At 32.8% G+C, this 138,116-nt stretch overlaps 3 protein-coding genes and 1 long non-coding RNA gene across 12 annotated transcripts; 2 read left to right on the forward strand and 2 right to left on the reverse strand.

The window, feature by feature from the left end:
• Positions 1-478: 478 nt before the first annotated feature.
• On the reverse strand, positions 479-29,983 carry LOC148617079 (retinoic acid receptor RXR-alpha-B-like). Of its 4 annotated transcripts, none has more exons than XM_088584380.1 (9): positions 29,843-29,978; positions 28,048-28,075; positions 21,761-21,985; positions 15,152-15,428; positions 10,761-10,949; positions 10,180-10,275; positions 8,127-8,211; positions 5,623-5,810; positions 479-4,856 (listed from the first exon to the last, which is right to left on the reverse strand). In XM_088584380.1, exons 3-9 carry the CDS (start codon positions 21,983-21,985, stop codon positions 4,621-4,623), a joined length of 1,296 nt encoding a protein of 431 aa, XP_088440506.1. In that variant the 5' UTR covers positions 28,048-28,075; positions 29,843-29,978; the 3' UTR covers positions 479-4,620. The 4 variants fall into 4 exon arrangements, with proteins under 4 accessions (XP_088440506.1, XP_088440505.1, XP_088440503.1 ...); XM_088584379.1 differs by lacking the exon at positions 28,048-28,075 and adding an exon at positions 25,839-25,926 and having other exon boundaries at positions 29,843-29,967; XM_088584377.1 differs by lacking the exon at positions 28,048-28,075 and having other exon boundaries at positions 29,843-29,983.
• Positions 29,984-43,975: 13,992 nt separating this feature from the next.
• LOC148617080 (uncharacterized) lies at positions 43,976-85,062 on the forward strand. 4 transcript variants are annotated; one of them, XM_088584387.1, is made up of 17 exons: positions 43,976-44,112; positions 49,545-49,814; positions 62,710-62,997; positions 65,379-65,669; positions 66,237-66,515; positions 67,374-67,655; positions 68,031-68,306; positions 69,407-69,679; positions 71,183-71,485; positions 73,488-73,763; positions 74,773-75,072; positions 76,332-76,463; positions 76,750-76,815; positions 77,332-77,391; positions 78,595-78,663; positions 82,332-82,420; positions 83,152-85,062. In XM_088584387.1, the coding sequence occupies exons 1-17, from the start codon at positions 44,046-44,048 to the stop codon at positions 83,317-83,319; spliced, it is 3,489 nt and encodes a 1,162-aa protein (XP_088440513.1). In that variant the 5' UTR covers positions 43,976-44,045; the 3' UTR covers positions 83,320-85,062. The 4 variants fall into 4 exon arrangements, with proteins under 4 accessions (XP_088440513.1, XP_088440514.1, XP_088440515.1 ...); XM_088584388.1 differs by lacking the exon at positions 77,332-77,391 and having other exon boundaries at positions 83,152-84,434; XM_088584389.1 differs by lacking the exons at positions 82,332-82,420; positions 83,152-85,062 and adding an exon at positions 80,744-80,936.
• LOC148617081 (uncharacterized) lies at positions 58,141-62,938 on the reverse strand. The gene is made up of 3 exons (XR_015922390.1): positions 62,810-62,938; positions 62,314-62,473; positions 58,141-58,297 (listed from the first exon to the last, which is right to left on the reverse strand). It is a non-coding gene; the product is annotated as an uncharacterized LOC148617081 (long non-coding RNA).
• A 12,284-nt stretch (positions 85,063-97,346) lies between the features above and the next one.
• Positions 97,347-137,871, forward strand: LOC148617082 (immunoglobulin superfamily member 10-like). Of its 3 annotated transcripts, none has more exons than XM_088584384.1 (20): positions 97,347-97,575; positions 105,219-105,494; positions 118,358-118,636; positions 121,898-122,188; positions 122,435-122,713; positions 123,458-123,745; positions 124,580-124,849; positions 125,135-125,407; positions 126,516-126,782; positions 127,647-127,928; positions 128,183-128,482; positions 129,032-129,313; positions 130,153-130,452; positions 131,232-131,366; positions 132,030-132,089; positions 132,507-132,566; positions 133,523-133,582; positions 134,133-134,195; positions 135,592-135,683; positions 136,059-137,871. In XM_088584384.1, exons 1-20 carry the CDS (start codon positions 97,416-97,418, stop codon positions 136,221-136,223), a joined length of 4,182 nt encoding a protein of 1,393 aa, XP_088440510.1. In that variant the 5' UTR covers positions 97,347-97,415; the 3' UTR covers positions 136,224-137,871. The 3 variants fall into 3 exon arrangements, with proteins under 3 accessions (XP_088440510.1, XP_088440511.1, XP_088440512.1); XM_088584385.1 differs by lacking the exon at positions 97,347-97,575 and adding an exon at positions 100,528-100,555; XM_088584386.1 differs by lacking the exon at positions 97,347-97,575 and adding an exon at positions 102,732-102,878.
• The last annotated feature ends 245 nt before the right edge of the window (positions 137,872-138,116 follow it).

The raw sequence follows: 138,116 nt of genomic DNA on the forward strand, positions 1-138,116 counted from the left end.
CTTCCATGGATATTTTCAAATGTTGGCAGCAATGTATCCTAAACATGAAAATAAGTTTGGGTAAGTGTCAGTCTGTAAAGAATCAAGCATGGGAAAAAGACAAGATTTTTCATATGATATCAAGTTGAGTTATGATTTCATTAAAATGCACTGGATTTCAACATGCAATTTCTGATTTTTTCCATTTTGCCTGATTCTTACACATACTTCCACTTAAGGAGGTAGACCTAGGGTAAGGGACACAACTTGTACAAATCATTGGAATGTTTGTATTCAGCATTTTACATCAATCTCGTGAAAGCATCAAAGTAACTTGGATTGATTTTATTCTGTTTGAAAGCTTTGAAAGCTTGAAAGGCTTTAGTGAAATTGAATATGATACAAACATATTACTGATTTCAAGAGTAATGTCCCTTACCCTAGGTCTACCCACTTAATCACTACACCAGGGATAAAAGGGTGAAGTAAACAATAATACTAAGAAAAATATTTATGTTTATTAGGGCACATTATGATAAATTTACATTTTACATACCAATATAAGAATGAAATAGACCCCCCAAAAAGCCTATAAAAACTGGGTGCTTTATTCAACAGAAAATTAATTGACAGTAATCATAATCATCATTACATGTTCCTAATAATACAATATTTTTATCATTAATTTAACAATAGATTTATGATGGAGTTCAACAAAATGTAGACAGAGAAGTATATAAAACTCTGCTGAATTTAAAGAAAAATGACAGTAATCACAAGCATCACAGTAATAGACACTACATATTCCTAATAATATAATAATTTTATCATTAATAATTAAAACAATAGATGCAAGATGGGGTTCAACAAACGCTGCTCAATTCTATAATAGTCTAATTAAAACTAGACATATCAATTGTTCCATTTTATCACTGCATGTGCGATTTAATAATCGTCCATTCTACTTCCTGTTCTTGTGACCTTTTTGATCAGCCTGAAAGATTTCATCATTCATGATTGTAAAAGCATTATAGAAAGAGAACACCCCAAGTGTACTGAAAAGGTCATCTGAACAGAAAGTAGAATGGAATGTTGTTAAATACTATATGCAATGACATTATGCGACAATTGTTAGGTTTAATATTAATTAGATTCAGTTCTATAACAGGATCTGTATGTATGAAAAAGATTGTAACTTAAGGAGGTAGACCTGGGGTAAGGGACATGGCTCTAAAAATCAGTGATATACTTGTATCATATTCAATTTCACCAAAGCCTATCAAGCTTTCATTCAAACAGAATGAAATCAATCCAAGTTACTTTGATGCTTAAATAAGATTGATGTCAAATGCTGAATACAAACATACCAATGACTTGTAAGAGTTGTTACTCTAAGTCTACCTCCTTAATATTTTCACAACAGTAAAACTTGTCTAAACTGAACCCTGAAAAATGACAAAAACCTGTCTTAACCAGACATTTTTAAAACCCCTTTGTAACTAGTTTAAATGTATTTTAAATATAGGTAAACCCAAGACCTGTTTTGACATCTAAACAGAACGAATTTTACAGTACGAAAGGGATTCAGCTTAGACAGGTTTTCCTTATGTTGGTAAGTGTGGACCCTACATGTCCTTCCCTTCTGGGATGGGACACCTCTCCAAATACAACAATATACTTAACAAAGAATTACATATTTAACAAACAATAACATAGAACAATAATTTACAAATATTACAGCATTGTTACACAATAAGTCAAAATGGGTCAGAGACAAAAATGGCTGGGTTGCCTTTAAGTCTGCAAACAGGAAGAAGAAGTGCAACTGACTAGAAATAGCATTCCACAATAAGTTGCTTACCAAATATCCAGTAGCTATGTTATGAAAATATTTTCCTAGCCAGCCTGACCAACTTTCACCATTCTGTAAGCAGACTTGTACCTATGCAAACCAGCCAAAATTGTTGACAATGCCTGGGGAAAAATGACACTAAATTAAATTGAAGACACACCAATGAAATCCTCAGTGTAATGTTCAATTTTCATTCAGAAGTCAAATGTGATACACCCCAAAAAAGGCTACATATTTTTATTTTTGTAATTAAGTTGTTTTATGGGTCTATACTATGAAATGTGTAATTATTCATTCAAATCTGCCTGCTCTTAGGAGATAATCCACATTGAAAATCCAGTAGATTCTATTGTAGTTGAGCGCCATTTAGAGTTATCTCCCTTAATTTTGAAATCTACAGTGCATTCTATATAATTTTTATCTCTTAAGAGCATGGGTTATATGAAAAACCACATATTAATTTCTGTTAACTATGACATTTCAAACAAAATATCAAAAATAACAATATGTAGGCTTTTTACCCATGAATCACATTTTGCATGATTCTTAGCTGGAGTACTACTTAATTCATTATTTATAAAATCTACATAACATAATAACTTTCTTTTAAAATTAAAGACGTTCATTAATTATTCACATCAAAAGTAGACAGAATGACACAATAAAAAATCACTACTTAAAATATTACCATTACCAAGGCATTGATTACAGACTACCAGCAATAGTTCTTCTGAAATTTGTATATACATGTACTTATACATTCAATATCTGTCTAACATCTATAATCCATGACAGCTGTGGATCCAACCCCAAAACCCCACACCTTTTGATGGATAATTTTCTTAATTTCTTACAAAATTTTAGCAAAATTGAGGAAATAACCAGAAACCCCAACCCTCCCTTTTTTTCAAATTCTGGAACAACCCCTACATGATGCCATGTAAGAAATAACAAGATACACGTAGGCCACAGTGAGCATGTCTCCAGTCCCCACTTGCCCCAAAATGCTTGAAAAGCACCAAATCTTTAAACAGGAAATTTCCATGCTACAGATCTGAAATTGATAAGTGCCTTGTGGGACATAAATCATATCAAGTGACTGTGATTTGCAGTTTAACTGATGGTTGGATGAACAGACAGAAGTAAAGCAGCATATCCCTCCTCTTTCTTGGCATTGTGGGGTGAGGAGGGGGGGTAATAATATCATGAAAATGTTAACCGCCTCAATGAATATGTTGATCACATAAAGCATCTCCTAGTATCAACTTTTGTTTTATTCGAAAGAGTAATCAAGGGAACCAAGGTTATAGCGGTAATCAAAAGAATGTAATCCAGGGACAAATACCAGACATGGAAAACAGACACACACAACAAAGAACATAAAGTAACTAAAATCATACATACAAAGTAACAAAAGTAAATGAGCAACTCGGACTCCACTAAAAACTGGGAGCATGGACCAGGTGCACCGGTAGGGTAAGCATCCATTTTGAATCAACAGAAAAACCTGGCCCAAAATAAATCTGCACAGCACAGTACCCAAAAAAATCAAGATAATAAATTCACAAAAAAAAAACATTGAAAATGAAATACATGTAAGAAACTTATACACTTACATATACATGTAGATTATACATGGCTTCGAAGGTCTGATACTGATAAGGGATGTGATATAATAAACGCCATGTAATGATTAAGTTATACCAAGTTATTATGGTAATTTCAAATATAAATATAAGTGTTCATTATTGAAATATTCTCATTAAATACCAAGTGTGATTTGGTAATTTTCTTTTAAAGTCCACTACAGTATTTATATAAAAAAGTTAACCAATAGTGCATGTATTTATGAACTTAAGCATTACAATAACTTGTTAATTTACAACAGTGAAAATTGTTAAAAGAAATGAGATCAAAGCAAAGAAGCATAACCTCACAATAGCAGATACAAATTTATAACTAAAGCCAAAAATTCCATGAACAAGTGTTCCCCAAAGGTTAAAATTGTGCTGTATTGACAAAAAATGACAAATAGGCTTACAAACTGATTCCAATATACAAATGTACCTGCTGATTGGGTGTATAATGGTACACCAAATTGAATGTGCTGTGTTGCCTTGTAAACCCCCACTCGTACCTTAAGTTGATAAAGAACAGCACCCAAAATCACTTACAATGTATGCCCGTCTATATAAAGCCACACATCAAATTTTAAATCAATCCACCTATTAGTTACTAAGATTTTGGTGATGAAAATTTCTCTATCACTAATAATAGTAAAAAATGCCTCACAAAACAACATGTTGATATCAAACAACACCCAAAATCAGCAAAACTTCATCTATGTAAAGCAATATACAAAATTTGATATCAATCATTCTTTTGGGAGCCAAGATAAAATTGCTATAAAATTCGGACAGATGGACAAGGTGATTCCAATATACTACCCACTCCTTGAGGGAGGGGGTAGGGGAGAATAATATACCAGCCCTACAATGTGTTAGGAAAGCTAGGTGAACAAAATTGTTTTAGAATTGCCAAATTAAAAAGTGGCATATTTGTGCCTAGAGGTAAGGTTGCTTTTTAGTAGCCAACATAAATCATTGACAAAAAATCAATCATTGATACACAATAGATAATTAAAATACAATGACATCACAACTAAATCAAATGAATTACAAATATATTTCATACAAGTCACATGACAACACTTTGCTTTTCAGCTGTAAACAATCACAACCATGTGACTGTCAGCTGACTAGACTCGACATGACAAATTGGGGACAACTTCAACTGATCATGTCTAATACCAAACTGTTGAGCTGTAAAGATCCATCTAAAGAAAGAGACAAAAATCTCTCTGCTGCTTTTGCACTAACACTTCTCAATGAAGGCAATCGTAGCAAAATTTTGCTGTAACGACGAGGATCATTTGGATACCTTGAAGCTGTGTAGCGTCTCAATGATTCTAGTACTTTCCCCTGCATTGCAAGAATCTTCACCTTGTCTTTCAGCCCTGGTGCATCTTCAATTTCAGAAAAGAAAACAATAGCAAAAAAAGTAACAATTGTACATTGAATTCTCTCCCTTTGACCAGAATTATTCAGGTTTTACCACATATATCAAACAGTTAAAACTTAGCTAACCTAAGATTACCAAAGAGTTGCAATTTAAAGGCAATACAGATAATGAGAAAAGAAAAACATATTGAACAGTGTATGCTTAAATCATATGGAAATTGATTTAATTTCTGAAACTTTCTTTTGTTTTGTGTTTTTTGTAGTCATCTGCTCTATGTAGTTAGATAAAACAATACTTGTGATTTTTTAATGTCTACTACATAAATTGGATAAAAAAAAAGAAATCTGTAGTGATTTTACATTTTGTGATGTTTAAGTTCACTGAATGACTTTTGTACATTTTTTCCAAAGTTGTATAGATAAGGACGTAAACTTTTGCCCAAGGAAAAACAGGAGAAATATGACAATGACCTAAAAGGTGTATACTGATAGTTTGTAATTGCAGTAAATGTTGTGATATAATGAGCTCAGAAGTGGTGGACTTTGATATAAATTTGCATATGAATTTGAGTTATATTCACACATTATTGGATACCTGTTTTTTAGGAAATCATCTTTTATAGTTATCTGTGTTGGAATTATTTTGATAACCACAAACAAAAACTTAAATACATAATTGATAAACAATTTAAGTTGTGCCAACAAAGTTAAATGCAACTATATTGCTAAAATCAGTGTGATTCTTTGAGTACAACTAAACAACCAACTCACCAGGGTATGTCAACACTATAGCATTGACGCAACAAAACTCAGTCAAGTCAATATCTATCTCTTTTAAACGAGCAGCAAAATCTATAGTTGCTGTGATCAATTCTTTGCCAAAACCGACACCTTGAGCTAGCTCTGTGGGTACTATCAAGCCCTCGGCAAACTTAATACAGTTAGCTGTATCTACTGACCTAATGAGAAGATTCAATCCATTTAAGTACAAGTCCACATAAAATTCAGATACTGCCTATGGTAAAGTAATTCATGATGTGGAAAAACCAACAAAAGATGTTTTTTTTGGTCTATATATGCTATATTTTTACATAACAATAATTATTTCTGTATTAAGATATGCACTTTTGAGAAAATTTTGCATTCATCTCCCACTATAATCAACCAAATGGAACCAAATCAAGAACGATAACTCTTGCAAAGTGCGAATTTCATGTACAATCTAAATAATTTTTATTTCAAAAGCGAAACATCAAAATGAAACACTGGTTATGTGATCAGTAACTGTTTCTAAACAAAAAATAAAACTGGATTTGGTGGGTTTTTGACATGCATGAATCACTTTCTGTCTAGTTTTTGTTAAGACTGATACTTAATTGTTTGCAAAAAATTATAGTTAATACAAAGATAACAAAGTCTCCTTGAGGAGTCTATTGCACTGGCCCCATAATGACCTTTATCTAAGCCTTCTGATTGGTTGAACTTTTTTTAAGCGCTTCATTGAACTGGAATTCAAAAAACTCGTGTGTAAAATTGTAGATGTGACTCTTGTCTGCCAATTCGTAAACATGGAGCGGTCAATTTCCTATTCCTGGTCGAATGGCTGTCTCTTTGACATATTCACCATTTCAATTCTTTATTATAGCTCATAGACAAATTTGGTAATAAAACAGTTATTAAATGGGTTGGATGCAATAGACCAGAACATTTGTCCTTTGGTACTGAGAATGATCAAGTGTTCTCAGTACCAATATTCTGGTCTATTGCATCCAACCCATTTAATAACTGTATAAGGTCAGACAGATTTTGCTATGGTAAAATAGATGTGGAATCTATTTGCTGACTGTTGATATACATATTTGTAGTCAAGAGAGTATTACTTGAACGACTCAAAAGAAGGCAGAAATATGTTCTAATGTTACAACAGTTTGCAAACCACAGGGATATCAATTTCATAGGGTGTTCCTGACTTGCTTCAAAATTTTAACAGCAAATCTTCATTGATTAATACTTTTGGTATTGTACTATTCTTCATTCAGCCTCAAACAAGGAATTATTTAATATGAGGTAAACAAGGTAAAGGAGTGGGGGCATTTGGCACGAATATGGCCTAAATGCATCAACTTTGTTGTGATAACAAAAAAAATTGTCAAAACATACAAAACAAATAAATGCCTGTATTAGGAAAAATGGACTTTTTTTGGCTTTGATTCATTGTAATGATATCAAAATTGTACAACAGTTATACACCAGTCAACAAAAAGCTGCTGAAAATCATAAATTTTGTTAGTTTTTTTTCTCCATTTTTTTATCAAAAATATTACCTGAAACTAACAAAAATACAAAATGAATGGAATATCTGAATTATGGGTTAACTTCAGACAGTTGTTTTGTCCTTTTTGCACTAGAATTTTCAGGAGAGGAGTTTTAATGTTTTCTCAGTTTTTATGGATATAAGTCTCCAAGTTCATAATTCAATTATTTTTTTCCAGAAAATTAATTTTCAGTTATATTTCAGACCAACTAGAACCTTTAACAAGCCCCTTTTCCTTTCAATATTTTCATTTATATTGAGGTACTAACACAAAATTAAATTTTCTGCAGAATTCAGGGATGAAATGTTAGAAATAACAAAGAAGAAAACAAAATCTGATATGAATGAAAAAAAATAATAATTTGCAGTTTTATAAAAATAAAAAATTGTAACAGTAAAATCTGTGAGCGTTAGTCTATTGTACGTTTAAACGCACACAATAAAAATAAAAAATTGTAACAGTAAAATCAGTTTTTGTAAACCCAGACAATCAATGGTTTAAAAGGAAACTCAATTTCACTACCAGTGAATTTTCTGAAGTCAGATTTCTACAGAGAGTTTGAAATCTTTTTCTTCCGATAAACACACAAAGAGGAATATAATTCTGATTTTAATAAACTGAGTTTAGGAAAGTTAAGTGGCCTTTTTCACCCATAAATGTACCTCAAACTCTCTCACAATCCAACAAGGGCCTATAAACAACATTTGGCTGTTATTTTTTCACTGCTCGATAGGTTTACTTTCTCTTTGACACAATCCTAATGCCTTTCTCTATGTACATGTATTTTTAAATTTAAAATTACTTACCGGTAGTATCAGATTAGTACAGAGTTTGATTGGTTTTAGGTTCTCATCCCATAATGCATTAAAGATCTGCAATAGGAAGTAACACCAAGACCAATCAATCAATCTAACAACATTGATGTGTTGCATATACCGTAAGACTACATGCAATATATACCTGTACGACAAACGAAGAACATTTAGCTCCATAAATGCAGCTTTCAATAGACTCATCTGGTCATCAATACACAGTCCTTTAAAGCCTGAAAATAATTAACATTCAATAAAAGAAAAAATATTAATTCTCCTCCTAATACTAGAGAGAAAATTAATTTATGCCTCTACAGTACATGGTTACTTACAAAACATGCTGCAGGATTATAGAATATTGTCACATTTGTTCCAATGTACAATTCATATCATAGTCATTTATAAATTGACATAATAATAACTACACTCCTTGAGACGTTCACATTTCCCATTTTAGCATTCGTGAATTGTTTATCGTGTGTGTACACATCGTTTCGCATTCGTTTAAATGCATGATAAATGCACGATAGAAGCGTTTGTTTCAACACACGCTAGGAGCGTTAATTTAAACACACGATAGAAGCATTTGTTTAAACGCATGATACGAGCATTGTTTAACCGCACGATAGAAGCGTTTGTTTATTTTTGTACTTTGATTACTTTCTTGATTTAAATTTTATTTATATATTTTTTGCTATTATTGATCTTTATATTTTCATTAATTTCATTTTCTATTTTTTCTTTCGTCTATCATGCATTTAAACACACGCTGTGAGCGTTTGTCTATTGTGCATTCAAATGCACGCTGGGAGCATTCATTTATCGTGCGTTTAAACACATGCTTGGAGCGTTTGTTTATTGTGCATTTAAACGCATGATCTGAGCGTTTGTTTAAAAGCACGATAGAAGCATTTGTTTATCGTGCGTTTAGTGTTCGTTTAGGTATCGTGCATGCGTGACCTAAACATCTCAAGGTGAGTAAGAATGACAAAGAATAAAAATGAACTACATTGTAATACAGTGAAACCTGTCTAAACCAAACCCTGAATAATTTCAAAACCTGTCTAAACCAAACCCTAAATGATTACAAAACCTGTTACAACTTTTTTTAAGACACTTTCATATTAATTTAAATGTATTTTGAACATTGGTTAACCAAACAAATGTAAAATCCAAAATGGGTTCAATTGCGATAGGTTTTACAATATCCTTTTTAAAAAAATTACTTTTTTAAGTACTACAACATTTCTAAGAGAATTAAAAAAAAAAACGCAACAAAAAGTAAGCATTCTGAGAGTATTATGTAGATATTCAAGGTCTCAGACCAGAAAAAATTTATGTTGAAGAGACACAACAAAATACAATCTTCAAGCATAATTTGTTGACGAGTATGCAATAATTTTCTAAGTCCAAAGGCCATAAATACCAATAAAAGACCAGTACAAATTTTAAGCTTGATCTGCAATTTGTCAATGTAAACAATGTACCAATATCAAATATAATGCGAAAAGGTATATATGTATATTTGCAATCATGGGGGAAAAGTGGAGAAAAACTGAGATTTTGCACTAATTTTCCAAGTCTAAGAGCCATATCTCTGCAAAAAATCAACAGACCAAACAAAATTTAAACTTGATCTGTAACTTGTCATGGGAAGGCAAAACTGATTTGTCGAACTGACGGAGGGACTGACCGATTCGCTGATAGGAGACTAAAAATAACTTATAAAAAGATTGAAAGCCTATAATCTTGCACATCTTTCCAAATTCCATTGATATAAAAGTACCGTTAAAAATACATTTTTATCACATCTTAACACAGATCTTGGGTTTAGCAACAAAATTCATCAAGAGTTTAGCTAACTAACATCAACACGGGTAAATAAAACCCACACAAAATTAAAAATGTTTGCATCAAAATAAAAAAACTTATTATTTATCAATAATTTTCCCATTCCAAGCCGTTGATTAAACATGCATGTGAATTTTTTACCACTGGGCAGTGATCAATTTCAGCGAGTGAATTTTAGCCATTCTGCATTATCCTTGTTTTGTAAAGACTTCATGGGAGAAACTTCTGATTTTAACTATTCCTCCACTTCATATGGTAAAAGTAAGATTTTAACATGCTTGCTTTACCATCTTAAGTGGAGAATTAAATTAAACTACTTATTACTGAAGGGGGAATCTAAATATACTAACCTGGAACCTTCTTGGCCCAATCAATAATAAACTTTAGCTCTGCATAACCATGCTGCATGATCTGATTAATATCAATGTACTCTGAATCTAGATGACCTATAAAGAAACCACAGAATAATAATTAAAGATTGTGAGAATGAACATTTTCACTAGTATAGCACAGCTGAATGAGTTAAAAAGAGGGCAAATGTCTCTTATAAGTGAAAAAAAATCTCACAGATTTAACAGGGATGACTGTTGATACCTACATGTATATTCTAATTACCGGTAATATGCATTTTATTAGCAATCAAAAAATAGTCTGGAAGAACACAGCCACAAATTTCCTGTGATTTTGTCAAAGCCTTTGTAAACAAACAGTAGTCTAAGATAGTCTATGATGTACAGATCTAAAGGTAATGTGAAAGAAGATGCCTCAAAGAGAAACCTATTTGAGATGAGTTTGAGTGCCATATAAGATCTGTTCATATGCATAAAAAAGCTGAATAGGGTCTTTGAAGTTAAAGGTGGCAAACTATTGCAATTCTACTCCTTTTTAAATGGTACAACTTTAAGACAATTTCACAAAAAAAATATCCTACCACTATCAAATTTTGGAACCAAATCAGGTTTGGCTTCAACAAGTCCAGTAATAAGTGAATCTTCTTCTGGTTCCAGACTTTCTGGAGGAATATTAAGGGTACCATCAGGGTTGATAAGGCCACGGATATCTTCTATTCGTTGTCTCTTGTTTCTATTTTTACCCCCTGGTGATCTGTCATCACGCACAGCTAAGAAAAAAACACGCATACAAAATTTTTATTTTAAAATTTCCAGTGAGTACATTATAAACCGACTAGTGCAGTTATCAGTGAGAACATTATGAACAAATCAGTAGAGTTATCAGTAAGTACATTATCAACCAATCAGTAGAGTTTTCAGTGAGTACATTATGAACCAATTAGTAGAGTTATCAACAATCTATCTATTATACAGTCCCTAAGGCAATCCGCACACATATCTGACAGGTAGATGACAGCTGACGGATCAATAACCGTTGACCACTGACCAATCTGATCACAGTTTTGTTATGTGAAATGACGAATGATCAATTCATGCAACAAATCCCATATACTACATTAGATTTACCTTAAATTTAAGGTATTAAGGAGGTAGACCTAGGGTAAGGAACACAACTCTTAAAAATCATTGGAACATTTGTATTCAGCATTTTACATCAATCTTATGTAAGTGCCTAATTAACTTGGATTCATTTTATTTTGCTTCAAACAAAAGCTTGACAGGCTTTGGTGAAATTGAGTATGATGCAAACATATAACAGATTTCATGAATTATGTCCCTTACCCTAGGTCTACCTCCTTAAATCCTTTGATGGATTGATGACCGATCAGAAACTGATGGGTGATCGATGACTGATCACAATTTTAGTTGCTTAGATTGGTTCAGGTACTGCATGCAATTGTAAAGAATACATCTATGCAGTAATGTCATATCAGCAAACAAAGGATATAAAAAGTTGTGTTCTAATACTTTAACAAATTTCTTTTTCTAATATAATATACTTTGTGTACTGCAGCTTGATATGACTGCACAAATTGACCCTGAGTGGTTGGGCAAGTTATGGACAAACCATTGAATTTTGATTTCTACAAGGCAATGACACAGGATAAGAAGTTGACCAGAATTGAAATGGCCTTAATTTTAAAATGGTTACAGTCACAACCTCCAAAATCAATCCCAGCTTTCCTTTGGGGCTATGACACTTTGTAGTATAATTTCATAGAGATCCATTTTTTTACACAATGTATAATTCAGAAACACCTTGCAACACAATTTGAAGATTCATTTACTTATAGTTAAGTTCTTGTCCAGACATGAGAATGGAAAAAAAAAGAATTGATATGGTGAAACGAAAAAAGTACACTTGTGTATAACTTAAATCCAAAACTAAAAGAGTAAATACTGTCAGAGATCACCTAAAGGTCTTCAACAAGTGTAAAAACAGCTTTGAAAAACACAAAGAGGCTCCAACAAAAGTAATAAAATCCACAGTAACAGAAAGGGGAAAATTTCAGGAATAAGCTTGTTTCTGGCCTTTTCTTGACCCTTCATTCCTTACTTGTTCAAATCTTAAGCGCAAAATCAAACCCCAGTATGACCTTTATGATAAATATTGTAGAACAATATTAGAGTTAAATAGTTAAAATTTTATGAAGTAATTGTTTTTTGCCCCTTATTCCAAAACGGTTGGAGCCAAAACCCCCAAATTCAATACTAATCTTTCTATGATGGTTTGTTGTAAAATTTCATAACAATCAGGTGGCTATTAAATATTCTAGTTTTTGCACAAAAACCAAGTGTCAAATTCTTCAGTGGTCTTTAAGCGCATGATACGCCTGTTGCCCTTTTAAGTAGTCCTTACGCTGTTAATGAATTTATATGATCAATTAAAATTGACGTTTCCATGAAACTAAGTACCTTTTATATTTATTATTCGATCATCATTACAAATGGTCTGTTTTAAAGATTTTTCAACGAATAAAATTTCCTTGGCCATTGCCAGCTTTTTTTAAAGAGTAAAACTTCATAACATGGAAACCTAAAATTTGACATGTATACAAACCGGAAGGGAGCATATTTCAATTGATATGAACCAATCCACAAAGTTTAAAAAAAGTTGGTGAAAGTGTTTTTGAGTTATTGTTTGAAAACTTGAAAATCTCCCTTTTTTAAGTATAAAAATTCATAACAAGGAAATAAAAAATCTGAAATTGATAAAAATGAAAAGGAAGCTTACGTCAATAGATATGAACAATTCACCAAATTTTCATTAAAATCGGTGAAAGCGTTTAATTTTGAGTTATTGTCTGAAAACTTGAAAATTTCCCATTTTTTAAGTAAAAAAAATCATAACACAGAAACAAATAATCTGAAATTTATAAAAATCGAAAAGGAACTTGTGTCAATATGTATATGAACAATTCACCAAGGTTTCATAAAAGTTGGTGAAAGTCTTTTTTGAGTTATTATTTGAAAACTTGAAAATCTCCCTTTTTTAAAGGAAAAACGTTCATAACATGGAAAACGAAAAATCTGAAATTTATATATGTCCCGTCTTCGACAGGCGTATAAAAATGATACTGGCATAGAATATATATACATGTTTGTAAGGTTGTTAACCGATATTGATAGTTTCACAGATAAAACCTTCTAGGTTCCCTAATCTTGATAGGAATTATACATGTATCTGCCTGTAATAATCTTGAATTTTGTGATATAAACATAAACATGCTAGGGGGTCAGTACTTCAACTAGTCCTGGGCTATGCACTAAAATTTCATTTACCCAGGTCCTGGATCATCATACTTTACATTTAAACTCCTATTTAGAACCTTTCACTCTGGTAAACTCAAACCCTTGAACACCTCTATTTATATCACATTAGTTGATATAATATACCAGGAAGCTCCTTTTATGTGCAAGTTATATTTGAGGAAAACATGCAATTCTGAATACAAGATGACCGGCAGAAATCCACTACCAGTCTGTCCATCCAGGAAGATCCTATGATGTAGGCATCACAGAGTAAATTTTATCCCACTATTTAATTGCTCCAATGTAATGTTCAACTCATTAAACTCTTTAACTTACGATGTCAGAGAGGACAGGGAATTTCTGTGAATCAAAAGTTCTCTTAAGAAATGACTGTTATATTTTTTTGGTCTAAAAGTATGAAGAAATAACCTCAATCACATGGTGCACCTTAAATAACCAGGGGTAGAAGGTTATTTTTAAGTGTGCACCATGAGCACTGAAGTTCTTCCAAATAGACTGAAATAATATAATTCATTCCTTATAATTTAATTTTAGAATCAAAATTCAATGCTTAAATCATTGAAAAAGGTTGATGATGCCATAGTAATGTACAAAATTTGGTCCATGAGATGATGGACAAAATTTCTTATCCGATAAGAGAACTTGTTACTTCTGAAATTTAATTATTAACAAAATCAACTAAATCAAAGGGTTATTTCCCTTTATTTCAAGTGTAGTCTGCTTTTGTATGTACTATTTCAATTTTACATGTATCATGTCAGTAAATTACAAACGAACATTTACTTCTTTTTAGAAAACACAAGTCTGTGATCTCAAGTGGATGAAATTATTTTGTAAACAAAATGTGGCAGGTGCCAACAACTACCTGCATCTTCCAATGATACCCGGTAAAAAAGCATCAGGAATACAGTTGATCAGTAGAATTTAATAATACATGAATACATGTATTTACATTGTAATTTCTCCCTAGCACATCTTCGAGAACCCCTGATAGTGTCACTGTACTTGCAAATGTGAGTTCTATAATACTGCTAAGTACTTATCCATATAAATTCCTGATACTGCCAATGGTATGGGTGATAAAAAGTAAAGAAAAAACCATCAAACAAACTTCCTTTTTACTTCATATGCAATATTTTTAAATAATTTTAGCCCTTTCTGTATATACATATCTGTATACACAGTCATATATTATGTATTTATGAAAAACATACAGTACCAATCCACATGAAATTCAGACAATGCCAATGGTCAAGCAATCCATGATTGTAGAGAAACCCACCAAACAAATCATGCCTTTTCAGTCTACATATGCTATATTTTCACATAACAATAATCATTTTTGCATTCAGATCTGCACTTTTTAGAAAATCATACCATACACTCATATCTCACAAAAATCAACCAAATGAAACCAAATCAAGAACAATAACTCTTGCAATGTGTCAATTTCATGCACAATCTTTCTAATTTCAATCTCAAGAGTGCAACAACCAAATGACAAAGACTCACTGTTATGTTGCTAGTAAGTGTTTCTGACTAAGAAATAAATGTAAATTTGGAGGGCTTTTGACATGCACGAATCACTTTCTGTCTGATTTTCATAGACTGCTACTTAAATTATATGAATAAATACCTTCTTTCTTCATCCCAGCATCTAAACATTTCTGAAATCTGCAATGCTGACAATTATTTCTTGTAAACTTGCTAACAGTGCAGTTTCCTGAGCCTTTACATGTGTATGTTAGGAATTTCTGGACCGTTCTTTTGAAGAAACCTTTACATCCTTCACAGGAAAAGACAGAATAGTGATATCCAGAACCCTTGTCCCCACAGACCAGACAAGGGGTACTAGGTTCCTGGAATTGTGGAGTCTGACTTGTGTCGGTACTATGCTCCATTGTTGTTGTTACCTATAAGAACAAAAAAAAATGTAAACATTCTAAAAAATATGCCATTTCAATTTTTACGGACTTTTAATTGACTGGTTGACCCTTTGCCAGATGTTTCATGTATTTTAGGACAAGAACTTTGACAAATTAAAATGATTCAGATTTGTACAAGTCCAAAATGGATAATGCTGATTTTTATTGTATTAGCTTAATAAAGAAGCTTACAGGTAGGTATGTCATTGGGACACATTATTCTGACTGGCTAAATCCTAAAAACTGCCTGTTTGGTGGAGATGCAGTGACTTTTCAAAGTTTTTGATTTGACCCAGCAGAGGATCAAAACAAGAACCTCCCACTCTGAAGGAGAGAATTCTACTCTAAGACCATTATGGTAGCAACAGACTTCTGAAAATAGGAGAATCCAACATATTTATGTGTTTTCTGATATCAGTAAATTATCTTAATTTCATAATAATTTCCTTCCTTACCAAGACCCATAAAATGTATATGGCTGGACTTTTGCTTATAATCTAAAATAGGTGATGCACAATGGGAATATGTAATAAAGATTCTGTTAAAAAAAATCATCAAATTCCATTCAGTGGGGTTGAAGGAGTAACTGATTAACCCTCAGTGTATTGGAAGGAAATACAGATGGATGGACACCCTTATCACTATACAAATACAGTGTGGTTACAAATGTACATTTGTACCAATACTGGTAATTGCATACATTGTATACTGCTGAAAAAAATTTAAATGTCGCAAATCTGTCCACAATATAATGAGGTGCACTTCTTAAATATGCTTACAAATACTATGCTACATGTAAGTAATAATGGTTCAATACAAAAGTTACAAATTACACAACATGTAAGTACATGTAGGTACCCCCAAACATAAAATGACAAATAAAGGTAAATTTCGACATGCTAAAATTATAAGAAGAACTCAATCAAACATTTCCATACTAACATGAAGTGCACATTCTCAATATGTACCAGGGGTTTCATTATTTTTTTGCAATGCAGATACCTTTGGTTTTGTAAGAGTTACTTTTCATCATTTTGTTTAATAAAAATGTATGAAATTTTTAAATTCTTGAGGTACCTTATAGTAGTTTAGAAGGATAAAAGTACATGGTACCACCTCTTAATGAAAGAGTAATCAAGGGAACCAAGGTTATAGCTGTAATCAAAAGAATGAATTCCAGGGACAAAGACCAGACATGGAAAACAGACATACACAACAAAGAACATAAAGTAACTAAAATCATACATACAAAGTAACAAAAGCAAATGAGCAACTCGGAATCCACTAGCATGGACCAGGTGCACTGGTAGAGTAAGCAACCTCTGCTTTTCTAGAAACACCCGCCGAGTTGCTCATAAAAAGTCCGGGTAGACAAACGAGGAAAGGAAAAGTATGACCCATTGAATAAATCAGTTTTCATGGTGCAGAGGGATACACCAAAAACTTCATCAAAACCACATTACACATGTACATTTATACCAATTGTCAGACACAGCAGGTATACATGTACAAGTTATAAAGAACTTTTAAAAAGGTCACATCATACTTGACATTTAATATTGTAATAACATCTGTACATATTATAATGACATAGTAAATATCAAAATACAATGAACTATTACAGTGAAATCTTTCTAAACTGAACCCCCTTTTGGATTTTAACATTAGTTTGGTTTAGAAAGGTGCTTAGTTTACTAAGGTTCAAATTGATAAAAAGGGACTTTAAAAAGTGTCAGTTTTAGACTAGTGTTCAGATTATTCAGGGTTTGATTTAGACGGGTTTTCATTTTATTTAGGGTTTGGTTCTGACTGGTGTTCAGATTATTCAGGGTTTTGTTTAGACAGGTGTTAAGATTATTCAGGGTTTGGTTCAGACAGGTTTTCAGATTACTCAGGGTTTGCTAAGACATGTTTTCAGATTATTAAGAATTTGCTTTAGACAGGTTTTCAGATTATTCAGGGTTTGCTAAGACAGGTTTTCAGATTATTCAGGATTTGCTTTAGACAGGTTTTCAGATTATTCAGGGTTTGGTTAAGACAGATTTCAGTGTATAAATCAATATGATACATGTAATGTCTTTTTTAACAAGTTATGGTGTGTGAAGAGTGATTGTTTGTTGGGGTTTAACATCCGAGCAGCAATATTTCAGCTATATTCAGACGATGAACATGAAATGGATGATAAAATGAACATGAAATGAAAAAAGAAAAGGATGGGACACAAGGATAATAAGGTCAACAAATTTTGATTGCCACTAGAAAAAGGGGGATGGGTAAGGTCGGGCAATTTAGCCTCCTGTGGCGGAGCGCAAAGGTTCCTACTTCTATTGAATACCACAGCAGGATTTTTTAATGTGTGAGGAATGTGACATCTTTCCCAACATGGTGCACCACTATGGTTTGCAGTAAGGTTTGTGAAGAGTGATACATATTGTCTTAATTTTAATTGATTTTCACACTTCTTGACCGGTGTAAGAAAAATATTTTGCGTCTCTAGAGAGTTTCAGGTTCTCAGGTGTTGATTGCCCAAACAAGAAAGGAGTGATTGGATGTTGTGTGGTTGTATCTGTCTATAAAATCGCATTGGTTGAGAGTGGCATTATGATGTTCATAACATTATTTTCCCCATAACAACTGTTAACGTCATAGACAGACAATAGAAAGAATTTCCAATATGACAAAGATGGCAATGAGGCATAAGTTTTCGTTTAAAAAAAATCAAAGACACAGAATCGACAAAAAATGTACAACTAACAGCTTGATGATAATGAATAACTCTAGATGTTAGAAATTTCAATAATCAACTCACTATCATTGTAGATTCTGAACATTAACATTACACAACTCAAAGTAAACTCCATTCTACAACATTTCCTTTTATTTACATTTTATATTTTTTTATTTATTTATTAAACTTAAAAAGTATATTATATTTACAATACAAAATCATATCAATTTTTCTATATTGTCTGTACAACAATACCTTATCTGCAATGCTGGAAATGTTATTGTGAAAAAAAACATTTAAGGATAGAATCAGGTAATTTCAATGTATGGTATTAATATTAAACATCTTGTAACTATAATTTGAGTCCAAAGGTCAAAGTCATTTAGAGGTCATGAATATATGGGACACATATTCTCAGTGTGATACACTTTTAAATTCCATATGACAAATATAGTATGCCTACATGAATGTGGAATATCTAAGAAGTTATTGCCCAGACACGAATCCATGTTAAAAAACCTAAAATTTGACCTTGTTGTCAAGGGTCAAGATCATAAAGGGGTTGTGAATGTATGAAATTAAGAAATAATTCAGGGGTAGATTTGTACTCATTTTAACATGGGTATGGCACTTATATTCAATTATTTAACACTGAGCAACAGTGAGGTGTTAAATGAGAATATAAATGCCAAACCCATGTTAAAATGAGTACAAATCTATCCCTGAAACCAATTATTTCTTTTCTTATTTCTTATTTTCTTTATTTCCATAAGCGTATCCAAATAAAGCTGTTCTGTTTAACCTTCCCTGTATAGAAGTTAAGAAATAAACCACATATCCAAGTAAACCATCTATTAAATAAGTATCAGTATCAGTATCAGTAAAGCATAAGATAACCTCTCAGCAGTTAAATCATTGCATAAACCTTTATAAATGAGTGTTTTGTCTCGAAGCGACAGCAAAAGAAAAGAGACAGTGCGCAGGTGCTAAAGGTGAAGTTGTACCGACATATACAATATACTATTTGGCAATATGAAGACGCCATAGTTGAAGAACTGTTTAATGCCCAAACAGCACTATTTCAGCTACATACTTGTATATCTGGGCAATGAACATGAAAGGGAAAATACATATAAAACCAACATGAAATAATGATAAAATGAAATATGGGATGGGACACAAGGGAATTTCAACTGCCACTGAAAATTGGAACAAATGGGAAGTGTTGGGCAATTTAGTCTCCTCTAATGAAGCCAAGGCTCCTTCTGCTGTAGATTACAACAGCACAGTTATTTAACTATGAGGAATGTGGTGTTTTTTCCATCACAGTGCACCACTATGGTTTGCAGTCAGGTTTTACACATAATGGCCTGACGACCCTGCATGAACATGTACTGTAGCATGCTAGGGGTACCCCAACCCAAGTGCTTTATGGGCAGAATAGGCTAGGGTTCTGAAAACTATTTAGTCACCTTTTACCTTTTTCCTACATGTACATTGTATATTAACCGTTAAACTTGCTATTGAACTTTGTTTGCAGGAGGTATTATATTATAATGTCTGTAAAGATGTCATTACATGTGTCTATGAAATTTACAAATCCAAGATCTGTTAATTCATTATTGATCCAGGGGAGCTAAGGAGAGAGTGAAACTAAGAACAAATCCTAAATTTAGGTTCTAATTAATTACAATGCAGTTTGAATAACAAAGAGAAAAAAAACATAGAATAACAAGTTGTGTTGCTAAGTGTCATGATGATATTTATTGGGGTGGTTGTAACTAGATCCAATTAAAAAATAAGGGGGCAAGAAACAAGTATTTTTCCAATTTCTGGATTATACATAGTGTAAAATCAAATAGAGATCCATTTGTTTTTACATGTACCACTACCGTAAAGGAAAACTTGTGTTGATCAGGTTATGAAACTCACTCAAATTCTAGCCTGAGTCCAGAATACAATTTTTCAATATATTTACTTAACATAGTTGTAAAGATTTTTGCTAAAATTAGCCAGCCCTGCCAAAAAAAAAGCGAGTATCGGACTGGCGGGCAGGCTTCTATTTCTAACTCTGGGTTGATTTTGGGGGTTGTGACTTGAACCATTTTAAAATTATTCATTAAAATCTAGTGGAATTCTTTACTATTCTTTATTTTTTAGGTTTGAACAACTATATAACATAAGGTTACACACATTGTTGTGCTGGGTATACCAAAGACTGGGCCAAGAGTAATCAAGGGAACCAAAATTCAAGCAGAAATCAAAAGAATATAATTAAAAAAAATGACCTGACAGGGAAAACAGACACACACCGAGGAACATAACCAAAATAACACTTACAAAGAAACAAAAGTAAATGAGCAACTCAGACACCACAACAAACTGGAAGCATGGCAAAGGTGCACCTGTAGGGTAAGCATCCTCTCTGCTTTTCTAGAAGTAACCACCATGTGGCTCATAAAACATCAAATCTGGGGTTGATGTAAGAAGTAAGGAAAACTATGACACAGGGAACACTTTTGTTCTCATGGTACATACATTGTATATAGATGAAAATATCTTTATTTCTCATGCACCCAATGATCATTGGTACAGTCCTTTCCTTCAAAATTCTCAACAACAAGCCTGAATAATAGAGGACTGTATAGGATTCAACTAGCCCGGAACAAGAAATGTACATATCATCTCACTAGCCCGAATTATTTTTTACAAGCCCCGGGCTTCAGGCTAGTGGCTAGAGGAGAGCACTTTTGGTATGGAGAAAAGAAAAACAAAAAGGAAAAAAAAAACAAATCACAAGACACAGTAATGTATATGTACAATACATGTACATGTATATACACAATGGAATGAGCTCAGGTAAATTTACAGTCCATGTCCTGAAGCTCATGGCTACACCTGAATCCTTCAGCCTGGAGTAATAATATTCTCAGTTAAACATACTATAGAATATAAATTTACAGACTTTCCACAACAGAGATTGCTTAGTACACAACATTAACAGTGAGAATTTTTAGTGTATTGCATATTTGATAATAATACTTTGGTGTAAATTATTTTTGTTGCTCCAGAAATGCTGCACATTCAATAATAAAATGGTATTCATCACCTATGCTACATGTACACATATTATAGAAATTACAAGTTTTGTTTTCTCTATCAATATTCTGCCAACGTCCAATTTTGATGGATAAATAATGGTTTGTAGTTTTGAATTTACAAAATTTGATTGCATATGTAAAGGAAGTTAAGATTGGACAGCAACCAAAATTGCTTACAATGTATACATTTGTGTACATGTCTTATATAAAGACACATACCAAATTTGAAACCAATCCATTCAGTGGGAGCTGAAATTTTGTGATAAAATTTCTCTACCATAGTGAAAAATGGCCCATAAAAAGAAGTTGACATCAGACATAAACTAAAATATCCTTACAACATATACAAAAGTTACATTGTATACTGTTATTAGACAACTGCTTATAAAATATACAAAATGAAGTGCCCCCATAAAACACCAAGTTTAAATTGTCATTTAAAAATTACCAAAGCTTCATGCATGTCTTGCTTTCAAGCAACACTAGTTTACCTGAGCTGGTGGAGATATCTGCTGTCCAATGATCTGATCAGCCATAAATAGTCCACTGCCACTGTCTGAATGGTCTCCTGTCACAGGGGAAGACAACTGAGGCTGTTCCATTTTCGTCATCTGCATTGTTCCAACAACAATGGATGTAGACACAGGCTGATTGCCCACTGTTGAAAGGTCTGTTTGATGATAGACATCCTGAGGGTTCTGCTCATCAGAGAACATCTAAATAAAATAGAAATCCATTCAACAATTTGTTAAACAAAGCTACGTGTACATGTAACTCTAACCTACATCTTTGTGAACTACATATAAAATGTATCTGAGAACAATTCATTACTTAAAAATAGAAAAAAAAATATACTGTTACATGTACATTATCAACTGTTGATTGATATATATGCACATGATTACATGTACATATGTTCATTGTTTTTTACCACCGAAGACTTTTTCATGATGGATCTACCTATTATTATTAATTATTATCAGGGGTGTATATGGGAATAGAAGAATGGGAGGACGTGCAGGCTGACTAAAGAGGAGATGGACACCATCATGCTTCATTTCATTTCAACTGACATTTTTCATTGTGGTTGGGTTGTCTGTTTGACTTATTCACCATATTAAATTCTTGCTACAATGTATCTTCAGTGATTTCCTTTCTAATCAAGCAATTTTATTAAAAAAAAAAACAGTAGGACCCAGTCACCATGCACACCGGCCCTTGATCTGTCTCATTTTTCCACAGTACATGTAGTAAATTTATCCTACATTGTATAAGAGTAGACCAGAAGACTACATGTATAGTGTATTTCACCAGTTGACACTATTAATGACTAGGATTAAGGAAAACAATACTGTCATGACAGTTAGTTAGAACATTTATTTTTATTATAGAGGTCAAAGTCATAACAGTATTTTTTTTTTAAATCCTAAAAATCAATCAAGACTTCAAATGGTGGTATGACACCTGATAAAATGTCAAGAAGATTCATTCACTTATTGTCAAGTTACTGTCTGGACATCATGAAATTGCTTGTTTCTTGCCCCTTTTTTGTCCCTTATTCCTAAACTATTCAAGTCACAACCAAAAAATCAATACCAAGCTTCCTTTTGTAATATACATATACAGCACCTTGTGGTATAATTATTTCATAAAGATCTACATGAACAAACTTTTACTCAAGTCATTGGCCGGTTATGATGTGTCCACGGACAATGATGCCTGCAACGATGAGAGCATGATACCATAACATGTATAAAGGTATGACCACATTTTTGGTTTTATAAAAACAAATTAGTCTTATTGTATCATGGAAAATATACAGTGATTTAGCTAGCGCTGGCCATTTTCCCCACTGACGAATGATTTTCGAAAGTGGCGAATTTTTCTCGAGCACGATTCGTCACTTGATATTTCGCTTCCCCCCAAAAAAATATCGGTAAAAAAGCCTCTGATGTTCCCATGACCCCATAATTGACAACTTTATTACCTTTCCCAAGCCAATTAGGGTTTTACAATAAACAATCATGACCAATGTTTTGATTGCATCACCTTTGATAACACCTTGCTTGATCACCTGGTTGAGGCTAATTATCCCGACAAACAAATTAATTAACGGTAATGATTTGTTTGTTGAGCGCTGTGACACGTTCTCAAAGTACTCAAAGTGTCATCGTATGTATTTAAAATGGAATGATGTTTGGATTTTTCAATTACAGTTACTGCCGTGACTGCCAAGATGCTGGACTTACCAATACATTTTCTATCGGAAGCAACACATTCCTTAAAGATTATATACAGAAGCACATCAACACTGCTGATCATAAACAGGCAATCCAGACCAAATCCATGAAGCCAGAATTTGAGCAAGTGGGTTCCTTTGATTTTAAGAGGGCTTTCACTTTGTGGTGCATGGCTAAGGACAGGAGGTTTATGCATTACTGATCAAGTAAACAATGCTTTACATTCTTAGACACATGCCAACAATAGTAGCTGATGTATATAATTTTTAGATTTTTTTTGCATTTTTTATTCATGAATAGTTGCTAATGTAGAAATTGTTATTAATATGAATTTTCGGTTATTTATATACCAGTGTTGAAATAGAAATAAACATGTTATTATTTATAATATAGTTGTTATAAGTACATGTATATACATGCATGCTGATAAATTTGCGATGCAAAAAGAAAAAACAGTATTGAGATTTAGTCTTACGCAAAAGTGACTAATGGGTAGAAAATCCTGGCTAAATCCCTGAATATACATTTGTCTTCAATGCATTCCTTTAACTATTTTTGTTTGCTTCCTCATACAATTCATGGAAAAGCCTGATTTTATTAAAAGTTTGGAAAAGTTGGTTGTTTTTATGCACATCTTCTTCCCCTCTCCACTGCCTACCAAAAAACATAACTGCCTTGGAAAATATAGCTCAGTTTATTAGCAAGCAAAGCATAAAAATTCATCTAAAAATTCATCAAACTGAGACATGAAAAACAAAACACTACATTTGATTTACATGTACATGTATTCATGATCAATTGAAACTTCAGAAATAGTAAAAATGCTGGCAAGACAAAACCTTTAAAAGACATCTATGTTATTTAGTCAGAATTACTCTGACATTTTCCAATTGGAAGGATCATGATAAAACCATGCTACATGTACCTACGCCAAACCTGAAACTGTTCTTCTGATAATTTTACAAATTGGCTTTATCCTTCCTACAAAAATGTATAACTGATGAAAAAATCCTAAACAAACTTGGCCAAATTTTAAATGGTGTGAAGTCTGAGGAAACCTACATGTACAGTAATAAGCAAGTGAAGTTCGCTTTTAAATGTATAGAAATTCGTCTAAAAATTCATCATACTGACACTTGAGAAACTTTCATCCAGGCAAAACACAACATCACGGCAAATTAAAGATTCAGAAATATTAAAAATGGAGGCTACACATAACGTTTGAAAGACGTCTATTATTTTTCAAAAAAGCTACTTCCGGTTAGAAGGATCCTGCAATTTACACTGGACCTGGAACAATTCTTCCGATAATTTTACAAATATTTGGAATTCCCTTTGCCATCTCCCACTATTATGGTACTGATGAAAAATTCCAAAACAAATTTGGCAATTTGATAAATAGCATGAAGTCTAATTTGTTGAAAAGTTTGCTTTGGACCTCTCTCACCCTAAGGCCATTGCCTCCTTCATATTACTTAATCAAGTTATATCAAAGCTTCGGACTTCACTCCCACTTAAGGCCATTGCCTCTCTCATATTACTCAAGTTAATGCTTCAAAACTTCACATGCACTTAAGACTATTGACTTCCTCATATTTTTTTTGATAAGAATAACCACTTTCTTATCAATAAAGGATGCATGTCATCTGGGACTATGCATACATGTACTACTATACAAATTACATGTACGTAACTGCCCTAATTGTACACACTGTCATTGTACATGCACATGTAACATTGCACACTACACTCAGAGTGGAATGGTCCTCTAACATTTAAGTCTGACCTATACACCTAGTTAACACTCAGATTTTACCTAGCCAACATCAACCATTTGTATATTGTAAAAGTCGTAAAATTCAATAAGGCATAACAGGGAATTCATTGTAAGTTTGATGTATATTCTGTTCCTGTTTCTCAGGTAATACGGAGCACTCCAGTTAGGATGAAAATAAGTCATTTCAATAAAAATTCGGTACATTCTCTTTTTTTTATATTTCATATATGTTTACCATTTGTTGATGGGACATTGGGTTATTTTTTATTTACAGCTATGTCCAATGAGTGGGAGATACATGTATCATGTAGAAATATTACTAGTGCTTTGTATTGATATCAAGTAATAATTCAATCTTTTGATATTTCAATTTTGCACTTTTGAATTGATAATTACTATATTAATTATAAATAATATACTTTGAATGTATTGATTGTTGTACCAACAATTTGATTTGAATGACAGACTTGTAAAAACAGTCTGGTCATGCTTTTCGTTTCTGATAGTTTTAATAATTGAACGGCTTTTCCAGAAATAAAAGAAATTACTTACAGGTTACAGACCACCAATTCAACCAATGAGCATTTGGAACGTACGCAAAAATAGTCCTACGCAGAAATTACCCCTGTTCCTCATAGTGCTGTGAAAAAAGTTCTCATCTCATTTAAAAAATTTAAACAGTTTCTGAAAGGAAAAACATTTCTGTACATTTTATAGGTGCATTTTGCTTCTTGTGATGTGAAGCCTAATCTCCATAATGATTTCTAAATATACCCCTATCTTGTGAAAACACTGGGATTTCCCATGCTATTTATAGACACTTCACTTCCGGTGACCAGTACTGCACTGCAAGTCTGCTAACCCCACATGCCATTCTGAGGATTGTGAGCTGACATATGTAGAATCATGCTGATATATAGTCCTCTGAAGGTTAAAGTTAATGTAAAGTCCAGAGAAGCCATTGAATATTGTGAAATTAGCATAGAAGCCTATGGGAAGTGGAATTAGTGGTTTTTAGCCTTAAGTTGAGGCCATGGCAAAATGATAAGTTTCTTGGAATAGCTTTAAACTATTTGAAGATCTTGTAAACTTTGCTATGAGAGGAATACACTACAAAAATCCTTCAAAATATGCATTTTTTTAAGTTATAGGTCCAAATTATGGAAAATTGGTCTTTTTGGCTGAATTTTATGTCCTATCTTGTGAAAAGTGTAGAAAATTTAGAAAAAATATCAAATATTTAACTTTCAGGCCTATATTTACTTAAATTTGGTGGTAATCAGCACTTGAAATCAAGTTTTGTGTAAATTTGAGCAAAAATTTGATTAGAAATGAGGAAAAACTCACTTTCATTACTGCGGTTAAGGACATATAAACATTTCCCTATGGCAACATGGAAAATGCATTTTTGAGTACTTTTTTTGCTTTAGGTGCCCTTTACTTGTCATGTTTTATTGTGAAAACACTGTATTTACAAATTTAAAGCCAAAGATATCACCTGTTGCGAAAATTTAAAGATTTACGGTTTTTGACATGTGATCAAGAAAAAGGGGGAGGCATGTCAGAAATAAATTGTTATAAATAGACCAATTTTTCAGAAAATGACTACTTTTAAAGGCTTTCTCTTTATTAATATTGTTAAAAAACAAGTTGTGATTGATTTTTGTTATTTGAAAAGTCAGAAAAAGTTCTTTGCAAATATTTAATGCATTTAAGTATGGTAGAATACTGTCACATTTTTGCTCGCGCAACTTGGTTACCCTATATTTAAAAATCAAATATTTAAAAAAGTGCTTGTCACATTTCACTGAAACTTTGCAAATGCATTCAGTATGTTTATAGGAAGATACTTGTATAGTTATTAATTTTTTCTGAGACAGAAAGTGACTCTTCAGGTTACAGACCACCAATTCAACCAATGAGCATTTGGAACGTACGCAAAAATAGTCCTACACAGAAATTATCCCTGTTCCTCATAGTGATGTGAAAAAAGTTCTCATCTCATTTAAAAAATTTAAACAGTTTCTGAAAGGAAAAACATTTCTGTACATTTTTAGGTGCATTTTGCTTCTTGTGATGTGATGCCTAATCTCCATAATGATTTCTAAATATACCCCTATCTTGTGAAAACACTGGAATTTCCCATGCTATTTATAGACCCTTCACTTCCGGTGACCAGTACTGCACTGCAAGTCTGCTAACCCCACATGCCATTCTGAGGATTGTGAGCAGACATATGTAGAATCATGCTGATATATAGTCCTCTGAAGGTTAAAGTTAAGGTAAAGTCCAGAGAAGCCATTGAATATTGTGAAATTAGCATAGAAGCCTATGGGAAGTGGAATTAGTGGTTTTTAGCCTACAGGTCTCAAGCCATCTAGATAATGTGAACATAAGAACTGCAAAGTGGAAGCCCTAATCAGGACTGCAAACATTGTCAGTAATAACTTTAAATTACAATATGTTGTCAAAACGAGGATGAGACGGCGACCTCAGCCAGTTGTTTTCGACCTATAAAAATGCTCCAAGTTAACTCAGAGACATTTCTTATTTAAAGAATATTTCAAATACAACCTACATGTACATATATCTTTATTTTAAAGATAAGCTTTGTTAAATGATTTCAAACTTTAATTAATGCTGATCAATGTTTACTCCTGTATAAAAATGATCTCTTGACAACCTCGCACATACATCACGGAATTAAATATAGAAGAATTTGCATCTCATTTATAATTAATTGCAATATCAGTATACTCACCACAGCTACTTGCTGCCTATACTGAGCACTATTGAAGTCAAAATAAGGAGTTTGAATTTTAAATTAAGAGGAAAAACTGTCCTTGAGGGTGTTACTCTGGCTGCCACTTTTTAAAAAGTAAAAAGTAGGTCAAATAAAAATATTGATATCAGAAAGGAAGGGGAAGCTATGGCTACAAAACTCCTTATATACACCCTCGGACCATTTCTGATCAATTTGAAACAAATTTTATGATGATAGTTTGAGTTTAGAAGAAGAAGTTCAAATTTTAAATGAGAAGGGAAACCATCCCCGAAGGCAGGGCTGTGTAGTCAGGAGTCAAAACCATGGCATGTAAAAACGTTGATATCACAATTTCGACACAAATACAGAGAAAGCTATAAAACTCTTCATGTACACCCTAATACCATTTCTGACCAATTTTCAACAAATTTTATGACGATTGATCAGGATTGAAAAAAAGGAATTTGAATTTTAAATGAAGAGAGAAGACCGCCTACGAAGGTGGGACCAGGTTGGAAATTGGATATGAGATTAAGGTTTTGAATTGAGGTTTTGATAAAAACAAAACATTGAAAAAGTCTGGAGGCAACTTGAGGTGGGATATTTTAATTTTTTTCAAACCATACGGGTCAGAATACCTACATTTATCGTGATGAAATGTTGAAGCGATGGAAACTGTCCACCATTAACAGGGCACGCTCACCATCAATGAAATGCATCAAGGGTGAGGTCGCTCTATATTGCCCACACAACATATTTATTATCATACTATGGAAAATTGCACGAAATTCCAATCCTTGCTATATTTAACTACTTGCATACATTTAGTTGTCTATTTTTAGAAATATAAATGGACACTTTGTATACAAATGCATCATCAAATGAACTGTTATTAATTATAACTCAATACAGGACAGTTATGAAGTACAATTTTTGTATCAACGATAAATGTCTTTTTTACAATTTCATAATATATTTGACAATGTAATACCACATGCTAATCGTCTCATCCGCTGTTTTATTGTGCCGACGGCTTGGATTAAAGCTGGACAAATTAACTATTGACTCGTGTTACTAGTATAGATTTTGGCAATTGGATTGAGAATTTTCACAAATTCCCTGGACTCTCCTGTTGTGATTTTCAGGGGTCCCTAATGAATTTTGGAGGTCAGTGACCTTCGTCAGTGTGGTACAAATAATATACCAACAACCATATTGTCAGCAGAGAACAATGAGATTAACTTCACCGTGCTTGGTGAATTTCCCACCGAGGGCAGTGATTCTCTAAACAATTAACAACCAGAATATACAATGTCCCAGGTGGGTGGGTGTAACACTCATACATTGTATTTTCACCGAGAAAATATCTGAATGTCATGGTGTTTCACCAACTAACATGGATTTAAAACTGCACATTGAGTGTTGAAGAAACAAATGTCCCTGAGTGTACTGTACATTTGTACATGTATGTAACAGCCATAATTGCATACACTGTCATTGCACATGTGTACATGTATAACATTTTAAGTCCATGAATGACTGATACAGTGTCACTTGTCAGTGAATATGTACTTTGGGTCTAAATGCATTTAAAACAAGCAATCAGAAACTGGATGAATGCTAATAATAAGTATTGCATTTTCTCATTTAAATGTGTTGCTTACATTATTCAGTACCAGTAATCGACAGTCAAAACAAGTTCTTGAACAAGAGCAATTTCTATGTCGCCATCGGAAGTTAGACTTTAACATAAAGTGTTCATTCAAATGAGACACTTAAATATGAAACCCACCTTAAATATTGGTAAATCTTAATCGGGTCTCAAATCATAATGCCCTACAATAGATTTCCAATCGCGATTCCACTTCTCACAATCTAGAGCTTCATCTACTTAAATCTGGTCCAGCGCAATTATATAAGTTTAATTCGTCCTAATTTTTTTCGTCCCACGTGGTCAAATGACTCTCGTCGCATATAGTTCGCCAAAATAAATTGAAAATATGATAATAGTGGAAACTACAGAGATTTCAACCTAGGATTGGAATAAAGAATTAAATATTCCACATGATGCTGATAGAAATTGGACAATGTTTTTAACCATTTTAAAAGATTTATAGAATACAGATTTATCCCAATAAAAACTATTCAACAAAACGAGAGGAAACTTGCAAGAAGACAGGATAACTCATACGCAGGAAAATGCCTCATCGAAAAAAGTAAAACGCAGCGATAACCCTGATGTCGGATTAGAATAAAAAAAAAGTAAGAAACAAAGTAAAAAATCAGTTACTAAACTGAAAAAAATGCTCGAAAAAGAAATGTCTGCAAATGCAAAGACAACCAAAAGTCTGTTTGGAGCTGCATTGAATCAAAATCCAAAACCAGAGGCATAGGAGATATGTACGTAGAATATATCAAATTGTAACAAAACTGACGATGACAAGAAAAAGGTCGATATTTTATCTGAGTACTAGCAGTTTTATTGCTAGTGCCAGCAGGTGATTTACCATGCAGAAATGGAACCCGGTGAAATATCAATTGAGACCCCTGAGCTAAATATAAACGAAGAGATGATACTGAAGCACCTGAAACATTAAGATTGATAAATTACCAGGCCCGGATAATTTGCCTCTTAGGCTACTGTTTGAGCTAAAAGAGACTATATCAAAGCCGCTGCATGTGTATTATCCTCAAACAGTCACTACCATCATCATCGGTTCCAAAGGATTGGGAACACGCCCCAGTAAAAGCTATTTTTTAAAAAAGGTAACTAAGCACAAGCCACAAATAACAGACCCGTCCGTATGCACAACAATGGAGAAAATCATCAGGCAACATATCATTTTCTAATACAGCATAATTGATTCCATCTCAAATATTTATTATCCTTTGCCAATTCATATGTATTTTTACGTTCCAAATGACAAACGCTTATGCAGTAGGAGATTATGATTAAAAGTGTCAAACGTTTTGCGCAGTTCAATTAATAAAACACCAGTAAGCTTACAGTCATTAATTTGTTTTAACCATCTATCTATGAGATAATTCATAGACACGAGTATTTTGGTATAAACTCTGACTGACATGTAGTTATAAGATTGTATTCAGACCAATAATTGTAGAAAGTACTGAAAGCATGTCTTTCTATAATTTTGCTAACAATTGGTAGAACAGAGACTGGACGATGATGATTGACAATACGATCACCCCTCATTTAAAAATTAATTGGGGTAACTCTGGCTTTCTTCCATGCAGTCGTTTCAAAAGTATTGGTTTTAATGGAAAACTAATATACAAATTAAAAAATTGACACGGTATCTAAAAACTTTTTTTCTTAATTTTACTGAAATTCCATCAAGTCCGGTTGCTTGAGCATTTGACATGTTTTTGATCTCTTTGCAAACAAAAACATTTGAATGTTTGGGAATAGAAAATTAGTCCTTTCAATTCATTGTGTTACACCTGGCAGCGTATCATCGAATCGTTTGCCGAACTCATGACTGCAAATATTGCAAAAGAATGAATTAAGGAGGTAGACCTAGGGTAAGGGACAGAACTCATGTAATCAGTGATATGTTTGTATCACATTAAATTTCACTAAAGTCTTTCAAGCTTTCATTTGAAACAGAATGAAATCAGTCCAAGTTACTTTGATGCTTACATGAGATTGATGTAAAATGCTAAATACAAACGTTCCAATGATTTGTAGGAGTTGTGTCCCTTACCTAACTCCTTAAAAGAGTCAGCTATTTTGTCAGCCTCAATCATAATTACATTATTTGATTTAATACATGCAGTACTTGATCCACTTGATTTTGATGGAAGAAATTGTTTTAGCTCCTTTGGTTTGTTGCTACTTTGATGGCTTCATCAACAAAGCATCGCTTAGCTTCCCTTATTTAGGACACTACCATGTTTCTGACAGCTTTGTATAGTTTCAAGTCCATATCCAGATCTTAATGCGCGTGAGTACCGATACAGTCTCTACAGTGCACTTCAGTTAATATTTCGTAAGTTATCCAGTTTCCAGACTGTACATTGATTCTTATTTCTTTATACGGTAAATTAAAATCAGGAAGTTGATCAGTGGAAAAGGGGATGCACGGTGGACCCTCCAAGCCCATGGACTACATCTACGACTGTTTTGTTTCAGATCACAAAGAAAAGATGCATTCAGATAGCAATTGACCGAAAAAATGTAGATGCTTTGTTTGCGGAACTTTGCTGGTCCATGCTCCTAGCTTTTAGTGAAGTCCGCGTTGCTCATTCACTTTTGTGACTTTGTATGTATTATCTTAGTTACTTTATGTTCTTTGTTGTGCTTGTCTAATTTTCCATGTCGGGTCTTTGTCCCTGGAGTACATTCTGTTGATTTCCGCTAGAACCTTGGTTCCCTTGATTACTCTTGTATATAAAACCTCATATAGTGTTCTAGCTAGCCTACTGACTGTGTACAAGACTTTTAATTTTTTTTATAGTACTTTGTGCGAGATCTTGCGATTCTTATTTTCCTATAAAGTAGAGACTGCTTCTAAGAACAGTATATCAATATCTTGTATATTTTTGTTTTGTATTTTAATTTCATTTTGTATTTGTGTTTTTGTTATGTATGCTTTTTGATTGTTGTTATTTTTGTTTGTATGTGTATTTTATTTGGTTTGGAAATGGTTCGTGATTTGTTATATTCTTATGTCGTTGGATTTCCTGTTTAAAAAAAAAAATCATATAAAAGTTTTCATCTGATAAAACGACACCAAAGGATGCTTATATTTTAGTATTTTGTTTTAATTTGAATTCATTTTGAAGTTCTTGTAAAATTTAAGCTAATCTACTGATTGTGTAAGGAATTGCTTCAAATGTGATGTATTTGTGCGAAATTAAGCTTTAGATATCAGACTTTTTTCTTTTTAATTGAAAAAAAATATCCCGGATGAACATTGTATTTATATCAAATAGATTGTTTTTGTTTTATATTTTAATTTGATTTTATATTAGTGCTCTTGTAATTTGAACTTGCACAAAAACCTGGGATGATGCTCCGGAAGGTAATGTCCTAATGCACCAACGGTACATATCACATTGTAAGTGAGTAAATTCAGGTAAGAGTCTATACAGCAAAAATAATGTAGCTCCCCGATCAACTCTTTAAGGCTTAACAAAAAGAGTTAGAATGATCTCTATCAGTATATAACATAAACTCTAGAAATGATGGAAAGAAGTATGAAATATACGCAATGTATAGAGGCAAGAAGATACATATTTGTCAAATACACGTAGCATAAATCATATTTTGAAACATTTAAGATAATTTGATTAAGATTGAATACAAATAACGAGGCATTTTTTTGCTCCCCGGCCCTAAGATCAATGCGAGCTATTGCAATCACTTGACGTCCGTCGTCGTCGTTAACATTCCCCCCCCCCAAAAACTCTTCTTTTCTTATACTACAGAACCAATTATAACCAAACTTGGTGTGAATGTTCCTTAGGATGTTCTGCATAGAATTGATGTGGGGATTTGTTTTATTCAACGACGAATCGGTAGTTGTAGCCAAATTCTGCTACAGTGAAAAATGTTCAGCATGAAAAGGTCTATCTGTGGTCAAAATTTTGTGAAAATCTGTTTAGCCATGTAGGAGGTTTTGCCCTTTTTGACATTTTTGGGGTATTTTTAATGATATTACTTCCAAAAGCAGAGGATAATTATCCTATCGTTACACCTGGTCCATGCTCCAAGTTTTTAGTGGAGTCCGAGTTGCTCATTACTTTTGTTATTTTGTATGTATTATTTTGGTTACTTTATGTTCTTTGTTGTGTTTGTCTGTTTTCGTTGTCTGGTCTTTGTCCCTGGATTAGATTCTTTTGGTTTCGGCTAGAACCTTGGTTACCTTGATTACCCTTCCAACAACCTTCTCCTCCGACACTTCTAGACCAATTAGAATCAAATTTGTTATGAATGTTCGTTAGGTTATTCTGTATACAACGTTATACTGATGTGGGGTTTGATCCGTAGACAAACATGATTGTCGTTACTAAAAATAGAACACAAGGGATCAGACAGCATATATCTCCAAAACCGTTAGGCTTAACCTAATTCTGGCATGGGTAAAAAGTGTTCAGAATGATGGTGGTAATCTGTTACATTTTTAAACTATGTTGGAGTTATTGCCCTTTTTGACGTTTAATGTTATTACTTTTCTCCTCAGTAACAAATGGATAGAATATACTGATAAATGATATAATCGTTCCTTGGGTATGAGCTTCAGGAATTTTTGTCCAAGAAAAACATGGCCACTTTTACAAAAAAGCGAATTTTGCTTATAAGGTCATGTGAGCGATTTAGACTCTTTAGAGCCTCTAGTTATTACATGTATCAATGTAAACTTTTCTAAGGCAAAAATTACGAAACAATTACATAAGAGATAAATGACAAAGCAGGACCGTAACTACATTGAGGCAAATGCCTCGTGAAAATATTTGCAATTTTTTAACAGACCCGAAGACCAATGATCGAGAAATCGTTGATATATTTCACCATATCCAATACATAAATAATGTTACAATAAATCGTTCTGTTTTTCACTGTCTCATTTTGATGTTTAAGTAGCAGTCTTTATAAAAATCAGACAGAAGCTAGGTGATTCACGCATGTCAAAAACCCACCAAATTAACTTTTATTTCTTGTTCAGAAACAGTTACAGACCACATAACTGGTTTTAGTTTTTCCTTTGGTTGATGCGCTTTGGAGATGAAAAAATATATACAGCTGTAGGTTGTGTATGAAATGGGCATTTTGCAGGAGTTATTGTTCTTGTTTTGGATGATATTAGTGGGAGATTAATGTATGATTTTCTCAAAAGTGCAGATCAAAATACAAAAGGACAATCGTTATATAAAGATAGATATAGCATATGTAGACCGAATGAACATCATTTGTATGGTGGGTTTTCTACACTACGAACCACTTCTACTATAGGCAGTGTCTGAATTTTATATGGACTGGTACTTTATTAAAAATCAATAAGGATGACTGACAGGTGATTATATATCCAACTTCATTGCGGGACAATACGCCAATTAAATCGCAACTTTTTCACTTGCAGTAAGGGATCATTGCGAAAGAACATAAGTAATATATTCCATGACAGTCATTTGATCATAACGGTCGTGTTAACAACTTTTAAAACATGCAGTACTAATGTCTCCGAATGACATATTTTCCAAAAAAAAGAGGAATGTACCAACCCCCTGCTCACCCCTCTGGATTCGCCACTGATATTGTCCGGGATGGAAAAACACAACGGAACTAATGTATAAAAATAGATACTGTGACTAAAATTTCTGGGATTAACTCAAGTTCTCCGAATCATTGAGCAGTTACTGTTTTAAGTTTAACGTCAAGATAAGTGTCTGATATCAATGCAATCAGAAAACAACATGACGCCTCTGCAAAATAAGGTATGAAATATTCTTCTAGCTGTTGAATATGACGAAGCGAAGGTAATACAGATGTATGTCTTTGAACAAATGAGAAATTGCATTGCCAGTCTCAAAGGTTGTTCTCTTTTTCAGAAATGGTTGGAATTACGAAGCGTTGGGCTCCACGACCAGTCGAATGTTTATGAACAATGAAAGAAAAGGCATCTGAAGGTAAACTATTATATACAAATAAAAACAAATAGTTAACATCAAACTTTCGCATAAAAATGAAATTTAGCATCGTTTATCATTATCTTTTGGAAATGCAATTAAAAAATATAAAGAGTGTCAAAGTTTTGCCATAAACACATTGATTAAAATAGTAAAGAAAACTAACCGATTTCTGCATTTACAGCATTTGGATAATATAAAATTTCCACTCATACTACAAATTAATTCTTTATTACTTGGCAGATTCAGGTAATACAAAAAAGGCAAGTCTGACCGGCTAAAGGAACCCGCTCCAGTAGTTTCCAGTTATTTTCTACATAATCATATACACATTTTTCGAGTATAAAGGGAGCGTTCAGCCGCCGCTCAGATCCGCCTTTGAAATTTCATAATGCCCACTTCCCATAGAAAATTTCCAATACTTGATAAAAAAACTATCCTAATTAAACTTGTAAAGCCGCTATTAATGTAAACGAATCCTATAAATTTATATTTGAGAGTTTTGTTCAGGAATTCAATGATTTAAAATACTCTTATTTTAGTTATGCTTAATATAGCTAATATTGTGTTTTATTTTTTGAGCACAAAGAAAAAATATACTCAGATATCAATTATCCCATGGGCCATGTGAGCTATTGCCATCACTTGACGCCCATCGTCGCCGTTGTTAACAATTTTTTCTTAATTCACTGAACTATTAACAACCGAACTTGGTAGGAAGGTCCCTAATAGTATTTTGCATGGAACTGATGTGGGGATTTTTTATCGACAAAATTGGCCGCCGTTACTAAAAATTAAAGAATATTTTAGACAGAAGTTTTTCGCATATATCTCCAAAAAAACCCCAGGTTTAGTCAAATTCTGACTATGGTAAAATGTTCAGCATGATAAAATCTATCTGTGGTCAAAATGTCATGCTAATCTGTTAAGCTATGGTGGTGTTATTGTCCTTTTTGGTGTTTCGTTTGCTATTTTTATGATATTACTTAGGAAACATTCTTTTCAGAAACTATTGGACAGAATTCAATCAAATTTGATAAAAAAATTTCCTTAGTTTTGGGCGTTAGGTATTTTAATCAAAGAAAAATATGGCCGTTTATACAAAAAAAAAAAAACAAAAAAAAACAACAAAAAAAAACAACAAAAAACAAAAAACAAAAAAACAAATGTTGCTTATTTAGACAGGTGAGCTGTTCAGGCAATTAAGAGCCTCTGGTTACTATCAATTTAAATGTTTGTGTAACCCTGTCTAATGCATAAATTCCAAAAAAAAAACAAAAACAAAAACAATGCAAAGGGATAAATGGCACAGCATCCATTTTGAAGTAACATATTATATATAAAATGTAGAATACCATAAATTTGACATATTTGGTTAAGATGCAGTATTCACCAGAAAATATAAGATCCCAGTGTCATGTACATACTCTATAAAAACATGTCCGTGCCCTTTTCTTCATAAAGTCATGAATTTAAAAACAAGTCAGTAACAGGATTAAAAACAGTACATCACAAATCTTTTTTTTTTATGTTTTTCTACCATGATAGTTGCTCTATATACTTTTTCAGCAATAAATCGCTGTCGTATTAGAATTATGTTAGGATGGAAGAGTAATCAAGGTAACCAAGGTTATAGCCGTAATCAAAAGAATGTAATCCAGGGACAAAGACTAGACATGGAAAACAGACATACACAGCAAAGAACAAAGTAAATAAAATCATACATACAAAGTAACAAAAGTAAATGAGCAACTCGGACTCCACTAAAAACTGGGAGCATGGACCAGGTGCATCGGTAGGGTAAGCGTCCTCTGCTTTTCTAGAAACACCCGCCGAGTTGCTCATAAAAAGTCGAGTCCGGGGTAGACAAACGACGAAAGGAAAACTATGATCCGTTGAATAAATCAGTTGGCACATGACAATTTTAATCAAAACAAAAAAGAAAATGAACACAGCAGAAAAAGGTTGGAAAACATCTTGAAACGTTTACTTTAAAGCAAGGCAAAACAAACAGCTTGAAATGCTGATTGAAGATCATGACGATGACCCTTGGAGTTTTAAACATTGTTTGAGTGGAGATAAATGGTTAAAAATTCTCAGTGCCACAAGTAGGCCGTACACGTGTTGAAAAGTCATGAGGTGACTCGTGTGACTGCGTTCGTCATTCGTTCTCAATATTTTGATCAAGCAGTTGAAATGTCGGATCAATCGTAGTCCATATCAATTTGATCCTTTCGAGAAGTAAACAGTCGTAAGAATTAAAGAAATTATTTTGAAGATTAAGCGATTCGTGTTTTCAAAGACAAATGTATTACATTGATAATGTTATTTATGTAATTAATAAACCTTTTAATAAGAGTAATCAAGGGAACCAAAGTTCCAGCAGAAATTAAAAGTAAGTAATCCAGGGACAAAGACCAAACATGAAAAAAACAGACATACACAAAAAAAAACAAAAACAAAAACAAAAACAAAAACAAAAAAAAAACATTAAGTAACTAAGATGATACATGCAAAGTCACAAAAGCAAATAAGCAACTCGGACTCCACTAAAAACTGGGAGCATGGACCAGAAAGAGGATAGAAAAACTATGACACGATAAACAAATCAGTTTTCAGTGTGCAGATGGACACACCATAACGATTCATGTTTGTTTGTTTGTTTGTTGGGGTTTAACGCCCGAGCAGCAATATTTCAGCTATATTCAGGCGATGAACATGAAGTGGATGATAAAATGAACATGAAATGATGATGAAATGAAAAATTGGATGAGACACAAGGACAATGGGGTCGACAAAGTCTGATTGCCACTGGAAATAGGGAGAGGTGAGTAGGGTCAGGCAATTTAGCCTTCTGTGGCGGAGCCCTATGGTTGCTACTCCGGGAGAATATCACAGTAGGGTTTTTTAACGTGCGACGAACGTGGCATCTTTCCCAAACAGTGATTTTACAATGTCTGTAGTATCCTTTATCTCAAGTTCTTTGCGTGTAGATGCGATGTATCAAGTCCCCGAAACTAGGATTATTTAACGATAGTACGTCATCCGAATAGCGGATCTAGCCAAACGATGTTCTTTCTTTCGGATCAGATCAGCTAAAGAGTCAGCCTCATAAGAGTGTAGGAAATTACAGCAAGTTGAGGAGCACAATTTTTTCCCACTGGAATGCCAACCGTTTTTAAAAAAACGCGCCCACCACACTGAACAAATATGTTGTCCATCAAAATTTCCAGTATTTTGAAAATATGTTCTTCTGTATATTTGGGAGATAATTTGGAATTATTTTTTGGAGAAACAACGATGTATCATGTTTTTGATTCGGGATTTTAACTGAGTATAAGGAATAGAAGTATACAGTGTTGAAAAATCATAGGTTTTAATGCTATTATATATTTGAATTGAGGGTCTCCAAAAAGTCCTTCGAATTTTTCGGGATCCACATTGAATTAATACCACTACGGAGTAACAAATGTTGTGGTAAGACTGGAGACCCTCTTTGACAGTTGCGAGTATAGAAGTTAAAAGTTTTGAAGTCCTTCAGTTCGATTTGATCTTAGTTTTGTCAAGTGACTGTTTTCAATCTTATTTGATTACTTTTGCGAGTTTCTTATTGAAAGTTTCTTCTGTTGCAGAAAATTTTACGACATACCAGAAAAAAATTTACAATATTACACATATACTTGTTCCTTTTGCAGTTGTCTCATTCTGCAGTGTTATATTTCGAATTCTATGAAATAATTAAAAATGTTTTATACTTCATACAAAAATCACAATTTTCTATTGCATATATTTAAACATTATGTGCTTCGTTGGTCTATTCCTTCCTAGCTCCGCACAGAAATGCCTTACCTTGTATGTATTCATATCGTTTTCATTTTCGTTTATGATTAACCTTAATTTGATTAAAGAAATGAAGAGCGGAAGTGTTCATTTTTGTTTTTTGCTATCGTATATTGCAAAAAATATATGTGTAACTCATTCCGGTTTGATATTGACTACACCGAGGAACTGCAACAATCACACCAGGGTTTAATTTCACATGCAAGTGTTCTGAAGATTATTCACTATCATTTACGTGTGCATACAAAAATGTGATGTATTATGAGGGGTATTCAGTTTAATCTAAAACATGTTGCTATAGTAAAGGGTAATTAGCCGAGTAATACACTAAAATATATTACCTCTCACTTCGTCTCGGGTGATGTATCTACAACATATGTATATCGGCGTACATCTACTACGTATGTTAAACATATTTGCAAATAAACACATTCTTCGTAATATGAATTAAGTAAAGAACGTTTTTATTGTGTGTCACGTATCAGAGAAAAACGGAATAATGGAAACAAAAAGACCTCTATGCATATTTTATGGAAAATTTGCAGATTTACCAAATTTGCGCATCATATTTTCAATCATTGTATTAATGAGGTTGAACATGCCAAATCATTCATTTAACGTCCTAAATAGCAATTAAAAAAAACTCCATATCAAAGTTCCGACGTTCTTTGAAATCGGCAGAATTATAGTAAAATATTTGCCATTTAAAACATTTTATATAGTTTCTTTACCCTAGCACGAGAGAAAGTGACTAAACTGAAGAAAAACAAATGACTCATCTGAAGAGAAAATCCAGGAATCGTGGAAATCCTTTGTAAAAGCAGTTTAAATGAACTTCACATTTGATTTTCAGACTTTTGAATGGGTATAGCCGGTTGATAAAATTACGGATTTTAATTTGTAAAACGAAAGTATTAAATTAAGCAACAAATCGCCATAACCAACTTTAAATTAGTTTTGTCAAAAATATATTATATTCCGTAAAATTAGTGACCTAGTTCAAGATTGCTGGTCAACCTGATAACTGTCTTCATTATAAATGTTTTCGAGGTATTTAAAACAAATTTAGGTTTTTATCGCTTGATTTCTGGTGGTTTAAACTTCTTTTATGTAGATATTTTAAATCACATTTGCGGTGGCTTGCAACATGCCAGATGCTAGAGGTTGGGATGAGGTTAGGTCAAAAGCTTGATAGACAACCTCTAGCACTGCTGGAATAACCAATCTTCACCACACTGCAGTCAGTGAGAACGCCACGTGCACGCTGACAGGAGAGTTCAACTCTAATGTCAGTCGGGAAAGGGGAGATAATTATATATTACCCAGCATGCCCCATCATCATTTACAATGCAAAATCATGCTCGGTGGAAAAGCCTTTCTAAATTCACTTTAATGCTTTAATATGATAATGTTCAATGCAGAAATATCAGAAGTAGACATTAATAACAAGAGTTACATTGAAAATACCGGCGAAATCGAATATTTTCTATGAAAATATTTGCTCCAAATATAGGCGTCTAGTTTTAAAAATTTCCATTGTCGGAAACCCCTTGTCTATATTTAACTGACACATTTCCATCCTAAGCCATTTCATTGGTTAGATTCGTGCTTATTATGAAGGAGAATCACCGAGCTTTCTATTAATATCAAATACTACCAATAGGCCTCCGTTTTATTTACAAACAAACCACCTCGCCAAGGAGCAAAATTTATAGACGTTCTAGGAATTTTTGCCATAACCTATTCTCATTTTGAGAAGAAAGAAACGAAATAATTTTTTTCTGTGCTACTGATGGTAAATAGGTGAAAGAGGGTGGGTTTTGGGGGAAATTACTTATTTACTTGAAGCAACTTCAGTAAGCGTAGGTTCATAATCATAGATCTATCCAATTTTTAGAACCACATAAAATGTGTTGTGTAAATTTATTTAAAATATTGCCTTTATCTGGTGGAAGCGAACGTGATTCTATGTGGGCTGTATGATCTTTAATATTTTGCATATAGCCTCATAGTCTGTTTTGTTTCTGGGTAAGAAAAAGGGGAAGGTATTTTAAACATTTTTTTAAATTCATATGATTCATGATTGATATTTATAGTTTGAGAAATTTACAATTTGTATGTGATTGATTGCTAATCAATATTTACTGCATGTATTTATTTTGGGTTTTATTAAATGAGCAGAATTTGTTTTTGTTTTTGTTTTTCAGGTGATTTCTTTGCTCATTGCCTTTTCCTTATGGTGTTTTTATAAGAACAAAAATATGTTTCGACATTAACGAAGTCGGTTTGAATTGATGAAAGACAAAACATCATGATACCCGATGTCTTACCAGTCCTTTTTGCTTCTTGCTACAAAGTGAGATTTTTACGTCCTTGACTACCCTGTCGGGTCTTGCTCGGACGGTTTTCTTACATTTACATCTGGTATATATAGTGTCTGCTTTAGATTAAAAAAAACCCACAAAAATAAACCAAATATATCTGTGCATGGTCAACAACGCTTCAATCACCCTTGACGTAAAAATGCATTTTGTATCTGTATTCTTTTCCCCTTAACATTATTTCTCTAGTTTCCTGCATAAATTTTGTAAGCATAATTTCTTCTAAAACTGGAAAAATTGTGAGCAAAAATCACTTGGTGTTACCATGGAAACCATTTAGTAAAACTCTATATGTCATTTAAGTCATTCAGATAAAAAGCAATTTTAAAGATAAATAATTATATCATGTAATAATTAAATTTCATCAAAATCCATTCAGTTGGAAAAGCAAAATAACAGGTTCACAAAGGCATCCAGTAGTAAATGTTTCATTCAATTATAATCAGCAGTTTCAAATGAGTTGAAGCTAAGAACTGGGCACTGAAAATAGATGGACACCATGATCAATATATACCTCCTGCTTTTCAAGCGTGGGGAAAGGATATCCATTATTCTGAAGAAACACAAAACCAAAGTGAACACAAGTGAACACTAAAAGAAACACACAAAAACTAGAGAACAAATGAGCAACCAGAAGTCAATCATAATACTACCACTGTTCACTAAAACCTGTAAGCAATAATAGTTTAAGTATCTTATGCTTTCAATAATATCACATGATATAACAGTAGATCTGATCTACAATGAACCTTTTTTTAGGAAAAATACTGTACGTTACTGTAAGAAATTGTTTTGCTTTTTTATTTAAACAGGTTACAAATTCACTGAAATGAAAAAAAATGTAGGTCAGTCAGTGTCTTCAAGTTTATACCAAGTCTTCACAATATTGATCTTACATGGTGCTAGCTACTGTACTAGGTGTAATAAAATCAAAGTAATTTAAAAAGCACATAGTTATTATTTGAAACTGCTGCAAAAATTGTTAATGAAAAAAGGTCTTGCTTTGTTCTTTTTCTTCAAGTCATGGCTCTGAAAAAAATATGAATGACATTTTAATGAAAATACAATGTTTGCCATATTAACAAAACTTTGATATCAACACAAGCTTTTGGAAAGGCCTAAATATGCAATTTAGTCATTGTTGATACTCCATCCATTCAATTGCCTGATACTACATCCTTTCCAATGCCTACATGTAATGTTGAAAATACACATACAATTTGACAAATATAATACTATCCACACCTTTTGAATTAAAAAAAAAGTTAAATAGTACATGAAGGTTTGTGTGTGCAAAGATAAAATTACCATACATTGCATTTTTATATAAGTTAAATACTAGAAATTTGAAAATTCAATTGAGTTTACATGTAACTGCCATATCTTAAGTGAAGTAGGAACTCGCCACTTAAATGTCCTTCAACTGTACACTGCTCACACACACACACACACTAACACACACAAAAATATCCTAGTATACTCTTAATAGTTTAAAATAAGGAAACAAAGCATCCATTTGGTTTGATTAAATAAAATTTACCAGTGAGTGAAGATTTAAATAATAAACCATTCGAAAGTCTCAAGAAGTAAAACAACATACGTGTGTATGTATACATGTACATTTGTATTTTAAACATTACGTATAAATGTATATATTTTTCTGTAAATTCTACAATTAACCTCGATTTTAAATCTTTCATTTTTTGCTTTTCTGGTTATTATTTTCGATTTAAAATTGTATTGTAACGTCTTTTCTTTAAGAAGGTAAAATTGTTTTCATTCAACATGTTCAAGTTCAAATCCCTCCCCCTTTTTGTCGCTACAAATGTACGTGTAATCATGGGCAAGGACCAAATAGACAAACTTAACGCTCCAATATTAATAATGATAATTTAAATTTACATTGAAAGTACATTCAGTTAATACACTATCCTTTACAACAGAAGCCACTTAAGCGCAATAAGTCTATTTGACAAGGAATATGTTTCGATCCTAATCTTGTCCCTGCTTTTGTGGACAGGAAGATGTCACTTCACTGTTTCACTTCCTATTTAGTTGGTACATAAATATAGTACGTTCATTACATGTCCTTATAAATTGTAGTTTTTGAAACGTCCTTCAGTTATGGCGATTTTAAATCTGTGTTTCACTTTATGTTATGTTTTATTTAGGCAGACTTCAGCAGCTTCCGGTAAGTACAATTATCACATGTTGAATATGATTAATGTTAAACTGACCATTATATATGTGTACACAGAAAACAGCGGCTGCCTCGCTGTTATACATGTATTACACATTAATTCTATCTATGATTGCGATCAAATTAGGCGGATGAAAATTTTCGGATGCTATGTGGAAAGTTGTCAATATAAACACCATGTTCTATTACCTATCAAACTTACTCTGACCAAACAACCACAAAGGTAAACATCGCCAGTAGGTTCACTGGTACCGTTTATAAAAACTGTTTCAGAATCATACCTGTAGAAATGAAATTTAAGCTATAATATATCATGCTAGTTATTATTACACTCATAACATATAAGAGTTTAATATTTTACATTTATATAATGCTCATTATCCATCTAATTGATCGTAAAAAGTATCATGACAAAAAAAAAATTAACAAATATATAAATTTACTGTTTTTTTTTTTTTGTTTTTTGGTATGAAAATTCAAAGTCAAGTTTACTAGAAGCTACATATTTTTGTTTAAGACATATTTAATTATCTTCAACAGAATGGATAATTTGGCATATTTTGAAGTAACTGCTTTATAAATTTTCGTACCTACTGGAAACCTAATATATTAACACCAAAGACAAATTCAGAGTTTCTTTGTAAAATGACATAAACATTAATCAAATCGTATCTTGAAAATCGCTTTTTACCAGTAATGTTTAATGTAGTTTTTGCTCCAAACGTAAATGATGGATAGTTTACTGCTTTCGTCCGCCTATTTTATTTAGTATAACACCACAGATAAACATGTAATACCACAGACAATTCAAAGGACAAGACAGATGTGTTGAAGTTTGAAATTTGTGGGACAGTGGACATCCTCTGGAATGTATCTTATAAGTTATCACACTATGAAAAGTAATAGTCTACCACATTGCATAAAAACAACAACACCAACCGTGATCAACGAACATCTTTTAAAACGCATTTACTTTTAAATTGTTAACACAATATACTTTTTATGTAACACTACAGAAATGTCTGAATTTCATGCAGAAAATATGATGTGGTAATTTTGGGCAATTTAGCATCAATTAAAAAAATCAAAATCACGTGAATTAAAGTCGGCATTCCAATGGGAACAAATTGTGCTCCTTTATTTGCGGACATATTCTTTCACTCTTATGAGGCTGATTTTATAGTTGATCTGATCCGAAAGAAAGAATATCGTTTGGCTAGATCCTTTAATCTCAGATTCCGCTATATAGATGACATAGTATCTTTAAACAATCCTAATTTTGGGGATTTGATACATCGCATCTACCCCAAAGATATTGAGATAAAGGATACCACAGACACTGTGACGTCAGCCTCATATTTTGACCTACACTTAGAAATCGATGGTTAAAAAAACTATTGATCAAACCTTACGACAAACGTGATGACTTTTCATTCAGAATTGTCAACAGTGGCAACATCCCTTCAGCACCTGCGTATGGAGTGTTCATATCACAACTCAGACGTTATGCCAGAGCATGCCGAAACTACGCAGACTTTTTGTATCGCGCTAGAACGCTCCCAAATAGGCTTCTGGAACAGGGTTATGTTGCTACAAGATTGAAGTCATCACCACAGACGTTTTATGGTCGCCATCATGAACTCGTGGATCATTACTGTGTATCCATGTGCACCAAAAAAACTGATTTATTCAACGGGTCATAGTTTTCCGTTCGTCGTTTGTCTACCACGGACTTTTTATGAGCAACTCGGTGGGTGTTTCTAGAAAAGCAGAGCACGTTACCCTACCGGTGCACCTGGTCCATGCTCCCAATTTTTAGTGGAGTCCGAGTTATTCATTTGCTTTTGTTATTTTGTATGTATGATTTAATTTACTTAATGTTCTTTGTTGTGTATGTCTGTTTTCCATGTCTAGTCTTCGTCCCTGGATTACATTCTTTTGATTTCAGCCATAGCCTTGGTTCCCTTAATTACTCTTCAAAAAGGACCAAAAACTTCTATGTCTAGTCATAGAGAGGAATAACATCTATGGTTGTCAGTGTAGTTACCGTTTTACCGTAAAAATCAGGCAGATCCTATGATATGATTAGCACAGGGTTATTTTTGTTTCAATGTAATGTTTATACTATATGTACGTGAAAAGGTTAAACGATTTTTAAAGCAAAATGGAACGACTGGGAAAAAATTTGAATTTCCCTTTCATAACAACCATACACAAAAGTAAAGAGTCATTTCAATGGTTTCTACGTGATTGTTTTCTCTTTATCAGTTACAGTTAATCAAAACCATTCATTCTTTGAGAAAAGATACATTTGTGATCTGACATTGATGATTTTCTAAAAAACAATTGTCACATGCAACCCACTGTTAGGTTTTTTGCATGTACACAGTCTTAAAAGCTGATCTTATCTGTGTGAAAATATAGCCGTTAATTTTACGTTTTCTTGCTTTAATTTTGGAGTTTGTCAGACGACACATTGGAAGAATATGTTTATAATTTTGAACGTTGGCATACGACACATTGGTAGATTATGTTTGCTTTTTGTTGTATGTCCACTCTTAAAATAAAAGTAAGATCTTATGTATTGATGTCTGTGGTGTTACATGTCTTTTGAGAAACGTTTTGTTTTTTGGTGTTATTTTATGTTATTTTTTGTACAACAGTTGTCAATAATTTTGAATGGGACATGATTATACTGCTTTTTATCCACATTTCAGAGAATATTTCAGCATTTCCTTTTGTTCATCTAGACCAAACTTTTGCTTTACAAGATCTTCCAAACTTGTTTAAATTAAAGTCAACCATGTAAACATATAAATCTTAAATATGATAAAGAAATGACAACAAACATATTTTTATATTTAACCAGTGTGCTATAAAGATAGTAACACCACAGACAGGAACTCAAGCCCAGATTTTCTTTAAAATTATCTAACTCTCATACAGGACAGTTCATTTTTTGCATATTGATATATTATAATGTTATTTACACTATTAATGGTATTGAAAGACTTTATGTATGAAAAATGAATATCATGACATTTATATCACATAAAATCTAGTCTAAAATCGAAATGTATATGTCTTATGGAAATAACACAAACAAGCCTAGAACTTTGTTATTCAGTCATCCTGGAGTATAACAAATGAGGAAACTCAACTCAATTATTTCTATTTCGTGAGATAACATCTTAGATATGATATGTATCTTTGTATTTTAAAAATAACCACAATGTCGATGCCACAGCTGGTGGTCTAGAAGTTCCCGAGGATATTTACCAACCCATTAGTTAGACATGTCTGACCCCGAATTATATCATATATCATTTATAAAAAAATACAGTGTTACAAATTTCAAAATCCCTAAAACCTTTAGGCTTCATTCCTTGTATTACACATGATGAAACCTCTTTATGATGGATTTTGTTTCCTATTTCGATAGTTTTGAGTCCTTCTAGTATGCAATTAATTTTGGATTTAGATCTCCCAATATATTTATCTATATTTCATACTTCATATAAAATTTAAAGTGTTTTATTGGTTTATAAAGATGAAATATTCTTGTACACTGCCCTTCACCGGCAAGTTCAGGATTTTAGTATACTTGAGTATATCACACTGAACATGAATAACACCTTTCCGGAAAAAATACAAGTGCACTGTCCGCTCGAACCAGAAATATGGATGACCGAGACAATGAAGACATTGACAATGGCAACAAAGCATCATACCATTATACAACCACAAAATTTTTGCACTTGATGAACCTGAAAAAGGCCAAAAACAAGCATTTTATCAAATTTAAATGTATAACTCCAGTTAAAGAATATGAATGACTATGACAGTATTCAACAATATTCTACATGACAATACTCAGACTGGTATTGATTTTGGGAGTTAAGATATGAACATTTTAGAAGTTAGTGGCCAAAATGGGGCCAGAAGCATGCATTTTCCTGAAGTCCAGACAATAATTTGACTATTACATGTATTAATAAAGTGATCTCTTTGAATATGACTGTATTACAAGGTGCTTTATCACCAAAAGAAGACTTGGATTGATTTTGTGGATTAAGACTTGAAGTATTTTTGAATTAGAGGCCAAAAAGATGTCTGGAACAAGAATTTTCCTTATGACCTGACAATTACTTGAGAAAAAGTGAATAGATCTGATATCAATTTTACTACAAGTTGCCATATGATGAAAGAAAGACTTGGAATAGTATTTTGGGTTGTAAGTAGAGCAAAGTGTGAATATGGGAGCACAAAGGTGCCCGAAACTACAAGGGGCCCTTTGAGGTTTTAACTGAAAGCCATTAAGAATAAAGGCCAAAAAGGAGGAACTAAGATCTTTTCCATTTCATTGTCCCTTTGTATACTTCCGCCAAAACGATTTACATATAGCTAGGATCACCTAACTCAGAAAATAATCTCACCTTCGACTTAGTCTCTGTCAAAATTCTTCCTTCTTGTGGTAACCTAGTATACCAGGTTCAACTGCAGGCAGTATGTGTACACTGAACGACTGCGTGCTAGATGATTTCTTTTCTCAATCAGATCTAGATCACCTCACTCAAAAAAGAATATCACCCGCCACCTCGTCTAGGGAAATATTCTTCCTTCGTGTGATTACCTGGTATACCACACTCAACTATATGCAGTTTGTATACACTGAATAACAACGTGTTGGTTAATTTCTCTAAACGACCTGACGCAACGTTCTTTAATAGAAACTGGCGGAACAATACCACTCTTCCTTAAACATTGGTTGTTTTCCTTAATTTGTACCCTTATTAAAAACAAACAATAAAAAAAAACAAACAAAACAAACAAAACAAAAAAAAAATAAAACGATTATTTCTCCATTTACATTTGATATTCTATTTTTCAACAGTATTTACCATATTATCATCCGAGTTTTTTGTTTGGACTGAAGTATGAAAAAAAAAAAAACAAACAACAGAGAGGAAATTTAATGATAAACATAAAGTCTGGTTCGGGCGGGTGGTATACTCGAGTTTACCACCCTCCTGAACTTGTTGAGGAATGGTTGTTTACCATCATAATTTATCTTTGTAAACCAATGAAAAACGAAAAATTGATTTGACTTATTTCATTATAATATAACACATACTACCTGCAGTTGAGGGTAGTATACTAGATCACCACACTTACCACGCACTCAAACTATGAGTTAGTTGCCTTGTGTAATATACGGTATCTACACGAATTAAGCATGCTAAACAATACTCATTTAGTTAATGTAATGCAGTATCGCGCATGCAACTTTCTACTCTATGTCCTTATTCGTGCTTATTATATACAAGAATCAGTTACAGTACCATGAATAATCATTTTGAATATTGCACTCAAACAATGGTTGTTTGTACCGTCGAGAGTATAAATTCATTGATTTTTTTTAGCTGAAAGACCAACTGATGTGAAGATAATGGTAAACTGTTCAGCACTAACCGCCAATGTGTCATGGAATATACCAACAAAACTTGATGTGACATTTACACGGGTCAAGTTCGATTTAAATGTACCAAAATATAATGATGTCCATTTTCCAACTTCTCACTACATGATCAAAGACAGGTTGCAACGAAAAATGGAATATACTGTTAAATTGAAAATTTATGACAAAAAGAAAACATGGTTACCAGATGCAGAGTATAATTTTGTTATGTCGGGTACGTAATATTTTTAGTACGGTTACATATTAGTCACACTATCGTTTTGTTCTTTTGAATATTTAAATTTTGTGTTTTGTATTCCTGGTAAGCTCACTTAAGCTATTGATCCCCAAACTTATTTATTGTAACGATAGTAACCAGTCCGCTCGTGAATGAAGACAACAACGTCTGTTCCGAATCAAATTTCACTTATTAAACGACGTAGGGTGAACAAATAAAACACATAAATCAAAAAATGTACATTAGCAGGGAGGGTAAAAGTTTAGCACATCATATCTATGCTCTCTCGTATATCAAGTATAAATGATAAAAACAAAACAATATAAAATAGTGCCTTCTGAATTCTGATCGGTTGATTTAAAATTTACAAAATATGATAAATTCCTTTATTTAAAACCTTCTTGTTCACAAACCTTCTTTTCTTTGTTCAACGTCACATATGTAAATAAAATTCAAAAGAAAATTAGTTTAACTGTTATCGTTATCATTTACGTACTTGTATCATTCAGCATGTAGCATGTTCTACATGACCCTAGAATTAATTAATGCTAGAGAATGAATAAGACAATTTTTGCTTCCAAACAAAAGTCATTTATTCGATGACGAAATGAGAACAAATTAAACATATAAATCAAAAATACATAATAAAAGGGAGAGTAACAGTTTTGTTTTATCAATGATACATCATAAATAATGAAAGGTGTGGCTCATGGTAAACGACCACTAGTGTCAACAGTTAGATAAAAACTGATGACATCAAGAACACATCCGGTCTACTAAGAATGTTGAGCATACAGTATTTTTACTATAACAATATATGTATGCTGCCAATAATAACTTGAAAAAAGAATAATAGCCATGACTTGTACATGTATAACTGTTAAACGAAACTGATATTTCCGAAACTGGCTGTATCAGGCACAGACCATATGTTTTCTGTATTCCTCTATCGTTCAGACGGGACTATCTTTGCATAGATGTATCTAGGATCTTTCTAGAATCGGTGATGTTGCAAAATTACATATAGAATTCGTTCACGGCATAGAAAATCTAATTTCATTGGTACATATGTCATTGTGTTAAGTATTTAGGTAGCATGAATCCCGTAAAGAAAGTTTCGTTCATGCAGTCGTACATTTACTAATTATAGCCGATACGGCGTAAGGAAGCAGCTAGAGAATAAATGTCATAGTGCTCTAATCACATTGATAATTTCAAGATGATTAATGTAGTAAAATTATACAGACAAGACGAGAACTTAATCACATGTAAAACGGTCACTCATTCTGAGCTGTCCAACTAAATTGAACACGAATATTGATATTTGATAATGATGCATCCGATTTCAAATTTGCATCGCATACATGTAAAATCACACAAACGATGAAAAAAACTGTTCATGTCCTAAAAGTACTTCTAAATTAATTTTGGCGGAGACATTTTATTGAAGTATGCATGCATGACCAAAAATGTTAAAAAAAAATCGTGTAGGCTTCATAAATATCGACATCAATACCTAGAAAAATCAATTTTATACACAAGAATGGTAAATTCTCTTTTCCTGAATGATAAATGCACCAATAAGTTCAAACAACAGATATAAAACAAATACAGCGACATGAATACGGTACAAAAGGCTTAAACGCGAAAAAACCTCAAATTGAAGCTGCAACTAGACTGATCTTTTTACAATGGTTGGTCTATTAATGGTGCCATCTGATTTCTGATGGATTGATTAAAAATTGACAACATATGATAAATTCGTTTTTTAAAGTTATTGTTCGTAGACCTACTTTTCTTTGTTCAATGTGACATAAGAAATGAAATTCGAAAGAAAGTCAATTTACTTCTATCTTTATCATTTACGTACAGGTATTATCAAATACACAGAGCCTGTAACATCTTCTTACATGACCATAGAATTAACTAATTCTTGATTTGATTACAAGTATCATCCCTTGTTTTGTAATGCAGTCGACAATATAAACAATTTATTTACAATAAAATAGGTTTTGTACTCCTCTGTCGTGCTCAAAGTATGCATTTGTCTGTTACCAAGTGGACTAGTAATATAGTACTAGACTATCCTCAATTCACCATAACACCAATGATTTCTTTGTTGTATTTTTCATGCTTTTGACGGACTTTCATTGTGCTTATATGGCGTATTCACAAGAGAAACCCTTCCTTGGAAACAAGGAAAGTAATCGTTTGAATATTGGCACAACAAACCAAATATTAAATCTGTTATGTAGTGGACAAATTTGCAAAGGCTACTACAAAACGGAAATTTTAAATGACATTTACAAGACAAATTAACAGGAGTCATTGTGAATAGCATTCTTGTAGTTTAATTATATTATGAAGGATATTCTTTTTTTTTGCTTTTGCTGGAGTAAACTATACAAATTATGCTTGTTGTGTGCATGTTTGTATATTTGGAGAAGGAAAACACACGATTTCCGGCATTGAACATTTTATGTCATGGAAATTATTATTAAAATATTCCCTGTTACTTTTAACTCTCAAACTACCTGTATTGTACTATATAAACATAAAAATCATATATAGAAACATAAAGAGGCTCAATGAATAGTCACTGAACAGGAATGGGGACAATCTTTGAAAAAAAAACCGTGCAACGTCATTTCTATTCTAAATTGAAGAAGATTTGGTGATTTCACCTGTACTGTTTTCTTTCGGTCTTGTGGACAGATGTTTCTCGCACAAGACAAGATATTAAAAAAATATCTTGACAGATTGTCAGAACTTATCAGTAACAAAATATTACGAGAAACATACTTTTAAGCTTGTGGAGCAACCTTTTAAGACTCCAAAAAAAGTGACGATGTTTTAATGATATTTAACGGAAACGGATAAAATATAGATTTTATCAGAATTAAGAAAAAATAGCATTCTTTAAATTTATCAAATTAAAACCGTAAAATGGAATAACTTAACAAACCACAGCTGCTTACTTCTGTCAGTCGTGTACTTAGGACCAAATTTGGAAGTCCGATAATCCTGTAAGCCTCAATAAAATAGCTCATAAAACAAAATGTTACGTCTTGACGGTAATTTTACTGAACAATAAACCATTTTAACAAAATCAGATTTAATTAGTATAATGTAATAATGTCATCACCCTTTCTTTGTTTAAACCTTCGTTCTTTGCGTCTATAATCAGTTTGCCATTTTGATTTTTCATACAGGACACATTTTCCTCTCTTTATACGGAACGATATATTTTGAAGTTATTACACAATATGATTTGCGTTCCTTATTTTCTTGATAAGGTCCATCAGCAACATAAAATCTACTTTGGCAGGATCATGTAGCCTATTTGAATAGAACGCCCCTTCAAATTTCTGCGGTCGTCATAATAACCTGTTTGACATCACCAAATTCTAATAGTTTCTAACTAAACGAATTAGTCACCGCCATCTGTAATATAGCTTATTCTTTATAACGTATATAACACTTAACTTGCTACACAACATGGGAGTCTATAAAACTTGGATTAACCCAGGTCTATCGGGTATTTCTGTAACAAATCAGGACCATTGAGGTTATATTGCCATTTGTTAAACGCACTTTCCTTTTGACTATTCCTTTTGACCTTTGAATAAGTATAGTTCAGTTTGGTTATTTTTTCTTTTACTAACCCTTCTTTTAGGATTTTGCCGCTCGTTCATGTGCGTTTTTGTTTTGTTTTGTGTGTGACTTATTCTTTATCTGTTGTCTTTTAATGTTTCTAGTTGTCTGTATTTCTAAATACAATGTCTAAAAGAATGCAGTCCATTCTATTGGAAAAAAGGTTGATTCAGAAATAGTTCATTTCGCTTTTAACATTTACCCATCATACAAGCCTGTTTTAAATTCCCCATCAAAACACTCTGGAGGTTAAACGAACATTTGTTTGGTTCAGCTGACACAATGTATTCTGTATGATTTCACCACTTTTTATCAGTTAACGCAATATGGTAAGCAAACCAAATTTCCCTGTAAAAATACTTCTAAAAATAAAAAATGAAAAATATATAGTACTATACAATAAATTGTCAAGACAAGCATAAAATAGATTTTGCATTGTTATGCAGCGTTCAATATACTGAAAAAAACCAATAAGGAGCAGATTGGTCTTGGGATATAAATGCATTCTTCATTGGAAAGGAAAATGAAAATAGAACGAGACTTACAAACCCTATTGTAATTTTTCGACTTTATGAATGTTAAGTTTATTGTAGCTATCGTTTGTTATTATTGTTTTGGTCAGAAAAACAACAAATCAAACGTATAATTTATTTTGTATAGGCTCTACACAAATTCAGGATTTTAAATTTCCATTGTTGTATCCTTCTATCGATGGGAAACGTTTTTATAGAATACAAACAAACAAACAAATAGCTATACGACAAATTCAATTTTCTAAAATGTTTTACACAAACAAGTAAACAAATTAAAATACGTCAGCTACAGGCAGGTAAAAAACTCAACCTAAATTCTATCCAAAAATTTGAAACAGGGATCAGAACTTTCGGAAACGTAAAATACCGTTATGTGAACAGAAAATCATCCAAAATAAACACACAACACCATAAACTGCTGATGTTTTGGCATGTAACAAGACTTAGCATTATTATGGAAATGGATCGAAACGTCACAAAACGCAATTTTGTTAAGATCAGAAAATAGTCCAGTCCTGGCATATCATGTAATTTGTTTAAAAAAAATCTGTAAGTAGTATATAGTTTAGGCATATTTTTTCGTGATGTTAAATATATGCAATACACTTGGCATTGGTACGTAGTTATTGCAGTTATGTTAGTCCCATGACTACTGATGTATCCAGTTCACGTTTTAAATTGGCACCAGTTTTACAGATCCTTTGATCAGATTGATATACTAAAGGAAACGGGTAACGATTGTTTTCGCACCTTGTGGTTACAATCAAAACTATTTAAAAATGAATTCATGATAAAAGCTTTCAATTTAAAAGGTCGATAAAATGTTTAACTGTAACAAAGCTGTAAAAATATATGGCAAGCCAAAGTAAACAAAAAATCAATATAAAAGAATTCTTAAAAAAGGTTTTGTAATATTAGAAAAAAAAATGAGTAATATTAATAAATCATTTATTAGTATTTATCAATATTATAAAAAAAAACTCTTTTTTCTCCACTTTGGCTTGCCATGAAAATTCTGCTCTGAGAAACACTAGTTCACCTATCCTAACAATTGTTGTTCTTTAAACATTAATGAAATTGATGATTGAAAATATTATAAGGAACATTTCGGATATGTTTTTTTTACAAAGTCCTGAAACATCTTTTTATCAACAAATTTATTTTGACATTCGCTATGTTAAGTCCAAAAGAATTTTTGAATGTTTGCAAACGACTCGGGTAGGGTCAGTGGTTTCCTTTCAAAATTCGTTTCAATATAAGCATTTTTATTTCGCATGGAACCGACAGAGGAAGGTCTCGAACGAGTCTGGATGAGTTAGAGGTATTATTTTATTTTTCATTTCTTCTTATATTCTAGGCAAGCCATGTAGTTAAGCGTTGTGGTTAAGGCTAGTTCATACCAGTGAAATAATGGTTCAATTCTGTTTTGATTAGCTTAAGGTCTCAGCAAGCCTGTTTGTTCTTAAGAAGCGTATAGGCAACGAACAATCATTAGCCTTCTGACCTTGTTGTGGACGTTTCAAGCATCCTGATGCCGACTGCAGCTATGCCTTTATCATCCCCCTGTTGTTGATCTTCTCCAGGGGTTTTTGGACCTGCCACTGCTACCGATTTCATTTAAAGTACTATGTTGTGGTAGACTATAGTTATATACTTCGTAGACATTATTTGATAAATAATAAGATTCTAGCCAAAAATGATATCCATATATCAGTTCCGTATTAGATTACTATCTTCACGCTGAATATCCTGATCTTTAGGGATTTTGAAATCATTTGGGCATTCCATACTGTCTTCAGCATTTTGAAGACCGTTCTGGCTTTCACTGTCCATACTTTGATGTATCTGTCTGTGCATCTTACTGGTTTGATTATGTTACCTCCTCCAGTAGGTACTGATTATAATTACCTATATCTGGCTGTGTTAATGAGATAGAAGAACAATGTTGTAATCAAAATTAAGACCATTTACGTGTTTTAGTGCAATTAATGCCATACTTCTTGCCAAGTGTAGTTTATTTATTATATAATCAATGTCCATCTAAAAAGGAAAAGTGATATATAGCAATTTTTGACTCCTGAAATCACATTGTTTTTTTTATTTTGCATACCTTACATGTTCTACTCTGCATTACATGCCATAATAAGTGCCTTAACAATAGGAAATGCATTTTCCTGGGTCTCATAGAGCCTTATGATCATCCACAATTAAACTGTCAAATGCCCTCTCCACGTTTATTTAGTTGATATATAAAGAAGAGTACGAATACTAGTACTTGAATTTAAACAGATAGAAAGATTATTACCTTGGTAAGATAATTTGTTTAAATATAAGTATCATTTTGTTTCGAACAAGAGAATCATGTTGAACCGAAAGACGAAAACTAAACATATTAGTTTTGATTTACCATTATTAGACCATGGACAATTGTTGTGACAGGTATTTATTTTTAGGGATGTTTAGCGTTTGTGGTTGTTCGATGTACTAAACTTGTGCCTTTATTTGCAAGGTGTAATCAATAAGCATATATTAAGAAAAGTTGATCGATTTAATTTAATAGGATCGAAATATGTATCATGGTTTTATATCGAATAGTGGATGCAAACGTTTTTAGAATAATTAAATATTTTGTCAATGGAGAAAACATTCTGTTTTGATTAGCTTTCAGCATTAGCTGTTTGTTCTTTTAGTTAATGTGATTGAAACTTTTGGCTTTTCAACATTATATTCTTCTTTACTTCATAATAAATTGAAACCTGCCTAAAATAAAACATTCAAAAGCATTTCACTGTAAGATTATTTTTCAAACTCAATTTAGACTGTCACCAAAAATCGACGAAAGTAGTCTTTGCAGTACAAGATTGTTAAGGCTTAGCACTGTCCAAAAAGTCCACGTACTGTCGGCATGCTGTGGTATTACGGATGAGTTATAATATGAAATCTACATATGCAGGTGCAGAAGAAAAAAAAAGACTTTGAAAAATGAGACGATTTCATTTTCATTTGCCAATTAAACATTTCCTTTTTCATGTACAGTGATGTATCAACTACCCCAGGAGATGATGTTTTAATTATATATCTCAATTGCTAAATATAACAGAGGTATTACCCACCATTTTGACTTCATAGTGAGAGCCATTGTTGTCTGGGATACAGGTTTATGGATCAATATTATCAACGTATATGTCGCATGAAAAAATAAAGAATTCCGATATTCCGATTTCGCTGAAAAATATCATGTTTCTGACACAATGGTTATGGACAATAGGTTTTCATTACATTATCAATACATTTTCTGTGCTGTTTTGACTACAATAACACATGGTTTCCCAGCATTTCACTTTGAAATGCCTGTGCCAAATCAGAAAAAAGTGGCTATTTTCATTTTTTTCAGTTCGCCTTGACTTAGGCAGATCATTTATTATTTAATACGTCCTCTTGTCTGTGATTATGAGTTCGTAAATTTGTTTATTACATTCATTAACAGTGCCGAGTTGCAATTTTATGATGTTTGTTTATATTGCATTATATCCAGGTAGAAACCTACCGGGACGGGAACAATAGAAATCATGCTCTCGTTAAGTTGAGGCAGAAAAGTGAATCTTGTTATTTGTTGTCTTTACTAATGATCTTTAAAGGCACCGAAAAAACATCTGATGGCGAGATAAATTTAGTTGTGCAGAGGACTACTGGACATTCCACCAAAACCCCCAATTTAATAGAAACCATTCTCCACCCTGTTATCTTGTGTAGACCTGAATCTCCCCGTATAGCTGACAGCATGCATCTCTCACCTTTTTAACATCAAACGTATTGACTCCATCTATATACATGTATAAATAATATAACAATTAGGTTTCTTCCTTTTGTTTGAAGTATACTTAATAAAGCCGGGTCAACTTTGTGTATTAAATGACATCTTTCGATTCGCAAATATAACGCAACCTAATAGTAACCTATTCAAATTCGATAAGGAATGTAAAGCTTCCCGGGTTGCAGTTTGTTTTTGACCGTCGATACCTCAACAATTTGGGCAAGTATTAACACATCGTTCAAACTTGATACAACTCTAAATGTTTCTTTTGGTTGATAGTAACTTAACCAGGATCATAGGGGAAATCATAGAAGGAACAGTATGATAATAGTGTATTTATTTCGTTTTTAACAGTTTTCGTTTTATACAGTTATTCATTCTTCAAATATTTGAAAAATGTATTCCTTCTATTGCTGTTTGACTAGGTATGTTGACTAGGTATGCTGTTAGCAGTTCAATCACAGTTATCTGTACTTTCCCTGTAAAATAACAACTGTATTATATAGTAGTACTGACTGTATTCATGACAATAGTATGCACATGCATTGTGTATTTTGTTAAAATAGTTAACATTTGCTATAAATATATATGTGTTTGTCATGAATACATACATGTATAGGTATAGCTACATATAAATGTACCTAGACATTAGATATGAAAAATCTTTTACGGAAGGCAAAGAAAATATTAAATAAATATAACATTAATGAAATAGAGGAATTTACCACTTCTCCAAAAAGAATACTTGTTAGTTACTGCAGTATACATGTAGTTTAGACTATTTTTATCCTGCCGGGGGGGGGAGTGTGTGCTTGGATTTGATGTCAGAGTACAATATTTATTCAATGAATGAATGAGTTAAAGAAGAAATCAAAGAAGTTGGAACTCTTTATTTTTCTCAGAAAGACCAAACGATCTAGCCCCACCTCACTTATAAAAATGGTACCTAACCAAACCTGGTGTCGAATTCTAACTAGCCTTCTAGGTGTCATATGCTCGCAACATAACATAAGGCGTCTTAGCATAATATTTGCATATAACCTATTCCATATTCTTAACTTGTCATCCTGTCAGAACCCCTCATTGGTTACTATTTAATTCTACCTTAATTGTAAGACACGGTTGTCGTGCGACGATTGAAATCAAGAATGAAGATATAGAACAGTACATGTACGTTCTACATTACCACCTTTGACCCTATTTGTTTATATTCACATGTATACTTAATTATGAGCATGTGCTGTGTCTTCAAGTAAAATAAATTTTAAGTTTAAATTATCACTTCTATATGCGACATCGGAGAAAGGTAATTTTTAGTTTCTAGGAAACTAGAAACACTTATCATAAAATTAGTATGCATGATCCAATTTGAACCCACGAAATATCATCAGGGCACCACAGTTTACCACCAGATTAAGAATTTTTGAAACCTTATCCATCCAAAGAAATTAAAAATCTGTCAAGCAAACGGCACTATCTACACTAGTCGTTTCCTGTTCAAAATACATGCTGGAAGCACTTTTCACAAGTCATGTTATCAACACATGAATGTCGTTCATATTCGATCATTTTTCGTATCAGAACCAACAACGGCCTATGGCCTATCGTAGCCGTTTTCTATTGCGACAGACGAAAATTGCAATGAAATGGGACACAATTCAACTTGAGTAAGTTTCTGCCTAATAATTTATTCTAGTGGTTGTAATTTTATGATGTCTGTTTATATTGCATTAAGTAATCCTAATGATAGCGGGGTTTCAGTGATCTACAGTATTAACCCACTATTTCCATCGGAAATACAGAAACAAGTCAGGACTATTAAACATTTCCGGTTTTCATCTTGGTACTGCAATCCGTCGTATGGACTTTATTTATTTTGACTACTGCCCAGAGGTTTTTTCTTTGCTTTTCAATTAGGTAATTTTCTTTTTATACTTTTTTAAGACCATCAAGGGACAAAACATTATGTAGAGGATACATGAAACATAATAAAATACCAGTTAGGTTTTGAAATAAGAGGAAAAGACTGAATCAACACAGAACAAATAAATTAGATAAATATAAATTGGAAACATTTATTTAAATCCTATTTAGCTACTAATTACATGAATCCTAATTGTTGAAAGAAAATCTTGTTTTTTTTTGGGTGAAATTCAACTGCCAGAGTGCTTATGAGTCTAAAGGCGTTGGGGCATTAAACTATGTATATTGCCCAAAAATATATACTTCATTTTTACCACTGAGAATACAACACTTGAAGAAAAGGTTGCGATACGCGAATTGCTGTATGATGATAGTACAGTGATACAGCCCAGCGATAATCTCAGTTTCCGTTATATAGATTACGTATTATCTTTAAAAATCCTAATTTTTGGGATTTGATGCATCGCATCTACCCCACCCCAAATATATTGTGATAAAGGATACTACAGACACTGTGAAGTCAGCCTCATATCTTGACCTACACTTAGAAATCGGTGGTAAAGGAAAACTATTGACCACACTTTACGACAAACATAATGTATTTTCATTAATATTGTCAACTTTCCTTTCATCTGTAGCAACATCCCTTCAGCACCTGCGTACGGAGTGTTCATATCACAACTCATACGTTATGCTTGCCGAAACTACGCAGACTTTTTGTATAGCGCTAAAATTAGCTTCTGGAACAGGGTTATGTTGCTACAAGATTAAAGTCATCACTACAAAAGTTTTATGGTCGCCATCATGAACTCTTGGATCGTTACGGTGTATCCATCTGCGCCATGAAAACTGATTTGTTCAACGTCTCATGGTTTTCCTTTCCTCTTTCGTCTACCCCGGACTTGACTTTTTATGAGGAACTCGGCAGGTGTTTCTAGAAAAACAGAGGACCCTTACCCTACCGGTGCACCTGGTCCATGCTCCCAGTTTTCAGTGGAGTCATTTGCTTTTGTTACTTTGTATGTATGATTTTAGTTACTTTATATTCTTTGTTGTGTATGTCTGTTTTCCATGTCTGGTCTTTGTTTCTGGATTACATTCTTTTGATTACCGCTATAAGCTTGGTTCCCTAGATTACTCTTTCAATGGTTATTCTAAATCGAGAGGAATATGCAAATGAATTATAAATTGAATTAAAATGAGATGATACTTATAAAAAGGCCGAAGTGACACAAAAGAATAAAAACAGAGCAAGAAATTAATTGAAAAGATTTCTAAATCTATTGTTATAACAAAAAGAATGTAACACTACTTATTACCAAATGGATTGCATGCAGGCAAAGTACAGAGTAATCCAAAATTTCAAAAAGAACCACCCGTTTCGAACAGTCATCAACAGCCGAAATCACTTTACAGAGAAAATTGAATTGAATGAATTGATAGAACACGTACGATCACTCCCAAACTTTATACAAGATACAACAGATTTTTTACGAAAGGGAAATTTCTTCCATTTCATCGGCAATGGGATTTTTTGTTTTCAAATACCGTAGTTCCAACTAGCTTTTGTATATTCAAGTGCATTTACATAGCATCTAAGCTTTCTATTGAGCCAAAGTAATGCGCAATTAAATTACTAAAGGCCATTTAGGCAAACGAATGTTACCCTCTACCCTACTTAAATTTAAAATTATCAATATTTTCTAAGATAAAACTTCTATATAACTTCTGAATATTGAAAACATACGCATCGTCTGCAAAAAAGTCACATTGATGAAGTATCAATAGGAAAAATTATATTAAAGCACAACTCCTGAAAAAAATGAGTATATCAATCAAAATAAAGTTTGATTATTTATAAATCGATCAAAATGTAAACAAATATACATTAAACTGGATACATGTGTTCTGCACCTTCAACTCGGAACAGCGTCTGACCATCAAAAATATCACTGCAGACAAAACTATCATAAAATGCAAGGATCTTGCAAAGTCGGAAAATTGTTACTGCCAAAATAGATATCATCTTGTTTGTGGAAACTATCAAAATGGATAATGTAAAAATATATCTAAAGTTATATATGAACTATTAGATGATATTTGACACAGGAAAAGACACCTATACATTATATGAAAGAGGATAATAAGTACACTATCAACCTGTGAATACATTATATATGCATGTTAAATGAATAATTGCATAATAAATTGGAAAGAGTGAATAACCAAAATATAATCACGAGTGCCGAAGAACGCCTAGATTTAACGAGTGTGCGGTACTTTTTCCGAGCACCAGTTAAATTTTTACTGTGTTCGTGGTACGAGTGATCACATTTTGGTTATTTACGATAATAAATTGATTGTCCTAAATATTATATAGATTTCTTCCTTTTTTTATTTTCAAAATTAATTTCGTGAACGGCGGATTGATATTCTTGTTGTGAAGTTTTGGCGAGAGAAAGTCCGAGAGTAAAGTTACAGAATTTATTTAACAGTGTGAAATATCGAGTTTTTTTTTCACTGGAAATATTCAGTAAATCACTACTATCTATAAAATATAATATTATATTACCTTTATTGGAACAGGTTTATTATCTACTGCTGAAAAACAGTATTGATTTCTTCTTACCCATATTTACCACGTATTTAATTACTGCTGATGTTGTGACCTCTATTAACTTGAAATTCTAATTCCTTATTGGTCACAGATACGAAGTTGCATGAAACTTGTACTACAAAATGGAACATGCCTTTTATCGTTATATTTATCCTAAAATGAGTAGCATGCAACTTTGCTAAAAAGATATATATCGCCGGTCTTTCCCTCAACATTCAACCTAATTATCCCCAGTTCTTTATTTACAGAAACAAATACTTTACTGTCAAAAAAGATTTCTATGATAATGTTTGTCTATAGGTTTGTTTGAATTGTTTTGGAACTATATTCTAATTACTCTGTCTATTTTAGATCTAGAAGTACCAAGAGATGTAGAAGTCAAGATAAACGAATCGTCTTTAACAGCAAATGTGACATGGAAAGCACCATTGAACGTTTATGTGAAACATACCTCGATTGTATTGATCATGAAAGACTCCAACGGACAACGATTACCAATCAATCACACAACTGTACCGTCTAACTTTACCCAGTTTGATGTTAAATTGAAAAAATGTAAGGAATATATTCTTGAACTGAAGTTTTGTTATAGTGAAGCTCAATGTTCGGAAGCAACCAAACAAATGATTGTTATATCAGGTAAGGAATCATTATGTTCAGACATTTATAAACTTTAACATAACACTTATTGTTAACACAGGTGTCATTGAAAAAACAGTAATAGTCGAAACGGCGTTATTCAAATATAAAAATAAAATGGTTAGAAGGGTAGTTGAAAATAAAAATTCGTTATCGCAAAATATATCAAATCAAGTAGATCGCTTTGTTAGAATCCTACTTTGTTTCTACACAATCTGCGGCGATTACATTTACCAATAAGAACTCAGTTACCAGAAACTGCCTCGGAAAGAGATTTGAAGTTTGACCCGATGAATCACTTTTTATTACATATGGAATATTAATGCAATATAAATGATTAGAAAAACAATTAGTCCTCGGATTGTGAGAAGGGATTTATATATATAAGGCTTACTTAAAATATGTATGTTACTTGCGATACAATGTTGTATAACACTGTCCAAGCTTCTGTGTGATACAGTAAATTAATATATATATAGTGTAATACACTCTTTGAGACGTTCACGTTTCCCATTTTAGCGTTCGTGCATCATTTATCTTGCGTTTACACATCGTTTTGCGTTCGTTTAAGCGCACGATAAACGCACGATAGAAGCGTTCGGTTTAAACGCACGATAGAAGCGTTCGTTTAAGCGCACAAAAGGAGCGTTCGTTTAAGCGCACAAAAGGAGCGTTCGTTTAAACGCACGCTGGGAGCATTGGTTTAAACGCACGATAGAAGCGTTCGTTTACACGCATACTGGGAGCGTTCCGTTAAACGCACGATAGAAGCGTCCGTTTGAACGCACGCTGGGAGCGTTCCTTTATTTTTGTACTTTGATTATATGAATGATTTAATTGTTATTTATATATTTTTGTCAATATTATTATTTTTCGTCGTTCGTCTATCGTGCGTTTATCGTGTATTTAAACGCACGATTGGAGCGTTCGTATAAACGCACGATAGAAGCGTTCGTTTACACGCATACTGGGAGCGTTCCGTTAAACGCACGATAGAAGCGTCCGTTTGAACGCACGCTGGGAGCGTTCCTTTATTTTTGTACTTTGAATATTTGAATGATTTAATTGTTATTTATATATTTTTGTCAATATTATTATTTTTCCTTTCGTCTATCGTGCGTTTATCGTGTATTTAAACGCACGATTGGAGCGTTCGTTTAAACGCACGATAGAAGCGTTCGTTTATCGTGCGTTTGGTGAGCATTTATCGTGCGTGCGGGAAACTTAAACGTCTCAAGGAGTGTAGCTTTCAAATGAACCCAAGTAATAAACATTTTAACTTTTTCACTACAAGTTAGGTGAAAAACTGCCGCGAAAACAATACCTCAGCATGAACTAAATGTTAATTTTTAGCTTATAAAGGTGTAAATATATATGTTGGTCACTATTATTTTATTTATCGATGTATTCAAATTGTCTGTTCATTTCAGGCGCGTTTTTTATTTTCAATTTAAATGTGACAATAAAGAGTTTTGCATAAAAAAGGAATTTTCGGAATTTCATATTTCCTTCTATTTCACCTGTAATGTAAAATGTTTTTCAAGTGCCCTACAAGCTTTTTGTATATTCAAACACAAATATGTGGCATGTTATATTTCTAATGCGCCAAGACAATGCATGATTTAACGTATTCCAGGACATTTTGGCGAATGGTAACCCATACCAATTAAAATCTGTGGGTAGGGTGGTACTATTATTTTGACTAAATGGCATGTAAAGAAAACATTTTTTTTGTAATGGAATGGTTAGACAGATAGTTGAAAATTGAAATTCGTTATCGCAAAATATATCAAATCAAGTAGATCGTTTTGTTAGAATCTTATTTTGTTTCTACACAATCTGCGACGGTTTCATTTACCTGTAAGGACTAAGTACCCAGAAACTGCCTCGGAATGATATTTGAAGTTTGACCCGATGAATCACTTTTTATGACATATGTAATATTAATGTAAGAGGAATGGTAAGAAAAACAATTAGTCATCGGATTGTGAGAAGGGATTTACATATAAGGCTTACTTAAAATATGTATGTTACGTACGATACAATATTGTATAACACTGTCCAAGCTTCTGTGTGATACAGTAAATTAATATATAATATAATAGCTTTCAAATGTAATAAATATGTAAACTTTTTGAAGATACGTTAGGTGAACAATTGTCACCCCTACCCATGAAAACAACACCTGAACATGAATCAAAATGTTAATTAGCTTATAAACGGTGAAAATAGATATGTTGGGTATCATTGTTTTATTTATCGATGTATTCAACATATCTGCTCATTTCAGGCGCATATTTTTCAGTTTCAATGTGACAATTAAATCTTTTTTTTTAAATATAAATATAGATATATATTGGAATATAGTCTTTTTGTTTTAGACAACAACTACACAGCCAAAATTGACAACAACGTAACCATTATATGGGAAACAGCTTTACGTGCACGCTATAACGTCAAGTCATCTTCAGTGGATGTGTTATATACAATTTCTCCCGGTGGTAAACTTTCACCAGTGATATCAAACAGGTCAAAATACGCATTCGAAGATAATGTGACCCATACGATAAATATAACTCTGATGTTTATAACCATATCAGACGCCGGACTCTATTGGACAGAGAATGAGTTGAATTTTGAAGCAGAAAGTTGTGCATTGCTCATTGTAAAAGGTTGTAAGAAATAAAATAACTATTTTTTTTATCTTTAAATTTATGTTGTCGGTATTTTTGTGTTAGCTTTTTCACACAAATTAAACTACACTAATGCATTTTATTCATATCAAGTCAAAGGCATGCTGACAAAGAAAATACAACAAAAATATATAAATCCCGCACAAACTAGCAGTACTTATTAACAAGTCTTCCAAACAAGAACATGCTACTGTAACGTCTGGCAGTATGACGCCAGGGAGAAAAAAATGGATTGCTCAGAATATTTGATCAAAGTTTTAATACAAATTATAAAATTATGAACAGATCAAAGAGTTATTTCTCGTTAATGTACATTTTGTAGTGCTTTCTATGGAATTTATTCGATCAACCATTTTAGCGGATAAAAATATATGTTTAAACAAATTTATATGTGCCACTTACCGCCTGGGTTTTCTAACCGAAAGGCTTTTTAAATATAGTCAAACCCCATTTTATTAATATATTAATCAATATATAGAGTGTAACGATAAACTTGAGTTATTGTAAACTTTCTCTTCTACTGATGCAATGCCTTATTACATTTAGATGCCCCAAAGACACCACACTTATCAATTCATCCAGAGGTTATATTTGTTGGCGATAACATTACATTCATGTGTAGGTCGTCCGTTAACAGATGGCCGGAGCATGTATCATCCAGCTTGTCGTACAAGTATGAGGGTATTAATGGCACAGAGAACGGGAATAACCTTGGGGTAACAAAAGTTTCTCAAAACCAGAAAGGACTGAACGTGACATGCAAAGCTACGGATGACCTACATTTGGTGTCTGGAACTAGTAACGTAATTACCGTCGATCCATATTGTAAGTACAATAAATACAAAAAAAAAAAAAAAAAAAAATACCAGCTTTATATATTTCAATATGCTGTACACATGTTTCAAGGAGTAACCTCTCATCAGCAGCATTAAAATCAAATATGTCGGAATTCCATAATCAAAATATTAGTTATATACAAGAAGTACTTATAACCAAAACTACCGACAGAGGAAGCCAAATCCATCACCGAGAGGTTCTACCATATGCAATGCAAGGAATGAAGCCTCGGTGTTTTATGCATTTTAAAATTTGGAAAACTGCAAGATTTCATAAATGGGATAGATAAAATATATTATTCGGGTCAGACAAGTCTGACTACTGGGTTGGTAAATACCCTCGGGGACATCAGGTCCACCAAATAATACATAGATTGAATTCATTGAGTTCGTGGTTTCACCAATTAAAGGTAATGATGATTAAATATGTTGTCAAAGATCAATTCACTCAATTTCATAGTTATTGTTCTCTTGAGAAATATGTTTTTTTTTTATCCAAACGAATCATTTTTCTACGTATTTAAGCTCTTTAGAAATTATAAAAACATATATGTATGATTTTCACTTATAAGCATGTAGATTCAAATATACGTTGATAATTAAACTAATTACGTAAATAATATCACGAAATACATGATACATACAAATCTATGTACATTTGTTTTTTTATATTGATTTTGTGGATTCGGTTGAATACTGGAACTTTTAAAACATACTTGAAATTCACTATACCAAGTGTACCTTGTGTAAACTGTCTGTAAACTAATAAACAGATAAAACAAAACATACCTATGTCGCTCTTCAATCAAATTTCATGTTACAATACCGTGTAAACTGCTTTTTTCAGATGGACCAGACAACTCAATTGACATTGCGTCAAACACTAAATCGGTAACCATACCTGAAGGTTCTCAATTAGGACCGTTCAACTGTACTGCCCACTGCAACCCATCTTGCACAATTCAATGGATAGCCTACTTCAATGGAAACATGGAAACGGTATATTCATCATCTAAACTTAACATTACTAACATACAGAGAAACCAAACTGGTATTTATTCCTGCAAAGCGATCCACCCATATGACAACAATAGGAACACGAGTAAGAACATGACGGTACATGTTCAATGTGAGTATTAAAAACATGTAACTTATATTGTGACGTCGGATTGTTTTCGTTATTGAATTTTAACGCGCCCTCCAAAGTTGAAGTCCCATTCAAATTATTGCATGTATTGGTCTATTGAAGTTATATCTTATGTTTGTCAACTCAATTCCTCAAAGCGTCGTTATATCATAAATAAAAATGTCCAAATATTGTATACATGATTATTCTAATTAATTTTTAGTTATAAACGAAAAGTTGGTACATATTGTATCATGCATGCAAGCGTTCGAAAGATAGTTTGTAAATATATTACCTTCTATGTGGTGTAAAGTACCTATTATTTTTTTTATACGGAAACAATATTTGTCATTTTATTTACGATTTTGTTTTTTGTAGACGGACCTAATGAAGTTAATATATCACGTTATGAAGAGACGGTCAACATCTATGAAGGCATGCAATTTGGCCCTTATACTTGTTCAGCCGATTGTAATCCACATTGCACTTTAAATTGGAAAGCAAATCTAACTGGCAAATTTAAAACAATTCAATCTGAATCCGTATTAAATATTGCAAATATTGGCAGAAATCAAACCGGAACCTATCGTTGCAAAGCCACAAACAAAATTAATGAACGAGGCAAAAGAAAAGACATGATGGTTACGGTGGAATGTGAGTATTTATTTCATATTAGATATATTGTAAATGTGATAGATCGGACACCATTTAAGTCAAAGAGTAGTCAAGTAAAGCAGGTTTTCTTCATACAAACGAAGGACTAAAATAATGTTGAAGCTGATCAATCCAGATGCTATGCTAATTGTAGATCCAGAAGTTTTCACAGCAGATATTTTTTTATAGAATATAAACTTTGAATAGAAAAAATTATTTTAACAAGCTTATTGCATTTAAGTGAATGCAAATACTTTTGACAGGATTTAATTTTATAATTCATACAATACAAGACATCCTTTGAATCGTGCGCCGCTTTCTGTTGATTATTTCCGTGTTTATTATGTAGCAATTCAGAAATTTAACTTCCACCCTCTTAAACGACGTTGCGTCGTCACAGCGTATTCGATAAGTGCACCTTGACCAATCAGAAACGAAATAAACAATAGAAATCCCAGAATACAGTAATAAAAAAAAAAAACAAAAAAAACAAAAAAACAAAAAAAACAAAAAACGCAATACGAATTGACAGAGTGCTTAAATGTTAGGTTCTGCTTTATTTATGATTTTGTATCATTGAATAATTCAATCTGAATTGATCAAAAGGGCTTATTGAATTATGCCTGATCCCACGACTTTCAACCGACGATGCAAAAGAAAGATGTTTTCCTATAAAATCAATGCTTGTTGGAATTGATTACCTTATTGATAACTATACTTTTTCTATTGTGTAACATTTTAGTTGGTTCAGTGTGTTTGTCTCTAAACTTAATACTTTATTATTCAAAATTAAAGTTATAATTGATAAAACACATTTGAACATAATATTTTAGCAATCAGTGTACTTTTTGCGTTAACTATGTCAGTGTTTTGTTTATGTAAAAAAATAGTATTTGTCACGATATAAGATTCGTTCGCTGGTGTTGCAAAAACAAACGAAAGTGTGTGAATATATTAATAAGCGACAAATGTTTTACAATTTTGGTACAATTGGGGCTTATAATAAGGGTTATATTACTTGATGTTTAGTAAATAATATCTTGTTTTTGGTAATGTTAAATCAATTTCTATTGTAATTATATTATACTCTTCTGGATAAGACGGACCAGACGCAGTAATTATTGAGCCTTATAATCAGACAATTACCATTTATGAAGGAGACACATTTGGTCCATTTAATTGTTCAACCGACTGTTTTCCATCCTGTAACATTCAATGGAGAATGGGCAATACACCAGTTAAAGACGATCCAAAATCGACTTTATATATCACAAGCATTCAAAGAAATCAGGCTGGAACTTACCATTGTAAAGCTACTCACCCATCTAACCACACAAGGAAAAAAGAAAATACAATCACAGTCAGTGTGCTTTGTAAGTATCTGTAGAATGCTTTAGTATGTACATGTACTTGTTTGTAAAAGAGAGACGATTTACCATATCCATTGGTGAATTCAGTTATGATTTCATTGAAATGCACTACGAATAAACATTTCAAGGGTAGATTACTCTGTGCCAAATACCATTTTATAACATATTCATGAACAAAAATTCTGAACAAATTCAGTGATGTCGAGAAGAGTTGGTGGCTTTTTCATGTAGAGAAATCATACTTTAAATTAAATTAAAATTATGTTGTCAGATCGGTTGAATTTTCTAATTTTGCCTAATTATTTCAAATACATATACTTAATGAATTTCTAAAAAAAAATATATGATTGGTTGCGTTGTGGATCATAAACCAATTGAGAAAAGAAGCAAGAAGTCACAACCCTTCAGTGCATATCTGTTAATATATAAAATACAATAGTAATTTTGTATGAACAATGAACATTTATTATGATGAACAAAATATCTTTGTGTTTGTTAAATATTGACGAACTCTATATATTTGTGTCATTCTCTCTATTGATCCATGCTTGTAAATTTCCCCTTGCATGGGTTGACTTTTATGTATGATTTTAGTTACTTAATGTTCTTTGTTGTATATGTCTGTTTTCCATGTATGTCTGTTCTTTGTCCCTGGATTACATTCTTTCGATTATCGCTATAACCTTGGTCCCCTTGATTACTCTTTAAAATTTCCCCCTTCTGTTTAAATGGATAATTAAGAAAAGATATTACTTCAAGAGCAGAATCAACTCGATAATGATATCTGTAGCCCTGGGTTGCACTCTGTACAATGATACGGTAAAAGTTAAAATAGTTAAATAATACTGTTGTTCTTTTTCTATATTATGTTATAAATGTATTTCAAGAGTATTGGATGAAAATCGATCCTTGTAAAACACTGATGTTTTATATGTTTTTATTCCATTGAAAAATGAAGTGAGTTAGCTAATTATGAACTTTAACAATGTTCTTTTTCTTCGGCCCATCCACGGATACAAGTGATTATCAAAATGAAAGAAACTCTGTTCGATGGAAGCACCTGGTTTTTGTTCAGTATTAGTCAAAAAAGAGAAAAAAAAGAGTAAAAGACCCATTTGTTAAAATACAAACAGCATTTATTTCTTACTATAAAGTTTGATAAATATAATCATATCATACTTCATACAAAAATCTAGAATTTCTATGGATATGATATCATAGATGATGATGGTTATGAGGCTACTACGTGTAGAATTTCGGTGTAACACCCTCTTTGTAATCACAATCAGTAAATTGATTGTTTTCTATAACATTAAGGGTAATCAAGGGACCCAGTATGCTAGCAGAAATCAACAGAATGTAATCCGGGGACAAAGACAAGACATGGAAAACAGACAAACTCAACAAAGAACATAAAATAACTTAAATAATACATATTTAAAGTAACAGATGGAAATGAGCAACTCAGACTCATGGGTATTATCTATATGTCTCTTTTTTTTCAAGACCCATCAACCATTACAGAAGTAAAATTGAAACCAGGCAGTTATCAAGAGGGAGAGAACTTCTCTTTTTCTGAATCAACCATTCTTGAAATATCCTTGAGGGTCGAGGGGAATCCTGACGCTGTTGTATACTTCTACAAAAACGGAACCAAAAAGACCCCCGCTAATTTCAGTAAAAATGGTAGTACTTACACAATTTCTGAAAATGGATTACGTTGTGAGGATTCAGGACAGTATATAATTGAGGCCTCGAATAGTGTTAGGAACAGTTCAGACAAGGAGAATCTACTGCTTGATATTTTGTGTGAGTAGTTGTTTTAATAAAACATAGTACAGTGGATTCCTGTTAACTGCATAACCTATTTGTCTGAAAACAATATACAATTAACACAAATTGCCATTGTAAAGGAAAATAACTGATATTTTCAATGTTTAGGTGAGAGTATATCCTTCATGTCCAATCAGATTCTTGCTTAAGTGTCTAGTCAACAGAAAACAAAAATATTGTTGTGAAAACAAATTTCTTAAGAAAAATGAGGTATTTTACTAACGATGTCTTGTTGTTTAACTCATTAAGGTACATTTTTGAATAAATTTTGAAAAAAAAATAGTTATGCTATTAAGAGGAGTTTTCGCATTTTTTGCCTAATTTTATGCAGAGGATAAAATTGGAATGTTTTTTTCTTTGAGTTTTTATGCAATTAACAGGGATATTCAATTAACAGATATGCAATTAAGTGGAATCCCCGGATATGGATAATTTTGACACACTTCTTTTGAGACTTTTGTTATAATCTCGACCTCTATATAAGTTTTGATATGACGGTCTCCTTCAGAATGTGTATAATTTTTGCATAATAACAGTTTGAAGCGGTATAAATTAAACATTTCACAAACTTAAATCATCGAATCAATCTACTGAAGGATCACTGCGCTTGTTTTGTATGCAGACAATGTAAGAGTAAGCTAGGGAACCAATGTGATAGCAGTAATCAAACGAATGTAATCCAGGGACAAAGACCAGACATGGAAGAGTAATCTAGGGAACCAATGTTATAGCAGTAATCAAAAGAATGTAATCCAGGGACAAAGACCAGACATGTAAAACAGACATACACAACAAAGAAAATAAAGTAACTAAAATCATACATACAAATTAAAGTAACAAAAGCAAATGCGAAACTCGACTCGAACTCCTTTAAAAACTGGAACATGGACCAAGTGCAGCGGTAGGGTAAACGTCTTCTGCTTTTCTAGAAACACCCACCGAGTTGCTCATAAAAAGCCAAGTCCGGGGTAGACAAACCAGGAAAGGAAACCTATAACACGTTGAACAAATCAGTTTTCAAGGCGCAGATGGATACACCGTAGCGATCCACCAGTCCCTGATGACGACCATAAAACTTCTGTAGTGATGACTTCAATCTTAAAGCAACATAACCCTGTTCCAGAAGCCTATTTGTTAGAATTCTAGGACGAATGAAGAGGTCTGCGTAATTTCTGCAAGCTATGGCATAACGTATGAACACTCCATACGCAGGTGCTGAAGGAATGTTGCCACAAATGAAAAGAAGTGTGAAAATTCCAAATGAAAAGTCATCACGTTTGTCGTAAAGTGTGGTCAATAGTTTTCCTTTACCATTGATAACTGAGTGTAGGTCAAGATACGAGGTTGACTTCACATTGTCTGTAGTGTCCTTTATCTCAAATTCTTTGGGGTAGATGCGATATACATAAAAATCAATAACAGTAAACGTATTGATTTTTGTGGTTGATTAATATTGCGGATTCTGTCAAGTGAAAATATTTGCACGGTAACAAAAAAAATATTAAAGCGTTATATATATTGTGTTAAAAATCATGCTTATCTATCCGACGCCAAAATAACGAAAATAACTGCTCCATGAATATTGATCTCATGTTCATTTTGTTCTTTGTGACAAGACCTTGGTATATTCTGTAAGGGTAACACACTTAGCATTTACTTCAAAACATGTAAATAGGTAAATGTTTTTTTCCCAATTATCTCGATATTATTTAAATCTTGAGTTGGTGGACTACAACGGGTTGGAAATGACTAAACCTATGCAAATGATTCAGTATTTTTTAACAAATTTATTCGTTAATGCGAGATATTGGGTACATGAGAATCATGAGTTGATGTATGAATGATGCACCGTTGTTATCCTAGCCCATATAATAGTTATTCTTACAAAATGCAAATACCTCTGTGTAAGACGTTTTGTACTATGTTGCTTGAAAACCTATAATTCAAATCACTTAAAATACTGACATTACATTTTCAGGTAAACCAAGGGATATTAATTTTGCAAATTATATTTTTGGGACTACTGTTACAGCAGTTGAAAATATCAACGTTACTTTGGTTGCAAATCCGACACCAGATATAGAATGGATTCGTCAAACCGGTCACGATTGGATAGTTATATCATTGGGAAATAATTCATATATCGGGTATTCAAAGATAACAATAAATGACGTCAATTCCTTTGGAAACTATGGTGTGAAAATATGTAACAAGTTATCCTGTTCTGTGGAGAATGTCATAATTAAGGCTGAAGGTAACCATGCATTACCGGCTTTATATGCCAAACGACTTTCGTACACATAAAAAATATTGATGCTCTGTCTGTAATCATCTGCAGAAAGAAATCGTTTTTTTTCATTGATTTTTTCAAGATAAACTTTTAGATGGAAGGGATTTTCTTGTAATTATGGGAAATATATTTTGTAATCATTATCCTTGTGTAATAACTTGATGACACTACATGAATTTTTTAATCAAATATAAACCACCAAATTTCAATAATCATACTTATGAATCTACCTTCAATGACTAAGGTAACATTTTCTATCAAACCTGACTAAACGTCACTAACTTGGACTATGTTCCTGTCTTGCGGAATTTATTAAAAAAAAAAACATCTAGTATACATCAAGCGTTATGATTTTCACACGTTAATTGCAAGCTGAGTACCCCAGTGATTACTTTCCGCAGAAGTTACAAACTATCTGGTACGAATTTACTGGATACGAGAAACAGCTATTCGATAGTATACAAAGTGTTCAGCTCTGTTTAATTTTTTTTAGAATAAAAAAGGATGCATGATGTATTTGAATTGGGAGTATTAACTGAGTATGGGGAATAGAAGTATAAAAATAAAAAAAAAAAGAATAGTGTTATTGTATTCGGATAATAATCTGATTATTATGACGGTATGCATAGATATTTTGTATATTGATTTATGACTAAAGTGCTTCTCTTTCCCAAGTTTGGTTGAGTGGGGTATTTATAGCAAAACGTAGCGTGTAACATCTTGTTCGTGTAGGAATTATATACTTTCAATACACTGCTACTGTCTTTACACCAAAACTTGTATCATATTTACAAACAAAATATGACGTGTTTATACCTGTAATGAATGTAGTCGGAGCTTAAGTGTTTTATTCTAATGACTATAATTACAATATCAAATAGCGTTGGATTCTTAACGAATGCAATATAATTATACAAATCATGTTAAATAAACTGTTTTGTTAAGGTAATATTTTAGTTTTGTTCAAAAATAGGTAAACCTGACCCTCCTAGAAATTTCTCGGTGGAAGAGTTTACCCACGATTCGGCACAGTTTTCCTTTATCGCTGGATTTGATGGTGGACATGAGCAGACATTTGTTATTCAATATAAACCTATAGATACATCACATTTAAACTTCATCGAACAAACGATTGTTACTAACGATACAAGGAAGGACGTAAAAATTGTTCATACTTTGGAAGGCCTGAGTCCCAACACACAGTATTATGTTACAGTCATGGCTGAAAATAGGCATGGAAATAGTTCTGCATTTGTGAAATTCAGAACAAATAGTTAAGTACACTTTTTTAACAATAATACAAAGGGTGTAACAATAAACAACGTTTTTTTTCAAATTTTATTTCTACTCCTTCATCGGCGGCTTTCCGAATGAAACTTATAGGGTATTGCCATCGCGTTCACTGTTTTTCATCATTTTCGCAGATATACATCTGATATTTGACACAATATTTGGCCATGACGAGCTACAGATCAAGTTCGATTTTTTTTGGTTTGTTGATATTGTGCGGTGGTATGGCTGTCGGAATAAGGAAACTAATTTGTCGTCATGTTTGCATATGTAGATATAAATTGCTTTACAACGTTGATTGACTGATCAAGCTAGGCTTTTTCTGGTCCGTTGAATGGAGACTACCCTTATGTAAGGGTCTTATTTAAAACTGAATAATTATACACACATTATTTCATAAAACATATATCAATAATAAATCACTGCATGTTTAAGATGTAAAATATCGTTTATGTGTAAAAGGACGTAACTTGTTGAACACGGGGAAGAAATATCACAGAATCGGTGCTAGCTCTGTACACGACTGTATACTTTTGAGAGGTGTCATACCACTATTTCACAAACCATGTTGAAATCAGATATTTATAAGGCTCCTAGCAAATTTAACATAGGTGTAATGGTCCTGGAGGGATTGCATGTTGATGGGAACTCTTAACCAAAATCTTCATAAAAGTAGTAACATATCTTATGTGCCTTATTAGAAGGAACGGTAAAGTAAAAAAGAAATCACTACTTTCGCGTAGATTTTGTGTTCAGATTAATTTATCCTACTCTAAATAAAGAAAATGAAGTTTTTTATATTACTGGTGAGTTATTCAGCTTTCAGATAGCACCAAATTGGTGTACTGTCACTAAATATAGAGAATGATAGGGTGCAATATTACGACTGGTTCCCGAAATTGTAGTATTTCAGCGTTTCCTTCCTGATAATTATGAATATACTTTGAGTCTATCGGTACGAGCTGACGAGTCTTATTTTTGCATGCTGTGCCATGCTTCTAATGTCTGAAATAAGATCCCTCGAGCCAATTTTGCAGTTATTTTTTAATATTTCAATAACAAAGCCTTAATTACAAAGACAAAACGAAAGTCAGTCGGAACAAGTAAAACAGTCGTTCGTATTGAAAATTTTAGTGTTAAAGGTTGACACGAGTGGATTGAAATCCACCCAATATTTATTGCAGCCAGGTTAAATACTTCAACCAGAACTAATTACTATTCATTGAATCTTTCTCATTTTAGCGGCACCAGTTGCTGCCCCTGAAGGCCTGATGTCAGCTGGTGCAGGGGCAGGGATAGGGATTGTAGTCGCTATATTAGTAATTGCACTGGTAGCACTATTTCTGGTACGGAGAAGGAGACAAAATTCAAAAGGTAAATATTTTTAGCATATTACTTGGCAATTGTAATATTTCATATATTCTTTCAGAACTTTCTCAGAACTTTTAAACATTATGTACATAATTATTTAATTTTATATTTATTAACTGCCCAATATTTCCAGAGGGATACGGTACAACATATTCTGAAATTTTAATTTGCCATAAATTTTCTACTATTTAATTGCTTTCTCAAGTGTAGAATTGTGCAATTACTGCTATTAGCAACATAATTTCGACAAAAAAAGTGAACATAAATACATAATCTAGCTATATTTCAGAGGGGAACTACGTTGACAATATTCCTACAAATGTTCCAAAAGCATCAGATGATGACGAAAATAAAGGTAAAATAAATTGCGGTTTACTATCAATGACATGTTTATTATATAGCAAGAATTTCCCTGCCAGGATCTGTGAAATGAAATGGACAAGACAGTTGGGTATAATGCCTTCAGTATATATAAAATATTTCGGCCAATTAGTAAAAAATACATGCTAAAGTAAAATCAAAAACTTTATATTGCAGCCGCGTATTTGTTCATAAAATACAAATTCCCCTTCTTATTAACGTATTTTACGATTTATTAGTAAAAGTTGATGTTCTCTAGATAATTTGTAAAATGATAAGTGTAATCCATTACCATTAATAACATTGCAGACATACCCCACTTCTTAATCATACCCTCATCTCTTAATGATTCCTTAAAAAAGGAAATGATAGTTACTTTCTTTCCATTATCTTCTTTCTTCGACGACTCTTTGACAATGACAATTCTGTTTGTGAAATGTGCAATCATGTTTCAATGTGTATATACGTAGAAACGTCTTATCAATTATTGTTTAATTATTTTTATTTCAAGGCGATGCTGCTGAATATGCATGTGTCTCAAAAGTTAAACAAAACGCGAAGAAAACCACAGGTAACCATAGCATTTACTTCTGTTTCTTCCAGCCATGTCATTTGAAAATATTGTTATATAAAAGTATAGCATATGTAGACTAAAATGTATAGTTTGTTTGTGGGTTTTTCTTGACCATGAACCGCTTTACCATTGGTGGTGTCTAAGTTTTATGTGGACTTGTACTTGAGTATAAGGCACGTTTCCTGCTACTCAACCCACCTTTAGTTGCATTTTTGTCACTGTCGTGTATTTCATAGCCATTTCGGATACAGTTACGTTATCGTCAATATGGGTTCTCCCGTTAACTTCATGGTAAATATTTTTAAAAATTAGAATAATTGCCCCAGAAGGACACATGACAATTGTCTTTTTTGGCCTATCAACAGAATGAACTGAAATTGTTTAAGCAAAACATATTTTGTCAAAGGACATTCATGCCTGACCTGCTTATCGCTTATAATTGTCGGTTTATGTTGATATATTTTAGAGTTATCCCGTTGTCCATTGATACACTGTCCTGATTCGTTGCTAGGCCTCGTTTCACATATGCGAATCATTTGAAATTTATATAAAAAAACACTTTCCAATCAAATCTTGATTAAAGTTTTTCTTCTTAGATTTTGAATTGATAACGCTTTTGTTATGTAATTTGAACAATAATCTTCTTCCTTGTTTTGAAATACGGATTAGTTGTTATACAAATTAAGCATAAATATATTACACAGCTTCTTTCAAATAATTTTCAAAACACCAACGGAATCTGTACAATGTTCTGATATAGCAATACTTGAAAGATGACAACAAAACAAAAACCGTTATCTGTCAATTTGTATTTGATGGATGTAGGCCTTACTTATAAAGACCAAATAGTCTTACTTAAACATCTGAACGAGTGAGTAATATATTAAAATCACATTGTTTGCCCATCCGACTGATTTTTTTGTCGATATTATTGCGGCTCCCACTGGATGGATTTATTTTAAATGTATTGCATGGCTTTATAAAGAAGGGGAAAATGTCGTACTCAATTTTGGTTGCTCTATAATGTTTACCTTCTGTAGGAGTGGGGTATGCACATCAATACAACACGTGCAAATTCATGTTGTCTTCATAGAGATAGCCATTAACGAATATTATAAGTGAACTGTTTTATAAGAAGACATTTAAGAGTTATCAAACACAATAAAGACATGGTTTAACTATTTGAACATTTTTCCACAGAACTTGTTTCAGATGAATATGCGTTTGTAACAAAAGTACCTACGCATGACAAGAATAAGAAGAGGAAACGTACGTTAAATATAAGTATATTATTGTTTTCCTTGATTACTACTCTTCCCTAGAATCTTGGTTTCCCTGATTACTCTGAAAAGGGTGTTTATTGAAGACCCTGGCAATTGGCAACACATTTATATTTTTTCAACAATATGCCTTGTATTCGAAATCATGAACTCATGTCTTCTTAGTAATAAATGTAAGTCTTTTATTTATTGTAATGGTAAGAATGAAATACAATACATTAAAATCAATAGAAACCGTTATATCAGATTAAATAATTCTTTGATCTGTTGAGAATTTAGTTAATTTTAATGAGCACATATTCTGATGCGTCAACTTCCGATACAGAAAAAGGCATGACACTACAATGAGTTCAATATGAAATTGAAACCAAAGACATGGAGGATATAAATTTTACTTTGTGCCGCCCATGTCATAGGATCAACTTGGTTGCTACAAGATTGAAGTCATCAGTTCAGAAGTTTATGGTCGTCATCATGGATCGTTATGGTGTATCCATCTGCACCTTGAAAACTGATTTACTCAACGAGGCATAATTTTCCTTTCCTCGTTTGTCTACCCCGGACTTGACTTTTTATGAGCAACTCGGCGGGTGTTTCTAGAAAAGCAGAGACCCTTACCCTACCGGTGCACCTGGTCCATGCTCCCAGAATTTAGTGGAGTCCGAGTTGCTCATTTGCTTTTGTTACTTTGTATGTATGATTTTAGTTACTATATGTTCTTTGTTGTGTATGTCTGTTTTCCATGTCTGGTCTTTGTCTTACATTCTTTTGATTACCGCTATAACCTTGGTTCCCTTGATTGCTCTTTGGGCAGTCTATTACTCAAAACATATTGATTTTCGCGGATTCTACGAGTATTAATTTTGGGGTTTTTAAAAATGATTAGCGTTATGTAGTTAAATACTCAAATTCGCGAGTACCATTTTTCGCGGTTTTCTGTCCACCGTGAAACTAGCAAAATTAAGTATGGTGAACATTAATACGTTTATATTAATTTGTCTATTTAAAAGCTGATTTTCAAAATGAACCGCAATTTGTATTATTTTGGTGTATTTGTTTTGTTGATCAATTATGGACTCTTATTCAGTTTCGGATTCTTCAATCGAGTTCATTGAAAAAAAAACTTTGATTTCAACTATCGAACAACTTTAACACTTGTTCTTTTTTTACGCGTGAAGATAAATAACTTACCTGTCGTACACGATATTTAGCCGTTTTCTATCATCAAACATCAAGTTTTGACGTTTTCACATTTGTATGCCGAATAAATTTCCGGTCTTTATTCATAAGCGTACTAACGATGTCAATTGAACAATGTAAACAGGAAACCGCGATGCATGGCGGTCTGGATTGACGAATTCGCAAGGTTATGACTTACATTTGGCCCAATAAAATATATCTACAGCACGAGACTTTTTTAATCCCTTAAATTCGTTAAAAATGGGAGAAATATTGACCAAGACATTGACAACAGTTTACTTCATACCAGTTTTACAGTCGGTTTACTCAGGTTCATTTAAACTGAGGCAAATGATTAAAAAAGTGTCCAGTGTAGACAGGTTTTAATGTATAAAAAGAGTCCCGTTAATATTTGTATGCATTGCTAATGTCAACCGATATCTTGGTAATTTGTGAAAAGTATTTCTTAGGAGTGTTTGGTCATTTCAAAATTTTATTTTAATTTGTTTGATGTAGGAGTTTATTGTGGCAATCATGAATTTATTTAGCTGGAGAAAAACATATATTGAGATGAGCAATTTTACCACTGTCGGGAACATATGTCATGATATAACTCCATCCAGATAATGGTTTTTTAACCTTGGTTCCCTTGATTACTCTTTTTTAAATATTTTTGTACGTGTTGACTTAACGATATTCACATTTTACGGTTACATCGTCCATTAATGGAAACACTGTACACCACTTCTCTCAGTCAACACCAATGTAAGATTGAAAGGTGTACTTTCTCTTTTTGTTGTTAAGGATGAATAAGGATACATCTGAATTCATGTTTTTAAACGTTTAAAATAGTCAATATTATACTCTTAACTAAGTCATTTCTATCACAGAAACTAGATTTGATGATAGAAAGAACGTACGGAAGTTGATAGATGTGACTGATTCAAATCTACTTAAGTATCAGTTGTAATGAAAATCAGGCAGTAGGTGATACATGCATATCAAAACGTCATCCAATTTACTATTATACATAATACAGAAATAGTTACGTACCATATAACCAGTTTTAAATTGTCATTCCGTTGTTTCACTTGCGGGATAAAAATTATGTAAATTGAGCATATAGTTGTCACATTGAGAGACCTATCGTTCTTGATTTGATTTAAGTAGTTGGTTGTGCAAGATTTATACATGTATTTTGAATTCTAAAAATAACGATAAGTTATAGGGCAATCGTTACAAAAAATAAAGCACATATACACCGAAAAAGTATCGTTTGTTTAGAGGTTTTTTTTTTCAATATAATGAATAGCCATCCCATTGATAGTGTCTTAACTTTATATGGACTGGTACCTAAAGAATAATGGACTAGATATATTATCTATTAAGTGTTATCTTCCTGCTTGTACAAAGTAAAATCGGAAGTATCTCAAAATACAGTGATACCTGTTCAAGCCGCACCAGGTCTAAAATACTATAAAAGCTGTTCAATTTAACATGATAGGAGAAAGGTCACGTGCGTAAGATGTAAGCTGTTTATCAAATTGAAGCTAAATTATAGAATTTTTTTATAGTAAGACCAATTAAGCGCACTGTACATGTAGCCATGTGTCTTTTAACTTGTTTCAAAGCGACAAGAACATCCTGGCTTACACATCTTGAAAATGAAAACTGTCTAAAAATCAACTAAAATGTAGACTATGAAATTATTGATCGATTGAAATCTGTCAAATCCGAACACTTTTCGACCTTAAAATATTTTCGGGTTTTAGATAGATCTTTCGTAATTATTGCACTTAGCATTTCTTTCTTTCATCTTACAAAATTATACAGATATACTTTTTTCTAAAAGAATTTTTGACTTAAAAAATTTGTATGGCAAAATTATAAAATTAATTGTATAAAACTATTTTAAGGGGAAACAATCGGTAGGGAATGTTCTACTGAACTGTAATCGGAATTTTCAGTTTTTAATATTACAAGAAAAAGATTCACAATTTTCTTTTTAAAATATAAAAGAATGTCAGTTAATTGTTTTGTATGAAATTTAGAAGAAATTTTCAACTTTTTGATAGTTTGCTTAATACTAAAATTTCCCCATACATTATCAATATAAAAATTGCCTTTATTACGGCTCAATTATTTCGAAATCAAGTTAAGTGACATGTTTTTTTTTATTTATAATACTGGTTTGTTTGTTCAAGGTAATCTTCAAGAAAAACTAGGAAAATTTATCTTCTAAAAGTATTAGGTATGATCCACCTTTACAAGTGTTCGGTTTTCCAAAGATTCACAATACATTGATTAGATCTAGATTAAAACGTGTATTGTGCAATTGGTGTGTAAATACTAGTACATACCCCATGTTTGGTATTCATGATGGAGATTTACAGCATACAATTTCTAAACGATTAACTGAGATCAAAGTAAATATTTTACGGATTAAAAAAAATAATTTACCGATTTCCTTCTATGTAGCTTCTACGGAAGACGACTACCTAAATGAGACGTTGTACTCTAACCAAGAAGAAGTTGAACTGCTGGAAAAAACCACACAACCAACCCGGGTAAGCTAGTGCTTTGTTAACTTTATTGACGTTAATTTGAAACATGAATGTTGATGAATGTAAGTATTCATATGAAATTAAATACTTTGTTCAGTATTATGTCTGTTAATAAACCAATAATGAAGAGTATTTGCTTTCTAATTTACATCCTCCCAAGTCAGGCTTTTGAGTCTTCACCAAAAAAAATAGCTATTTTGTAAGTATATCGAAGAGTTTCTATAACGAGTGATTTGATTGGATATTGGATCCAGGTTAAATTTAGAAAAATCACTAGAGGCGCTGGACGACACCCGCTTAATACGGATGAGTGATGTCGAGGGTGTGAGGGAGTGAAGGTGGACTCAAAACCCTGACTTAGAAGAACGTCTAAATTATCGAATTCATAATTATAAAATTATGAAGTTTATATTAAACAAGACTTTATCTTTGATCACCAATATTGTGAAATTTGAATCAAATCAAATAAGTTTACAAACAAAAATTCAAAATTAGAATTCAAACATTGTCACGGAATAATTCGTGTATAATTTCGAGAAATCCAGTTGTATCTTTATTTGGGATAATGAACATCTATCGAAGGGCACCAGCACGGGAAAATGCTATTTTCGGAATTATTAAAACTGATAGAAGTTAGAAAAAAATTCCAAAATTTATTTATATTGAGAGTAGTAAATTGACAGCGAATTAATTTAACAATACAATTTATCTACTAAATTTTGTTTTAATTTTAGACACAAAATGCAGATGGACTTGTGTACATTGAAGTTGAATTTACTAAACCTCCATCATGTACGAATAGAAAACCAATTATACATGGTGATGATTCAAGAACAGACTATGTTGATATTGATTTCAATAAGAGAGCTGACCCACTTCCCGATGATGACGAAACTAGCTAGGAAATCTTGAATTACTGTTTTCTTTTTCAAAATTTTACTGTAAAGGTGTTTTTGTAAGCAGTGTTTTAATTTTCCTTATTTTCACAATGGCCAAAATAGTAGCCGCGAAATGGGTTCTACAATATAAAATACTCATTAGTATTTTCATTGGAAAAATAAATACTTGCTAAAATGTTCATTTGACATAAACGGCTAAAATTTACTTTACCTTGACGCATGTTAAAAAAACTAATTATAATGTTCGTGTTTCAAAACTAGGTATTGTTTATAACCGTAAATATATAACTTTTAGGTTTCAATTCCACCTAGATTTGAAATGGGGCTTGTAAAACTCCAAGAATTCCCAAGAATTGGTCCCCAATCTCGATTCGATTCAAAAGCATAAAACTTTGTTGTTTGTAGAACAACGTCTAATTTCGGATGAAGAAAAACACCTTATTTGAAGTACAATGATAAAATATATAACGCTTAACTTTTTTGTATAATATTTTGTTAAAATCGCAAAAAAAAAATCATGTTAGTGTGCACCAACTTAGTGAACCCAGTTGTAATGAACTAAATAAAAATGGTCACCAGGTTTCAGCAGTAGAAACAAATGAAATGAAAACTTTTAATAAAAGAAAATGATTGTTATGCTTTTTAAAGACGTGTACTGTGAATTTGTTATTATGCAACCTTTGCGTTTAGTCATAATCACTTTGCGTGAGTCGTCCGTTTTGTGTCTTCTGAAAAGTTTTAATTGCTTACGTAATACATAAAACCCGTGACTCATTACAACTAACTTAGAATGATGTACGGAAAATGTTCTATTTACGAAAAAAATTTGTATCCGGTTGGTGAAACGAGGTAACTGATCATGTCTATCAACGCTTCCGATTTGCGTATTTCATATTTTTCCTTTGATGTGCAACAGGTGTTTTTGTTTTGAAACCTTATCGGATTGCCATTGACCTCTTCAGGACAACATTTTGTGTACGGCTGAACTGGTGACAGTGGCTGCTCAAAGTCGCCATTGAAAACTTATGTGAACATGTTCTTCCAATACTTTAAATACTGTCAATGGTATCTACATATATACTTGACAGAACTGATGCAATAAAGGAATTCTTTACCAATTTACTTTTGGTCTGTTTGTTTAAGCTCGTTGTCCGATAGATAATTTTGTCATCTGAATCGCATATTTGAAGATCAAAACCTTTGCAGCATAAAGTGGCAATGTTCTGAAACATGTTAGGGTTGTTGACAACATTAAACTACCCAAGCAATCTATTGTTTGTTCATCATATTAACAGTAGGTCAAAGTTCGAACTGAAACTGCAGTTTGAAACATATTTTTCTTTACTAGTGATAAACAAAAATAAGAAATTTTAACAGATATGATGTTTGCAGGAAGCCCTTGTAGGTGAGAGTGTCAAGCTCCAGGTTATTCAGCCCCATTATAATTAGTTTATGTAATCATTTGTATAGAGCAGTAATGTTAAGTTAATTAAAAGAAAACAGTTTGGGTTTTATTTACGAATAAAAAGCCACCAATTGCGAATTATATTTTATTAAGGTTTCCGACCTGAAATGAGTTCAAATATAGTTTTACATGCAAGTAGGTCGCCCTTCGATCTCATGTACAATTAGAAATAAAGATAAAAAGTGTAATTACTGGAATGTTATGTTGTATAATACTTTTGCTTAATATTCGTTATAAAATTAGACATTCAATATTTAATATCATTATTAAAATAAAAGAAACAAGAATGAAATAATTCTTCAGACTTACCCTTACCAAAACGAAAATTGTTGCATAAATAACAAGTTATACGTAAGCATATTTAAAAAAAAATGAAGCTTACTCTTTTGTTATTTACCTTCATTTGGTTTATGTATTTATAGATAAGTTTGACAAAGACCAGGTCATTTTCTTTTGGTCATTTCTTACATTTTTCTTAATTTCCAGATTTTGTGTACTTCATCAAACTGTTCACTTTACGTCAATATATACATTACATTGCAAAGGGTTTGTTTTAACCTTTTTTGTTCATCAGCATAATTTAATATTCCCAAGACTTGATATCCCTGAAGGAAAGCCTTAAACTGCAGTTTATTTCACATGCATGTAGTTCTTGATCTCTTGTACATAATTAGTTGCCCGCTTTCATTTTAAACGTCATATTAGCTTTGTGACAATGTTGTTACCTTGAGAATATTTATTTACTTTAGGAGGTACTCGTACTTTATCCATAGTAATGTTTACTTGCTATTTGTTGTCAACGATGAATTTTTGACAAATGAATCAGCGCTGGGGGTTCTGCAACTGAAACCCAAATTAATACATTTTGTCACTTACAGTTATTGAATGGTATACATTTCAGACAATATACTTCCCCTATTACAGATTTTCTATTCTCAAAATCCCCATTGTCCGTGAAGAGTTCCCTTTTACCCATATAACTGTTTAATTGTTACAGTACAATACTTTTAACTTAAATTAGCAAATTTTAAATTGCTGGATTCTTAAACATTCAAATATATGTATTATTCAATCAAGTGTATTCATTTACAAATTGCATTCGTTGTGTTACCCATACAATATCTCAACCCCCATAACTGCTCCACATTCCCCATTTTCGACTACACTTCAAGCAGGTATTTCAGTGCTGTCTCATATGGTTTTACGTGGTGTACACGTTTTGCTTTCTTTTGTGTTATTTTTATTGCCATTGTGCATGCTTATACTCTTGCATGAAACACTTAAGATTTTAAAAAAATCTTTTGTTTAATATGATATTCTTTTTAAAAAAATATATTTTGCTGTTTATGATTATTATTTTATTTTTTTTTATTTAATGAACACTACACATGAGAATGTTAAATTCCACAGACATAGCTTTTTAATGAGTGGGGATATATTACAACCACCTTGTCTGTCCATCTGCCCATACATCAAAATTTTCTTTATCAGTTTATTGCTTCTATTGGAAGAAATGCTTCGATATTTGGCATATTTCTTTTGCATTATGACCTGTGGTCCTTTTCACAAAAAAATCGTAAGAGTAAAATTAGTCGTAAGTTATGACGTCACAATACTTTGATTTATTATGACGTCATAACTTAAGTCTAATTTTACACTTAAGATTTTTTGTGAAAAGGACCGCTATATTTCGTCTTCAATCGTATCTACTTGCTATTTACCGTAATCTATTTCCCAGGTCGACTGAAATGGTAAGGTTGGGATATCCCTAGCACGATATAGGCTAACCAATTTTGTTAAAACTACTCATCTGTACAATACACTTTGCATCGTTCTTCATGTTTCCTTATTCCTAGGCCAAAAATTTGCTATAGAAGATTAATCCTTTGAGAGATAAAAAAATTTGATTTTTGATGGTTGTCGTAGATTGGGCAAACCATTCCTTCAAATTTGCAAGGAAATTTAATTTTCGTTGACGGAATGGCATAAATTTAAAGGAAAATTGTTCCTATGAACAAAAATAATTATATCTTTAGGAAGTGTTAACATCTTATTTATACCTTAAACCATATGTTTTGTGTTTTACCTTTACATTTATCACAGTCGTGTTTTAACATGTTAATACATTTAAAAAAATATGAATAGTCAGATTTATTGTCACACATTTACATTATATGAATATAGCTTTGTCATTTTTAATAAACATACATTCGCATCTAAAGTGAGTTTTTATTGGCGACAAAACAATTCTTCTCGATATAAAAGATAATTATTATTTCCTTCGCAAACCTACTGTTTAGAAAACTTCTAGAAAATAAAACACAACGATAAATCATGAAAAACGTTTTCGTGATTTTCAATGCTATTTTTGCCAAATTGTTTAAGACAGGCGTTTTAATGTGCAGTACATAGTCGAATTCATGTACAAATGTAAAAGTGTCATTTGACGATGAAACGCTGTCATTTGAAGTTGAATAGATGTAACGCTGTCATTTGAGTTGAATAGATGTAACGCTGTCATTTGAAGTTGAAAAGATGAAACGCTGTCATCTGAAGTTGAAAAGATGCAACGCTGTCATTTGAAGTTGAGAAGATTAAACAATGTCATTTGAAGTTGAATAGATGTAACGCTGTCATTTGAAGTTGAAAAGATGAAACGCTGTCATTTGAAGTTGAATAGATGTAACGCTGTCATTTGAAGTTGAAATGATGAAACGCTGTCATTTGAAGTTGAATAGATGTAACACTGTCATTTGAGTTGAATAGATGAAACGCTGTCATTTGAAGTTGAATCGATGAAACGCTGTCATTTGAAGTTAAATAGATGTAACGCTGTCATTTGAAGTTGAACAGATGAAACGCTGTCATTTGAAGTTGAGAAGATGTAACGCTGTCATTTGAAGTTGATAAAATGAAACACTGTCATTTGAAGTTGAAAAGATTTAACACTGTCATTTGAAGTTGAATAGATGTAACGCTGTCATTTGAAGCTGAATAGATGTAACGCTGTCATTTGAAGTTGAAAAGATGAAACGCTGTCATTTGAAGTTGAATCGATGAAACGTTGTCATTTGAAGTTGAATTGATGTAACACTGTCATTTGAGTTGAATAGATGAAACGCTGTCATTTGAAGTTGAATCGATGAAACGCTGTCATTTGAAGTTGAATAGATGTAACGCTGTCATTTGAGTTGAATAGATGAAACGCTGTTATTTGAAGTTGAATAGATGAAACGCTGTCATTTGAAGTTGAATCGATGAAACGCTGTCATTTGAAGTTGAATAGATGTAACGCTGTCATTTGAGTTGAATAAATGAAACGCTGTCATTTGAAGTTGAAAAGATGAAACGTGTCATTTGAAGTTAAATAGATGTAACACTGTCATTTGAGTTGAATAGATGAAACGTTGTCATTTGAAGTTGAATCGATGAAACGCTGTCATTTGAAGTTGAATAGATGTAACGCTGTCATTTGAAGCTGAATAGATGTAACGCTGTCATTTGAAGTTGAAAAGATGAAACGCTGTCATTTGAAGTTGAATCGATGAAACGTTGTCATTTGAAGTTGAATAGATGTAACACTGTCATTTGAAATTGAGAAGATTAAACGATGTCGTTTGAAGTATAATAGATGTTACGCTGGCATTTGAAGTTGTAAAGATGCAATGCTGTCATTTGAAGTTGAGAAGATTAAACGATGTCATTTGAAGTTGAAAAGATGAAACGCTGTCATTTGAAGTTGAAAAGATGCAATGCTGTCATTTGAAGTTGAGAAGATTAAACGATGTCATTTGAAGTTGAAAAGATGAAACGCTGTCATTTGAAGTTGAAAAGATGCAACGCTGTCATTTGAACGCTGTCATTTGAAGTTGAAAAGATGAAACGCTGTCATTTGAAGTTGAAAAGATGCAACGCTGTCATTCGAACGCTGTCATTGAAGTTGAAAAGATGAAACGCTGTCATTTGAGTTGAATAGATGAAACGCTGTCATTTGAAGTTGAATCGATGAAACGCTGTCATTTGAGTTGAATAGATGAAACGCTGTCATTTGAAGTTGAATCGATGAAACGCTGTCATTTGAAGTTGAATAGATGTAACGCTGTCATTTGAAGTTGAATAGATGTAAAGCTGTCATTTGAGTTGAATAGATGAAACGCTGTCATTTGAAGTTGAATCGATGAAACGCTGTCATTTGAAGTTGAATAGATGTAACACTGTCATTTGAAGTTGAGAAGATGAAACGCTGTCATTTGAAGTTGAGAAGATGTAACACTGTCATTTGAAGTTGATAAAATGAAACGCTGTCATTTGAAGTTGAAAAGATTTAACACTGTCATTTGAAGATGAATAGATGTAACGCTGTCATTTGAAGCTGAATAGATGTAACGCTGTCATTTGAAGTTGAAAAGATGAAACGCTGTCATTTGAAGTTGAATCGATGAAACGTTGTCATTTGAAGTTGAATTGATGTAATACTGTCATTTGAGTTGAATAGATGAAACGCTGTCATTTGAAGTTGAATAGATTTAACGCTGTCATTTGAAGTTGAAAAGATGCAACACTGTCATTTGAAATTGAATAGATGTAACGCTGTCATTTGAAGTTGAAAAGATTAAACGGTGTCATTTAAGGTTGAGAAGATTAAACACTGTCATTTGAAGTTGAATAGATGTAACGCTGTCATTTGAAGTTGAAAAGATGAAACGCTGTCATTTGAAGTTAAGTAGATGTAACGCTGTCATTTGAAGTTGAAAAGATGAAACGCTGTCATTTGAAGTTGAATAGATGTAACACTGTCATTTGAGTTGAATAGATGAAACGCTGTCATTTGAAGTTGAATCAATGAAACGCTGTCATTTGAAGTTGAAAAGATGCAATGCTGTCATTTGAAGTTGAGAAGATTAAACGATGTCATTTGAAGTTGAAAAGATGAAACGCTGTCATTTGAAGTTGAAAAGATGCAACGCTGTCATTTGAACGCTGTCATTTGAAGTTGAAAAGATGAAACGCTGTCATTTGAAGTTGAAAAGATGCAACGCTGTCATTCGAACGCTGTCATTGAAGTTGAAAAGATGCAACGCTGTCATTCGAACGCTGTCATTGAAGTTGAAAAGATGCAACGCTGTCATTTGAAGTGAATAGATGCAACGCTGTCATTCGAACGCTGTCATTGAAGTTGAAAAGATGCAACGCTGTCATTTGAAGTTGAAAAGATTTAACACTGTCAATTGAAGATGAATAGATGTAACGCTGTCGTTTGAAGTTGAATAGATGTAACGCTGTCATTTGAAGTTGAAAAGATGAAACGCTGTCATTTGAAGTTGAATAGATGTAATACTGTCATTTGTTCAGCATTACGACAGAAGCATTAGGTAAAGATAACTGGCATTTAGAACAGTGACAGATTCCAAATAAAGAATCATCTGCTGTCATAATGGAAAGAGATGATGCTGTAAACAATGAGCAAAGTCAAATTGAATTTGGAAACATGAAATGAAGAATCAATAGAAAAAAACATACAACCTACTCCCTAACCTTTCATGTTTTCGTGCCAAAAAAAGAAAAAGTAGAAAAAGTTAAAATTACTATATTACTGATAAAACAATATGTGATGAATAGATTAACCCATGACTTTTCATAAGTTGCGTTGTTATCAGCCCTCGATGTGTATCATTCCTCAGGCTAAAACTGTGATCATGGTATATCTACGAATTCTTTTGATGTGATTGTTAAGGTCAATATTTTTCATTTATTTGTCGTCATAAATTAATATTATGGGCACATTTAAGCGATTTTATTCTTCAAATTCGTTTGCTAAAATTAAAATAAGGATAGTCATTTACGATTTGACCATGGAAACAAAGTCTACTAAAATGCTATGTCTATAGCAAAGTGTCATTTCCAGGTAGAAAATAGATGTAACTTAGCATTTTATCTTTAAAGATATATATGGTATTTACAATTAATCAATCTTCTTAAAGTCAAATGGAATACATATATAAAAATATTCAATAACTTCGTTGAATATTTTAAAAGAAGAACGTTTCTGGTAAATTTAGGTTGCAATTTTTGTACTGTCTGTTTGTTTGTTTGTTTTTGTTTTTTTTTTCTGTAACTAAAAAAGTTTTTAGTTAAATCCCGCTTACTTTAACTCCAAATTAACAGTGCAAGCCTCAAGTACGGTAGATATTTTATCATCTCTTATTTACCACTTCTAACAGACCTTTCGAAATGCCCGGATATCATTCAAATCCAACGTCATTGTACATTCGAATAACTTCGCCATTTCTTAATATTCTTTGTTTTATCTTTGAGGGTAGTTTAAATTTGTAGAGTTTTATGTGAGTTTTGAACATCATACCCAATCTGAAACCTTACGTTGTCCAATAAAGCAAAAATGTGTTATTAGGCTGCAGAAGCTTATCAATAGTTTGATGTAAAGCCATTAGAAATATCAATAATATGAATGGAGAAATCTTGATTTCATGCAAAGTCAAGTTGCAGTTAATACATAGACTACCTTAAATAAAACATAATTCGACAACAACATGTATTAAATAACTTTCTAATCCATTTCAAGTACTGTTACACTTTTATATAAGCACCTTCATGTTAATATCAAAGCCGGAAGTGGTACACTTAAACTCTATTTGAAATGAAGATATGCCAGCCGAATACGATGTCATTGATGTCATGATGAGCTGTCGACATTTACAAAAAGTTCTGAAAATTTATATGTAACACAAACATGAATTAAACGATTTATGTTTTCAAGTTGTTTGCTGTTTACATGCTCTGTCGAATCAAACCACATGTACCCTTTTTTTTTTTTTTTTTTATAATTTATTTAATTTATTGAACCCGCTTTGTGTTCAATTAATTTTAAGAATTACTGCTACTACTACGTAATGGGGGGGGGTGGTTAACGCCCTTGACTACTCTTACAATTACGGACTACTATAACAGCTATTATTTTTCCCTGTCTATCGAGAACTGACCTCAAGCACGTGCTGCACACTAAAATAACTACGTAGAATTTTATTGTATAGTGTTCAAGAGTAATCTAGGGAACCAAGGTTATAGCGGTAATCAAAAGAATGTAATCCAGGGACAAAGACCAGACATGGAAAACAGACATACAAAACAAAGAACATAAAGTAACTAAAATCATACATACAGAAAAAACTAAAGCAAATAAGCAACTCGGACTACTAAAAATTTGGAGCATGGACCAGGTGCACCGGTAGGGTATAATCGTCCTCTGCTTTTCTAGAAACACCCGCCGAGTTGTTCCTAAAAAGTCATGTCCGGGGTAGACGTAGAGGAAAGGAGAACTATGACACGTTGAACAAATCAGTTTTCATGGCGCAGATGGATACACCGTAGCAATCATAAAACATTGGCTTTTAAGTTATTTTAAATAGACAGAAAAAGTATAACAGTCATTCCTTATAATCTAATTTGTTTCATCATTTATCCATTAAATCATTTTAAAAGTTTTATGACGTCACAGTGATGTCATAAAATGTTTTAAAGCCAGATGCTTCTTAGATTAAAGTATTTCTTTAGAGTAATTAAGGGAATCGAGACTCTATACTCGGCGTCACATAAATAACATACTGTTAAAATTTGAATAAAAATATTTTCTACGACTTTATTGACACCAACCGTCGTTTAAATTGTCTTAAATGACTTGCTCATTCGTTTAGCCAAACAGCTTCTCAAAAACAAGTCGCTTATTAGCTTAAATCATGCGTAACAAATCCTTACGGGAAAATCCCATACTAATATCCGCCATGTTGGTTTTTACGGGACGATTTGTTTACAAACGAAGTGCGTAAGTTCCCGTCGAACTCCGGTGACAATCGTCTGCTTGATCAACTTCTCGGTATTATACGTTGTTCGCGTAAAATAAATCCGAGATATCCGAAATAACGCCGAATTGCATTCTGGGTTCTTCGGTTTTTGGACAAACCATTTAAACATAAACAACATCTCCTAGCAACCCGATCACTGTAAACATGGCCGACTTTTTACAATGTAAATATTGCCACCTAGAATTAAAATCTGACCGGAATTTAACGATTCAATGTTTAGGGAGAAGCCGTTTGGCTAAACGAATGAGCAAGTCATTTAAGACAATTTTAACGACGGTAGGTGTCAATAAAGTCGTAGAAAATATTTTTATTCAAATTTTAACAGTATGTTATTTATGTGACGCCGACTATAGTGGAAAATTAAAAGAAAGTAATCAAGTGACAAAGACAAGACATGGATAACAGACAAACACAATAAAATCAGAAAGTAACAAAAATAATACAAACAATGTAAGAAATGCAAATGAGCCTTTTTTCGATACGTAATAAGGACGGAATATGCCTCAATCCGCTTATAAGAAAAAAAATATTTATAGATTATACTTGAAATTTACACTTTGCAAGAATTATCTTTTTGATTCGGTTTCATTTAGCTGATTTTAGTGCGTGATGAATGTATGATTCTCTAAAAAGTGTAAATCTGAATAGAGAAAGAATTATCCTTTTGTAAAAAAAAAAACATACATGTATATAGACCGTATAACAAACTACACCACGGGTCACTTTATCATTGACAGTGTCTGAACTTTATATGGACTGGTATTTAAACAAATCAATTAAATACAAGCCTTTACTTTATTGTATTAATATCTCAGAAAACTGATTATTGATAGTACTATACTTCGAAAAGAAAAAGTAACCGGTGGAAATAAGTACGAGGGTATTCAAAAGAATACGTCCAAGGATACAGACTAGAGCAGGAAAAAAGACACACACAACAAATAACATAAAACCACGTACAAAGCAACACTAGTAATTTGGCAACCAGAACTCCACTGAAAAATAGGAGCATGGACCAGGTGCACCGGCGATTGCGTCATTTGTTTTCCGAAAAACACTCGCTAAGATGCTCATAAATTGTCACATTCGGAATGGATGACAGAGAACAGGGTGAACGAGTCGGTTTTCGTGGTTCTTATGTATATACAATCACGACACGTAATTATACTCTACAATAAAAATATTAACATATAAATTAATTAAACTTATTTTCTTGCGATGCCTTAATTTATTTGTTTTCCTGGTCATTATTTTTTTTACTGATGTCGGGAGAAAAAATGCCGTCCTCAAATAGTTTAGTTTTTTTTCTTCACCAATTCTCAAAACTAGACGACAGTCAAGAAAAATGGTCATGTAATGATTAAATTATTATGAAGACATTATGGGTTCCTTACAATCAAATACTATCTTTAAAAAAAAGACAGCCGACGCAGTAAAATTTGTGTTCTTTTTTTTTTTATTTATAATTTACTACATTTTATTCAGGACAAACAAATGACACGCAATTTCAATTTTCGATGCAGTTTTTCGAACGCCATTAAGTTATCAGTAATTGGTCGATCGGGAAACAGAATTGCGATCAGGTGACTTTCATTTCCATGGAAGAGCGTCTTAAAGGTCAATCGATGAAATACTAAACTATACAATAAAAATGTCAACTGTCCAATTGGTAGACAGTCAATATTTTCCTTTGATAACGACTACTACCTTTTGAGTACTCCTAGGTACATGATTTGTTTTAATTAACAATAATGGTTATAGATGGTATTGCCGGAAAAAAAAGAAAAAAAAACAAATACTTATGAAACACCGAACTGTTACTTCCATAATTTCACACCCTAAACTCATAAGGTCAATTGTAATACACATAAATTGATGTCAGGAGAAAGATAGTTTATTGTGACCCCCCTCCAATGGGTCTGTGATGCATTATATATATAAACGTCTAAATATGTTTAACATCACCAAATGATGGTAAAATTTACATATAATATTTCGGATAACCGATATCCTTCTTCAGCATAAAACTAAACTTCTGTGGCCCTTTTCACAAAAAATCGTAAGAGTAAAATTAGTCGTAAGTTATGACGTCACAATACTTTTATTTACTATGACGTCATAAATTACGACAAATATTACACTTACGATTTTTTGTGAAAAGGTCCACTGAATCAAAACAGAGATTCAGAAGCTGAATCAAGCACGCTGTGGGTGATAATACCTTTATCAACGGCACACATAAGCAAATGATAAAGAATCTGAATGAAAATAAGAAAGGGGGTGTTTTTATCAAAAATTAGGAATGAATTAACTGTGGAAAACAATTGAGAAAAGTCATACATGTAATATTGTACGGCGTATTGATGTATAGCATATGAACAAATGCGCCGAATTCGAAGTATCTGGCTGTATGGTATGCTTTTAGTACAATGTTTTGGATGACAACTATTGGTAGACAAGTATTGGTGACTATCAGTTGGTTTGCTGTGGAGATCCTTTGACATTTCATCGTCTCTTACAGACGTAGTAGTATCCAAATATGTGATTTTAGTGTCAGAAACTTCATGAGTGAATTGGATTGATGGATGAGCGTTGTTGGTATGTGTAATAAAATTAGTACGTTTCATGTCGACATCATCGATGAATCGAAACCAAGAAAGGGGTTTCGATAAAGATGTTGAAATTATGTGATGTTCTAATTTACCCATGAAGAGGTTAGCACACGAAGGAGCCATTTTCGTACGCATAGCTGTATCATTGATTTGGAGGTAGTGTTCATCGTTGAAAGTGAAGTTGTTACAATTCAAAACTAAAGGGAATAAATTTACTAGGCAGTCAGTAGGAGGGTTCAACATATCTCGTGATTCCAAAGCTTCTCTGCAAGCTTCTATATCGTGTGGGATATTAATAGAGTGAAATGACATCAAGGTAGACCAGAATATATATATAGGATTGTACAACAATACCGATAAAGATGTTAATACACTATAATAAAATATATGATGAGCAAACTTTTCAGTCAATATATGACCTTCTTCATTGCCTTAAATAAATTTATGAAAGGAAATGGTCTGTAAACACAACTCACTACCTAAGCAGGTGGATACCTGTGACGTAAACAATTGTTTTGACAGTTAACGAAGATCTTGAACATTGTGTTATAGACACATGTTGTGAGTTGATCTTGAACACTGAACTATAAAACTAAAAATATTTACAAACACTGTAATAAGAAACTACAAAATAGGAAGAACTTAATGTTTTTGTTAATTCCGTGTGGGTGTAAAACACGGAGTTCTTTTATACAAAATTCCTCCCGCTTCACTTTCTGTAGATCGCTCCAGAGTGGGATATATGGTGGGCTGTGGCAACTCAACCATCTTACTTGCTAGTGCATTACTATGTTGATATGTAGCATACATGCCGAGGACCAACATTGGAAAGATGTTCATTCGATCATCAAATCATACTCGTGAATCAAAATACAATTGTACCGAGTCATTTGTTTCATTGTTTGAGAAACTAGGAAGATTTTATAAGTAGTAAGCTTAGACCATTGATATTTATATATACCTATACTCGGCGTCACATAAATAACATACTGTTAAAATTTGAATAAAAATATTTTCTACGACTTTATTGACACCAACCGTCGTTTAAATTGTCTTAAATGACTTGCTCATTCGTTTAGCCAAACAGCTTCTCAAAAACAAGTCGCTTATTAGCTTAAATCATGCGTAACAAATCCTTACGGGAAAATCCCATACTAATATCCGCCATGTTGGTTTTTACGGGACGATTTGTTTACAAACGAAGTGCGTAAGTTCCCGTCGAACTCCGGTGACAATCGTCTGCTTGCTCAACTTCTCGGTATTATACGTTGTTCGCGTAAAATAAATCCGAGATATCCGAAATAACGCCGAATTGCATTCTGGGTTCTTCGGTTTTTGGACAAACCATTTAAACGTAAACAACATCTCCTAGCAACCCGATCACTGTAAACATGGCCGACTTTTTACAATGTAAATATTGCCACCTAGAATTAAAATCTGACCGGAATTTAACGATTCAATGTTTAGGGAGAAGCCGTTTGGCTAAACGAATGAGCAAGTCATTTATGACAATTTAAACGACGGTAGGTGTCAATAAAGTCGTAGAAAATATTTTTATTCAAATTTTAACAGTATGTTATTTATGTGACGCCGACTATAAAACTATTGACCAAACTATTCGACAAACGTGATCACTTTTCATACCGCATTGTCAACTTTCCTTTCATCTGTGGCAACGCCCCTTTTCATATAACTAAACTCAAATGTTATGTACAGCTGGTCGTAACCACACAGACCGCTCTAGACTTCTTACAGTTTAGGCTTCCGGAACAATTTATGTTGCTACAAAATTGAGCCATCACTACAGAAGTTATATGATCATAATCGATCATCATTTGTTACTGTTTTTTTTCGTCTGCACCATAAGAACCGATTTGTTCAACATGTCACAGTTTTCCTTTCTTTTTTTTTTTGCATACCCCGGACTTTACTTTTCAAGTAGAGGACGCTGCTTACCCTACCGGTGCACCTTGTCCATGCTCCATTTTAGTGTATGTGCTACTCAGATGTAAACAGATTGTTTAATTACGGTCTTCCCCATCTCAAGAGCCTGAACAAGTTAAGTATTTAAACCTTCCTGCTTAAGGTTTTGGCTGTAATGTGGTATCTGTGTTAATTCAAAGTTGAACCTCAAGAGGGTCTTTCATGTTTGAACTTGTACTCCTGTACCAGGAACATGCAAGTTATAATTTAAAACTTCTGGACGAATGTGTACAAAAAATTGGAGTTATTTCAGTGATGGCTGTTAAATCTGTGTTTATCATTTCTTGGATTTTTCTATTGTGGACCACATTCGTTGAGTCAGGTAAATTTAAGTATAATGATACTTTTAAATCCAGGGACAGTTTTTTTCATTACACACGGTTGCGCTCCAATTGCCTTTTTTTTCTATACATGAATATTTTACCATTACCTGTTTGTGTAATCTATGTTCTTAATTCTGTTTTAAGAGAACTATTCCATTTTAATCAAGGACTTTACATTTCGGAGAACGAATTAAGGCTTAAGATAATAAAATATATAAAACCTACTTCTGAATCAACATCTTATTAAAATTATATGAATAAATCATGCTTACATACACGATACGCAGAAATTAAGTACCAGTCCACATAAAATTCAGACACTGCCAATGGTAAAATGATTCATGGTCAAGAAAAACCCAGCAAACAAATGATGCTTTTTAAGTCTACATATGATATACTTTCACATAACAATAACCTTTTCTGTATTCAGATTTGCACTTTTTAGAAAATCATACATTCATCTCCCACTAAAATCAACCAAACCAAGCCAAATCAAGAACAATAACTCTTGCATAGTGCAAATTTCATGTACAATCTATATAATTTTTATCTCAAAAGTGCAACAACCAAATGAAAAACTAGGACGAATTATGTGATCAGTAATTGTTTCTAAACAAGAAATGAAAGTAAATTCGGTGGAGTTTTGGTATGCATGAATCACCTGTCTGATTTTTAGAAAGGCTGCTACTGAACAGAATGTCAACCAGTTTTAAGCAGCAGTCTTAAAAAAATCAGAGAGAAGGTGGATATCAAAATCCCACGGAATTTACTTACTATTTCTTATTAAAAACCAGTTACCGACCACATAACCACTTTTAGTTTTTCTTTGGGCTTGCGCTTTTGAGAAATAAATATATATATTAAACACGAAAGTAGCTCTTTGCAAAAGTTACCGTTCTTGATTTGGTTTGATTTGTTTTTAGTGGGAGATAAAGTGTGATTTTCTCAAAAGTGCAGATCGAAATACAGAAAGATCTATTGCCACATAAAAAAAATATAGCATATGTAAACCATAAACGCATCGTTTGTTATGTGGGTTTTTCTAAACAATTAATCACCTTACCATTGGTTGTGTCCGAATTTTATACAGACTGGTACTTAAGTGTAAGTGTTTGTAAGAATCAGGCAAAATGGAAAAAAATAGAAACATGCATGTCAAAACCCCACCGACCTGGCAATACAATATCACTCAAGGATGCCCTCTCCGTTTGAATAGAGCATTATATGATCTCCACATCACTAGGTTTGCTCAGAAATTGTTCAAGAGAATCTGAGTTATCTGCCCTTGAAATGTTCATTTTTATTGTATTTCAATGCAATTTTAACTCATTGATTCGGCATAATATAGAAAATCTTTCTGTTTTCCTTTATTCTGATGGTGCAAATAGCCAAATTACTCGATAAAATGATGTTTTTTTTTTTCATACCATGTTTCACCTACAGCCTGATACTACTTGGGACTGACACTTATATGAGGAGTAATCACTTTAATGGTATTGTTCAGTGATTGGTATTTCTTGTATTTAGAAACCATTGCGTCGTTGTCGTCACTGATGGGTCATACGTCCCTCGAGGGTTTTTACGAAACTAATAGTCGGACTTGTTTGATCGCGACCTAGTCAAATATATAATTTACCAAATATGTTTGCCGTAGCACCAAATGTGAAATTCTTAACACTTAAACACCGAGGTTTCATTTCTTGTACCAATTAGGCTAAAATAATGCAGCAATTTTGACAAAATCTAACAGAACTTAATATCGGTACTAAATTTCGTCTCCTATTTCGATATATTTAGTGAAGAGTACTTCTGTGAACGATGAAGTTTTTAATGTAAAACGCGATCTGCTTCATTTAAAAGTGTATAAAACTCAATTGATGATTTATAGTCATCCCATTATAATTCTATACTTAAGTCTCAATAAACTATTTCCTAGATATATGTATATTGGCGGAACAATCTTTAAACATGCAAAGATTGGTGAGTTGCATACGGAAAACTTCAAAATGATTGGTACACGATATATTTTCTTGACCAAACTGCTTTGTTTTGATAAGTAAACACTTAAAAAAGTTTTCATTAATCAAACTAATAAATTTGAATTTGAAATCGGAATATAATTATGATAAATACTGTGATTCGGAGAGACGCACTGTATCAAGGAGGTACCTGTATTCAATTAAAGGACGTAGTAATTAAGATATTGTGTTTGAGTTTACAAGATCGTCCGATACATGAGGTGAATCAAACATTAACAAATTATTCCAAAGAATGTCTTACCTCGCTATCTATTCTGAAATACAAGTGTATCTCTCAACAACTTGCCCAGTGAAGTGAGGAACATTTTTTTTAAATGTACGAAATTTTACGGTATATAACCTTAAGCTGTATGGATTAAATTACATGTACATGTATGTTGAGTGTATTCTCTTTGACCAAACACAAATAAAAAACAACAAAGTTTAATGTAGATATAACTGGACAAAATGTACATGTAAGTGCACGCAAGTAAACAGTTATATGAATATAACAGCTGTCCTGAGAAGGATTAACGTGTTCATAAAACATATAAAATACCCAATATAATATGTCCACCGTTCTGAATTCTTATTTTAATGAATATTAAGGATCAGGACGTACATTTGTTGAGCGTACTACATTTAACTTCACATGGAAGTCCCTCTTAAGGTTGGTTAAATCACGCACGGAAACATCTTCAACATCCCATGTACATATATGACTTATTGTCTATTAAACAAGGAAGAATTTTAGATACTTAACTTGTTCACACTCTTTTAAAGAGGAAGACATCATTTAAAAAAAATGTTGTCTGTACTTACTGTGATAGATAAAAGTTATACTGTAAATGTTGTGATTGTACATGTACAAACAAAGACGGAGACCTTTTAGTAATGGCTGTCATGTATTTGTCTGTCATTTTTTTTATTTTTCCAGTAAGGTGTGATATGTTCGTATCAGGTACGTTTAAAGATATTTTAAAGGTGCATATGTCATTAACATGGACATATATTTTTTTAAAAGTGACTTGCCGTTTTTTTTTTAATTAAACGTTGACTATTGAATGTAGATAGACTTTACTTCAACAATTTTGAATGGTCTATTGAAAGAAATGAAAATCGTAAAAATGTCCTTTAAGAATCCTAGACAAAATCCTTCACAATTTAATTGTATTATTCGACCATGCTCTCACTGTGATTAATTGGAACAAGAGATTATAACCGAAGTGTTAAAATCGGTAGCCCAAACATTTGACTGGTCGCAAATAGTCTGTGATTTAAGTGCCATTCTGTGTAAGAATTAGGCAATGGGTGGCACATCGCATTTCTCAATTTGGTTTTTTTCCCTCAAATATATTCAATACATCTAGACAACAACAGAAATGCTATTTAAATTTATCCTGAAGCATCTGTGTCGTAGATATTTTTTACTGCTTATATAAGTAAAATCGCCAATTACACATTTTGATATACTATTGTTTTGCTTATGAATTGCTCACTTGTAGTGCATTTTAATGAAATTGTATTTCATTTTTTTCAAAAACAATATAACATGCCTTGTCTCTATGAATTAGTTTTAATTGTACGAATAGTGCAGTTTAATTGCAAAAATGACATGTTTCTTCATCAAATGCCGAATTATTCGAATTATTTCATAGATTGACACTTCAATTTTGTAGTGTTTTTTTTTAAACTTCCTTTTACAGTACACGCAGACTAAACCGTTTATTTGACCAATAAAATTTTATCAACACTTATTGAATTTAATCTTCCGTCAATGTACTGCATTAATATATACATTATATTGAAGGAGTAGACCAAGGGTAAGGGACATAACTCTTGAAATCAGTGATGTACTTGTATCACATTCAATTTCATCCTAGCCTTTCAAGCTTTCATTTGAAACAGAATAAAATAAATCCAAATTATTTTGATGCTGACATGGGATTGATGTAAAATGGTAAATACATACGTTCAAATTGTTTGTAAGAGTTGTGTCCCCTACCCTAGGTCTACCTCCTTAAATTATAGTCCATGGGCTGGGAGGGTCCACCGTGCATCCCCCACCCCACTCATCAACCTCATGGTGATTTTTAGGTACCTTTACACCTCCCATTACCGAATCAATTTGTCGCCAAAGAATATTTTTGGATTCTTTTTCAGTATAAGCCTGTATTTGTACCCCTCTGGGTCAAAAAGCATTGCCACCCATGCCCATGATGAAAAATGTCTCGATATGAACTAAAATGTTAATAATGACGGTGTACAGTAGACATGTTGGGTACTATTGTTTTAATTATCGATGTATTCAATATATCCTTCCATTTCAGGGGCGTATTTTTCAGTTTTAATGTTATAATAATGAGTTTTTCATAAAAAGGGCAATTTTCAGAATTTCATATTTTCTTCAATTTTACCTATAATTGGCAATTTCTTTCAAATACCGTACTTCAAACAAGCTTTTGTATATTCAAATACAATTATATAGTGTCTTAGCTTTCTGTGATATTTTTAACAAAAAATGTACAATTTGCGTGCTAAAATGCGTGATAATCTGTTTTATTCTTAAGTTTCACTTTTTTGTAATATTTTGTCGTCTACGGGACAATAAAAGCATAATTTTGCTTGACAATGTGATTGATACAAGAAGATCTCCATAATAAAATCCAGACAGACATTGTGTACAGTTCGTGTATGCTATGAACGATCATTTTCTTTCACATTGGGGCAGATTTTAGTGGGTATGGGTACCATTCATTCGCCCAAATGGCCTGGAATGCGTTTAATTATGCATTGCCTTGCCTCATTAGAAAGGTAAGATGCTACTTAAATGTGTTTGAATATACAAAAGCTTGAAAAAACACAGACTAATTTTTATATATTAATTATTAACATTTGGGTTCATGTTGAGGCATTTTTATTCATGGGTAGGGGTGGCAATTTTTCACGTAACTTGACTTGAAAAAGTTCCAATATTTATCACTTGGGCTCATTTTGAAGCTAAGACATTATATTAATGAAGTGTATCACACAAAGCTTGATCAAACTACGGTATTCTGACAAAATGGAAATAACCGGTGATATAGAAGAAATTTCCGAAATTCTGAAAATTCCTCTTTTTTACGATTTCATTGTAGTTATTACCCGAAAAAGAAAATCTAAGCGACTGAATTGATCAGATCAGGAACATCATTATCTTAATTATGAATACCTAAAATATGAATGTCGGTATGCTGTGAATGAGAATTCTGTTTGATACTGAAACCTGTTTTCTAGGGGTAGAGGTAATATTTTTAACATTTTTTGAAAATCTTTTCTTGCAAATTTGTTTTTCGTGGTTCATTTATGTAGAAAATTAAGATATATATCGAATGATACCAAATTTGAGACGTTTTAGTTGAGTAATACCTTGTAGAGTCGAATTTATGTGACTTTTGACCGAAAAATCGAAAATCAAATTTTTCGCATTTTTTTGATAAATTCTGACTACGAAAATCCCAAAATTCACCAGAAGAACCCCAGAAGTATATATGGTGACAATACTAAATAGAAAATATCAAATAAGCCTTTTTTTTTTTACTGGAGCGTTAATACTCTAGGGGTTTTGACTTTGAAAAATATGTCAATTTAGCGATTTTTCGGCGGGGTAGGGGTATATTTGTTTTTCATTTTACCGCAAAACCCTAAGTGTTACCACAACTTTCCTGCTACTATTGTAAAGCTGAGACATTGGTCTACATGATGATACATACATATGTCAGTTTACTACATTCTGTAGAAAAAAAAAGTTCGTATAATCAAAAAAACTAAAAAATAGATTTTTGCCTCAACGAGGTATAAAAAGTAGCCAAAAAAAAAAAAAACAAAAAACAAAAATGCTTCAGTTTATTTTTTGGCAACAAAAAGATTCGTAAATGGGAGGTATAAGGGTACCTGAAAATCATATCTTGGTTGATGAAGGGGTGATGGGTAAACGTGTAAGTACAGCGTTCTGTCAAAACACTTAATGTGAACGATTCAATTAACTTGTGGATGTGTATCTATTAGCGTGTGCATGATCTGGTACACTGTAGATGGGTTGTCAGAGGTAAGTGTTAGTGTCTGTAAAATTCAGGCGGTGGGTAAAACATTGTATGACAAAACACACCATGTGACAACCTGCACCATCAGAATCAAGAAAACAAACACACAATTTTCCATATTTTTTTTGTAAATTGAGTAATAATATCATTGAAATGCACTGCAAATGAGCATTTCTAGGATTGATAACTCTATCAAAAACCTCGTTTTTCTAACATTGTATTGAAAAAAATCTTAAGTGATGTGAAGATCAAATAGTGGTGATTTTGAAAAACCGACATTATCCATGACTGAAGTGATGTTTTCAGATCGATGGGTTTTTGACCTGAATGTTTCCTATTTACGCCATGCATTTTGCCTGATTCTTACACTTTTAAGTAAAATAAAAAAGAAACATGTACAATTACATGCAAACAAGCTTGTAATAATTGAATTTCAGAAGTAAAACTTTGCTACTTGGATAAAAAAATTTTTCCATCATCTATCTCATGGACCAAATTTTGTAATGTGACTATGACATCATCATCGTTTTTTTTCATAATTTACTCGTTGAATTAAATTAAAAGGAATGACTGTTATATGTGTTGGTCTATTGGAAATAACATCAATGCCCGTGGAGCACACTCGAAAATAGAATAACATGCTAAGCAGGCTATTTAGTGCACAACGTTATTGGGGTTATTTTTTGTATAGATCAAAAAAGATATAACGGTCATTCCATAAATAAAATGGGATTATGGGAGTTATTACAAAATACTATAATCATATTGTATCAGTATAAACTATGCAAATTGTTTATGAATTAAACAAGCCAGACAATAAATTTTGGGCGGATCCATATACATGTACTATTAGATTGCACAACAGGCAGAATTATATCCAGGGGACAGGGTAATACAGAGAGGTATATTTTAAAGTCCATCGAGCGACTAATTATTGAGAACCTAGACTTATGCACCAGAGGATACTTCTTGTATATCATGGTAGACAATCGTGGTTGGAAAGTGATGGTGTTATAGTCAGCGCATTATAATAACGAACGAGCTCAAGTCATCCAGTTCCCGCTTCAAATGTAACTTAAAAGCGAAAATTTATGGACAAAGTTATTTCAGTGACACCAAACAAAGCAACATGCGAAGAAAAAATCAAGCAAAATAAAGAAATAAAAAAGTACTACAATACGAGTATCACGAACTAAATAAGTAAAAACCAAGTGCGAAGACATGATCAGGTGTTCCGAAAGGTCAACAAGGTTACTTTTCTTGTTGCAAGATATCAGTCGCGACGCATATTGAAGGTCAAGTATATTGAAAGAGGATAATATGATAGCTGGTGGAGCAAACTTGGTTTAAACTATTCGATGAGTTAGGGAGTACATGAATGTTATATCAGCTGGAGTACTATAAAGTGCATTGAAGAGGGATGTTATATATAATGACTCGAAGTTCATTTACCGGTATATTTCTACTTAAAAGATATAATGCTTTAAGCTTCATTGAAGATACTTGATTTATCTAAACTTGTATATTTATGTATATTTTCAGTGCTTGAAAAACCAACTGATGTGCGGATAATGGTGAATGAGACAACAGAAACAGCCAACGTGTCATGGAAGAAACCAGTAAATGATAGAATAACATTTACATATGTTGAACTGAGAAGTTTGGAAAACAAAAGACTAAATTCGACGTATGTTAGAAGCCCAGCTTCACATATAGTTTATTTGGACATTCTACGGCATTGTCGGGAGTGTATTGTATTATTAGAATTTGTTGAACAAATGCGTTCGGAAAAAACACAGTGCAGATTTGCTGCTTCAGGTTAGCAATATCTTTTTATTATATTTTTCGTCTTTTTAATGTAAATAAACCGTATTAAAAAACAATGAAGTTGTATGCACTTCTCTATAAAGAGACATGTACATAACAAACTATGTATTATTACAGCGAAACCTGTCTAAACCGAACTCTGAATAATCTGTAAACCTGTTTGAACTGGACACTTTTGAAATGCGCTTTATATTAATTTTGAACGTCGGTAAAATTAACACCTGTCTGAAATAAACCAATTTATCAAGTAGCAGTCTTTGTAAGAATCGTGCAAATTGTGTAATATACGATACACCCCTAAAAGGCTACATATTTTTATTTTTGTTATGAAGTTGCCTTGTAGGTCTATATTATAGAATGTGTAATTATTCAATATTAATATGTTTGCTCTTAGGACATAATTTACATGGAAAATCCGATAGTTATTGCTCTCTGCCTAATATGACATTTTAAACAAAATATCAAAAATAAAAATATGTAAGTTAACCAACCATGAATCACATTCTGCATGATTCTTATGTGGAGTGCTACTTAAGTCCATAAGGGTCCGGTTTTGACAGATTTCACTGTACAGTTTTATACAAATATCTAATGTTGACTACTCTTTCCCAGAAGTGATAAAATAACTGCTTGTTTTGAATACATCTGTGTACTTGCTAGTTTCATTTTTTACATTTTTCTAACACAGTAACATTAACTGTTCTCACACTATGCAGAATATCCTTGCGATTGATATAAGAATGTCATTCGCCGCTCACTCGCAATGATCGTATAGCTATCGCTAGAAATTCGCACTCGCTCTTAAGTAGTCGTGGTCCTTTGTGAGTTTTAACGAATATTAGAAACATGCTCCTGAAGTTCCCAAGGAACTGAAATTCTCAATGCAATCGTAAATAATTCATATGCATTATTAAGCCAATCGTACTGATGGCAAACCATTTGCATTGGTCGTAGTACATTCCCTATATGTCAGCATGGTTGTTTTCTTTTCCCATTTAAGACTGATACGATATTGTTACCAATGCTTACGAGTCATTTAAGAATGAAGCGAATAGCTTGCAACTTGTAAACGATATCAGATGAATGTCTTACAAATTCCTACGAATGGCTTGCCAACGCTAGCGAGTGATTACAAATGCATGCGAATAAAATGCGAACATTAAGATAATATTACAAACATCTTGCGATGTATCAGTATGAGTTTTCCGAATGGAACCAATTTTTAGAAAATTAAACTACCTTTTTTCCTCTCGAAAAAGATATTTCAAGGTGAGTTGATGATGGCTGAGTCTATACAAATATAACAGTATACTCATCGTACGAAGAAGACGCCGACAAAAAAGGGTGAGGTCATACTGGGTGAGAAAATGGCTGTTTAGAGGGTAGACGATACAACATTTACATTACAAAAAATTAATGGTGAACCTTCGTCACAACGACCCGGATAGTTTCAAAAACTTTACAATAATACAATCGGAACTGTTTGGTGAAGACTGTTGGGTCGTATAAGACGTAGAATCAGAAAACAGAACACGAGATACCGAGAAGCTATTGGGCCTGGATTTAAGTTAGCAGTGACCCTTCGTCATTTAACAACTGGGAATTCATATGTTGATCTGGCGTATATTTCACATGTTGCAGATAATAACATCAGTAAGTTTGTCTCTGAAGTGTACAAAGTTATAATTGACGAGTATTTAGATGAGGTTTTTCCAGCACCAAGCACAGAGATGAGTGGAAAGAAAAAGCCGACGAATTTCATAGACAATTGAATGTACCGCACGCTTGCGGGGCACTTGACGGAAAACACGTTGCTATAAAAAAAACCCTCATTCCGGATCGGAGTACCACAATTACAAAGGATTCATCTCTATCGTGCTGGGTCCACTCTACATAAATGTGAAAAATCGTCATATGCGAAAACAGCTCCTTAATTTCATCTGTAATATACATATGAGTATCATGAAATCCCAATTTTTATATCAATTACTTACCGACTTTATATTGTGGCGTCGTGGAGAGCGAATAAAGGGTACGAGTCAGTACATCTTTCCCTTAATCTCTTCTCATTTGGGGTTCCATGAACGGCGGGCTTCCAATTTGAACCAGATTTCTTAGTTTTTGTCTTACATTTACTTATAATAGTTCTGCATGATACAATAATTCAAGGGTTGCGCCATCTATACACTCGAGTTGTATACGCCTCTTACAATCCTCGTGGGTGGTGTGATAAATGGCAGGAGTTTGTTCTAGCCACTCAAACATTGTGCCCTGCTGAGCCTCTGTCAACTTTGCATGTCGCCTATCTGTCTTCTTTTTGTTTTTGGTGTTTCAGACGGAGGTTGTGTTGGAGAACGTGGTGGTGAAGTTATTGGTGTGATTGTTAGATCTATCACCGGAATCATCGGAATTTCTTATTTCCGCTTGGGTTTTATTGCTTTTGTGTTAATGGTTTTTTTCATTTGGTCATCTTTGGTAGGACTACATGTAATTCTGTCCGATTTCGCTCTGCCGTGACACCTTCCAGCTATTTTGCACCTCTCGGCATGACTTGTTAGTTCAAAAACTAAATTAAACATGAAGGTTTTCGAGAAGAGGAGTTAGAAAATCGCAACGCACGCTTTTTTATTCGTTTTATTCTAACTGACACTCGCAAGAAATCGGTAGACTCGCAACAATTATCACAAGCATTCGTAAGGGTCGTAAAGGCATTTGTATCATTCAGAAATTAATTTTAAGAAATTCTTGTACATGTATATTATTGCAAAACAAATCATAACATTTTTCATATTTAATGCGTTAAACTCGCAAAACGTTAGTAAAGATTCGTAAGACAGTTGAAAACGATCTTAAGATTTGATTCTTTTCAATATTTTAAAAACCCAATCTTATAATTTCTGACGAATTTTTAGCGAACGTCAAAATTTTTCATTCACAAGAATATCCGGCATAGTGGCTAAAAACCACTAATTCCACTTCCCATAAGCTTCTATGCTAATTTCACAATATTCAATGGCTTCTCTGGACTTTACCTTAACTTTAACCTGCAGATGACTATATATCAGCATGATTCTACATATGTCAGCTCACAATCCTCAGATTGGCATGTGGGGTTAGCAGACTTGCAGTGCAGTACTGGTCACCGGAAGTGAAGGGTCTATAAATAGCATGGGAAATCCCAGTGTTTTCACAAGATAGGGGTATATTTAAAAATCATTATGGAGATTAGGTTTCACATCACAAGAAGCCAAATGCACCTATAAAATGTACAGAAATGTTTTTCCTTTCAGAAACTGTTTAATTTTTTTAAATAAGATGAGAACTTTTTTCACAGCACTATGAGGAACAGGGGTAATTTCTGCGTAGGACTATTTTTGCATACGTTCCAAATGCTCATTGGTTGAATTGGTGGTCTGTAACCTAAAGAGTCACTTTTTGTCTTAGAAAAAATAAATAACTATACAGGTATCTTCCTACACACATACTGAATGCATTTGCAAAGTTTCAGTGAAATGTGACAAGCACTTTTTTAAATATTTGATTTTTAAATATAGGGTAACCAAGTTGTGCGAGCAAAAAAGTGACAATATTCTACCATACTGAAATGCATTAAATATTTGCAAAGAACTTTTTCTGACTTTTCAAATAAAAAATATCAATCACAACTTGTTTTTTTAACAATATTAATGAAGAAATAGTTTTAAAAGTAATCATTTTCTGAGAAATTGGTCTATTTTTAAAAATTTATTTCTGACATGCCTCCCCCTTTTTCTTAATCACATGTCAAAAATCCTAAATCTTTAAATTTTCACAAAAGGTGATATATTTGGCTTTAAATTTGTAAATACAGTGTTTTCACATTAAAACATGACCAGTAAAGGGCACCTAAAGCAAAAAAAGTGCTCAATAATGGATTTTCCATGTTGCCATAGGGGAATGCTTATATGGCCTTAACCGCAGTAATGAAAGTGAGTTTTTCCTCATTTCTAACCTAATTTTTGCTCAAATCTACACAAAACTTGATTTCAAGTGCTTATTACTACCATATTTAGGTAAATATAGCCCTCAAAGTTTGATATTTGATATTTTTACTAAATTTTCTACACTTTTTACAAGATAGGACATAAAAATCAGCCAAAAAGACCAATTTTCCATAATTTGGACCTATAACTTAAACAAATGCATATTTTGAAGGATTTTTGTAGTGTATTCCTCTCATGGCAAAGTTAACAAGATCTTCAAGTAGTTTAAAGCTATTTCAAGAAACTTTTCATTTTGCCATGGCTTCAGCTTAAGGCTAAAAACCACTAATTCCACTTCCCATAAGCTTCTATGCTAATTTCACAATATTCAATGGCTTCTCTGGACTTTACCTTAACTTTAACCTGCAGATGACTATATATCAGCATGATTCTACATATGTCAGCTCACAATCCTCAGAATGGCATGTGGGGTTAGCAGACTTGCAGTGCAGTACTGGTCACCGGAAGTGAAGGGTCTATAAATAGCATGGGAAATCCCAGTGTTTTCACAAGATAGGGGTATATTTAAAAATCATTATGGAGATTAGGTTTCACATCACAAGAAGCCAAATGCACCTATAAAATGTACAGAAATGTTTTTCCTTTCAGAAACTGTTTAATTTTTTTAAATAAGATGAGAACTTTTTTCACAGCACTATGAGGAACAGGGGTAATTTCTGCGTAGGACTATTTTTGCATACGTTCCAAATGCTCATTGGTTGAATTGGTGGTCTGTAACCTAAATAGTGTGAAAGCAACATTACACATATTTGACTTGTATTATTTGCTTTCCGCATGTCTATCGTCTATTAGCCATTAAATATATGTTATAACTATTTTCCATATAACTTTCTACAATACATTCACTATTTTTTTCTGTAAAACTAATTTCGAATAAATTTTAATTTTTATGTAAAAGTGACATTCGAATAACTTAAAGTTTTAATTTTATGTCAAAATACACAAGTACCATAAATGTAGCACATACAATTAGCTGCATTAAATATTTAAGGGCCAAAAATATGCCTTTTTATTAAACATTGTGTTGAGAATATCGTTTTTTTTCCCGTTTTCCTTCCTTTTCTTACTTGGTATGTTAGTTAGTTATCCCTACACCTCGATTAGGAAAAAAAACATGGAATCGATACCGTTTGTATAAGGCCACTATGTGTTAATTTTCTACATGGCTGGAACAATAGAAGGAATCATGTACAGGCGAAACAAGTACATACTTTAAATTTTGAGACTATTTATTTTGGTAAATAAAATGTAATTGCCATTTGAATAGAAGATAATCTTGTTAAGCGTAGCCTGCCTTCCTAAAATCCGTGGGTGCCCCTCCGGGGGTTGAAAGAATGATACTATAATGTTAATGATAGATAGAATATTCCTAATCCGTACTAGAACAAGAAAACAGACGACGTACTAAATTATTCAAATCTTAGAATAAACTAGCAACTTGGACACCGCTTAATGGGCAGAAGAACGGATAGAAAATAGTGTCCTCTGTGTTTTTCTATAAACACCCGAGTTGTTACCGATCTCAATTATGACTGATACGAAATAGGAAACTTCCTCATAGAAAACAAGTCTGTTTTTATAGCGGATGTTCACCACTTTTAGAACTACCAACGAGTTTATGATGTCGACCATGAAACGTTTGAAATTTTTGTCTCCAATTATTGTACATGTAGGCTATCCTATCGTAATTATTCTGTTTTTGAATTTCTTTGATCAAATAATATACTACAATCTACTAGAAATTAAAAATTCGATTAGTTGTAGAACTTGCTCTGGGCTTCTGTTGCTACAACTCTTCCTACCACTAAAACTCAGTATCAAGTATGGTTCTATTAGTCTCCGGTCGGTCATTTAAAATTAATGATATCTGACATGTCTAATACCGTTTCATGTACTGATTAGGAAGCAACACATGTACATGTACCATTTTCATTTTCTCACTGTGCATTTTCTTGTTACCCGTAATTTCATTTTTCTGCAACTTTTTTTGTTTTGTTTTTTGTTTTTGTTTGTTTTTGTTTTTTGTTTTTTAAGGACTTTAAACCTTTTATACACTGAGGCTTCATTCCTTGCATTGCATATGGTAGAACCTCTCGGTGATGGATTTGGCTCCCTCTTTCGATAGATTTGGTTATGAGTACTTCTTGTATACCAACTAATGTTTTGATTATGATCTTCCTACATATTTGATTTAATGCTGCTGATGAGAGGTTACTCCTTGAAACACGTGTACAGCATATCGAAATTTACAATATACAAAACTAATATTTTTGTATTTGATTCGAAAGTCAAATTAAATCCATACCGAGGATGATTGAATTGTACTGAAATGTTGCTTTTGTTTACCTATCTCATCTCTCGATATATCTCTCTGTAGTAACATAATGGGTATTGGTAAAGAGCCGTATAGAATGATAGTTGGTTTTTTTTGTTACCAAGCTACACCCATAGGACAAGCGCTTTAACCCATTTAATTTGTCTGTGTCTACTTTATTTTATTTTATTTGGTTATTGTCAAACGAGCTACAGGCTATTTGAATTGTTACATGTATATGTCTTTCTATGTCTGTGAAATGTCTATTTATGAACAAATGAGCATTATTGTAATCATGGCGATTTTTGAAGAACATTCAAACATGTAAATTCTTAATTTCGTTTTTACTTTTACTTTTTTGATATTCGTTCAGCAAATCCTACATGTACTTATTCAATAGGATATTGAGACATATCCCTCTCCGAATCATGTTCGTGACGTTGATGAAATGTCAAATGTTTCCTCGGAGGGAACGTCAGATTTTCCGATATTTACGTAATATTCTTTAAATTGATTTCCTTTATACATGTCCAAAGTTTGATATCAAAATTAGATTCAATATCAACCAAATACATTGAACTTGACATCCTATCATTTACCGAATCATTGTTGAACGCTGCTAATCATACGGTCTAATTGAATTAATCGTTTTACAGCAGCCGCGTCACAGAGATACCGGACCCCAAAATCATGGTGGTGGAGTTATCGTCTACTTAAAAGACAATATTTTCGCAGCCAACCTGAAGATTATAAATTGAAAGGGAGGGACGGTTTTAAAGCGATATGGCTTCAGATGAAGCAAAATGATTAATTTATCCTGAAAGGGATGTTTTATACTCCTCTAAATAGTTAGAAAACAAATCGAAAATCCGAAATATGTCGGTGTGTTATAGCTGGACGCAATTAATCGACGAACCGACGAATTTTACTGAGCACTCGACTTCGAAATTAGACCTTATTCTTGCTAATAACGCGATCAATTATTTCCTTACATTGCAGTTGGACCACTATTACTTGAAAAAAATTCGGTATCACAGTCCTATTTTATCCAGTAGGATTTTTTAATGTTCCTAAACCGACTCGAATTGGCTAATAATCGCGGTAACTTTGACGAGGTTAACATATCTTAGGCGATTTGGACTGAAAGTTTGTTTTCAATACCGATGATATTAATCAGAATCGAATATAACACTAGATGTGGCCGAATCTACTATCCCAAACAGACAGTCACTGTTTGAAAACATTAGCCGTTATGGTTTACCATTGACATACGTAAGAACGTTCGACGAAAAAACAGAAGACTTAGGAGAGCAAGACGTTCAATCCGGCTGCATGACTGGGCAAAATTTCGAAAAAAATTAGGACGAACTTGCCTCTTTAATAAGGAATGCGCGTACAGCCTGTCATGATGATCTGTTAAATAAGTTATCGAACGAAAATGTGGCTTCGAAAAACTTGTGGAAAAGTAATAACACATACTGGGCCTAAAGTCGTCATATTCAGAGATTCCTCGATCTGTTCTTAATGTATGACGAGACGTGGAAAAGGATGAGTAATTTAATGTTTTTTTATGTGGCTCAAACCGAACTTGGGTCTGATAGTCTCCACCAAAACACTTGTGGAAAATGACAATTTACTGCAAAATGTAGATATTTCTGAAACCGACGTGGAATATGTTTTGAGATGTTTGAAATTTACCAAAGTCAGAGGTCCCGATTTGATGGGTTACAGTCTTTTTACAGACTGAGGCTAATTCTGAATTAAAGTTCTATTTGTATAGAATTTGTCTTTAGCTATAGCTATGTTTCATATAAATAATTGGAAGCAAGCACATGATAGTCCATAATTGTTGCTTAGATTATATTATAACTCCTAACCAGTACCAGTCAGGATTTACTTGTGGTGTCTCCGCGATTAATCAACCTGTATTTGTATGACATATGACTTTGGCCCAGCACTGGACAGTGGGAAGAAGAGTTTTTTTGTGGTATTGGTATAGTCTTTGACCTTGTTTGGCATAAGGGGTTATTATTCAAGCTAAAACATATAGATTATCTGACAATTTCTTAAATTGGGTCAAAACTACCCAACCGACTGAAAACAGAGAATTTCCTTACGGGAAAAGGTCTGATTGGCAGGAAGTCCCCCGGGTTCTATAGTAGGACCCCTACTCTTTTACTTTTTATCAACGACATTATAGATGAAATCGGTGCGTCTATCAATCTTTTTGCTTATGATACAAGTTTGTATCCAGAAATAGATAATTCCATAGACCCTGTAGAGGCCTTGAACAAGAACATCGATAGAACCCACAATTGGTCTGAAAAAATGGTTAGTTAAATTTAACCGGCAAAAAATCTGAGTCTGTCCTTTCACGCAATCATACAAAGCTGTTACACCCTCCACTAAAATAAACCATCACGAACTTCAAGAAGTGACAGGTCATGAACACACTTCACTTAGAGATTTTAATATCAATACTGGGTAATTGCGCGACCACATATATTACATTGTTAAAAGGAATATCAAAGACTAAATATTATTAGAAGACCTAATTAAGTTCTCTGTCGATAGATTTACAATAGAGAGAATAAATCAGTTTCATTAGGCCTAATATTGAATACGGGGGTGTTGTTTAGGACTGCAATAAATTCTTTGTCTCTTGTAGATAAAATTGAGAATTTTCAACGTGATGCTGCTAAAATCATAACGCCCCGTGCATGCCCGGGTGTTAAAACAATAGGCCTGCAGCAGCGCTAAGCTTGTCGTATAAGGCGACTAAATAGTGCTCAGAAACCTAGCCGGGGGCTAGGCGCTCTGCCCACAGAGCAACTGGGATGTGTGCCCCAGGTGGTGGAATGGGGTACCCCTGGCGTGTTACATGCTGGGGTTGTCAGGCTATAATACGGAAAACCTGACCGCAAACCATAGTGGTGTCCCGTGTTGGGAAAGATGCCACGTTCCTCGCACGTTAAGGAACCCTGCTGTGGTATTCGATAGGAGTAGGAACCTTTGCGCTCCGCCACAGGAGGCAAAATTGCCCAACCTTACCCATCCCCCTTTTTCCAGTGGCAATCAAAATTTGTCGACCCTATTATCCTTGTGACCCATCTTTTTTTTTCATTTCATGTTCATTTTATCATCCATTTCATGTTCATTGTCTGAATATAGCTGAAATATTGCTGCTCGGACGTTAAACCCCAACAAACAAACAAACAAACTAAAATCATAACAGGGGCAACGAAACTTACATGTATAGCTAAAATTAATGAGGAAACTGGGTAGGAAAAACTTTCGGTAAGGCGGAAACATCATAAATTATTTCAACTTCATATTTTTTTACAAACAAGACACCGGTTTATTTACGGGGTTGGGTACCTAATTAAGTCGCGGAATGACAAGGTCACAACACGCGCCAATCTCAAAATACTTTGGAGAAGTCGTACTCAAACAAAATTATATTCCGAAAATTTTCTGTCATCCTGGATAAAGTTGTGGAATAAATTACCTCAAAGTATACGTAATAATTCTCATTAAAGACATTTAAAGATTATTTACAAAAGTCCAACAGAAATTCTCCGTTTAATTATTATTTTAATCGAAGATCGGGCAAATGGCTCACAATAGACTGCGAATAAATTATAGCTCATTAAATGAACACTTCATATTTTTTCCTGAATCTAGTAGATTCCCTAATTTGTGTTTGTGGTAGTAATGAATCCATTACTCACTTTTTGCTACCTTGAAATAGATATAGAGAACTCCGAAATAAATGATATTTACACTGAATTTGCCAGTCACTTAAACCACTGATCTACTCCTGTTTGGCTCAGGTCAGCTTAAAGATTAGCAAGATACTTATATTTTTGTGAGGATACTGAAAATCATTGTAAAGATCAGGCGATTTAACAACAACTGACTTACAACCAACTATTTTCGTATGTCACTGTTCCAATATTCATTTTGAACAGAAATTCTCAATTACACTAATCTAAATTGTATGCTTTAATGCAATTTGTCATCATATTATAACATACTGTTATTTATTAAACCATGCATTTGATGTGTACTTTGGTTGTGAGAATAATGCCGGAGAAAGCAGAGACTTGTTTCCAGTGGTCCTTTTCGCAAAAACGCGTAAGTGTAAAATTAGTCGAAAGTTATGACGTCATAGTAAATAAAAGTATTGTGACGTCATAACTTACGACTAATTGTACTCTTACTATTTTTTTGTGAAAAGGGCCACTGTATCCTTACAGTAGTTATGCTTTGTTGTTATGTTCTGAAATACTTTGTACCTGTTTTACTCTTTTGTTGAAACTAAAACGTTTAAAGTGATATTATAAGTTATGTTTCATTAACGTATTTGTAAGAAGTTTAAATCGTACAAAAATCCGTGTAAAAAGCTCAGATATACTGCAATGTATAAATTCCATATGAGAAGCCACAGCCAAACGGTAAGTTGACAATTTTAAATGAAAGTCATGGTGTTTTTTGTATACTTTATTTGTGTTTTTTCCTCCTTCAAATTGTGTCAAGGCATGAAGCAAACCTCTTTTTGTCTATAGCGTCCTTTACCTCAAGCTGGACACATTCAATGTAATGTGGCAGGACAGCATACCTGCGTTGTAGTAGGTAGTGAAATTTATATAGCCAGTTATTTGACTCACAAAATTTTACTCCGCCACCAAGGATCAAACCCTAAGCCGCTCGGTGACAAGCCAGCGACAAACCGAACGGCCTATGGTTCGATCCTCGGTGGCGGAGTATAATTTTGTCAAGTCAAATCGTGCTCTCCCGTTACATTTGGCGCCCAACTGAAAAGCTACGGGGTTTTATTAGCTAAGAAGCTAGTGTTAGTGTCGTTCGTGGTACGAAGAGTCTTAATGTGGAGGAAATGTGGCAGAACGGCCTACCTGCGTTGTAGTAGGTAGTGAAATTTATATAGCCAGTTATTTGACTCATAAATTATACTCTGCCACCAAGAATCGAACCCTAAGCCGCTCGGTGACAAACCAGCGACAAACCGAACGGCCTAGGGTTCGATCCTTGGTGGCGGAGTATAATTTTGTCAAGTCAAATCATGCTCTCCCGTTACATTTGGCGCACAACTGAAAAGCCACGGGGTTTGATTAGCTAAGGAGCTAGTGTTAGTGTCGTTCGTGGTACGAAGAGTCTTAAGGTGGAGGAAATGTGGCAGAACGGCCTACCTGCGTTGTAGTAGGTAGAGAGATTTAAATAGCCAGCTAATTGACTTGGCTAACCGATTAATGCTTTAGCCAAATTGGTTTGTCGCTGGCTTGTTACCGAGCGGTCTAGGGTTCGATCCACGGTGTTGGAGTATAATTTTGTGAGTCAAACCATGCTCTCCGTTACAGTTAATAATCTTAAATTATTAAATGATAAATCTAAGGTCATCTTCTTAAAGGAAACTGAGATTAAAATAACTGGTTTAGTTCCGTTCGTTCTTATAATTTTTTTTTTCGAATATTCCATTATGTACCACCTGAAAATGACAAAGTCAAGCGGTAAACAGGAAGTAGATGAGCGAGGAACCTAAAAAGAGGAGACACGATAAAATAAATATTCATCATGCAAAAGCAATATACCAAACGTCTAAGCATTCCTTACAATAGAAGCTGAGAAATATGTTACGGACGGACAGACTGACGAAGGGACAAGGGGGTTGCAATATGGTATAAAAACATAAGATAAACTGTTATGATAAATGTTTATGAAGGGGAACCCCAGTAATACCATCGAGTCATAAGTCAATACACAAAATGAAAATAATAAATACAATCTGTGACAGGTCACCATTTAACATGACGAAACCCCAAAAGCAAATAATTGAAAACAAACCCCAAGTTGATCCGTATGTACACATGTATAAGTATTTGTATTTGCCTTCGTAAACAATAATTGAGTTGTTACATCGGTATAACTCGGAAAAGAAGAAACTGCAAAGGATGAAAAATATCTATCGCGATTTATTCTTCATATTTGTTTGGAATGCAAGCTTCATAGTACGGGTTGTTGAATTTTAAGAGTTGGTTTTAAGAAGGTAGGCCTAGGGTAAGGGATATAACTATGTTCGTATCATATTCAATTTCATCAAAGCCTGTCAAGCTTTCATTTGAGACAGAAAAAAATAAATCCAAGTTATTTTGATGCTTACATGTGATTGATATAAAATGCTGAATGCAAACGTTCCAATGACGTAGTGTCGCTTTCCTTTGGTCTACCTCCTTGAAGTAGAAAATGGTAAGATATGTTTAAAAAGACATTCTAGATCTACATGTAGACAGAACTAAAAAAAATAGAGAAGCGAAAACGGATCGATTTCTCCAATATCATGTGTAAACACAAGGTAAATAAAAACTAACTTTCGTTCCTTAACTTGAATCAATATTACTATTGTTATTTTTTTGGTTATTCGCTATATTACAGTCAACACAGATTTATTACTAACAGTTTCGTTATTTTCCTTCTGAAAGCTCTCGAAAAACCAAAAGATATGCAGATCAAGGTAAACCAATCAGCACTTACAGCCAAGGTATCTTGGAAACCACCAACTAACAATTATGTTAATTTCACATCCATGAAATTGAAAGATTCGAAAGAACAGCAATTGTTGCCCAGCATAATGACTGCATCGGATTACCTGATACCAACAGACAAATTAAAACGATGTGAGGAATATACTATAGAGTTGAAATTTTGTTATAGCGAAGCTCAATGTTCAGACGCATCAATACAAAAGTTCTTTACTTCTGGTAAGTCATGATTACCAATTTGCAAGTGTGCATGTTATAGCCTAATTACAATTCTGTTGATGTTCCAGGTTATATGACAGAAACACCAATTTAAAGCAATATCAAAATTTGTACCTATATTGGTATCAAAGGGTGCGTTCGTACTTAAAGAGAATAGAGTCAGGCTATAATGTTCGATGACACACATTCTGCAACACCTCTAAATATATTTAAATGTGTTAAAAATGAAAGAGAATCACATGCTCATAAGAAAACATTAAAGTGTACATAAACTTTTAAGTGATACCAATGTAGAAATAAAAATGGCTACTGGTGTTGTACAAAAATGTACAAAGGTGGTCTACATATTACAAGATATCACGGAAAGTTTACCTCCTGAATCCTCTTGTGGGTACATTTTACGTCACTATTCATTTTTGTTCATTTGAAAAGTGGTTACCGTGTCGAAATTTGTTGTAGTAAAAAAAATAATTATCAGACCACGATAAATTTATGCATATGCTGTGTAAATTTTATAAATTAGTACAAATTATTACTTGTATGAAAATATTGTACAAGTCATTACTGGTATGATGTGATCATAAAATTTAGATTTATTATAACTTGCACAATTTGCATTGTACAAGAAACTACTCATACAATTTTGTGAATGAACAAATCGATTACTTGTACGATAAAGTACATTCAAAGATTTGCCACGATAAATTTAGTCGCAAATCTGATTACAACCTCGTAGACTTGTAGTTTTATGAAATAAGGTAGTTGAAATAAAAACTCAACTCCTAATGTTGCTTTTACATCGTTCAATTTTTAGCAATATCAATCGTCCCCAGAGCATACGCTTAATGTTATAAATGTCTTTTCAATTAAAAAAATATAGGAACGCAAACATCATTTGGCCTTTGTGTTCAAGTGCAGAGGATGTTGCTATTTGCGTTGAGATCATTATTTTAGTCATTATTTATACAATAAGGATTGTGAAGGTTATACATTAAATTGTATGATGCCATTATACAAGTGATTTCATGCACAAGTTTTTCATTCATGCAATAACTTGTACAATTAAAACATGTACGGAACAAAAATGTGTTCACCTATTTCTGCTAATAGCATTGTAAGTGTATTTGTTTCTAGAAAGTAATATTTCTAATTTTCATGTATAAAATCGCGTTCATACAAGTTTGCAGAGACCTATGTTTTATGGTGACATTTGCCTTTTAAGTCATGATTACCAATTTGCAAGTGTGCATGTTATAGCCTAATTACAATTCTATTCATGTACCAGGTTATATGACAGAACCACCAATTTAAAGCAATATCAAATTTTGTACCTATATTGGTATCAAAGGGTGCGTTCGTACTTAGATAGAATAGAGTCAGGCTGTAATGTTCGATGAAATTTCCTTTCATCTGTGGCAACATCCCTTCGGCTCCTGCGTATGGAGTGTTCATATCACAACTCGTACGTTATGCCAGAGCTTACCGTTAATACGCAGACTTTTTGTATCGCGCTAGAACTCTAACAAATAGGCTTCTGGAACAGGGTTATGTTACTTCAAGATTGAAGTCATCACTACAGAAGTTTTATGGTGGTCATCATGAACTCGTGGATCGTTATGATGTATCCATCAGCACCATGAAAACTGATTTATTCAACGGGTCATAGTTTGCCTTTCCTCGTTTGTCTAACCCGGACTTGACTTTTTATGAGCAACTCGGCGGGTGTTTCTAGAAAAGCAGAGGACGCTTACCCTACCGGTGCACCTGGTCCATGTTCCGAGTCCGAGTGGCTCATTTACTTTTGTTTATTTGTATGTATGATTTTGGTTACTTTTTGTTCTTTGTTGTGTATGTCAGTTTTCTATGTTTGGTCTTTGTCCCTGGATTACATTCTTTTGATTACCGCTATAACCTTGGTTCCCTTGATTACTCTTTGATCATCGATCGTTATTTAATACCACCTTTTCCTTATTATTTCCTTTATCTATATGATACTTTATGGAACTTAATTATACTTTAAAAGTATAATTGTTCGTTTGGTACCAATTTTCGTGCTTTTCGAATGTTTATTAAACCACGAAATTTAGTTCCCGACAAAAAGGGAATTAACCATTCATTTGTATGTTGAAATCGTCAAATCCACGCATTCAAGAATCTACGACTGATGAATTTCTCCTTAACCACGAAAATTGGTATCCACGAAAGTACTTTTACAGTTTTTCCAAAGTTGTAATCAGTCCGTCATTTGTTGATAATGTTGATATTGAGGTGAATGCTAAACATTTTGCAGATATTTTTGGTAGTGTTTATCAACAACAACAAAAAAAAAAAAAAAAAAAAAAAAAAAAAAAAAAATACAGTAATTGGTGAGAAGTTCTCGAATCGTGTATATATTGTATTTTATGTCTGGACACGTATTTATTTTTACTTTTGTTAAGCAAGTTAGCAATGCTTAGGCTTGAGAAACACTAAAGCATACTTTTACCAAATTTTATGATTTTCTAAGATTTGTAGCTGAATTCTGTAGCTTATGGCATGATTTTCGACATTATGAATAATAGAGTCGCGGTTTTCATTAAAGTTGCAGCGAAAATAGGTTCCTACAATTTATATCTATTCTTAATCTGATTTGTTCAGTAATTGCAAAAGAAAAAAAATAAAAAGAATGGATAATATGTAGAAACGTTACAAATACACCAGCGTGTAGCTTAAATAGACAATACTTGCAGAGATCACCAAAAATGTCTTCAATAAGTTTACACACCTACTAAAAAGGTCTTGAAAGCCCCGTAAACAAAAGTAACAAATCCCACGGTAACTGAACTAAGTATTTACTTTTTCATAGGGTTTATACTATTGTGCATTTGATGCGTTACACCATATCAGTTTCATACTTCAGTTTCTGAAATTAATATTAATTACGTTTCTATTACATATATGTATGCTTATATAAGAATGATACTGAATAATGTTATCGAGGCCCGGGTAAGGTAGTGGTACATGTACTTTAAAAATTTCTTACTACCAAAAGTACCGATTGCAAATACAAGATCGAAAATATGTGTCAGAATTTTCACTCTAATTGAAATGTTTGGGAAATCGATATTTTATCTAGACATTGTCAAGGGAATTAATCTTGTCTTCATTTAGACCCTGATAACAGTTGTAACTGTTGCCTTAAAAAGCAAGTTCAACTTACAATGCCACTTTTGCCCTACAATACATAACTTTGAGTACACTTTTATCTTTGTTTCCTTTTAGATCAGACATTCACAACCAGAAGAGACAGTGATATAACAATTACATGGACTACTTCTCTAGAGAATTGTTACAAGGTCGAAGGACCTTTAAAGGCAGTATTATATTCATTTTCTCCAAAAGGCTATTTCTTATCATCGATTTCTGAAACATCTAAGTACTCTATTAATAGAAAGGACGGAAAAGTTATAAATATCACTGTTCACCAAGGAAACCAATCAAATGCAGGGTTTTATAGGACCATTAAAACGCAACCTGAATCGACAGAAAGCTGTGCTGTCCTTATTGTAACAGGTAGACAATAAAAAAAAATCGTGTTTAATTATTTTTTAAAGTCTAATTACCAAAAAAAAAAATATCATGACATGACATTTGACCTTAACCTGGGGACATTGATAATGCTCTCAAAAATTAAATTGTATAACTTTCTTATCACTTGTGTTTCTCTTCTTTTTTAACTCATGATTGTCTTTGTTAATACAAGCAATGAATACATGTTTTTTAACACAGTTTGATACATTTTTTTTTTATATATTAAAGACAACCCAAAGAAACCACAGTTATCTGTTCAACCCAAAACAGCATTTGTTGGCGATAACATTACGTTTACATGTGAGTCCATGGCACAAAGATGGCCAGAGTATGTCCAAACCAGTCTGAACTACACGTATGAAGGCATTAATGGCACAAGAGAGGGGGATGAACTGGTGGTAAAAGGTTTAACCCGAAGTCATAAAGGCGTTAACGTGACCTGTGTTGCTAAAGATGATCTGGGTCTAAAATCATCCTCTAGTAATGTGATTGTCATGGATCCTTATTGTAAGTAGAATGAGGTTAATTAGATATATGTGCATCAGTTAGAAACTGAAGATTGACATAGGCTGCAAGATATATACAGAAAAACGAAAGTCGATACACAAAATATAACAGTGAGCCCGATGGGGCGAGATACGATATTCTGTCGATACGTTCAAAAATGACTTAATTCTGTTTAATAACAACGTCTTATCTGATTTGACGTAAATTTGTCATTAAAATTGGTAAGTTTTACTGTAATGGCGTGATAAAGAAAATATACATTTCTAAAACAATGGAAAAAACGATTGTTTTTTCAAGGTAGTTTCAATTACATATTAGTTGGACTAAAAGCCTTCGCGATGCCAAAACGATATAAAATAAGACAAACATATCCTTACTAAGGCGATGGTCGTCAGACTTGTTCTTCTGTATTATACCAGTTATAATTGGGTCACTCTGTCATTCAAGACAAGAATATAGCTGAGCCAAATGGTAATCCTACTCTATTTTTTCCTGTTCGTATTTAAAGCTGAGAATTTTACAGCGCTCTCTCCTCCTTTTATACAACACAAAATGAAATAAAAGAGTTTCCCAGATTCATTTATACGTTTAAAAGTTGTGAATTACAATAGAAATCTAATTAAAAGTAATACTGCAACAGATTGCATGTCAGCTCGCAAGTTATAGTGATTGTATTTATCATTCAAAAAATTAATATATTTTTTCGACAAAATTGATGTTCTGTAATGATATGTTTCTGTATAGATGGACCCGAAACAGTACATATCACAGTCAACAAGGAAATAATCAACGTAACTGAAGGCAATAATTTAGGACCGTTTCATTGTTCCGCTGATTGTAACCCGCCTTGCAATATCGAATGGGGATCAGACATTAGTAGAAGTACTGTGATATTTCATAACCTTTCTTTTGGATCCACTTTAAACATCTCAGATATTAAGAGAGATCAATCTGGCACGTTTTACTGTCAGGCTACTCATATAAATGACAAAAAAAGGTTTAAGAGGAAAGAGATAACAGTAGATGTGCAATGTAAGTAATAGTAACATGTTTATGAAAATAGTCAAAACCTTTAAAGTGTCTTTGGACGTGAAAATGAGGTTCTTTTAATGTGGTTCTTACGTCTCAAAATCAAAACAGAAGGTAAATTAATACGGTTATTAATTTTAATTCTGTGTGTATTTCTGAATCATGAGTCACGTCTACCATTTGTTATATCTGAATTTTATATTGATTCATATTTTAAGTATTGTAAAGGGTTTTAAGTAAAATATCATCTGCGTAAATAACTATCCACGCATCACTTGTTAATTGCTTTGTGCAATATTTAAAAATCATGATGCGCGCATTTCTTTCGCAACGTTAGTAAAGAGATAAATAAGAAAAAGAACTCGGGAAAATGGCGAGTACAGTGATTAGAATTTTGCCAACAGGAAAAATAAATAAAATAGGGAATGGTTATTTCAGTCATACATTTGAAAAGGAGAATATTCATATATTTTCATGCTTAATGGAGCGTTTTGTTTTTAAATGCATGTTCATTTTATCATCTATTTCATGTTCATCGCCTGAATATACCTGAAATATTGCTGCTCGGGCGTTAAACCCCAACAATCAATCAATCAATCAATCAATTTTTTTTTAATTAAGAATGTATTAAAAAACGTTTTAAGTGCCACTTAATCTAATGTTACTGATTCAACAATTATCATATACAGTGAAAATGTTTAAACCGAACCAATTTCTGACTAGAAGTGTTGTTCCGTTTAGGCAAGTGTTCGATTTATTCGGGGTTCGGTTTACAAAGATTTCAATGTATTTGTGTTCGCATTATTGTTATAACAATGTTATTTTTACTTTGATTAGACGGTCCTGGAAATATTTCTATAAAGCCAAATGATGAACAAAGAACAGTTACCGAGGGAAATACATTGGGACCACTTTGTTGTGACGCTGCCTGTAATCCTACTTGCCTTGTCAAATGGAGGTCCAGCATCACAAAGAAAGGACGTGTGGATTCCTTCAGTTCTAACTTACATATTTCAAACATTACGCGAGGTCAGTCTGGAGTATATACATGTGAAGCTAGCAATTCGCTTGGAAACAAATCTAAAGATATCAAAGTTGTTGTGAATTGTGAGTATTATTCTTTGATTACACACACAATTTGTGAAAAAAAAACAGTATTATTGATACCTTTTCATGATATTATAACTATAGAACATTTTGAAGAAAAAAAATAATGCTGTTTTACTAAACACTGTAATGGTTTATACGTTATTCGATGAAAGGGTCAAAAATTTATGTAAAAGTGAAAATTGTTATGTATAAGTGATAAAAAGGGCACAAAGTATAACACATGTTCTATTACATACCTTCAAAAAGTAATTGATTAAAAACAAAATTATTTTTTTCGGTCAGACGGACCTGACCAGGTGATAATTCAGCCAAGTGAACAGACCATCCAAATTACTGAAGGAGAATCGTTAGGACCGATTAATTGTACAGCCAATTGTAACCCTACCTGTGCCATTTTTTGGAGAATCAATGCCACCGGAATGTTCTACACAGTTTCTAATAGGTCGGTACTATCCATATCCAAAATAAGAAGAAATCAGTCTGGTATTTACGTTTGCGATGCTGTCCACGATAATGGCGCGAAAGGAAAGAAACACATAAAAGTTAATGTACTTTGTGAGTATAGTCATTTAAGTAATAATAAACAATAACTTATTTAAATATTACTACGTCTCTCATCTTGAATCGTAAAATTAAATCACACAAGCACTGCTATGAAGGATATATTTGGGCGATTGTGTAGACGTTATTCTCACAATCGTCAGAAAAAGAATTCCAATACTTACATTGTAGACGTTTTAGGAATTCCATGCCCAAATCAAGGTTCGATGTAATTCATGACTTTTGTGAAAAGTCATTGAATCGAGTTTTAGGCTTCTTAGATTTAGGCTTCTGGAAGAAGGTTATGTTGCTAAGATTGAAGTCATCACCATACAGCAGTTTTAAAGTCGTCGTCATGAGACCGTGGATCGTTACAGTGTATCATTCTGCACCATGGAAACTGATTTATTCAACGTGTCAATCTTTAATTCTTTAATTACTCTTTAAAATCTTAAATATAACGGAATGGCGGTCTATAGAGACTTTTCTGTATTTTGTTGTACTGCATATTTTTTAAGGTGATTAAAGGGTCAAGCACACCACAAAATACTACAAGTCAAGAAAATCGCAAACAACATTGCAAAAGATTTAAGTAGTACTCCATCTAAGAATCATGCAAAATGTGATTCATGGGTAAAAAGCCTACATATTTTTATTTTTGATATTTTGTTTGAAATGTCATAGTAAACAGAAATTAGTTTTTCATATAACCCGTGCTCTTAGGAGATAAGAATTATATAGAATGCACTGTAGATTTCAAAATTAAGGGAGGTAATTCTGTGAATGGCGCTCAAATACAATAGAATCTACTGTATTTTTAAAGTCGATTATCTCCTAAGAGCAGGCAGATTTGAATGAATAATTACACATTTCATAGTATAGACCCATAAAACAACTTAATTACAAAAATAAAAATATGTACCCTTTTTAGGGTGTATCAGATTTTGCATGATTCTTACAAAGACAGCTACTTAAAATTTCTAGACAAAGCTTCGTTAAAGAACCTGAAATATTACCAATGGTTTTTCATTTTTATCAGAATCCTTTTTCATATATACTCTCGGTGATGTATTTTTCTAAAAACCTAATTTTTGAAGCATGACTTTTACGTTTTGTTTGTTAGATGGACCCAAAATTGTTGATATTACGAGATACAAGAAGGTCTTCAACATTACTGAAGGTGAAGGTGACTCTTTAGACTGTACGGCAGATTGTAATCCGCCTTGTCAAATCAAATGGACATCAAATTTATCCGGTCGTTTTCAAACTTTTTATTCCGCACAGATGCTAAACCTTTCTACAATTAAGAGAAATGAATCTGGAGAGTATCGATGTGAAGCCAATAATAGCATAGGAAACAACATGAAAGATATTACAATAAATGTGCTTTGTAAGTTTTGTTAAACTGTGACATAAATTAAAGTAGGTATATAGAAGAACTGATAATTTAGGTATCTGTTATAAAGATGAATTTTAAAAGGTATATGATGTTGCTCTTGCTATAATCCAGTATCCTCCGACATTTTTGTCACGAGCTTGTTTTGAAAAGAAATAAAAACAAAAATAATTTTCTGTTATACCATTTAAAATGTTCTTTAACATTTAATGATATCAATCCGACAAAATCCGAAGAAGTATGGCTGTAGGGAGTCAGCCTGAAATTTAGATACATTTCCTGTATTACTCTACTTTTCCAATTTAGAGCTCATCGCTCAATACTCAATGACTTATCGCACAATCAATCATGATTCATTTTCTATCACTCATCGCGTATTGGGTCATAACTCACCGCTCATCGCTTAAATTGCTTAAAACCCAATAGCCACGTATTAAATGCTTAATTGCTTAATGATTAAAACATCCATTTAAAAGATTTGCATCTGTACATATAAGATCGTACTGCATGTAATATTAATACATTTAGATGGTTTACATGTATCTTAGGTGTAAAAAATCAGATGACTGATAATTATTTCACAAAGTTCATGCATAAGAGTATTTTTTATGTTTTGACACCTCCAAATTATTAATAGCATATATTTGCACAATATGTATGAGTGTGAACACCTTTTCTATAATGTTCTGAATTTATTGTATGATACGTTAAAAATTGTCAGTATTTGTATCAAGAATCAAGAGTTATTAATGTTTGCACTAACACTTCATTGAACAACAGTTAAAATTCATATTTTAATAAGTTTGTTTTGATATTTATACAGTTTTTACCATTTAAGAAACTTCTACTCTTTGTTAGATGGACCTGATGCTGTTGTTATTGAACCAAACAAGCAAACGATCAATATTACCGAAGAGGACACACTAGGGCCATTAAATTGTTCAGTCGACTGTAATCCCCAGTGTGATATCAAATGGAGATTCAATAGTACACAGACTCCAAAATTTGACAAAACATTCCATACTTCACAAATAATAATGGGTAACATTTTAAGGAACCAGACTGGCACATATCGCTGTGTAGCCAAGCATATTATTGATAAGACAAAGGAAAGAAAAGATGTGTTTGTAAATGTATTATGTGAGTATTGGTTTAATTTTCTTTTGAAATATTTTTTCTTTAAGCAACCGTTTTATTTATTGCCGTTTAATAACCCATTCAGTAATATTCATGAATATTTATCTACCGGAATTAAATATTCTAGTCAGTCCTGACAGACATTACTTAAATGTTTTTTTTTTTTACATTTATTTTATATGACTAAAGAAAACATTGTGTACTATAGAATGCATTGTATTTACCACATTGTAACTGACTTTTTTCACCTTTTGCAGATCCATCTACTGTCACAAAAGTAGAATTAAATAATACCGAGTATCAAGCAAATACGTCGTATTCTTTTCATGAATCAAATACTTTAAGAATAGCCGTAAAAATAGACGGAAATCCTGACGCACGGGTTTACTTCTATGAAACTGAATCTAATAGAAGCCCCGTCAATTGGACCAAGGAAGGTTCTTTGTATTTGTTTCAAAGGAATGGCTTCCAGTGTGAAGATTCTGGATACTATACAATTGAAGCTTCCAATGGAGTAAAGAACAGTTCTTTACGAAAAGTTAGGTTTAACATAGAATGTAAGTCAGTTGGTGAATAAGTTATAAAGAAAACATTTGATGACAAATTATGGAAAAGAGTTACTGGAAATCGTCACTGTACGAATTGTTTCCTTTTTGACGTCAATTATTATTCAACAAAACAATATTTCCAAAACCGTAGAAAAAGTATTTTTACAATTTAATTAGTACAAGAATTGTGTATGTGTATTTAATTTCGTGTATATATAGAACTGTCAAATTTGCGATGTATATTTTGGTCGTTCCCTCCGGGGGACTCGAACTCGTACCGCTGTGACATCTATGGCGACACCGCCTGCACTAAGTCCAGCGCCTTAGACCACTCGGCCAATAGAGCGAATAGCGAATAGAGTCGTCACATTCTGAGACTATGTATATATATATATATACACACACAAATGTCTCAGAATGGATAATCATAAAAATTACACTAGTGGTTATTTAAGCGAGTAGAATATCTCCAAAATTACATTGATTAATTGATTATACCCAGGAAAATGTGCATGTGTTCATATGTGTGTTATGTAATAATTTCATCCTTCACTTTAGGTGAACCCAGAAAGATTTCATTTGAAAGAAATATAATTGGAAGTGCAAAAGGAGCAGTTAATAATATCACAGTTGACATAGTGGCAAACCCAAAGCCTGACATAAAATGGAACAGGGAAGTCAATCACACCTGGGTAGTAAGCAGTATAGGGAACAACAAGTACAGAGGGTTTTCACAGATAACAATAGCTGATGAAAGTTATTTTGGCATTTACGGTGTTGTTATATGTAACAAACAAGAATGGCAGTGTGCTTTTGAGAACATTACAATAAAAGCTGAAGGTACTTGCAATAACTTCAATAATCGGAAAATAAGTAAATGAGCAATCAAGGGAACCAAGATTCTAGTGGAAATCGAAAGAATGTTATGCAGTGAAAAAGACCAGAAAGGGACAAAACGACACACAAAATAAAACTTCTGTAGTGATGAATGCAATCTTGTAGGAACAAGGAGCCGAATTGTAAGACGTCTATCATGGTACAAAAAGACTACGTAGTTACGGCAAGCTCTGGCATTACATATGAGCTGTGATATGAAAGCTCCATACGCAAATGCTGAAAGGGATGTTGCCACAGATGAAAGGAACGTTGACAATACGGAATGAAATGTCATCAAATTTGTCGTATAGTTTTTCTTTACCATCGATCTAGACACGTTGAACAAATCGGTTAAATAATGTTGCGCTTGACAATTAACACTTTTACTATAGATAATATTTGTTAATAGAAAATCATCCGAAACATTATTAGTCAAACGCCCCATTAGTGTTCATTGGGGCAAAATCTATTATCTAAGAACAAATTAAAGTATATATGAAACAACATTCTGAGGAGTGTTGTGGAGTGAAGACATGAACGAAACAAATTGTGATATTTTGGGAAGTAATTGTCTCTCATCGATGCTGAATAAATGTCAAACAAAATGGTTCAATACCCAAGAAGAGCATTTAAGTGGGGTGAAGTTATTTTTGTGTGATATTAAACCAAATGGTTTTAAAATAAATTGTTAAAGTTTTGCAGTAATTAACCTAAATAGTAATAGTAAACTTTGAATATTGTTTTCTAACTTTAGGACTGTATAGTGTTTTATATTTAAGTAGCTTAATCTCATTTTTGTTCAGGAAAACCTGATCCTCCAATGAATTTATCCGTGGTCGAATTGTCTCACAACTGGGCAAATCTTTCCTTCATTGCTGGATTTAATGGAGGACAGAAGCAGACATTCAAAATCCAATGCAGATCCATAGATACACCCATTTATGAAATTATTGAGCAGATTATTGATGCTAACGACACAAGCAAGGATGTAACGATTACCCATCGTGTCAAAGGTTTACTACCTAATACTAGATACAACGTCACACTAATTGCTGCAAATCTTCTTGGAAATGCATCGATATTTCTTGAACTAAAGACAAACAGTTAAGTATTGCATAGGGTAAACAGAGCTTTCAATGGAGAGGTAATCTCAGAACCAGGGACACAAAAAGACAACAAACTGAAAACAAATTGCTCAACAAAAAGGAACAAAATAAGAACACACCAATTCGAATATCGCAATCTACTGAAAACTGCTTGTACTTGGTTTTGTATGGAAATTGTTTGTCTTATTAGAAATAGCAATTATCATATAGGTCGAAAGGTCATCATGACGATTATCGAACATTAACATTTTAACACCTTAACCTATTTGCAATGTAAGATTTTCGTAGTATTTTTGTGTAAGCCACTGATCTCTTTTTAATAAATCATTGTAATTGTCGCGATTATTTTATTTTTTAATTTATTTTAACAGTTTTATTGTTAAGGGCTATGAACGTATAAATGGTTCAATAAGAATCATGTGAGAGTAAGTCGTGCAGTATAGCATTACGTCTTCATCTGTGTTGAATTCCACACACTGTACTTAATGTTATAGGAGGTAATTTAAGCACTCTTGTATATCTTTGCATTATTATCTATTACAATAACATTATTTGACAGTGCGCACTCAACATTTGTCATCCGAAGACGAGTAAAACTACGTATCTACTGTAATCTATCGAAAGAGACCAACGCGAAAAACTAATTAATGAAGAAAAATATTAAACTCAATTATTAAGAAATCGCATATTATACAAAACAACTACAATAGTATTAAGGCAGTGAATGTTATTTCATTTATTTTATATCTATCTGACTAAATACCTCTTTTTTACAGTTAAACCAGTCTCAGACACTGAAGCTTCATTTGCTACATCAGCCATCGGTGGAACAAGCGCTGGGATAGTTCTGATTCTATTTTTATTACTGATTGTAATACTCGTATACAACAGGCACAGGAGCACTGATAAGGGTAAATAAGAATACAACTTTTCTATATTATACTTCTACTTATAGTGGTAGATGACAATACATGATATAGGACAATGTCCTAATTGTTTTAATCAGTACACATTTAAGATAAAACCTTAGAAGCACACAGAGCATGATTTCAGCCTGACACAGATTACTATGGTACTTTTTGTTATTTTTATTTTGATTAAGTGTAGCAGAAATGTCCGAACAAACCCGAATGAAACAATAGACTGTAATACAGATTCCTCTGGTTTCATTTTTTTCATGAAACAAACCCGCCCACAGAGAGTTGTTCCATTTCTAGAAGGAGCTAGGACGTCACCGAAGTTATGATAAGTGACACATCTATCGATATGTCCTCTTTTATAAACGTTAGCTTTGATTATCGAAGACAAACCAATAAGCCTAAATAAAATCTCATGTATATTTTTATGTAAATACCATATGTTTGGTAGGGAAAAAAATACACCCACCTTTGCACAAGGTACATAAATAAAAAAAAAACAAATTGTTGAAATGTATGTACAGAACTCATACAGTATATGTTACTAAAATTAATCTTGTGTACAAATAATATATTTATACGTGTATGTAACAGAACCAAGTGATCATTCGTCATATATGTATATGTCGATGTAGCAATACATTCAATTTCTTTCAGAAAAAAATCCCGATAACAAAGTTCCAATTCAAGCATTGAAATCGTCAAACGGAAATGATGGTAAAGTATTAAGCCTTATTAATGTGAAGCAAATCATAAACTCTTTCCTATCTACATGTTTTATTATTATCATATTAAACTTTGACGATTCATACATTCACTTACAGTACATAAAAAAATCTTTAAAGAAAAGCGTCCGTCCTTTAAACATAGTTAGATTGCCTTCAATGTAATAAAATGCGAATGTCACTCGATTTTGTTACCAAAATCGGTTTGGATTTATCAGATGTTTTAGGATTCATTTTTTTCCAAACACGATTTACTTTATTTGACGGTCGAATAATTGTTCAATATTATAAACGAGCAAACATAATTACTTAACAATTTCTTGTACTATTTTTTTTTTGTCTTAGAATATTTTTTTTTTAAATTACCAGTTTTGACTAATGACTTATGATTTTAATTATGTAACTTTAGTTGGAGGCGCAGAGTACGCTTGTGTTTCGAAGGTCAAGAAGAATGGAAAAGAAAACACAGGTACAAACGTTTATAAAAAAGTGAATGTTGTGTGCCATATCCGGAGAATGCTGTAACATTTATTGTCTCTAATCATTCGTCTGTCTTTCCTACTCTGCATAATTTGAACCAAAAGGTCTCAATTGTGCTTTAAAATCGATAAAAAAGGCACCGACTATATTGTTCTATACTTTTCTTGACAAGTAGTATTGAAGAAACAAGGTAATACACGTATAACAAATAGCTGAAATAAAATATTTCAAACTTTATATGTTAAACTTAAAAGAAGAAATTCCAACTTAAACTTTGTAATAAAGCTTCTGTGTTGCCAACTTGCCCATTTTGAAAGTATTTGTCCTGGAAACAACCTGTAATGGTACAGTCAGATGGATAGAGATTGTGTAATATTTGGCAAAAAATATTTGAATAAGTAATTGAATAAGTTTATAAATTGAGGCCAATGTTTTCTTCAATCAACATTTCATAACTCATAAACTATTCAAAACCTATAACTTGGTCGTTAATCTTTATTTTGTATTACTTTGTAATAAAGCTTCTGTGTTGCCAACTTGCCCATTTTGAAGGTATTTGTCCTGGAAATAACCTGTAATGGTACAGTCAGATGGATAGAGATTGTGTAATATTTGGCAAAAAATATTTGAATAAGTAATTGAATAAGTTTATAAATTGAGGCCAATGTTTTCTTCAATCAACATTTCATAACTCATAAACTATTCAAAACCTATAACTTGGTCGTTAATCTTTATTGGCTCATTCTCCCTTAATGAATTAAGACATTCTATTGGTTTAAGGGACAGTGGGATGTTTTGTTAAAGATTTGATGTAGATAATTTAATGCAAATAACAGAAATATCTTCAACACCGATCATCTCAAATCGATTTCGTTGGATTCGTTTCCGAAAGAAAAAAAATTAAGCAAACATTTGAAATTGAAATTGATTTACTCTTTTTCATAGCGAATGGTGATGAATATGCTGTTGTCTCAAAAGTAAAAAAGAATTCGAGACGGTTAAGGGGTAATTTAACGTTAAAGATGTATAAAATTATATGTCATACAATGTAAAACTGCAAATTAGAGTTGAAACCAAATGTCTGTGTAAAGTTCTTGTTTTTTTTCTTCGGAAGCATTTAGAGATCACATAACCAGTATTATTTTGTTATTCAGTTGTTGAACTGTTGAAATAAATAATAAGTTGAATATGAAATTGGCAAGAGTTATCGTTCTGTAAATACTTGATTTAAATGGAAAGCAGCGATGTTTGGTTTTTGAAAATGCAGACCTTGATACAAATATGACTATTTTGACATACAAATATGACGAGTGTAGATCAATAATGCATTGTTTGTTCGAAGGATTTTTATGCACAGTGTATTACCTATACAATTGACTGAATTATAATTACAAAATAAGAGCACATTAGTCTAATGTTCTCAATGAATAATATATTTGAAACAATTCTTGGCTTACCTTTATCTCTTCATTTTTATAACCAATATTTCTGAATCATTTGCAATATTTGTAGCAGTGAAGGTTATGTTTTGAAATGTATTAATACTTATTTGTAGAAACCAGATTTGAGGAAGAGAACAATGAGTATGCAGAAGTTGACAAATCAAACAGAGTAAAAGGTATTCAAGTTTTCAAGTATCAAATAGTGAAGGAATCACCAGCAACTACTGTGGATTCGTCTGCTACGTCGTCCATCTGCTAAAAACCATTAATGAAACACGAATTAGTGTTTCAAGTTGAACTACCCAAAAAATGAAAAGTAGTTTGTTTCTACTGTTAATTTTACTTGTACAAAATTTACTTTTTTAGTATAGTTAACGTCCAAAATACTGTGAAGACAATCAGAATGCTGTAAACCAGTATTTTTGCGACTACTTCATTTCGCGAATTTAGAGTATTGTGCAAGCTCGTGACAACACATATTTTCTAGATTATGCATAAAATTTCTTATTGTTTACAATGGAAATTATTGATGACAGTGTTTTCGTGGAATTTTGTGCTCGCGTATTAGCGAAATTAAACGATCACGAAAATAAATTGAATAACAAAAGCTTGTCTTGGTTGTGGAATTTACATCTTTTGATATATCAGTAGAAATTTATGTCATAAGAAGGTAATCTTTTTTTAACGAGAATGGATTGAAGTTATCGATTTTGGATTATAGGATATAAGTTAAAAAGGAAAAATATAAATTTTAATCATGTTCCTGTTTTTAGGGGAGATCATTTGGGTTTCGGAGTGGCTTTTTGTGTTTCTTCGAATATTTATTTACTGAAGTATTTGCATGACAGCAAATTCATTTAACAATGCATTCAACATAACAATATAACTCAAATAGTATCGTTTACGTCACGTTTCTAGTGGTCAGATTACTAGCGTGAGCATAACTTAACATATAAGCTTTAAGCAGTCTTACAATGTTATAACAACTTCGCTAATTTGTCCAAGGAGAATTAAGTGCATTTCTGTGTAATAATACGGCATTTCCTCAACTTGGTCTTTTATGCCCCAAAAGCGTTCATTACATCTAGAAACCAATTGAAAAGCTATTGAAATTTATCCTTAAGCATCGTTGAGATAAAAATTCTTTTGACTGTTTATATTGGGTAAAAGTGCCGGAAAATTTTCCCGCTATTTTTCCATAGTGAGTTTCTACTGAATAACACCTATCAATATCGATATCTTAATAAGCAAACTTTTTAAACTGTTTGATGGTTTTTTTCTGGAGTTTATGAAGTAAACAGACTTGGATAATGCCAAACGTCCCTGTTTTTTGTTTCTATATGGGCCATACCTTATACACATTTTGTCTGATTGTTAAAAAAAGAAGTACTTAAATGTGATAATACATCTCAATACAACATGGTTACAAAATCAAAATGAATCTGTATAAAATCGAGTTACACAAAACCATGCGTTGAGATACTGAATTTAAATGACAAATATTAAATCCAGAAAACAAAAACCCTTCATAAAACCAATTTGTACTTAAATGACAAAGCCTTTCTCCGACAGGGCCAGTTTTCAAAATTGACAGAGGAGACGAAACTGTTTATGCGAATTCTGACAAAACTCAACATTTAGAGAAATCCAGTTCACCGTTTCGGGTAAGAGCTTAATATATGCTAGTGTAAGTAATTGATTTCTAGTTTTCATTATGATAAATTGCAATTTCTAAATTAACACCTTTGTTTCAATGTTTTTTTTTTGCACTTCATTGGATTAAACAGTTTAAATTTCTTGATAATATATGTGAAGCGAACATTTTGACTGGAATATGTATAATCAACTTGGCCTTGAATGAGACAAATGCATTGCTTTGTCATTGTTTTCAGAATCATAATAAAGTTCACAAGTACACCTCTTTAATATCATGTCACTTGAAACACTGAATAGTTATCTAAAACGTGATGCAAAGGAATTGATGAATTGAAACCAAAATGTAGTTACGATAAAGATATGACCGGTTTATTTCATTCCAGACCAAAAATGCGAATGGTTTAATATACATTGAAGTAGATTTTTCTAAACCCCCTTCCGCTGACAATGGAAGGCCAGTTATTCATGGAGCTGATGAAAGAACAGATTATGTGGATATTGACTTTACCAGGAGAGCCGACCCCCTTCCAGATTCAGATTCTGAATGACAATGGTAACACCGAAAAATGATTTGAATATATTTTTTCAACAAAAATAATTCATGGCAGAGCAGTATCAAATATATCAAACTACTTTAAACAGATGACCGTTTCTAAATACGAGTTATTCAGTGCTTTGAAAGTTTAATAATCTGTTATTGTATATTGCTTAAGGCGTAAAACCTTTGAGTTATTTAATCGATTTCTCCTTGCAGTTATATCTCGTTTATTCACATTCAAGTGTAAATGTTTGTAAAAATCAGGCAAAATGGGAAAAATCAGAAACATGCATGTCAAAAACCCACCAATCTGACAATGTAATATCTCTCAAGGATATTGACAAAAGGAAAAAAAAAATTATCTCTGCATCACTTGCTTGGATCAGACATTTTTAAAAGAAAAATGAGGTTTTTGACAGAGTTATCTGCTCTTGGAATGTTCATTTTCAGTGCATTTAAATGAAATTATTACTCAATTAGCAAAATGGTATGGAAAATGTTGTCTTTTTTTTACTTGATTCTGATGGTGCAAATAGTCAAATTACACCATCAAAATGGTGGGTTTTCATACAATGGATCATCCACTACCTGATTCTTCCAGACACTGATACTTAATCATTTATGCTGTGTTGATAATTATGTGATTCATTGCTTATTAACTACGATGTATTAAGAACGAGTAGAATTTTAGTCTATAGCATGTCGGTTGTGACTGGTGAATTTTTTCATTTTTTTGTTTTTGAAACATGTATGGTATGAATTTAAAAATTTGCTCTTCATCATTAATTGTGGTTTTGTTTTCCATAGTATAGAAGTTTTCTTGCTAGTCGTAGATAGTTTGTAACACCAATTTAAAGACCAAGTATCAAATATTCATCTTTTATCAGAATAAAACAGAGATATAAGTATTGTAAATATTTCATAACAACGAGTAACATGATGCAATGGTTCTGCACTACTCATCTTCTTAAAGTGGGTTGATGGCGATGACGTGGAATCATAAGTGTAAATATCTTAAACATTTAAACAGATTTATTTATTCTTTTAATTTTAAACTATGCTTGACCGATAGTATATTACTGTATACTTTGATATAATTGGCTTAAGCTAGTTACATGACAGAAAAGGCATGCGCAAACACATCGGAAAGGCATATTGTAATACCAAATAATGCTGCATTTTATCAACAATTAAAACTTCATTTTTTTTTATTTGAATATGTAATGTATATATGAATAGAGTTAATATCTAAGCAGCATATGTTATTTATCATGTCGTTCATTTATTTTACATCGTAACATTAGTAAACACAAAATTTGGCCTTAACAAATCTAAATGTTCACCCAATCAGCTATTGATCTACTTCAGCATATCAATTTAAAAAGGGACACTAAGAAGTATTTTACTTTAGCACATTTGAAACATTTAAGAGACAGTCGATGTACAAACCAGGCAGGTAATTCATATTGATAAACATGAATAAATGCATGTGTCAATTCTTTCTTTCCAATGTACATTATAATTGGTTAAGTTTAAAGTTATATACAATGCTTAAATGTATACGTATTTGTTTGATATTTTGGTGTTTCCGATAAAACTGAATTTAAAATTCACTTATATTTTATCGTATTTTTTAATAAACGTTTATTCTGCTTGAAGTTGTTGTTTGGTTGATCTAATGAACTTGTTAATGAACTTAAATTAACTAATATAATATAAATCTAGTTACAGCTTCTTTTTGTACACGTCCTACTCTCAAACATTCCAAATTTCCCATACCCCTATGCTTATCCGGTATTGACCCATTCGCGACCACTAATGTGTGCCTCATTAATACCGATTTTTCATCTCCCGTTTCCGATACCATTTTCCATGTAGTGCCCCATTGTATCATATACATTTA

This window comes from Perna viridis, chromosome 5 (genome assembly GCF_037379345.1).
Source record: "Perna viridis isolate PV_CMFRI_1.1 ecotype Kerala chromosome 5, ASM3737934v1, whole genome shotgun sequence".
Taxonomy (NCBI): Eukaryota; Metazoa; Mollusca; class Bivalvia; order Mytilida; family Mytilidae; genus Perna; species Perna viridis.

Excerpts from the sequence above, each read along its gene's own strand:
- LOC148617079 (XM_088584377.1), bottom strand. The coding sequence starts at position 21,985 with ATGTTCTCTGATGAGCAGAACCCTCAGGATGTCTATCATCAAACAGAC. Across the intron at positions 8,212-10,179 it reads TTGGGCCAAGAAGGTTCCAG|GCTTTAAAGGACTGTGTATT; the intron begins GTTAGTATATTT and ends AATTATTTTCAG. Across the intron at positions 5,811-8,126 it reads GTTCTTCGTTTGTCGTACAG|GTCAGTAGATACAGCTAACT; the intron begins GTATATATTGCA and ends TCTTCTCATTAG.
- LOC148617080 (XM_088584387.1), top strand. The coding sequence starts at position 44,046 with ATGGCGATTTTAAATCTGTGTTTCACTTTATGTTATGTTTTATTTAGG. Across the intron at positions 65,670-66,236 it reads TGCATTGCTCATTGTAAAAG|ATGCCCCAAAGACACCACAC; the intron begins GTTGTAAGAAAT and ends TATTACATTTAG. Across the intron at positions 69,680-71,182 it reads AATCACAGTCAGTGTGCTTT|ACCCATCAACCATTACAGAA; the intron begins GTAAGTATCTGT and ends TTTTTTTTCAAG.
- LOC148617082 (XM_088584384.1), top strand. The coding sequence starts at position 97,416 with ATGTTTGAACTTGTACTCCTGTACCAGGAACATGCAAGTTATAATTTA. Across the intron at positions 122,189-122,434 it reads TGCTGTCCTTATTGTAACAG|ACAACCCAAAGAAACCACAG; the intron begins GTAGACAATAAA and ends TATATATTAAAG. Across the intron at positions 134,196-135,591 it reads CAAATCAAACAGAGTAAAAG|GGCCAGTTTTCAAAATTGAC; the intron begins GTATTCAAGTTT and ends TTTCTCCGACAG.